Source organism: Corapipo altera, unplaced genomic scaffold (assembly GCF_003945725.1).
Source record: "Corapipo altera isolate COAL_440 unplaced genomic scaffold, ASM394572v1 0, whole genome shotgun sequence".
NCBI classification, from domain to species: domain Eukaryota; kingdom Metazoa; phylum Chordata; class Aves; order Passeriformes; family Pipridae; genus Corapipo; species Corapipo altera.
The window spans coordinates 88,973,721-89,115,021 of NW_020884872.1; the positions used below are offsets into that span (position 1 = coordinate 88,973,721).

The 141,301-nt window shown below is 44.8% G+C and overlaps 7 protein-coding genes across 13 annotated transcripts in view; 4 read left to right on the top strand and 3 right to left on the bottom strand.

The window, feature by feature from the left end:
* The window catches only part of LOC113942077 (solute carrier family 2, facilitated glucose transporter member 3), a 9,215-nt gene extending 8,795 nt beyond the window's left edge, over positions 1–420 (bottom strand). The window contains exon 1 of the mRNA XM_027633247.1: positions 289–420. Within this exon, the coding sequence (XP_027489048.1) occupies positions 289–303 (15 nt within the window). The 5' untranslated portion in view covers positions 304–420. The remainder of the gene's footprint in view (positions 1–288) is intronic.
* A 36,801-nt stretch (positions 421–37,221) lies between these two features.
* On the top strand, positions 37,222–64,678 carry FOXJ2 (forkhead box J2). 3 transcript variants are annotated; one of them, XM_027633403.1, is made up of 12 exons: positions 37,222–37,864; positions 38,337–38,461; positions 53,046–53,398; positions 53,907–53,981; positions 55,926–55,994; positions 56,363–56,503; positions 56,930–57,128; positions 59,155–59,481; positions 59,881–59,982; positions 60,445–60,645; positions 61,413–61,511; positions 62,088–64,678. In XM_027633403.1, exons 3-12 carry the CDS (start codon positions 53,066–53,068, stop codon positions 62,174–62,176), a joined length of 1,635 nt encoding a protein of 544 aa, XP_027489204.1. In that variant the 5' UTR covers positions 37,222–37,864; positions 38,337–38,461; positions 53,046–53,065; the 3' UTR covers positions 62,177–64,678. The 3 variants fall into 3 exon arrangements, with proteins under 3 accessions (XP_027489204.1, XP_027489145.1, XP_027489270.1); XM_027633344.1 differs by having other exon boundaries at positions 37,222–38,461; XM_027633469.1 differs by having other exon boundaries at positions 37,222–38,461; positions 56,933–57,128.
* Positions 64,679–66,090: 1,412 nt separating this feature from the next.
* Positions 66,091–75,003, bottom strand: C3AR1 (complement C3a receptor 1). 4 transcript variants are annotated; one of them, XM_027633677.1, is made up of 4 exons: positions 74,710–75,003; positions 73,543–73,646; positions 69,395–69,456; positions 66,091–67,597 (listed from the first exon to the last, which is right to left on the bottom strand). In XM_027633677.1, exon 4 carries the CDS (start codon positions 67,588–67,590, stop codon positions 66,481–66,483), a length of 1,110 nt encoding a protein of 369 aa, XP_027489478.1. In that variant the 5' UTR covers positions 67,591–67,597; positions 69,395–69,456; positions 73,543–73,646; positions 74,710–75,003; the 3' UTR covers positions 66,091–66,480. The 4 variants fall into 4 exon arrangements, with proteins under 4 accessions (XP_027489478.1, XP_027489362.1, XP_027489422.1 ...); XM_027633561.1 differs by having other exon boundaries at positions 69,395–70,243; positions 72,355–73,646; XM_027633621.1 differs by lacking the exon at positions 73,543–73,646 and having other exon boundaries at positions 69,395–69,534.
* A 138-nt stretch (positions 75,004–75,141) lies between these two features.
* Positions 75,142–81,978, top strand: NECAP1 (NECAP endocytosis associated 1). Its single transcript, XM_027633844.1, has 8 exons — positions 75,142–75,348; positions 76,716–76,816; positions 76,964–77,068; positions 77,467–77,548; positions 77,927–78,035; positions 78,119–78,305; positions 79,467–79,560; positions 79,674–81,978. Exons 1-8 carry the CDS (start codon positions 75,251–75,253, stop codon positions 79,720–79,722), a joined length of 825 nt encoding a protein of 274 aa, XP_027489645.1. The 5' UTR covers positions 75,142–75,250; the 3' UTR covers positions 79,723–81,978.
* Positions 81,979–82,111: 133 nt separating this feature from the next.
* On the top strand, positions 82,112–101,774 carry LOC113942772 (C-type lectin domain family 4 member A-like). Of its 2 annotated transcripts, none has more exons than XM_027633865.1 (6): positions 82,112–91,598; positions 94,968–95,084; positions 98,543–98,635; positions 100,278–100,429; positions 100,620–100,741; positions 101,144–101,774. In XM_027633865.1, exons 1-6 carry the CDS (start codon positions 91,532–91,534, stop codon positions 101,286–101,288), a joined length of 696 nt encoding a protein of 231 aa, XP_027489666.1. In that variant the 5' UTR covers positions 82,112–91,531; the 3' UTR covers positions 101,289–101,774. The 2 variants fall into 2 exon arrangements, with proteins under 2 accessions (XP_027489666.1, XP_027489659.1); XM_027633858.1 differs by having other exon boundaries at positions 82,112–85,153.
* A 7,594-nt stretch (positions 101,775–109,368) lies between these two features.
* Positions 109,369–112,955, top strand: LOC113942784 (C-type lectin domain family 4 member E-like). The gene is made up of 6 exons (XM_027633877.1): positions 109,369–109,405; positions 110,308–110,403; positions 110,856–110,948; positions 111,987–112,138; positions 112,392–112,522; positions 112,796–112,955. Exons 1-6 carry the CDS (start codon positions 109,369–109,371, stop codon positions 112,953–112,955), a joined length of 669 nt encoding a protein of 222 aa, XP_027489678.1.
* A 17,876-nt stretch (positions 112,956–130,831) lies between these two features.
* Positions 130,832–141,301, bottom strand: part of LOC113942760 (TRPM8 channel-associated factor 2-like) — a 15,437-nt gene continuing 4,967 nt past the window's right edge. The window contains 6 exon segments of the mRNA XM_027633817.1: positions 130,832–131,922; positions 133,500–133,837; positions 135,674–135,913; positions 137,142–137,355; positions 138,325–138,419; positions 140,412–141,301. The exon segment at positions 140,412–141,301 is cut by the window's right edge and continues 81 nt beyond it. Of these exon segments, the coding sequence (XP_027489618.1) occupies positions 131,677–131,922; positions 133,500–133,837; positions 135,674–135,913; positions 137,142–137,355; positions 138,325–138,419; positions 140,412–141,301 (2,023 nt within the window). The 3' untranslated portion in view covers positions 130,832–131,676.

The window sequence follows — 141,301 nt, forward strand, 5'->3', positions numbered from 1 at the left end:
TTCCAAATTGTGCCCGCCCCCGCGCCCCGTCTCCCCTCCCGCAGATAGGGGCTTATTCCGACCCACCCTCCGAAGGGACCAAGCAGCGGCCCTGCCGGCACCACCGCCGCATCCATCTTCACTGAGACCAACAGACACCCGGTGGCGGCGGCCACCGAGCCGGCAACCAACCCCGGCCGCCCGTCGGTCGCGACAGCATCCGCACTCCCCGGCCCTCCGCAGAAGCGCCCGGGCACCCGAGCGGCAAGGGGAAAGAGGACGAGAAGGAACCCGCGCGCCCCATCCCACCTTTTTGTCATCCATGGTCGGCAGCTCCCGGAGAACGTCTGCGGGCGAACGGCCACCCGTCCCCACCTAACGGAACCCGCGAGGAGGCGGCGCCGCACCCGCCCACGCCCGAGACTTGGTGCGCGCCCGCCCCGCACGGATTTATGGGCTCGCCACGGGAGGGTGGGAAGGAGGGGCGGGGAGGGGCTGCCGGGCATCCTGTCATTTCTGTTTTCAAGGAGGAAAAAAAAAAAAAAAAAAAAAAAAAAAAGAAATCACGAAACACCCCTCCGAGCTCGCACCACTCTCTGACGAGAACTTGCGTGCCGGGCGGCCGGGCGGTCATGGAGTGGGGCGGGCGGTGGCACCGGGCGGAGCGTGCCGGGCGGCGGGGTGGCCATGGAGCGCCCCGGCTCCCCTCCCCGCTCCGCAGGGACGCAGGGAGAAGGCACGGGCGGCGGGGACAAGGAACCACCACACCTTGGATGTCACGAGCTAATTGGTACAATACCGCTGGTTTGCGCCGAAAGCAGCGGCGTGGCACAAAGCGACATCTTTATTTATTATTTATTGTATTTAAAAATAAAGATATTTATTATTCAGTCTATAAGCCAAAGCAGCAAGGCCGGCAGTGACGGTGCAGAGAGGCAGCCACACAAACATCACGGGCAGAAACCTGAAGTCTAACGCTGTGCTCTGTGGGTGCTCATCCCTCCTCCCAGAGCTGTGCATGAAGCATAGTTCTGGATAGCTGGGTTTGGGAAATTTTTTTGTTTGTTTGTTTTGTTGGTTGCATGTTTTTATTTTTAAAGACAAATTTTTCCTACGATGCTAGAATCTACGGGGGCAAAGTCAAAGCTGCATTTAGCCTAAGACTTGCACCCTTCCTTACAAGGGCATGTAGTGACAGGACAAGAAGGAATGGCTTTAAAATGACAGAGGGCAGGTTTAGATTAGATAATAAGAAGAAAATCTTTACTGTGAGAGTGATGAGGCACTGGCACAGATTGCACAGAGAATTGTGGATGCCCCTTCTCTGGAAGTGTTCAAGGCCAGGTTGGATGGAGCTTTGAGCAACCTGGTGTAGTGGAAGATGTCCCTGCCCATGGCAGGGAGATTGGAACTAGATGATTTTTAAGGTCACTTGTAACCCAAACTGTCCTATGATTAAATCAAACTAGGCTACTGTGCTCCATAGTCATTTACTGTCCATCCTTCAGGTCAAACAATTACCAAACTCTTCTAGGAGAATAATGAAGAGCTGTGCTTTGAATCTCAGGCAAAACTGCTGTCAAACAATAGAGGTCTTCACTGAATTAAGAACCTGTCAAGGACTTCGACTTCAGCAAATGGTAGCAGCTGAGAGCTGGGGATGAGGGCAAGGACGGGGGGAGAAACCTGACAGCCTGTTTTTTCACTGTTAGAAAAAAAACACCTTGAGACCAGACACCACTTTTGTCATAAGATTCTCAGGAACTGGAACAATCACATTTTAAATTCGCTTCTGCTGTTTGTTTGGCGTGGTCACCTGGCCACACATAACTGGAAATCAACAGGTCAAAGCTTTCCCCCACTCACCCTGACAAATACCCTTTTATTTTATGGCATTTATAAGGGCAAGTGAGGTTGATAAATACTCATGGGATATTTATGTGGTAAGTACCTCGTGGGTATTTGTGTGTTGTTGTTAAAATATTATTTCCAGCAGAAAAAGCTGTGTAGAAGGGCACAGGATGCCTGCACAGTCCTCTTAGGCTATGTGACAAAAGCTCCTCTTCACACCCACAAAAGAGGATGGAGAGACAATAGCAGAAGAGGAGCCCAACTAAGACCCTGCCCCAGCTACTCCCAGGCCCATCAGAAGAGCCATTAGCACATCAAAGGCCCAATTTTCACACACCCGGAGGAAAACAGGGACACAATGCCAGGTGACAACCCAGATTAAGGACTCAGAGGAAGGGACACCCTGCCTGGGCCAGGTGCCGTCCCAGGAAAGCCATCAGCCCTATTGTTCAGGTGTGAAACTCATCACAAAGCCAAAGCTGGGGAAGATGTGGTGCTGCGTGCAGGGGCACCGGACACCTTACAGGATGCAGGGGAAGAGAATTCTGGGATTGCACAGGATTTACTATGGGATGTTTAGGGGAGGAAACAAAGAGGAGAAAAGGAGAGAAGAGGGGGGAAAAAGGGACAGTTGCATGTAAACTGTTAGCTGGCCAGCACAAGCGTCCAGCCTTTTCCTGCGCTCGATTAGCACAGTTTGCCCAATCCTGTTAGTTTCTATTTCTAACTCTTTTCCTTGGTGAGGTGTTCTCTGTTTGGGGGTGGGGTGGGGTGTATGGAGGTCTGAGTGCCGGGTCACAGGGGCCCATGTGCCCATGGTGCAGCAAGCACGGCTGTACAGATGAGGGTATGAGCACAAATAAAGATCCAACCAGATAGCTGGCAACCAAGTGAAGCGGCCTGGGAGCTGGGGTGCCTGTAAGGAAGGAGCTGCCTATCGGAGGGACCGGGACAGTCCCAGCCAGCTGCTGGAGAGACTGTGGGGTCTGGGGGTCTATAGGGGTGAGAACCACTGGTGTCTGCTTGTCTCTAAGGGCAAGGCCATGGCAGGTTGGCTACTAGAGGGACCAGGTTTGTCCTGGCCAGCCATGCATACACCTGAGTGCATGTGTCTGTGTGTGTGCATCACCAACAGGAGTGGGGCTGCAGCCTCGTGCCAGCATCAGGGAGACTGGTATCTGGGGTCAGACTCTCTGAGCCCAGCTCCTGGAAGGATCCACTTTACCATATTTGCATATTTACAGATATATATATATATATATATTTCCCACTACTGGACCTCCATCCTGCTTGCTTCATGAGGCCATTGGTGCTGCTTGTGTTTGTGTAAATGCACAGTGTGTCTGTGTAGATCCGTGTGGTAGCCATGTATATAGATGTACATATGTGATGCATACATGTGTTTTTATGCACGTGCCTACAGGGAATACATGGTCAGCCTTGCTACTGGTTGCACCTGGGAGCAAGGAGCTGTGTCCAGCCTAATTCCCTAACCCTCTTTGACTAATCTTGGCTCACAGTTGTTTTTCCTTTTCCTAGTTTATTTTCCATTTGTTTGCAAACACAGCAAACTCTACCTTGAGTCTGATCACCCAGGTGTCTCAAACGTTGGCATTAGCTCAGGAAATATTAATTTACTAGTTAGTATGAATAGTTGCCATATCTGTGGAGGCTCTAAGCATATCCAAATTGTAGAAGCAATTTTTGGACTGCATTCTTCTGAAATGTCCTCATTCCTTGTTTATTCTTAACCCACATGAATCTGTTGCTAGTGCTAAGCAATCCAAACTTCAAGAATAGATTAAATACATATCAGTCCAATTTAAAAGCAATAAGAGTTCAGCTGAAAATTAAATCTCTAACACATAATGCAAAACATAGTGGGTCGTACTTCTTTATTTTACAGCACTGGCAAAGTAAACAGTAGTAAAAAAGAGACACAAGCTCAAAATGCACCACTGGAACCCAAATTTTCCTAAGGAATGTGGGAAAAACACCCATTTCAGTGAGTTTTGCCCCATTTGCTGATGCTTAAATATTCACATTTGAAGTTTGCATCATAGGCATTCCTCCTAAATACCAGTTTTGTTTCTGTCCTAGGACACACACCTACCTCCCACATCACAGATCACTTCTGGGGGAAGTACCTTAACAGCTCCTTAGCAGGGCTTGATACAACACAAGTAAAACTAATCATCCAGACTTTTCCTGAATATAATACTCATATATTATGCAAAATGCATTAACTGGCTAGGATGGAGGCCCACTGCATGTGGACAGGCAGATGTAAGATTGCTAAGGGAAGGGCAAGGCAGAACCGGTCCCAGGTAGAACTTGATGCTGTCTGCCCCACATTAACCACCAGTATCCTAACCACAGAGCTATGGGGATTGGGAAAGGCTTGCCTTCTGCTTAACAAGCTTTTTTCTTTTTAGCTTTGAGAACACTTGCATGTCTAAACTAGTGCATGCCAACTAACGTTTCATTTCCAGGGAGCTTACATTTTCTGAGGAAAGCTGGTTTAGTCAGAGAATCCCTATCTAACATTAAGCAAGAGCCCCAACAATGGGCAAGCCTGTTCTTATTTTGATTTATCTCAGAGACCGGAGCTGGCAAGTCACAGAATCACCTTGCTGTGGCTTTTTGAGAACATCAGTGGAGGTCCAGAAGGTACAGTTCTCTGGCAAACACATTTCATATACACAAGGCCTTGGCTCAAGGCACAAATGAGAAGGCACCAAAAATTGGGTGCTAAAAAAACCCCGAACTAACATTTTGATCCTGACCATGCCTCTACAACCTAATGGGAACAGAGACTGATCAACAGGGATTGATCACCCACGGGGGCATCACTGTGCTGTCCAAGCTCCTGGCTAACTATATTTCACTTTGCCCTACCAGATTTGTCAAATCTGCCCAACTTGCTGCCCCATATGATGAAGCTTTTTCTAGTCTCTCTCTTTTGCCTCCAAATTTGGCGAACCCTTTCTCATGTTTCTTCTTATTTTGCCCGGAGAGCAAATTCTTCAGAGATAAGAGGAGCAGGGACAAGGAGGATTATTATGCAGTGTTTGCCTTGAGAGCTGATTTTGTGCTTTTCTGTTTGTTGTATTTATAACAAAAGAGCATTCAGAACAAAAGAGGGAGAATGAGAGCCAGCATGGGCCAGATGCTTCCCCCTCAAGCCATGAGTAACTTTTATTGTTGAGAGGAGGTTAGGAGGAGGGGGGGGGGGAAGGAGGAAAGATAAAAGAGAGAAACAACAAGATGGGTGGGATGTAGGTTGGCCCCTACACAACAGGAGGTTGAGTGAGAAAGGAACCAATGGAGAGACAGAAGGCAAAACCAAAAAGACATAATGAGGTAAAGAAAGAAAGCACTAAAGCAGATTAAAAGGGTGAGGCAGAGGAATAAAGGAGAAAAGGAAGGAAAGGCAGCAGCAAAATACCAGAGGAAAAAGTATAACCTGTGAACTAGACAAAAAATATGAACAGACAGACAGAGGTACAGGAGGAAGCTACAGAATTACCCAAGTAAGAGAGCACAGACATAGCACTGGAGAGATCATAGCATTAAATCAAAGTCACCTTTCATTTCTGCCCTCTACCATGGTGCAATGTAGCTAATGTCTGAAAACTTTGCTAATAAACCCAGTCAGTTAACCAAATCATTGAAGTAAAAAGTTTTTAATACTTTAACAATCGCTTGCAAAGGGGAAGTAACCATTGTAAAAAAAAAAAATCTATGGAAACCAACATTTAATACTTTAATAACGATTCACAAAGAGAAAGTAACTTTTTTTAAAAGAATGAATAGTTCTGCAGAAACCTACATGCTGGAGGGTAAACCAGGAACAGTAGCATACCATTGAAAATTCTGTTTCCTCTCTCTACCTATCTTGGTGCTACACAAGAGACTTGACAGCCCCCAGAAAACCATCTAAGATTTCCTAGTCCCACTTCCTGTACTCAGCGCTGGTGAGGCCACACCTCGAGTACTGTGTCCAGTTCTGGGCCCCTCAGTTCAGGAAGGATATTGAGGTGCTGGAGCAGGTCCAGAGAAGAGCAACGAGGCTGGTGAAAGGGACTCAAGCACAAGTCCTGTGAGGAGAGGCTGAGGGAGCTGGGGTTGTTTAGCCTGGAGAAGAGGAGGCTCAGGGGAGACCTCATCACTCTCTACAACTACCTGAAAGGAGGTTGTAGTCAGGTGGGGGTTGGAGGTTTTTAAGATGAGACCAGCTGTGACACTTAGTGCCATGGTCTAGTAACCACAGGGGTAGTGGATCAAGGGTTGGACTTGATGATCTCAGAGGTCCCTTCCAACCCAGCTGATTCTATGATTCTATGATGGAAGCTCAAGAGTGAGCTAGCAGGAGACTGCAGGGCAGGAGTGAGAGCCTTTGGCCAAAATGTCTGTGGTAGGGTTTTTTTTAATATATCAGTCACTGCATCTCACTGTGTTTTTCTCCACCCTGAGCAAGAAACTAAATTTGAAGGGCAATGTAAGAAAACAACCTGGCTAATGAAGTTCAATTAAAACATATCAGCATAAGAGAAAAAAAACGTACCAAGGAGTAAAATTACAAAGAGAATTTCCTAGCTAAGTCCTGAGCACAGCAATAGGAAGATACACCTGGTTCAGGAGAGTGGTTGGGCTGAGGGTCGGCTCAGGAGAAGGCCTGGAGAGGAACAGAAGCTAGTGGGATAGAGGGATAGATGGGATAGAGGGAAGTGGGGTTGCCAGTCAGCTGAGACCCCTTTCCTCCCTTCCTTTTCCCAAGGGGTGAACAGTACATGCATAAGGACTGGGTTGTTTTTGATGAGTCTTCACAAAACTAATATGGTCAAGAAATTACTATATTGGGATGGTAAAATATTATTTTCTAAGGAGTGGGGAAACAATTTTTCTCTGGAAGAGATAACAAGAAACTCTCTTTGGTACGTGCGGGGCACCATGCCAGCCTGATGAAAGGATGATGGGAAGTCTAACGAATGCAGCTAGACAATGTTCTCTAGCTGCTTAACCAGCTGCAGTGTTTCAGTCACACAGATACCAATCAGACAGCATAGGCTTCCTCACAGCAGCATTTTATGCCTAGCCTGGTCAATCTAGCACCAGGGGAATAGGTGCTAGGGAATGCTGCCTGATGGCACATGGAGCCAGTCTGGGCCTGCACCCTATGGCACAGACTGGAGGTGTTTCATCAGTGTAAGCTGCCTTATCTCATGTCCCCATTTAGGCATACTTCTCACACCCCTACATTAGTAAGAGAAAACTACACGCAGGGCCAGCACATACACATACAGTATGCAGAGCTGAACCCACCCACTATACCTACACACTCCCCAGCAAATACACACATTAAGACACACATATATTGACACAACAGCTGAGATATATAAACACGCAGACACCCTGGGCACAAGCAGAGCTGCAGATTCACAAACACCACTTCTGGAGGCATTTCTCATCAAGCCATGTTCTTCTCCCAGGTACTTGACCCGAACCATACTCTGTTTTCCAGCAACAGAGTGAAGGATTGTAGCCTGGGGCAGAGGGGCTCAGAGACTATGATAATGGCTCATTACCACATGTGATTACTGCAGCTGGATTCACAGCAAAAAAAACAAAGCCCCTGGCTGACCCTTCTCCACTCCCCTCACTATTGTAATCTAAAATTAGCTGCAGATGAGCTGGAAACACTCAGCAGGACCTGAGCCTCCCCTTATCCCTATGCGGGCTTGTTTTACCTCGTGGGCTAACAATGGCTAAGCCAGTTTATCACACTGGGGTTTATCATTCCTCTCCCAGCACGAGATGCTCTGAGCTGCCCCGTGGCTGTGCTCTTCTCTCCCCCAAGTATAGCATCCCACACTTGCTGCTCAGTAGCCAGGGGCACAAGGAGCAGCTCATGCAGGACTAGAAAGGGGGCGATGTGAAGAGTACTCCAAAACACGCATATCACTCCTGTGCTGAGATCCAGGCAGAGCAGATGAGGAAATATGAGATTAAACCCATCTTTAGGAAGAGCTGCCTCGTGCAGCCAGTCCTGCTCTGCATCGCTGGCAGGGTCAACCACAAGAAAGGGGGCAGGAGAGATCCCACCATGCAGCCTCATCATCCCATCCCGTCCCATCCCATCCCATCAATTCTACTCCACTCCCCCTCAGAAATGGGGTGTCAGTAAGCCAGGGTGGATATCATCCATAAGCTGCCCCTTCATTTTATACTTCCCCCTTTTCAGGGGAAGACTAGGTGTTTCCCAATTCATGCTCTCTGTCTCTTCCCCATCCTCCTTTCTCACCCTCCAGTGATGCTGCTCTGCTCATGCAAACCCTTCTGGATCTTGCGTTGCTCCCCTCTGGGTGCTCCACACACCCTCTGTCCTCCCCCAGGATCATTCCTGCACCCTTTCACAGCTCGCTTCCACTCCTACACATGCATGTATCTGCTTGCCCGTGGCCCTTCTCATCTCTTTGAAAACTAGTGGTTATATTCAGCCGGCCTAGCTGTGTGAGGATGCTGTGCACACAGCTTCTCAAGTGTGTTTCTGTGGGCAGGTGGAGGATTCTCTGGAGCCTGCTGCATTATGGTTGCATTTCCATATAAAATGTTCACACCTGAGTAACTTTATGTTCTGATACAGAAACAGATACATAATGTGTGTTGTTACATACCTGTACAAACATTAGGATTTCTGAGATTACCAGTGCATAAATTCATAATATTAAAATGTGTACATCTATATTACTTTATGTCCATATATATATTTCTGCGCATGCTTTTATTTCTGAACATACATTTAAATATAAAAAGATATTTGCAAACATGCTACTTTGTACATACAAATGTACACACATGATCACATGAGTGTATACATAATATATAGCTGTATTTTTGTTTGTGTTTGCATATCTCTACTTGCTTGCATTCGTGTGTCTACTATACTTGTTTATATAAATACATTTCTGTGTACCGGTATTCAGCTGTTCCCTATTTGAAAGCCTGTATTTTTATTTTTATTGTTTATTTCTACTGGGCACAGTTTGTTCAAACCCAAACATTAACTTTCACATTTGCAAAAATAAAAGCAAAACAAAAACCCACACAGAAACTTCTGTAGGTAATGAAGGAGGGCTTTTTCTTTGTATTTAGTTGTGCAAAAAATATCACTCTCTACAGCGATATGGTCTCAAACCCGGAAAAAGGGAGAGCTTGAACAGTAAAGATAAGATTTTGCTGAAAGCATTAAGAAAGTTAATGCTATTGACCAAATCCTCAAAAGAAATCTGTACTTTTCCAATCAGATGTCAAAGGCAATACTTTCAATATGTTGCAACACCGTTTGCAACAGGGTAGGCCACGACTGCTGCTCTGCTCAGCTACCCTTTGTTTTACAGGGAAATGTAAGAAGAGCTTCATATTCTCCAATGGCAACTCCCAGCAGGGGTTGCTGTGGGAATCACACAGGAGCCATGGCTGCTGTGGCCCAGGCCTCTCCAGAGAAAGTTCTGGAAACCGGAGAGGTCACAGGCCTCATCCTTCCAACCCACGTTACTCCAGCAAGAGTCCTCACCCCAAAATACTATGTTTGCTCTGAAACAGCTTTCACTGTAGCCCTGTTTCTCAGCAAGGAACAGGCCACCTACTGAGAAGTCAGGGACCAAGACAAGAATAAGCTTTGAGGCAGAGATGGTTAAAACATCTCCAGTACTGAGGAGCTTCAGATTCGAGTTTCCCAGAGACAACATACATTACTGGACAGCTGTAGGAAACAGGCTCGGCACTGCTCCATGGCTTTTGGTCTTATGATAGCAACAGCATCCATGAGAAAGCATCTACACCACTTGTTCCAATAGGGGCTTCACTCTTGGAGTCATTCCTTCAAGGAGTTGAGGCAGACTGTGCAGGTATGTGTTGCATGGAAAACATCATCACAGTCGGCTCTGACCCTGCTGCAATCTGCCTGAGCAGACAGGTAGTGGACAGTGGGGATGAGGTGCCCATCCCACAGCTCCAGGTAGGGCTGAGGTAGTGTTCACAGGGGAAGTCACCACACATCTTTCCAGGAGGCAAAGTGCTTGGCCTCAGGTCAGTGCTTCTGCACAGATTTGTTCCAGTTTAATTGACCAGGTGGGAACAGGGTGCACTTTGAAAGACATTATACTTTTGAATTAGCTCTCCTGCCAAGTGCATTATCGCTCTACAAACAATGTGAGTATGGGGAAATGCACCTGGGAAAGCAGAGACTAGATGCAGACACTAGGAAGAGTGTAGATTCCTCTGTCGATGACACAGATAAGTAGAGCTGGCCATTCCCCAGCTCAGAAATTAAACTAAAGAAATGAGATGGCAGGTCTAGGATAACAAGGAGTCATAAGGCAGGGACTACATTCTGGCCATCCTGGCTACTGACAGAGCTACAAGAATGCTAATAAGGGGACATAGAGAAGGGACGTGCAGAGGGGAAACCACCTAGAGGGAACGACTGAGGCATCCATTCAGCCTTTAAACTTTGCCTCTTCAGCCAGTGGTCTTCCCTCCAGTAAGCACCAATTTTAAACACCAGTAGTTCCCCTTCTACAAAACTCTGCCCCAGGCAGACCCAGACATCATGTTTGTACCCACTGGCCAAGTGCCTTGGTTTCAGAATGTCACATAACTCTTCTTTAGCCAGCTCTTGGCACCTCCTGCATTCCTGCCTATTCCTTTTCAGGCTATCTCTCTTCTTTTTCCCTTCTTTCTTTTTCTTCAAGTCTGTTTCCATCTCTTTGTGGTTTCTCCACCTGTCCTTTTCCCTATTGCTGTATCTGTTTCCAAACAATGTACATCTTTCTATATACTTCCCCCTCAACACGTATTTCCTCTTTGCCCTGCTACACATCAGTGCTCCTCCTTTCCCCATCCTCGCTCCCCCTCATCACTCCTTCCCCCATCACTTTTCATTGTCTGTGCCTCCCTATAACACCTCCACCTTCTGCAGTTATGATCCCTCATTTCCATCACAAAGTCCCTTAGAAAAGGATGCCACGGTCACCACAGAGTTAAAAGAACCAGCGGGGGATGGGGGGGGGGGGGGGGGGCCCCCCTTCTCTCCCTTTGTTTGGTCCCACCAGCCTTTTGGAAGACAGCAGGTGGCCTGAGGGAGCTGGGCTGCATCCTCATGCAGTCTCTCATGCCCTCAGCACTTAGGGGAGTGCAGCGGTCCTGCTATCGGCTGTGCCAGTGCCAGGTGGGAGGGAGGGAGGCAGGCCAGGTAAAGCAGGCTTGTTGGCAGACACAGCCAGTACCACATGGGGAAACCTCAAACACATGAGGATTGAAAGGGATTGATAGGGTGAGTGACTGTGCTTTTTTATGCAGCTGGAGCATATTAAGTGTAATTTTCCTTGTGCTCAGGTGCTTTGCAGAGGCCCCTTGGTCCCACACGCTGCTCATGTGTTCCTCTGGGCTGCAGTGAGGCTCCTTGAGGCCTTTCCACAGTATATCGTGGAGTCCCTCCTAGTAAATCTCACTTCTGACCCACCTATTCACATATGTATGTATATGTGCATATCTCAGATCACCAAGCAGCTGAATTTCTAAAGAAGTGAATACCTCTCTGCAGTCAGTCTGACAGACATCCGCCCTGGAAAACTCAATCTCCCTGGCAATGGAGAGTGTGAAAACTGAATATCCCTGGCAATGGAGAGTGTGAAGAAACAGATGAAACAGAAGTATATTTTTCAGAAGAGCAAGAAGCAGACATCTCCTGTAGAGACATCAACATTCCCTCCACTCAGAAACATAGTAGGACAATTTAGGGTGTCGAAATGAAACATGCCAAAAACAAAGGGGACTTGGCTGAGTGAGAATGAGTACTGGAATTTATGTGTGATGTCACAGACTATGCCTTTTAGCCAAAGTCCCCCAACTGAAGGATTGCTGTGTTGTTCCTTCTTCTGGTACAGCCAGTCAGAACCTGACATGAGATAGGGCAGTATCTTGCCAGGTTCTCAGTCTTCAGCAGATCACAGAACAATATGTCAAGTGCTTCAAAATAAGTCAGTAATTGCACACCCTGCCCCATCCACAAGGCACATCCACACACCACTTCTGCAGCACTGTAAGATCTGGACATCTCATAGCCTTGATTTTTCACAGGACCCCACTAAAGGAGGAAAGAGCCTTTATCAGATGTAGAACTGAGACAGAGACAAAAAGTACATCCCAGTCTGAGATGCCACAATGCTAAGCACTACAGCACTGGGACTTTGTCCCTTAAATGGGAACTAGGAGCCCATAAGAAGAAATGAATATTGCTACAATGGATCAAAAAAGCACACTGGGGAGCCCTAATACAAACTGACACAGAGGAAATCAGTAAATCCCAGCACTGTCCAGGTTACACTGCTGTACTCAGCACTGCTGGGAGCTGCCTCCCTCCAGAGGGGAGCCTGCAACCTCTGTTTTTCTGAATCTACACTCATCCCATTCTTTACTTCTAAAAAAGAAGCTACTAAAGAATCTGTTCTTTCTCTCCATTGACAAGAATAGCTCTATGATTAGTGCAATACCCCAGAACAAGAGACCATTGTTCTGCTTCTCCATCAAGGGACCCATGTTCTACATTCCTAGACATGGTGTTCATGGATCCACAAGTTGCTACGGAAGGACAAACCCATTTACCACGTTGCTCTGAATGCCTGATTAGATCTCATAACCACCTGTGATAGTCCTTAAAATATACACATGCTCTGCCTAATAAATTCAAACATGCTCATGGTGAAAAAAGACTAGAAGCCAAGATCACCTGTTTTCTGTACATATGCCAGGTAAGGTGGGAATCAGGTTTCCTCATGCCTCATACCCAATGCATCCTTCATTATTCTTTGTATAGGGATGTGTCCCACTACCTGACCCAGAACTGCAATCATTAACTTCTTAGGGTCTCCACCACTCCAGTTGCCTCCAGTAGTGAGAACAACTTCCTATGGAGGCTTTTTTACAAAAGCACACTAAACACCACTGCATTTCATGTCATGTCTGTTCCAGTAGGGATGCAGACAGTATCCTCAGAAATAAAATAATAATAAAAATTTGCCTCCAGTATATGACACTCACTGAGTGTGGAGTTTTTTTAACATATTTTTTAGGTGCAGTTGCCTAAATGCTGCCTCTATCCCCCTTCAGATTCATAAGCCACTGTATTGAAGTCTGCCTTAAATAACAAGCACTGCACTACGTGTCTAGAGAAAAAGCAACTGAACAAAGGGTTGGTCAAACTACAAAAAAACATTGCAGTAGGCCTGGAAACATCTCTTAAGGGAAGACACTGCGTGCATAGGTTGTGGTGGAGTACAGCCTGCTTAGACCATGGCATTCTTAACTCTAGTCAGTGTCCTGGCACTACAAAATAATACAAAATGTCACTTCTCTCCAACTTTAAGTCTCATCTGTTTTTCTAGATCTTCTTATGGTAGCATACTGACTGAGACACAGAAATAGAAAAAGGGATTAATAAGAACTGAAGCAAAAATCTGAGGGAAGGAAATATCTGTCTTACAGAAAATGGACAGAAAAAGGGGGAGGAAAAACAAGATGCAGGTTAAGACAATGTAAGAAAGGAATAGCTAAGCAAAAAAAAAAATTGAAAGTAAGTACAGGAATGTAATAAAAAATAAGAAAAGGAGAAACAGAAAAAAGATGGCTGATACAGAAACATATCTCTTTCTACTGGATGATATTCTTCTGATTGTCAGAAAGTTGCATGACAGCGTAAGGGAAGGATGTTCTTACAGCATTTTTGTGTCAAGTGAAGCAATTAGTGCAACACTGAATGACAGGGACAGAATACTTGCAGCATTCCTCCACAACTTGCAGAAGGATTTTCTTGGTTGAAAGTCCACTACTTCAGCAAGTCAGTAACTGTCAGGTCTTCAAAGTTTCTTTTGATCAAGAAATATCTCCTGCACTATGCCTGATGTTAAGTTCAGGCTCTGCACAGCTCTTATGTCACAAAGGTGCAGAGCACCACAATCATTCAGCTACTCTATGCCAAGAGTTCAGGTTTCCCTGAGAATTTGGGACCCTTAGCCAAACCACCTTTAACAGGTCCAAAGACTTATCAGATAACACATTCTTCAGCCTTTCAGAAGAGTCACTGGATCAGAGACCGAGAAGACAATGTGCTTGTCACATGAGACCCTAAATCCTGAACTGACCTAAAAATGCAGTGAAGCTCAAAACTCTATGAATAACATATTTATCTGCAACTGATTCCTAATCAAGCACTGATGCAAGATTTCTGGGAACACCTTAAACTATGGAGTGAAATGTAGTAGTAAAATAAATGTCTGACCACTGTTGCCATTATCTGATGTTCACACAGCAGAAACAAGCCTCCCTGAATCCCATCCCATTCTGTGCCAGGCTCAGTGTAAGACTTGGAATTATTTTCCCATGGCAGCCACTCCCCTAATTCTTCCAGAGTTTACCCCACAGATCTCAGAATATTGCAGAAACCAACAAATGAAACTACTGATGACATGATCTTCAGAGCCTGGAGCCAGCTAGAGATGCATTATTAATAGGATTAATTAATTAATCCTTCTAAAGGGCCCAATTTAAATCAGGATGACACTGTAGAAAGTAGTGTATGTATATAAAGAATAAGAGAGAGCTATATCCTCAAGATCTATCTTGATGCCTACATACATAAGGGAAAAGAACTAGTATTAACTCTGTTTAGCTGATATGAAAACCTGACACATAGTAATTACATGGCTTGGCCCAAGAGAGGATCTGCAATGGAGCCATAAATCAAACCCCAATATCCAGAGACACAGACCAGTGCTTCACCAGCTAGGCAATCCACAGCCTTCCTCTGGACTAAAAGCAGACTGTGACACAGGCAGCTGATAGGTCTCCTAAACAGAGCCACTATAAGTCCTGTATGTATAGTGTTATTTGTTTTCATTCTAGATTTCATGCTCCCTTACTTACTTGAAGCCTCCGGCACCAACAAACAATTTTCTGGGAAGCAAGAAAGTGTAGTTATAGATCATAAACCCTCACTTGCCTGCTGGGAATGCGCACAGCTGATGCTATCAGGGGAAAATACATATGTCAGATTCTGTCCATCTAGCCCAGACCAGAAACAAGAAAATGACCTTTAGAGTCCCCTAAATTTTTGTGCTTAGATCACTAGGAAACTGATTTTCCAGTAGGATACTCTTCCTAAACTAGGAAGAAAACCAAAGCCACTCACTGGCTGGTGTTATACACCAAAAGAAGCTGAGGTACAGCCCTTGGGAAATTGCTGTACAGAGCATGGAAGTATTATTGTGGCTGCCTATGTGAACCTAATCACATTACTTTTTATTGAGAGGAATAAGGGCTGCTCAGTACCATGACATTGTTCCTAAACAGACAGATTGTCTCCTTTCAAAAACAAAGAGAGGACCAAGATAACACTGAAGAATAAACACGAAAAACATAACTTACTCTTGCAGGCCTACGGCCAGTTCTTCTGACCAGGGCATTCAAAAGGCTAAAACAAACCTCAGTGGCTTGAAGTGCAGTAAAAGACCTGCCAGTCACAGAGAAACTACATGACATGCTTGAATACTGTACAACCCTTTCTGTCTCTAATTTTGGCTCCCTAATCACCTAATATCTGGACCTGATGTAAACTGCTGTGGCGAAGCAGGTTTATACGAGTTCAGCACGCTCTGTGAAGATCAACTGTCTCCTCCTGCCAGGCAGTAGGTGGATGTTGAACCTGCCCAGCCCCTTCCATCCATCAGGGTGCCCAGAAGACAGCAGGAAGGTCATTTCGAGTCCTCCGTTTTCTAGTACAAAAAAGGCTATAGAGATTCAGAGACGTGGATGACAAACACACATGGCTCCCAGGCAATAAACTGTACCCACTTTCCCCAGCAGGTACCAACCTCTCTAGTTTCATTCTGCTTTCCCTCCCCTGTCATAGGCTCAGCTGGTGGGCAGTCATGTTTCAACTCTGTCCAAACCAGTGAAGGTGTCTAGACATAACTCAATGGGGTTAACTTTACAGGCAGAATCTCTGATGGGGGACATTTCTCTTCCAAATTTCCATTTGAGGTTGATTTCCATTTGAAAGGCAGATAAGCTATTCCCTGTGCTTCACCTTTCTGTCATCCTTCAAGCAGGGAGGCACAATCAGATTAGGAGCAAGTGCACATGTACACAAGATGCCCACATCTTGTGGGCATGTTAAGCAGTGGGAGTAGGACACATGGAGCAGATCTGGATTTTATCCACATGGGGAAGATCTTATAATAGCTCTAATTACACTCTGGCTCTTCCCCAGATGGAAAGGAGGTGGCACATCTGGCAGCAATCAAAGGCATTCAAGTACTGTATTCCCCTCACTCTCTGTTCCCTGTATCCCCACCTTGCCTGCAGCTTTGAAGCTCCACCAGAGCTATCCCACTTTGTGACTCACCAGTGGGAATCTGCCAGCCTCCACCAATGTGAAATTAAGACAGACCCACAGCAGTTTAAGTGACAATGAATTTAACTCCCTTTCAAAGAGAAAAGGAGAATATATGTCACCTATTCCACCCAGTGCACAAATCCTGCAAATGCCAGTTATCACAACCTGAAAAATTGCATGGAAACTAAACACAGCAATCCAACACAGACAAGCCTGCATCTGCTCAACCCAGATACCACTTCTGTCATTCCTACCTTGCAACAGCTCTCCTACAAGCCTCTTTCCCTTGAGGCCCCCTCTATCTGCAGCATCCCTCTGTTATGCACTCAGGTAATCCTCGAGGAGGAGCTCTGTTACCATTGCAAATCTTTGCCCTCACCACCTACCCCGACATTTTCTTCCACTGCCTTCCTAATTCCATGACATGGAATTACTCTCCCACTTTCTAAGTACTTTCCTGAGGGCAATAGCTCCTGCTCTGCTCTGGAGATTGTGATACTGCTCTCCCCACCAGGCTTCCAGTCTCAGCTGACCTGGCTTGATCTCCAACCCCCACATAGCCTGCCAGTCTCACCTGCTTTCACTGAGGAAAAGGTGAAAGGCAGCACAGCAAAAGAAGGAGCTACATCTGTACCAGCACCTTAACTGTGCCATCTTCTCCCATTGTGAAGAATGAAGGGGCTGATCTCTTTATACCTGTCCCCTAAGAAAGCTTCTGTTTTCTGCCCAGTCACGAGCACCAACCAAACAGGACTGCTCATCCTGGTGAACAGAAGGCCAAGGGAACTGGGATGTGGCTACACTGGAGACAGTAAAACAGACTCCAGCACTGCTGGGTCTCAGATCCAATCCAAGATCAGACCTTCAGGACCTCCTCTCCTTTGCCCTTTCACTTGTTCCTTATGTCCTTTCTCCTCACCTGTGCTCTCCCTCTACCCCACTCCTGTCCAAGAGGCTGGTGCAGAGGTGTCGCTGAGGGGATCTCAGTGGCACAGTGACAGAGCCAGCATGTCAGCACTAAGCCAAGACCAGCAATCCTGGACAGATCCAGGGTGTGCAGGCTATACAAGGTCCCTTGATTTGCTGTGCTTTCCCTACTCCCCAGAGGAGCTGGAGGGACAAAAACACAGACCCTGTGGTTGGACCCAGTCAGGTTGGATCTTTAAACATAAATAGGCTGCAGCAGTTCCCTGGTGCCTCTGGGATTGCCACAGGGCACGGTGAAATCTCTCTGATCTCATAATCTCTCATCCGTTTCTAGGAAAACCTGGAAGTGCTACAGGGCACTTCCTTCCCTTTAAAGCTTTTAAGTTGTCTTTCATTCATAGCTGAACCAATCAGGTGTCCAGACTTGCTCCACCTGGGATAAGGACTCTGCCTCTACATAAGCAACTATTACGGACTATTTTGGGGTTACTGTGGCTCATGGATTTTGTTAAGGCCTGACAGTTTTCCTTCTTTCAGACAAGGAATGTTGTTATCTGTGAGCATGCTAAAACATGATGACTTCTGACAATGCTTCCTTTGACCCCACCATAGGACAAATGAGCACAAAAAATGTTTGTGATTCTTGTGTTGTGCATAGAATCATTTTAGACTTTTTCTCTGAATTTGCTAAAGTGCAGGTCACAAATGGGGAGCTCAGAGCTCTTGAGAAGGGTAAACAAATTCCCCTTGTAGTCTTTCATGTGAGTCATGTTGTTTCAGATCTGTTATAAAAATCTCTTATCGGCCTGTTTCACAATGAATGGTTATTTTTATAGTTATACGATCACGTTTTGATGTGCAAGTTGTTTCAAAGTTGTCTCCAGACAAAAATGGCTTTGGAAGCAGGGTACTTGTTACTGATTGAGGTAGTTTTTATTTTGCATAGAAACAGATGTAAGGATATCCATAGCAGAATAATTATCCCACTGAGATGAATGCTAGTTTACTTCCCCTCACAAATAGGTACAGCTAGATTCAATGTCAACATGAGCCTTTGTAGCCAGCAAGGCCTTAGAACAAGAGGATCTTCTTGGGCATATTAATATCACTCCAGACAAAGTCAGCCTTGATTTGTCATTAAGTCCTTTGCTCAGAACACCATGTTAAGGACTGCACAGAGAAACTTCCACAATAACGGCAACAAATATTCCCAACAAAGGTCAGAGTTATTTAATGCTCTTGCCGTATGACAAGGATCAGTCATGCCAGACCTGGAAATAGACTTGAAGCCTTCTAATTTTGTAATCCCATTATCCCCTGTTCCCCACCTCCACAGCAACTGAAGTTCCTGGCACTTCTTCTGTTCTCTTCCACCTTAGCAACTTTGCAGCCAAAGCTTGCTCCAAGATGGGTAACCTCATGGGAATGTGCAACTGGATCCCTCAGCCTATTCTTCTTACCTCACGCATCTGCCGTGTACTTGTTCTCCTGTCCCCTTTCATCCCAAACTTCTGTGCTGCGCTCTGTACCCAGCACTGTCCATCTCCTGAGCACATTACACATCCCCCTTGCCTTGGCAACAGTTATCTTCTGCATCATCTCTTCTCCATCATCTTTCTCCTCACCAGCCTAATTTTTCAGAATACCTACCACCTCCTCCCTTTCTCAGGATCAATCTAGACAGAGTTTAAGGTTTGATATTAGCCACAAAGGATAATGCAGTCATTTAACCAGTCTAATATGGACACAGCAGGCTGGCTTTAAGTCATGTTAGACTAACTGGATCAAGTCAGAATCTAAGAAGTGTACTTTAAATCCTAATTGAGGCAAGAAATCAGTGTTTCTTTGCATATTTATTAGTTTTTATCAGTTTCTGACATCCTTCCAAGAGTCTCTCCTCATTTTTGTTCTGGTCATTATCTTTTGAAACATCGCTTTTTCCTCCCTTTCTCACCAAAAAAGGCTCCTTTTCACAACTTGATCATCACCCTAAACAGGACGCAAGCTGCTTCCCCTTTCCATGTGTTTATGTTAATATGTGCTTGCTTCTCATTCCAAGTTTATCGCTCCTGCCTCAAAGACTTTTTTTTTCGAGAAGAACAAAGAACTTCTTTTACGTCTTAGATATGGATAAGACGAGGCCATGATTCAGGAAGACTGTCGCTAATCATACAGGGAGGCAAAGAGAGACTAGAAAATAAGGCTGCAGTGAAAGCATGAAGGCAAAAGGTAACAGATAGGGCTGAGTAACAGCTAATATCAAGAACAAGGAGGAGGCCTGATTTCACCTTCCCACTCGTGCCTTTGGTACCCAGGAACGGGAAGGCAGTAGCAAAAATCAGACTGCGCAACGGGATCCAGCTCACTCCAACACTCCCCTCTGCTGGCCGGTGCACGGGGCCCCGGGCAGGGCGCGGTGTACTGGGACGGGAGGGGGCTCCGGATTGCCCCCTCTTTGTCCTCAGAGACAACGGGACCCGGGTGAGCCCGAACTACCTCTGTTAGCTGAACCACAAAGTTCTTCTTTGAGGCTGAGGATGGCTGAATTATTGGGGGAACTTTAGCTCAATTCCAGGTATCTATTTTGTGTTACTCACACAACTTTAAGGTCAATAAGTGGGTCTTTTTTGTCTTGAAATCCACGCTAATATACTGCAACACTCTTATCTCCTTATGGGTCCTAGCCGTTTCCTCCAGTGGCCTGGATTTGCTTTCCTCACTGCAGAAGCTACAAGAAAATGATAAACAAGAAGACCCAAAAGGCCAGATCATTTACACGTAGGCACATGTATCCATAATGTGTTCTGGATAATGCTAAATAGCATGGGAAAGAGTTATTTGTTTTGCCATATCCTTTTGTACTTAAAGAAATACTGATGTATGGTCTTGGTTTATCAGGCAGTGGGAGCTTCTTGGCCTGCTCCCCAGATGTTCACAGATCTGTAAAATTTCCTAGAGCCTTTTTGTTGATAATGCAATATAGAAGGTACTATTTGGCAACTGCAGAGCTCTTGCTGTTTTGTTGCAGGGGATCTGCAATGTATGTCATGTCTGCTGTATGTGTATTGCAGAGAGTTTTTGGATTTCCTTCCTATGTGGTAAGACTGCAGGCTTACAGCCAAGTCTCATGTTTTCTAAGGTTCTCAGCTCTAGATCCTTTTGCAACTTAAAATTTCCTTTATCTTGTTTTTAGCTACAAGTTTCAGATGGGTTTTCTGGGGTACTTAAACCTTGATAAGCATTCATTTCAACATGAGTTCGTTCCCCAAACCTCCTAACTCCCGCTGTGCCCCACCCTCCTCTCTGGTGCCCATAACACAGCTTCCCAGCTGCCCTCCCAGTCATTCCACGCTGCTGCTGCCTCTCCTCGCCCCAGTTCTTCCACCCACTCCCTTTTCCTCTTTCCCCATTTCCCTCACCAGTCTCCTCTCCTTCCGTCTCCTTCTCCCTTCCTCCCTTTCTCTTCGCTTTCTCTGAATGGCTGTAATGCTGCCAGGATTTGACAGATGAGCCAGCCCGTCTCCGAATTAGCTAAATTAGCTCTATTAGCTACATCAGCTGTGTGCGTTAAGGGGAAAACCTCTATCGCAAACTCAGCCCTGCCAATCCAGGACAAGAGAGGGCCATTTTTAGGGATTCCTGCAGTTTCCTGCAGTCACTTAGCTGTCTGACGCTGTTTGCTTCTGAATCGAGCCCTGGCACCCAGCCAGGGCAGCCTGTGAGGTGTGCATTGATGTATCCTGACAGTTATTTATGGTGTAAAAAAAAATGTGCCCGTTGCCCCAGGAAACCGGCTCTCCCGCTCATCTCAGGCAGGGTTTGCTAAGCAGTGTGCTTGTGCTTAAGAGTTGGGGGAAGCAAAGCTAAGATCCGGCAGCGCTTCCCTTACCTGTTGCAAAACAGGAGGGCAGGGACAGGAGGACCACCTGCCGACTGGTGGAAGAGGCCACAGAAGGGATGGGTGATTTATTGAAATGTCTGACGAACAGCTAGCTGCTTGTCAGACACAATAAGTGGAGGGGATCGGAGGGAAGAGCAATTCGGTTCCCATGGCAACCGTGCTCAAGTCATCTGAGGTCAAAATGATGACCGAGGCTGCCAGAGAAAACGAATTTTGATGTGAGGATAAATCCCACGGCAGTGACTGCCATCAGTCTGCCACCTCTGGGTGCTGAGCAGCCCTGCACCCCCCTTTGTCTGCCATCCCCCCCCCCCAAACTGGACTGCACTGCTCCACACCACAGTGCTTCTAGGGGCCCTCACAAAGCCTGATCATCTCCCTCAATGCCTGCCCTGAATTCACCCCTAGCTATTTTTGTTTCTGGGTCATCGAGATCACATCTGCATAGCCAGCAGAGGCAGTGTGGGCTGGCACATCCTCGCTCCTCTGAATCACCAGCAAGAGCTGCCCACAGCAGTCTGAGGGGCCCAGAGTGCCAGCCCCCCACCAGCCAGTGAAGGCTCAGCTCGCCAGTCACCACTTCTTTGCTGTCCTCAAGGACCCAACTTCACCGAAAGCTAACGCATCAACGACTAGTGACGATAGAATCACGTCAGCTTCTTTTTTTTTTTTGGAAAGCAGCTGGAATTGAGCAGTTTCTGCCGAATCCTGCTGCGCTGAAACGGATTTCTGTTGCCATCTGGTGGTAACTGAAGAGCACCTGGAAATATAGACAAATTGCCAAGATCCACATCCTCACCATTCTCTGAGAGGGGCTTGTTCTCCTCCACTAGAACGGGCTGCCCAGGGAGGTGGTTGAGTCACCATCCCTGGAAGTGTTCAGGAAACGACTGGACGTGGCACTTAGTGCCATGATCTATCTGACAAGGTGGTTGTCCATCAGAAGTTGGACCAGGTGATCTTGGAACAGGGGAGAATGTTAATGCTATTAGATTTTATTTTATTTTATATCTAGATTCAAAGTTATACCTGTCATTGCAAGCACTCTCCGCGGTTTTCAATTCAACACTGGCAATTTTCTTGACTATTCCACATGCTGTAGTCAAGACTCTCTCCTAACCTCTTAAACCTACAGTTTAGCTCATCTAAATTAAAAATCTTCACTCTAGGTCTGAGAGTTGTTGAATGAGTCATCCACAGTCAGTCAGCTAATGAATGTACAATAACCAACCGCATCTGCCTGTTGCAGAAATCTCCTTAAAGGATTGCACCCCTGCTTGTGGAGGAACATATGAACCACCATCCAGCCTCAGACTCCCTCTCTATCTAGCCCAGGGCTCCATCCCATTGCTGGCTTAGGAGCAGAGGCCTCATGAAAGTTTTCACGTCAGATGGTTTGCCCCGACACGTTCCTTTTGTGGGTACTATTGCAGCTTCTACTGGAGCCTGGCTTAAACTGCAGCATCAGCATTTCTGCAGGTAGCCACAAATTCACCCTCTTGTTGACTCATTACTCTCTGGTAGAGAATTATTCCTTTCCTGTTTAAGGAGGGCACCAAATCCACGGACAATGCAGAAGCAGAGCACCCTAATGGCATTTGATTGTAATCTTCCTTTGGTTTTTGCTTCCCCCTACTCTTAGCCTGCCTTTGTGTCTCCCCCCATGCCAACCTTGCTCTTGTCCCTGTTCCCTGCTCCAGCCCAGCCACATCTGCCTGCTGGAACCACCCAGTTTCCTTCACAACCATCTTGCCTAAACTCCAACAAACTGCCTTTACCAGTCAGGCAGAGAGCCCATGGAGAATTTCCCACTCTGTTTTTCCCAAAGGCAGAGATGACTCATGACATCTTGTCACTCCCAGTAAATTAGCTGATAAAATCCCAGGAGCAGCCAGCCATACTCCAGCTCTGTGTGGATGTTGGTTCTCCAGCAGCAGCATCTGCCCCATCTGACGCAATCTGTGGAAGTGCACCAGCGCCTTCACTAGCCCCACCTCGGAGCTGAACCTTCCCTTGCCACACAAAACTAAAGAAGACCATCAATGTTGTTTTGGTGCTGTTCACCTATGTCACAGGTTATTTTTGACCAAGTCTCCTGTGTGTGCTCTTGCTTTGCTTGCCAGAGGTGGATGACAAACAAGCCCTCCACTGTAGAAATTACTTTTAACTGAGGAATTACTTTTAACCCTTTATATAGACCCTGGGAGAGAGCAGTCAGCAGAGCTGCACTTACAACATTAAACCAAAGGCAGAGGGACTTTGTATGGATATTTGGCAGTACCATGACCCTCAGGTCCCAGGAAAGAACTCTATAAGGCAGCATCTCCACTTCCAACATGGGCTGATTGGAAAAGTCCTGGTGCAGCTTTAAAAATCCTTCCTTCACTTTAGTTAATTCATTTTTTATTCTCTACATCAGTTCTGACATCCACTGTCAAGACAGGGAAGCTGAATGTTTGAAGGGCTCATAAATGGCAGTGATTTGCACACCCAGTTCTCTGCAGCTTCACGTTTCAGCCCCATATTCAGTGCCTTCACAACTGAGAGCAGAGACAGACACTAGACAGTGGTTTGCCACCATGCTGCTGTAAGGCAGGAGAGGGATCATTTGAGGGCCATTTTGAGTTAAACACCTGATTCCACACACATCAAAAATGTAGACAGCCTGAGACACCCCACCAACCTGTCAGCCCATCATTCTGCTCTAAAATGAGGTAACCTCGTCCCACCACAGTATGATGGCAGTGGATCACACAGGTCTGAAAGACACAGGAGAAACTCCATAGTCTCTAGAAACTTCATAGACACAGGATTTTGTTAAGAATGTTAATGGTCTTCTACAATTTAGCCCAGGAGCAGATCTTCATTCACTCCACATTACTTTGTGACAGAGATTATTTGGTTGCACAACCACACTAGTAAATGACATGGTGACTGGGAGTGTTCCCCTGCACATTTGATGTTTAAAGTTTAATTAGCAGCCCACTAGCAATCTTCTTAACAGTTCCTTACAGTTTAGAAGTCAGCACACAGCAAGGAATGTTCCAGAAGGTAGTCTGCTTGCAGCCAGACTGTTATGGAGGGTAAGAGAGTTTAGCACTATGGCCACTCCATGCTCATTAGCCTCAGAGCCAGAGAAGAGTCTTGTTTAATTTACTACCAGAGTGAGCCTTTCTCTCCGAATGGGCACAGAACTAATTTATCAACACTTTGTTCACTTTTCATATTTCCCAATTACTTTAGGCTTTCTGCATGGTACCAAAATAATTTGGGCAAGGGACTAATGCAGTTTAGGCTCAAAGTCATCTTTCACTAGCTTGTCTCTACAAGTAATGTCTGATTCACTATGATGACAGAGTCAAGTTTATTGATTTCTTTTTTTTTTTTTTTTTAAGTTGCATTGCCTTCAGAAAACAAGAGCTTGTTGCTGGTTTTGAGGATCCTGGTTACTGGAAACACTTTTGTCACCAAGTCAAGTGCACTGCTCTATCACAGAGTGGTGCTCTTCCCCACAACTCCCATTGATTGGATCCCAGACACGAAGACTCCTTGAAAGAACCAAAGCCAATGCTGATTTGAAGCAAAGCCAGTTTACTCTCAATACTTAACATAGTGTTCCTTGTTCCCAGACCTTCATCTACAGATCTCCACAGTGTTTCTTAGCTGGAGAGCTTTCTTAAATCTTGTGCTACCTATCAAGAACTGAAGAGGAAATACTGGGAAATACAAGTACCTCTTTCATTGCATCCCTGAGCTACTGGCTTGCATGTGTTAAAAATCACAACAAAGCTGGAGTTGGGGAAGCATAGAAGTTCTTAATCCAATAGGATACAAATTGTAAACCAGTCTCCCAGGCCACAGCTGGTCATTTTGAGTATATGGCTACTCATTTTGCTAACAGTGATTTTTCCAGAGGCTGCAGACTAACTTAGTTCTGAATATTTTGCATCATCCCCAGCTGCATGTCATAACCTCAGCAATGTCATTTTAAGCAACCCAGAGCAAAACTGCTGCCTCATACTGATTCTTAAGAAGGACTAAGAATGATTCATGTAAAGATTTCAAGGCTCACAGATTGAACCAGGCCTACTGGTGTTCAGGGACTCTGCAAATGTTTACTACCAATTTGCTACCAAGTTATAAAGTAACCACTTTCCCCGACACAGAGTCCTTAAGCAAAGGACAGTATTTTCTGCACAGCAGCCATTCAACGAAAACCTTACACAAGCCTTTATAAATAATTTTTCCCCTTTCTGTTCATCCTGTGTTTTCTCACACCTTTGAGTCAAATGTCTGAGTCAAAAATCTTCTGATTATGCACAGGAACATAGTTGTCCCCATTCCTCGTTCCTTCGACAGAAGGGCATCTGATCCTGACTATTCCTATAAACCAACAACTTCAGAACATAATTAGCAATACTGTGAAAAAATCCTGCAACTAATTAGGACCATGTCTGGCCAGTGGTAACACCACTTGAAGGAGTATGTCATGCTTTCAAATGCAGACTGATCAGAAAGTTTTAATAGTTCAGAGAAGAAACTGAATGAATTTAAAGTTAAATAGCTGCTTCCTTTTCCTGTTTCCACTCTAGTGCCTCAGGCTGAGTGAAAGAGTGGGACAGCAGATGCCTGTCTCTGAAAGGAAACCTTAGCCAGCCCCCTTTTCAAGCTCTGTATCTTAATTTTAAATTCAGTTATGTTTTGGTCTGACTCACACACCTTTGGGACATTCTTTGCTATCGTCTCTCCTGGGCATCAGTCCACTAACAGCTAATTCAGCATCCTCAGCCAGGATGTTCCCCCTCAGAAACTCTGAACAGTTTGTGGGTACGTAACCCTAACAAATACCCCTGTGTCAAGTGTATTGACATTGATGACAGCACTAGACAGTCATGAGAGCTACATAAATTTTCAGTTCTTTCTGAAAACTAGTGAAGTATTTGGCTGAACCACTTCCTTCAGCAATGAATTCTCCAGTGTAATCTCATGATACGGAAAAGAGTTTCCCCATTTTCACTCCCCAGTTTCATTGAATGGTCCCGTTGTTCTCATATTATGATACAGGCAGAACAGAAGCTCTTAAGTCTACTTTTCCTACTCTAGCAACTATTTTATAAACTGTCTGTCCAATTTTATATCTCTCCTTTTCAAAACTGCAACCTCTGTTTTTCTAATGTCTTGGAGTTTTTACATGCCTTACTCACTCAAGTCACCATTTCCTGAAGTCTCCTCTCTGAGGGCAGAGTTCTATGTCCTCTCCAGAGCATTCAGACAAGATTGTCCCCACTGGTGCTGAAATCTCATGCCTATGATTATTATAATTTAAACCCCAGAAGGATAACATCAAGCCTTGCAATTGCAATGTTGACACTGCATTTCAATTACTGTTGTGCTGCCCAGTCACCTTCCCTGTTTAGGTCTGACTGAAGTCTCCCAGAGACCTCTCTAACATGGCTACTCTGATGTTGATTCATTGTTCACTTTTCCCTCCTCTTCCCAGGTGAACAATACAGAAACACAACACAGGACACAGGATAATCCTTAAGACATTCTGCTTTTAACCTTTTGCCATTATGCAAATTGTTCAGCTCCACCCTCTGTTTGCTGCTTATGAGACAGTTCTTGTTCAAAGACAATTCTTTTCACCTTACACCGTAATGCTTAAAAATTTTTATCATTTTTTTTGTTTGCAAAATTGGGGGAAGGACATTTTGGAAAGTCCCTAATTAATTCTGGATTTTCTTTTCCTACTGTTCACCCTAACTTTGGCCACTCTATACATATTTGTTCTTAAATTAGTAGCATCCTTCCAATTAACAGCTCCTTTCCCTACCTGTTGATTACCATCAAGTGTGTATCTGGCCAGCCATCAGATCCTTCCTAGTCTCCATTTTACTACACAAGTTTTTTAAACCAAAGTTTTGGTGATAGGATCTCCGTTTCCAGAAAATCCTATAAGCCATTCTTACATCTGTTTCCATTTGAATGAATCTTTATTGAGAATGAATTATCAGAATTATTCACAATATTCTATATGAGATTTTTTTAATAGAAAATTTTTTTGATAATTTCCTGGATCCCATTTGCCTTTTAGCAGTTTATGGTGTGTGAACAGCTAATATTCAAAGATCTTTTTGCTCCTTCTCTCTCATTTCCAGTTGGTGAATTCCCAGGAAAAAAAAAGTTATTAGTCCCTATATTCATGGTAGTAAATTTTGCAGACCTGAATCTCATCCAAGATTTCATTTCATCCATCCTTCAGTATTCGTTTATAACATCCTGATCATTCTGTCCTTGTGTCATCAGCAAATTTCATCCAAATGCTCTTTTTATTTATGCCAAGGCCAGGAATTCAAATATGAAACAAGATAAGGCCCTGGAGTGACCTTCATTAGTAATCCCTTTCCCCTATCAAGATTCTGCTTTTGTGGAGCAGTCTCAAAGGCCTTTTAAAAATCTAAATATATCAGATTAAATGTTTCTCTTTTATTAACTTCTTTATTGGCACATCCAGAAAACTGAGAAGAGGATTTATGAGATATTCTCTGCTTAAAGAATTAATCTTGGTTATCATAATCTTCTAGGTGTTTTGACATATTTTTAATTACCATTCCAACCAGCTTTCAAGAAACAGATAAAAGCTTCTCTATTCTACTTCCCTGCTTCATCCCCAGCACCTCTTCTTAAATTGTGGGTACTGTCTGTATTGTGTCCTCTGATGCTCTGGTTCCATAGTAGATTTCTATGAGAGACCAAATATTTTTACTAACCCAAGGAGCCAAGATGCCCAAGTACTCCTCACTTGAAGTTCTCTGGAATTCTTGGAGCTATACCATATTATGTTTAAAATAATTAGTTTGATCCAACATTCCCCCTTAGGAGACCTCAATCTTCAAAAGCTGCTTCATTGTAAGAAACAGAATGCATGCAGGACAGGAATATAAAAGTCTCAAAACTGAAGGTGTACAAGCAAAATTTTTTTCGATATTCTCTTTAACCTCCCTTGATCCAACACATGCATTAATTATTTCACAGGTTTCCTGGCTCTCACACCCTGTAAGATTCTTATTTATCCTTTTCATTCATTTCATTGTTTGCTCTGCAACTCCCTGTTGTATCTTCCCTCCTAATTATTAAATGCTGCAAATTCAAGCTTCTCCCTACTGTAAATTTTGAAAAACCTCTTGCATGACTCCAAAATTATAAGTTAAGTCACACAGGTATCCTATTTTCCTTTTGATCCACGGGAACGCTTGTCATCCAAGACTATTATTATTGCTGATATCATAGGTATCCACCGGCACTTCTAAGGATTTTAATCTTTTACTATTAAGTCTGATGTCTGCTTCTCAGTCAGAATGCAACGGCATGAACCCCTCATTAGTTTGAGTTATTGCGATCAAACTTCATATCCTGTCTGCATTTTCACACCATCTGCTTTTGAAGTGGCAGACAGGCTGTTAATCAGACTTACTGTGCTTCAGTGCCTGTGAAGTGTAGTGGCTCTTTGAAAAGTGACTTCTGGTTGTTCTTCATTTACTGTTTCAAGCAATTTCTGTCCACACTTACAGACAGAGATTTCCTAGCTGCCAGCCCTGGGAATGTGTCCACAGCTTTCCTTCCCTGGCACCACTGCTCAATATGAAGACCCAAACAGGGTTTTCCTTTAAGGACAGCTACCAATTGATCTTTTGGGTTGTTCACTCTAAGTGTCCGAAACTTAGAATACAATTTTGTCAATTCAACAGGAAGGAGCAGTATCCAGCTTCCTCTCTCAGGGCTATTTTAATTCTGCAGGGCTAACAAGCAGGAAAAACAGTACAAATTATTTCAGCCTGTCAAGTCAGAAGATTAGTCAGAACACACCTAAGCATCTGAATTGCTGACTAAGAAGGTACCTTTTCATGTAGGCTTTTTAGAGGAAAATCACTTTACAACTTTGCTGTACTTCGTATTCATTGAGCCTATGGCAGTATAATGTGTAACAGTACCTTTTTGAGCTTTTGGGCCCTAGAATCTGATCATCATTATCAATTTGTCTGTCTGTACAACTACTGATACGTCTCACTTGTGAGTACTTCATAATCTTTAACACAGTAACACTACGTAAACCTTCTGAGTTGGGAAAGTGCAATTATCACGGAAATAATTTTCTCATGGAAAACTCTGTAGATGTTTTACACTGACAGAAAACCAGCATGAATTGAAAATGTACACAGAAAAAACTAAATTCATTCACTGGTGCCTTCTTCTCTTCCCAGCAAAGTGCCTTTGTCTCATCCAAGTCTGCTAGAATAGAGGACAGCAGACCCTAGGCCACTGAAAACAGTTCTGAAGACCTCAACATCCTGGTCTGCCAGATCATGACAGCCAGGAATCTCATCCCCAGGGGTCCTCTACTCTCTAGCCTTGCAAGCACAGAAATCATGCAGGAGTCTGCATTTAAGTATTACTTAGAATCATGTAGGCACTTGCTGATGCTGACAGTTCTGACTTCACCTCCAAGTTTTTCAGCTTGAATGGGAGCTCCAGATCAAGACTCCTACGCACAAACTTCCCTTACCAATCTTTACACAAGACATCGTTGCCAGAGGCCCATTCAGAGCACAGCTTGACCACAGGGAACTCACACGAAGGGCTGGGCAGACCAAGCACATCATGGTTAAAATATTTTCCCCAGTTTGAGGGAGACCTGGATCCCAGCTCCTGCCTCCCCGCACTGCTTTCTGTCAGAGATACCACAATCTGAACACACAGTTGAGCATTTTGCTGTAAGTATTTGTCCTTTTGTATCTCCCTGGTATCTCCCATATACTGCCTGAATGTCCTGAAGGCTGGGGTTTATAATCCACCAATTTTTGTCTCTGTGAATATTTAATCAATCATTCACACAAGGAGGAAAATGTTCAAGGAAAAAAAAAGCCTTAGAAAAGCAACTGCCTCCAATTACCTGAATAAAAAATGCTGGATAACAAGAGCATTTACCTAAGATATGCTGGCATGTCTTGCTTTCAAATAGGGCATTTGACCTCAGGACACAGAGGGAGCAGTCTCCTTGTGCTCATGATCCTTGGGAATGAGCCCTACTCTGTCCCTGTACTTATCTACAGCCACTATGCCTGTCTATAAGATCAAGGGAAAAGCGGGTGAGCCAGGTTTAAACCTCTGCTATAAAGCTATGACAAGAATGAAGGTCCCTTGCAGAGATCTTAAAAAACAAGAACTCATGTAGGGTTCATGGAAATAAGGGACCAAATACAGAAGACAGACTTTATTTTTGTCCTTGCAGAGGGAAAGGTCATGGTACAAACTAGAGATTTAAAAGGCTTAAGAGAACCAGAATGAAAAGAGACATTACAAACGCACCAATTAGGGGAAAAGCTTCAGTTAGAACTTGTGCCTTGTCAGTCATCAAAGAATCCAATTACAAGACCAAAACTGGTAAGGAACCAGGCTTTGTTAGTTCTGTAATTCACAGAACTACCTGCTTCAAAGCACATTAAAGTGCAGCTGTAGCCTGAAAAATGACTATTACAGCCATGTGTGATAGCATGGAGCCTGCACAGAGTCAGGCTTGGAGAAAACAAAGACCAAACCATCAGTCAGAAATGAATGCTGGGACTTTCCTTCTTTTGACAAAGCCTCTCTGTATTGGAAGCACAGCCAATGTCCCTGTCTTGGACTTCTGAGGATTTCAGGGAAGAGTTCATACTGTAGCAGGTCCTACTTGAAAGCAGAGGTGGGATAATGGCAGAGACAAGACAGTCCATGTAGAAACCACTTCTATGGGTAATGAGAGACAGAGAGGCTTCTGACTACCCAAAATATTCCATTATCTTCACCAGTGACTAAAACTCTGGAGCACAGCTGATTTGATTTTTTTAATGCAACCTGGAAAGGTTACAGTGTCACACTCCTCAGGAAGGCAATAGCTGTAAGATATAGAACACACTCCATTCCTGAGAGCCTGAGTGCAGTGTGAGAAGAGGATACACTTCACCCTGAGAATTCAGTCATACCTGCAGAACAAGTGACTAAATTAAATTCAAAGGCCTCCGGGACCAGAGGACATAGTCTTAAACTGCACCAGGGGAGGTTTAGGTTGAACATTAGAAGGAATTTCTTCACAGAAAGGGTGATTAGACATTGGAATGGACTGCCCAAGGAAGTGGTGGAGTCACCATCCCAGGAGGTCCTTAAGGAAAAACTGGACGTGGCACTTAGTGCCATGGTCTAGTTCACATGGTGCTGATCGGGCAAAGGTTGGACTCAGTGATCTCAGAGGCCTTTTCCAACCTAATTGATTCTGTGATTCTCTGATTTTACCTGCACCTACAGCAGCACAAGCACACCAGTGACAGCAGGAGGGACGCTGTTCTCCTCCACATACCACCACCATCACCCACCTACCCAAGCACTGCACTGGAGAGAGACCTCGACAAACTAGAGACAGGCAACCACCAACCTCATGAAGTTTAAAAAGGGCAAATGCCAGATTCTGCACCTGGGACAGGGCAACCCTAGATATGTGTATGGACTAAGGAACAAGAGGCTGGAGAGCAGTGGAAAGGGACTTGGGGGTCCTGGTCAATGGCAAGTTGAATATGAGTCAGCAGTGTCCTGGCAGCCAGGAGGACCAACAGTGTTCTGGGGGGCATCAGGCAAAGCATCACCAGCTGGTCACGGGAGGGGATTGTCCCGCTCTGTTCTGCACTGGTACAGCCTCACCCTTGTGTGCAGTTTTGGGCACTGTAATATAAAAAAGATATTAAGCTACTGGACAGCATCCAAAGGAGGGCAATGAAGATGGTGAAGGGCCTTGAGGGGAAGCCGTATGAGGAGTGTCTGATGGCACTTTGGTCTGTTCAGCCTGGAGAAAACTGAGAGGAGACCTCACTGAGGTCTTCAACATTCTCCTGAGGGGAAGAGGAGGGGCAGGCACTGATGTCTTCACTCTCATAACCAGTGACAGGACTCGAGAAAACAGCGAGAAGCTGAGCCAGGGGAGGTTTAAGTTGGATATCAGGAAAAAGTTTTTTCACCCAGAGGGTGGTTGGGCACTGGAACAGGCTCCCCAGGGAAGTGGTCACAGCATCAAGCCTGCCTATTCAAGAAGCATTTGGACGATACGCTGAGGCACATGGTGTGACTCCTGGGGAGTCCTGTGCAGGGCTAGGAACTGGCCTCGATGATCCTGATGGGTCCTTTCCAACTCAGCACATTCTGTGATTGCGCTGTTTGGTCTGAGCCGACCCCAAAGCCCATCCAGAGCGGGGCAGCGCGGCCGCCGCTGCCCTTGCACACAACATGGAGCCTCCGCTGCCATTTCGCGGGCGCCGCTCCCCGCGCGCCCCATGTCCCGGGGGCGGGGCGGCCCCGTGCCGGCCCCGCCCGCCTCGTGACGTCACGCACAGCGCGCGCCGCGGGAGAGCTCGGGGTACACTCACGGCACCGCCCCCGCCGCGCATGCGCTGCACGGAGGGAGGCGGGGGCGGTACCGCCGGGGGCCGAGGGGTCGCTCACCCGGAAGCCGCCGGGCCCCAGGCAGGAAGTGACCCCTGCGCGCGCGCCGCGACCAGCGGGCCCCGGATCCGCCCGCCCGCGCGGCCCTCGGTGACTTCTGTGACTGACGGGGCGGCTCCGCCCTGCCCGCCTCGCCCCGCCCCCCGTGGGCTCCGCGGCCAATCGGAAATGCGAGTTGTCCCTCCGTCTCCATCTCCTCCTTGACGGATGGATGCGGGAGCCAATCAGGCCGACGGCCCCGCCCCCGCCGCCCGCCAATGCGCGCCGCGCGATGCGGCTCTCGCGGTCTGGGAGCCGGGAGGGTGGGCCCGGCCGGGCGCGCGCGCCCCCGCCCCGGCCCCGCCGCCGCCCGCGCTTCTCGCCGGGGGAGTCGCCCCCGCCTCGCTGCTGCCCTGGGGGGGCTCCCACCGCTCCCGCGCCGGGGCAGCCTCGCCGCCCGCCACACGTTCCCTGTCTGGATGCGACACGGGGCGGGGAGGAGCCGCCCGGCCTGGGGGCTCCGCGCACTCTTAAGGTGGCCCGAGAGGCCGGCGGTAGCAGGACCGGTGGGCGTGTCCCCGGAGCGGCGCGGTGGCGGCAGTAGGGGCTGCCTGGTGTGGAGGGCGGCGTGCGGGGGCGGCTGCGGGAGAATTGTCGCTTCCCCATCGGGGTTGGGGAGCCGGGTGCAGGTTGGTATCGGGACATAAGCGCCTGTCACATGAGGGATTCCTGTTGCTGAGACGGGGAGCGGTGGCTGGAGACGAAGTGTCTGCACTCCCCCATGTCCCGACCTGGGCCAGCAAACACGTCCCTTGACGCTTTTCCAACCTTTGAGACTCCCGAGCTCCCTGAAGGTCCGGTGGGGTTACCCACTGGTGGGGATACCAGGCACTGGTGGGGATACCAGGTATCACGGGCTTTCTTGTAGTTCAGATCCTAAACGTGTTTAAAGTGCCGAGTTTTAAACCACTAGTTTTGGCCTCTTGATTGTGTAAGATGCATCGTTACCCAGGTAGGTATGTCGCTTCCATAGAGTACTCTGAGAAGTCATTCCGAACTTGTAATGTGAGTAACTAAAGTAAATTTTTACATATACGTTTGCAGAGTCACAGAATCAATTAGGTTGGAAAAGGCCACTGAGATCATCTTGTCCAACCTGTGACTTTGCACCACCATGTCAACTAGACCATGACACTAAATGCCATGCAGTCTTAAACACTTCCAGGGACGGTGACTCCACCATCTCCTTGGGCAGCCTGTTCAATGTGTAATCAACCTTTCAGTGAAGAAATTCTTCCTAATGTCCAACCTGAACCTCCCCTGGAGCAGCTTGAGACTATGTTCTCTCATCCTGTCACTAGCTGGGAGGAGAGGCTGACCCCCACCTGGCTACAGCCTCCTTTCAGGTAGTTGCAGACAATAAGGTCACCTCTCAGCCTCCTCAGCACCCCCAGCTCCCTCAGCCATTCTCGTACTTACACACAAGTACATAAAAGAAAGGATTTCCTGGATAAGAAGAGGTTTTGAAAAAAAGCCACAAGCCAAATGCCAAACCCTAGCCAGGGAGAAAAACACCTTAGGGTACCTGCATGTTACATGGGGTTGCTGAGATGCCTGTTTACTACTAGTTGCAAATGGAAGGAACAGTCCTTCAGTCAGGATGTGGAAGAGAATTCCTTCCCAAATACTGTGTGCTTCAATGTCCTAACTGCCAAAAAACAAAGCCACCTCCTACACCTTCCTGGATGCCAGAAGCCCCAACTGCCCGCTACCCATCTGTCAAAATTTACAGCTCTCCTTAGACAAATATTAACAATTCAGTCATGCACAAAACCAGTGGCATCTTGAAAAAATTGGAAGAAGCATAAAATACACGGAATGTAATGTAAAAATAAGTTACATGGTGACTAGTTTACTTTTTTCCCCCATGTCTCCATCTGCTCTCTCTTCTACTTAGCTTGGAAAGTCTTTGGAATGTGTCTTTGTTCTCTGAATGCTAAATATTATGATGGATCATGATCCATTCACCTCTGTGTGTCTCTGCCACACTATCCTTTGCCCTGCCTCCCTAGGGCACTTTTTATGTTGGATGCAAATTTTTGTATTTACATTCTTTCAAGTAGTGGAACAAGTTAAGTTACATCATATATTTTTATTGCCCATAAAAAGCAGGCAGTATTTCAGGTATTCATTTGGGAGAGAGGATCCTGAAATCAAAATGAAAAATAAGTAGGGAACAAACACTGGATGCCTGGCACACGTCAAGTCCAACCGCAGCTTTTCAACACCTCTGCAGTTGGCTACAGATCAAACAACTCGGAGATACCACCCGTCAGTGCCTCCCAGCACAGTGGTGCTCCTGCCTTGTCTCCCAGCAAAGAGGAGCCCGAGCTCTGTATGGACACAAATCCCAGCTAGAGGGGGACTGGGCGACTTCCTATGGAAATAGCAGAGACCCAAAGACCACATAGCCTAAACAGAAGTCCAGGGAGGGGCAGTAGAACAAGGGAACTGAAGCTAAGATGTTCACCCAGGACTGGAGTGAGGCTAGGAGAAAGGACAGAGCTCTGCTGTAGTGGCGGGAGGGAAAGAGGTGGTTGTTGGCCCTTGGTAATGATCAGGAACACCATAATGGGATCTGTAATGAGATAATATGAATATGGGAAAAGGGGCAGGGAGCCCTCCTTGACAGGGGGAAGAACATGTAAGTAGCATAGGGAGAAGTGCTATGACTAGAGCTGCTGGCATTGGAGCAGAAGAATGGTTTGGTGTGGAAAAAGGAGGACCTACAGCATCTTGAGAGGATGGTGACTGACTTCCTGAAATGAAGGCATTGAACTTTGGCACAGGTTTTGACAGGTTGAAGGAATGCAAGGAGTCATTGCAGGTGCAATGGTAAACTAAGCCCTGCAAAAGCAGCAAATATTACAACACACCTTCTACCATCAGAACAATTTCCATATTACAGTTTCCAGAAGGAAAAAATTACTCAGAAAATGCCATTTCCTCCCACCATGTGTGCTGTCCTCTGCTCCAAACCTTACAGAAGTGCTACCATTTTAGGATGCAGATGCAAAACTACCTACAAAAAGAAAAGATTATCAAATGCAAGAGAACTGGGGTAGGGACCCTGAGGGAGGCTGTTTCATGGTCGTGCATTTCAGATTGACATGTCAAAGCGACCTGCCTATGACACTGGCATCAGCTGCAGTGGGACGCCAGGCAGTGCCTGCTCCTTCCTACATCCACATTTTGGAGTATTTGGTCTACTTAGTGTACTTCGCTGCACAGTCCTCTTTAATGCTATAAATGCTATAATGCTATAAAATAATGGCCTTGGTCTGCAGCCCTGAGACACCCCAATATGAGACTCCCAGTTTTCAGGCAACTGGGTGAAAGTGGGTCAATGCCGTATATAATTTGCAGAATCACAAAATAGGTAGGATTGGAAAGGACCACAGTCAGTCATCTGGTCCAACGTCACTGCTCAAGCAGGTCATCCTAGAGCACGTGGCACAGGATTGTGTCCAGTCAGTTCTTATTCATTTCCAGTGAGGCAGACTCTACCTCTCTGGGCAATCTGTTCCAGTGTGTAGTCACCTGCACAGCAAAGAAGTTCTTTCTCATATTCAGGTGGAACTTCCCATGCACCATTTTCTGCCCATTGCCTGTTTTTCCTAGTGGTTGGTATCACCGAGAAAAGCCTGGCTCTATCTTCTTGGCACCCCCGCTTTAGATATTTATATACATTAATGAGGTGAATTAATGGGGTTTCCTATATGGTTCTAGCTGGTTGTAACACATAGGAGAGACTTTTAATAGGGTTGTGGCGATCTGGTGATGTCCCTGCAATAGGTTATTGACAAACACAAGGCGTGAGGGAAGACTACCAGAGACGGAGAGAAGAGTTGTTTTGCGGTGGAAGTTGACCCCGAGCATCCAGGACTGGAGCTGGGCACAAGCACTGCGTGGGCGGTGGGAGCAGCGCGGGTCACCCAGGGCGGAGACCCCGGCCCAGGGCCCGGGCAGCCGTCTGGGAGCCGGGAGGGTAGCGGAGCCCCCGGGCGGGGGGCGATGACCGGCTGTCGCCGGGGTGATCCTGCCAGCTGAGGGGCGGCAAGAGGCGGCTGCTGGCAGCGCCCTCGGGGGCGAGGGCCCCGCGGCCACCGTCGGGGTGACTCGAGCCCCGGTGCCGGGGATGTCCGGGGCCCTGGCCGGTCCCCGCGGGCAGCCGGCTCCCCCCCTCCGGCCGGCAGAGCGAGTAGGCAACCGCAGCTCCCCCGGCCCGGAGCCTCCTTAACCCGGGGAGGCGGGGGCGGCCGCGGCCAGGGGGAGCCGGGGGAGGCGGAGCGGCGGCTGGGGAGGAGCCGGGGCCTGCAGTGGAGCCGCAGCCCGGAGCAGCAGCCGCGGGAGCGGCGGGGCCTGGAGAGACTCAGCGCCGCCCGGGCCGGGCCCCCGCACCGGAGCCCGGGGAGCGCCCCGCGGACGAAGCCGCTGCCCGGCGGAAGGCGGCGAAGGCGCCGCGCAGCCCCGCGCAGGCCCGTGAGCCGCCGCGGCCTCCCGTGGTAGCCGAGCCCGGGCAGGAGGAGCTGGGGCCTGGGGGGAAGTCAGGGACAGCGGCCGCGGTGGGGGGACACCCCCGTAGCCTGCCGGGGTGGGGGATAGACCCTGCCCGCCGCCCCCCCGCCCCGCCCGCAACCCCGCCGGGCAGCCCCGCTCCCGGTGCGGGGACACCCCGGCGGCCCCCCCTGCCAGGCCCCTTCCCCGCAGCTGGTGAGGAGCTTAACACTCGCCCCCTTCCCCACTAACGAGCCAAGGCTGCGCAGAGGCCCCCGGCACACAGCCCAGGCAACTATCTAGAAGGAGGTCTGCTCTTCCTCCCTGTGGGACAGTCTTCTGGAGCTCCCTCGATCCGAGGGGAGAAGTGTCCTCAGATCCGAGTTTCTAAGGATTGTGAGAATAACCCTTACCACCTACTCCCCCCTGCTACTGAGGAAATTCCTCCCTCAAGCAGAGCGGACAGCCCTTCCCCAGACCAGATAGTAACAGGGGAGTCTTCACAGAAGGAATCCTGTATGCCCAAGAGAGGCAGTCCCCAAGACAGAAATAAGCAGGAGCTCCAGATACTTACCTAGTAATTTTAATTATTTACATCTGCTCAGCAGGCGGCAAAGCGAAACAAGGGAGAGAAAGCAGAGGCAGATTTAGCTTTTCTTTCCTTTTCCAGTTGCTGGTAACTGGAGATAAAGGTAATTTCCAATACTGATCCCATCCTCCTTCATCCCAAGGAAGATCCCTCATCCCCTAATTCCAAGAGGGTTTTCTTCAAATACCCTGTACAAGGAGAGAAGACACACCTCCTAGTTACAGGGAAAGGAAAAGACAGATTTCGCTGATAATATCCACAGAGATAGCAAGAATTTTTTCAGAGAAAGATATTTGCCCACCTTTAAGGACAAGGTGTACCTAGAGAAAAGAAAAGAGAGATTTCCAGGTAGGGAAATTGGGGAAATTGATTTCTGAAATAATCTGACTGTCAGTGAAAAGGCTGTCTCCCGGGGGAACACCCCTTTCGTACTTAGCTGCCAAAAGGGAGAGAGGATCTCCATCCCAGGATAAAACCAGCTGTTTTAGGGAACTGACTATCCCAAGCAGATTGTTTTAATACTCAAGATCCTGATTTCATCCACAATCCTTTCACCCTCAAAATATTTCTGGAAGAAGCTCTTGGAATAGCTGACAGCAACACTCTGAGTATGGGTCTCAGAGAAGGAGTGTGAAGGGCAGCACCCCAGCAACCAGCACTGAAGATAATCCACCTCCCTCCAGAAAATCTTCCAGACAGAGTGAGTGACCACATTATATCACCTCTTTATTCCTAGCTGTCCTTCTCTCTCACCTTCTGTCCTTGTTTTCCATGTCTTTTCTCTCACTGTATCTGCTTTCCTTTTAATCTTTTCTCTCGTTCTGTTTCTGAACCTTTCCCCAGGCTTCTTTCTCTGTGTCTTTCTCTGTTTCCCTCATTTAACTCCCTTATATGCTGTATGGAACTGACCTGATTCTTTCCCTCACTGTTTAGCTTATGGGAGACCTTATCCCTGTTTAATTGTAAGAAACCTCTCTGCCCTTTCCCTTCTGCTTTTTTTTCCTGGTTTATTCATCCTGGGCTCAGCCTGTTTCATCACCGGTGTGAATTAGTTTCTGTCATTGTGGGGTCATTGAGAAGGGTAATACTGGCCAAAAAAAGCTTTGAGGAGACAGGAGCAGTGATTTCTAGTGCCAGTGTCCAAGGATGCACTCATGGGGTGGAGTTCTCCGTGTGGGTTCTACTGTGCTTGTAACTGTGAGAATAAAATCATTGTGCGATGCAGACCTCACTGTGCTTGGGATCCAGAGGTACAGATCCCCATGCAAGTGCTCTGAGATGTGTGTCCTAATGTACCTGAGGGACTGTGGGATGAATTCTGGAAAGAGTGCCCTTGAGAGTGGGTTCTATGGTGCGCAGGGGCCTGGGAATGAAAACCGTGACAGTGCTGGTAGACCTGCTCCGAAAGCCAAGAGAAGCCATGCGGTTGCCACCAGCCTTCATTTGTGCTTTATGCTGTGTTCAGGGGCTAGGAACATGAATCCTGATGCTGGTGCTATGTGAGCTGAGCTGCTGCTTTTTGTAAATGAGGCAGTTAATTCCCGGTCACAAATGAGTATTCTGACACCACTGTAGTGATTTCCTGAGAAATCAAGTCTGAGGGAGATTTCATCTCAAATGAAGCCAAAGCAGATTCCAGTAGTAGAAGAATCATGCCTAAGGATATCTCACCTGAAGTATTCTTGTTTCTGTTCTCCAGTGAGATATCAGCGAGGAAATCCGAGATCAAAAGGGCCAGGGCAGGAACCCTTTTAGAAGCCTTTTGGAAGAGCAATGGTTAAACAGGGAGTCCCTGAAGAAGGAACTCCTTGGTGTAATGTGCTAGCCAGATCAGACAAAAGATGCCAGAGTGATTCCCCATTTTGGCAGAGGATTCTGTCAGTTATCCATGGCTTCAGAAGGCGCCTCTTTCTAAGGGAAGGCTGAACCACCTAGCATACATATGTTCTGGGGGTACTGTTAGATGCCCTCCTACCTGTTGCCCTATAGTTATGCAATCAGCCTGTTTTGAGTACAGCTGTGTTATCTAGCACGAGGAAAGAGATAACTGAGGCATTTTGGCCTTTGTACATTCAAGGGGGTAACTGACTTTTCATACTCCTGAGGTTAATTTACCTCATGCTGCCCCCTTCCTCACAGTAATGACTTGACATTTTTCAAGTGCTTTTGGCTCTGATGGATTGCAGAGCACTTTACGGAATATATATACCAATCTTAACAAAATTCTGTTCTTCCACAACAATTATCTTTCTGCATATGAAACATTTTTTTTTTTCTTCTATTAATGATAAAGATTTTTGTACTTGCTGCCTGAGTATTAAATATTCATGACAGACATACAAGGCTGAAAGTGGTGTGCTGTAGACTAATTGTTATATACTTGTTAATTGCTGACAGAGCATGAAGTACTGACTTGGACACAAAATTAAGACAATCTCTGCTCTGAAGATCTTGTAGTCTAAAACACAGCTATGCAAAAGATAGGGCGTACTCATAAATTTAAGGGAAAAGGGAATAATTTTTAGAGAGCATAGCTCTTCAGTGTGATCATGTGTTCACATCAAGTGTTTGTCACAGGTGAAAATGCAGCTTCCTCTGAGATGGAATACTGCAGCTGTTCTGCACCATTTATTTTATACAAAAGTATGCATAAAAGAAAAAGGGAGAGTATTATTTGGCTTCATGAAAGTGCAAGGTACTTTATAGACACATTTAAATGAAAGTGCTATGTCTATAAGAATTTACATTAAGAATATTAAATCTGAATACCTAAAATTAGATTTTAAAAACCACATTAATGTACCTAAGTAAATAGCCTAATTCTTGTAAATCCCCAGGAACATAGAGTTGGCTTCAACAGAAGGAATGAAGTCTTCAAGATTTGAGTAAAGAGACACTTAGCTATGTGTGTATGGGTTTGTAAATTTAAATCTGGACATTCATGCTTACAAAACTTGACTTTTTAGATTGAAGCAGTCTGATCCTGTCCTGTGGGCACTCAACTCCCATCTGAGAACTGAGTGTGTGGCATTTCTCAGGTCAAGTCCTTGAGTAAAATGAAATGAGATGGTATAGAGAGTTATGGGAAAAGGATTATGTTATGATCAGGATGTTATAATAGTGTTTAAGTATGTGTTCTATAAGTTCTTGGGTTTTATCTTGAAATCTGCTTTTGTAGGCAAGTTTCTAAGATAGAGTAAGGAGTCTGAAAAGTTGGAATGAAAGAATGAAATACAATAAACAGTTTGAGGAGTTTGGATGTAATTTCCCAGTCCAAGACAGGGTTGTGATTATTGTACTTCTGGTTTGGTTTTTTGTTGTTTTGGGTTGGTTCCCCCTTCCCCCTAAAAATACAGCTGGTGTCTCCAGAGAAGTTTATTCTTACCAAAGAGGCACAGGTTACAGCTTACTACCTCCTCCCCTAAACTTCAACTGACCTTCATGTAGTGGGAGATTCTGTCTGCATCCCAGTTAGGATCTTTGGCCCTTTACTTCAAGTGTCAGAAAGAAGGTATGGTTAATGGCAACTGTGATATGGACAGCTGTCCCTCAAGAGCAGGACTGGGCTGATTATCTCATCTTACACAGCTGTCAGAGAGGAATTAGATCTTAGTCGTTAGCAACCAGATGATGAAAAATGCTTTTGGACTAATTTTTCCATTTGCTTCTCCCAGCCTTGGGTAGAACTGCAACCAGTGACTTTCACACAGAACCCTCTATGTTATGTAGTACTCCATTTGCAGAATATGTTTCTCATTGATGCTTCAGAATTGAAACTTCAAAAAAACATTGTTTCTAGCATTTGCAGCCTGGAAGACAATTTAGAAAAGATGAGTAGTCCATAGATTAATGGACAGCCTAATATGGTGTCTCTAACATGTTTTAACTCTCCAGTTGTGTTAACTCCAAAGCCTGAAGAAAAAGCCTTTAACTCACTGTATTGCTGGCAGTTGTACATTTTATTTTAGACAGAATATCCATTTGATGTGTTCCACCTCCAAATGCTTATCATCTTGGTAGGAGGCAGTATTGGTACTTGCTCTCTGTTCTGCTGGTTTTGTTTCCTTCTTCCTTCTACGGGATGTAAGATGAACCTAAAAATCTATAATATGTTTCTTCCTGTACTCATGTTATGTTTTTCACTTTTAAATCCATCTATGTATTACTGAGAGAGAGCAACCATGCTGCAATATGCTTTCACAATTAATTAATTGTGAATTTTCATTTTAAGTTTGAAATGAAAATGCATAATACTGGGAATGTTTCAAAATTCAGAGATCTCACAACCAAGTTTAGGACCAATTTAATGTTGTATCCCGTGGTGCTTTGCCAAGATTTGGACTAGACTGTTGTTTTATCCTTGTAGTTTTGACCTGCCCAGTCTTTTACCCCATCCTATTAAGGACCTTAGAATTGTCTTGGAGGCAGACAGCACAGATATTGCTAGTGCCTGACCTTTGTGAACCCTTTCCTGAACTCCTGGGTTCTGTAGCATCGCATGACGCTCGAATTCCTCTCCTGCATCTTTAAGGCCCAGCATGTTTCCACCATGCCTACTTCTTGACTTGCATTTCCTCCTACACCCCACTCCTCCTCTCAGTTGTCCCTGCTCTTTGCATCTCGTTTCCCTTGCAGTCCCTTTGGCATTCTGTCCTCTGGTCCTACAAGCCTAAAATGCTGCTTTTCATCAAGTAAGCATCCCTCATCTCCTCTCTAGGATTCTTCACTGGCACGAATCCTTTCTTACTATGTCTCGCAGGTTCTGGTCTTACCTGTATTTTGACCTGTTCCTAGTTTGGCTTTCATTAGATTATATGCCTATGTGGACACATATGATTTTTTGTCTGAGGTTATCTCAAGAAACTTTTTTTTTAATCAGAGAAAATATCCAGTTCTGCTTGTCTGTGAAGTGTCACTTTGTCTCCACATTCTCTTACCCTTCTTTTTCCTCTACCCCCCTTCGTTCCTCAGGAATTGCTAGATTTTGGTTGATTAGAATGAAAACCCCTTGCATTACATTTTCTAGTTCCCTCTAGCACTTGAGGATCTTGGTTTTCAGAGCTGAGGTGGACAGTTTGTTCAAGGCCCAGTACCTCATTCCTTATCTTTCCGAGCTGGTCAGTTTATTTGATGTGAAGTCAGGAACTAAGGGAATGTATGTTCTTTTTTTGGCCTTTTTTATGTATAAGAGAGACTGAGTAATGAGGGACAGGGTGAGATGATGAGTGAGAGCTTTTATACCTCGAGGAAAAAATATTTGCTTTTTTGTTTTTTACAATTAGCAATTCAAATTTTGTTTATGCTCTCTGCTGTATAAAGACTGTGGCTGATTATAGCAGAAATATGTAATTACTGTTAAAAGTTCAAATCTGAATAATTGGGAAGGAATCTGAACTCTTTGTGGTCACAAATTAAAGGAGCAAAGTTTCTGAATTCTCAGTTTCCCCCTAGAAAACTGTGGTTAAATAAAACCAAGACAAATTCTCCCTCCCCATCAGGAACTTGCAGAGAAAAGTAAGCAAGCTACTAAAATAGTTACATCTGAAATTCCCTTTATCTGAACAAAGCAGACAAGCTTTGAATGTAGAGAAATGGTCTGGGATTTGGGAGACCCATGTTCTCTGCATGGTTCTGCTACTCCTTTGCTGGCTGACCTTGGGCTGCATGCTTTTCCATGCATGGCTTCCCATTTATCCTGGAATAGGTTATTGTAAGGGTTCCAAAGTATAAGGATGAAAACCACTTTTTGATGGCTGGCTGTTCTTGCTGTTGATTGCCTTAATTACAATGTGATATTGAACTCAAAAACTCTATATGCTGTTTTTTGTGACATTAAGAAACAGTGAAAGCACGACGCCCCGATTAATTCTTGTTTCATGGGAGGACCAGTGACTCCAAAATTGAAAGATCCTGTAGCATATCTGCAGTCTAGAACGGTTTAGTGAGTTGATTTCACTACAGATATTCTCACTCCCTTGAAGCTTCTCCTGAGATCTCTAATGACCTTTTCTTGGCCAGGTCTCAGGGTCTCTATTCCATCTTCATCCTTCTTGGCTTCGCTGCTGTTTTTGACACTTGATCATGCCCAGTCTTGAAATCTTGTCCTCCCTTGACTTTTGTGTCAGTATTTTCCTGGTTTCCCTCCTACTGTTCTAGTCATTCATTCAGTAGCTTCTGCAGTAAGCTATTTACCTTCCTCCTTTTTTTTTTTTTTCTCACAAGTTAGACACAATGACCCACTTCTGGTGTCCTCTCTTTGCTTTTTTTTACCTCCTTCATTCCAGGGATATTAAATTATGCAACTTTGCATACTACCTTAACATATTTTTTAAAATTAATTGCTGCAATTGCTGAGGCCAGTACGGAATTCTAGACAGCTCCTTTGAGATTTCCCTTTGTTTCCTGCTTTCCTCTGTTGCAAACCTCCACAGCTGGGCCTATAACATGTCCTTGCTCTGAACATATAGGATGGAGACTCATCTTCCAGTTCATGGCATGAATCTTTTGCTGCTGCATTCTCAGTCTCTGGGTAACCCTTGCTCCTTCATTTACCATCTCTGTTACTGCTCCCTGTTCTTGCTGGCCTCTGACAACTGTGTTACCTTCTCGTCTTTCTAAAAACACAGTTTATGAAGCTGTCTTCCTGGCATGTTTTCTCAACACGTTGCCATCTCCTCCTTGACAAGCCTGTGCTTCGGCTACCATCTACCACATAAGGTTCCAGCTTCTCGTACTTACTCTAAGGGGCCTTCACATTTATGTTTCTCCTCTATCTGTTGCCGTCTCTTACTGCATTGTCCTTTGCTCTGCCAGCAACACAAGCATGACATTGTGCTTTTCCATTTTTTACATGAGCATCTCTTCATTTTCTTCCTCAGCTGACTCATATCTTGATACACAGAGGAATATTGCCAGCTGGTAGAGGCCAGACACACTGGAAACTACTTATTTCATAGAATTGTAGAATCATTAAGGTTGGAAAGGACCTCTGAGATCATCAAGTCCAACTGTTAATTGTGTTTGCAATTAACTGTTTTCAAATATACAAATAACTGTTATTAGCACATTTGAAAATTATTCAAGATGTCTAACTGATAGTCAGAGGTACTTGTCTTACTACATGTACCCCCCTCTCCTGGGATGGTCAGGGTTAGAGCAGAATAATAGTTACTTGCAGCTGCAAGGTGACAACTGTGGCAAACATGTGTGGAAGAAAGGGACTTCTTTCAGTGTCTGTAAGGAGATGAACAGAAGATTTAGTTTCAGGATGATACACAAAACGGAGCATTTTATGAGTAGGATGCAGAAAACCAAGTAGCAACACAAGCATTTGAAGCAAGGAGAAGCCATTAATGAGTGTGCTTTCTGTGGCAGTGTGGTCCTGAATCCTCTTGACCTTCAAGCTTGGTACAAATCTTTACAAGTTGTGAGCCTGGCGAGGGATTGTCAGGTGTTTTGTTTGCTGGAAGACAGTTCAGCCAGTTTAGTTGAGAATAACAGCTAACAGAATAGTAAAAAGGAATTATGTTAAAGCAGTGGTTGAGAGCTGATTTATGAGCTTCACACAGTATTACTTGATTCTTCTGATCATTCTCCAACTTCAATTTCAGCTGTGCTTTGCTCTCAAACTCCTCTTTAGCAGGCTTTTCTGCAGTGGTTTGGTAACCTCAACTCTGGGAGCGTGTGCTGTATGTACATTTTGGGCACGTGGTATACAACTAATCTGTGCTGGATAGCAATTTCCTGATTTCCTATGAATTCAGTACATAGTTCTTGCTAGTGCTTGATACCCATTTCCACAAGTGGGTTGTGGCTTGTTTTAGTAACTATTGCAGAGTTCATATTGACTAATCTATTTTCAGTGGTTCAACCTTTCGTGAACAAGTTCTGACCACTTGCAGTCAGTTTGTCATTTTCCCTATACCTGGCTGCCATTCCTTTCTCTTATATAGAAGCTTTTCACTATTACTGTCATTAAACTGCAAGGTTAACAGTAATTTTTCACTGAGAGACCCATTTTTTAATGTAAGAATAGAGTTTTCTTTTTATAAGCATGTTACACCCAGAAACCCAAGTTAAAAGAATGTATCTTTGCAATGCTGTGCAGATCTTCTGAGCAAGATATTCTGAATGCTGATCTACTTCTGATGTTGTCTCCAATTTCAGAGACAATCTGGATATTGTATCAGTGTTTGCATATCTTGTACTGAAGGTTTACGACTGGATGTGATTCTGATAAGCAGATAGAATTGAAATCTTTCTCTTCAACTTGTGTGCTCCCTAAGGCTGGGGGAAATACCTGCTCTTAGATACTGTTTCTCTACCACAGACTTTCTGGTTTCCAAGGGAAAATTTCATTCCAGATATGTGCTCATAAATTTGAATTATTCCAAAACCAGTACCTGATACCTTTCTCAGTGTAAGAGTAATTGTTCTGTTAATATTCTTAAAGCAAATGTCAAAGATTTCTCTACTGCCTTGGCATATGTTTCGAATTACAGCTCTTACTTCCAATGGTAAAATATTGTGTAGTGATTCTGAGGGTGGAGAGATGCTGTAGAGCCATTTCTGCTGTGGTGATGTATTTTCATTGAGCTTCTTCAAAGTGCTTGGTTTACTTTTTACTTAAAATCTGTTATTGGAAGGGTTGTCATAGGACATTTGGCTTATTATTAGAATAAATCTTTTCTAGTAGTCTTATTACAAAGGAAATAACTTCCAGCTCAAAAGTATTTTAGGCATACCACTATTCTCAATATAATTTGCTGTTTCTTTTGACAGGTGTTACATATTCCCCACTTTCCCTTATGCAGCACCATAAATAAACAAACTAGTCCTAACTTTGAACACGTATTTTCAGACCATCTAAGGGGTGTCTGCAATGTCTGTGTAGTATTTCTCAGTGCGCTTTTTTCCTGCATGTTTATATAGCAGACAACAAAAATATTTGATTAGTTGATCTTATTAAAATCTGGCAAGTCATTAGCTGTGCTCCATCCTAGCCTGTTATGCCCGTAAAGATACTGTCTCCCTTGACATGAGCATATTTCAGGCTTTGGCTGTAATGCCATCTGTTGATAAGTTTAAATAAGCAGGTCATGTTTTGTAAACGAGACCATTTGTCAGTTTTATACAAAGCTAGAACATAATTGCCTTTGGAATTGAATCCTGACACACTTCCAACATGAGGGTTTTGGTGACTTTATAGTCCCCACAAGACTTCATGCTCCATTAGTACCAAAAATGTCTGTGCAGTCGGTGCCGTTCATTTACTCAACTCAGAATACAAAATTGTATCCTGCTTGTGCACCATTCACAAAATGGAGGGAATCTAAAGGTCCTGTGTTAAAATGTGCTATCATGATATTTATGTAATCAGTAAATATTATGAAAATAAATTTCTTTTTATTTTTCCTTGAGATTTAATATGAACCCTACGTTACTGAGATTTCTATTTGTTAAAGGAAAATAGTATCTGTATAACAATTTAATTATGACAGAACAATTAGTCCAGTGATTTTTGTATATTAAGCTTTGTGTCATCTAAAAGTTTTCATCTTCCTCTAACTCTGATTTTTAGTACATCTTAGCGTGTACTGTAACTTTTAGCACATTTCCATTCAGGATGCCATAATCACGGAATCACCTGTGTTCTTTTGCACAAAATAGCACTGAACACTGAAAGCCATTCTGTCTTGCACACTGAGTGGTTCTGAGGAGGGGGTACAGAGCCAGACCACTGTGACAGGGGCAAGTGCAGGTTGTGACAGTTCCTGCTCATACAGGCAGTACCACGCCGTGTGCACTTCGGTGACAGGAACTTCCTCCTCTTGGATTATTTTTCCCTTTGTGGCTCATGGCTAGCGAGAACCGTGTGCCCCCTGTTACCACACCTGCAAGCCTGTAGTTAACTGGGAAAATGTTTTCTGGCTTGTTCTACTGGTCGCAAAGTAGGGAAGTGTGGTTCTAGGGTATGACAATTTCTCTTACCTCCTTGCCCCAGGGACTGTTTTTCCTTCTTTCATGTGACGCTGCAGGCAGAAGTGTACTTTCAAAGTGCAATGCTTTTCTCTTGTCACTAATGTGACACCTGCCACTCCTTCCAGGTTAAGTTTTATTTTATAAACAAAACTCAGCAGCCTCTCTCTCTTCCTTCTTCATTTGATTCCATAAACATAAACATCTTCTGAAGACTTCTCACAATTAGTTACCAAAATGATGGGTAGAAATTTCAGATTGTGCAGATAATCCTTTTTTCAATTTCTTACATGAAAAAAGTATCTCTGTGAGAACATTTGCTTAGAGAAGATCAGATTTTTAAGTGTTTTGTTCCTGCTGTCTTAGTTCACACCTTCTTATTTTTGAGGGAAGACACATGTCTTAAAATGGCAAATTTCTCCTGCCAGAATTAGCAAAATTGATTATTTCCCCCTTTCTGTATTGGATAAGAACACAGTGTTTTTGCATGTGTAATTTACACAAGTGTGTCAAAATTGCCTTTTTGTCGTCAAAGTAGAGGCTGTCTGTTTCTTCATGCATGTGGTATTCTTATGTTTTACTTTTTCTCCTTACACTTTGATACAGTTTCGTTTAGTTGACATGGTGCTCACCTTTCTGTTTCAGAAAGGTTGCAGTCTTTTTTTTGTCAGCTTGGGTTTGAGCTTTTCTGTTTGCTAAATACGTTAGAAAATAGGTGTATCTCTGAGTATATTAGAGGGATATTGTTAGTTAGATCACTGGATCTGTGTTTCAGGCACCTAAATAGAAGTGGTCATATATTTATGGGTGTTCTACAGCAATGTCAGTCATTGCTTGGTAGTTTGTTGTGCTTTTCTTCTCTCTCAAAGTTTATGTTGAGAAATCTATGTTGAGTCTTCTCTGAATGTTTTGCCATAGTGTTTCATTATATCAGAGTAGCAGCAAATAAAGCAACAGTGAAAATAAACACAGAAATGCAGAGATTTATTCTAGAATATGCCTCTTCTGTAGGCAGAGCACAGCGTGGTTTCATTCACTGTATGGCTCCCTGCTTCAGTTGTAACTGATTCTGACTGGCCAGCTTTTGAGTTCAGCCTTGGAGAATGTTTCAGGCTGTAAATGTTTATTAACTGCGTTCAGTGTGACCCTCACAGTGTTGTTCCCCACATTTCGTACATTTCTCAGTCCTGATATATAAGTAGCAATGATCTTGGATAACATCTGACTGGGTTGGAGCAAGCATTTGCAAAGTAGCAGGGCAGGCAAAGTACAGATTTCTTCACTGTGGCAGTAGGGATAGTCCTTACTATCCAACAGACAGAAGACTGGCTTGCATGATCTTCAATTTGCTGCTAGTTACAAGTATTCAGAGTAAGGTGGTAGTTTTCCTGGAAAGCTGTAGTGAAGTATTACTAGTCCCAAGTGAATTAGTGGTTATTAAAAGGTATTCAATGCAAGGGGTTTTTTTAAACCATTTTTCTTATGAACTGGACAGATTCTTGTCTGTTTAACAGATTCTTGTCTGTAGTTTGGGATCAGTGCTTGGCTGGCATTTTTGCATCTCTCTGACCTGTCTGACTTGAGGTTGTACTGTAACTAGTTAGTGCTTGGGAAGTGAAGACTGCAGACAGTTTCCAGCTGTTGATGGTGGTTATGACTTGGCTACCTTACCCTTGCTTTTTAAAGTCAGCCAAATACATAAACAGATAGAATTTACCTTGTAAAGTGGGAGAATTCTGGTCTTCATCTTTCTTTTTACTTCTTCAAAGTTAATTCTGGCTTGCTAATGTGGTAGGATATTTTAAAATATCCTTGATTTCAATTCAATGTGTTTATTAGTTACTACTATTTTTTTTCTTTGTTTGAATGGGATCATAAGAGAAGAGTTCAAAAGAAGATTTGCCAGGCAATAAGCTGGGAAGGGAAAGTTGGAAGAATCATCAGCCTCTCTGGTTTGGCTGCAGTCTTGTTTTATTATACCATTAAGTAGTGTCAAGCTGGTGCACCAACCACTTGGATAAGGTGAATGAGATATACAACACAAATTAAAAATAATATTAACTGCATAGCAAGTATTCTTTTAAATAATTTAGTAACCAATTACACAGCGTTTTTTTTGCCCTGAAAGTGTTCTGGAATTGCCACCTTACCTTAGGTTGGACTATGCCTGATTATTACAGATCCAGTATTGCCAGCATACAGGCTTTTAAATTCAGTAACATGATCAAGTTCAAACTCGGAAAAAACCCTCTTATTCCACCGCTTTGAAATTTCCCATGGAATTGCTGTTGCATCTGAGTCTTCACTTTCTGTCCTAAATTACTGTCTAGTGTATATGTCCTTAAAGAGCTGCTGTGTTTTACTGAAAAGTGGTTGTTTCAATACTGGGTGACTAGTGCATTTGTACAGACAGAATTTTTTATTTAAGATTTTGGGATTTTGTTTTGTTGTCAAAGATTTTTAGAAACCAAGGAATGGAAATATTAAAATTCTTAGTGTGGGTGTAATCTGACCCAATTCTAACCTTGCTGTCTCCCTGACAAGTATATTTTACACAAATGCACGAAAGCTTGTGTGTTTGATGATGGGCGTATTGCAAATCAGCCTTACATTTTACTGCATAGCAAATCATCCCAGGTGCTCTACTGACATAACCTGGGCAAATCTGAAGCTTTGTGAAAACTGCAGCGTTTTCTTCTGCCTCTTGAATTTCTGGTGTTTCAGATTGGTATCTTATTCTGCCATAGGCTTTTATAACCTAATTTTCTTGATTTCTATGCTTGCCTTAAAAAAAGGGGGGGGGGGGAATGGAACTGAGGAATTAGTATTTATTTTACTTTGGAGTTGTTAACACAACTGATATTTCGTAATGATTTAATAAGAAGCAGTAATCTGTTGTCCAGTTGCACCATAGAAATTAAAAATTTTATGAGGCACACTTACAAAATTAAGCATTCAACTTATATTTAGTTCATCTTTGTTTTTGCCCAAGTGGAATACTGCTTTTAGTGAGGGCTGTACCTGTGAACTCACCGTGCTGTGTTTTGCGTACGTGGTGGTCTGTCCATCCCAACTGGATAAAAATATATTGTTTCTTTTCCCTTGTATTATTCAGGAAGGAATAGTCCTGCTGGTTTTGTTTTGTTTTGTTTTTTTTCTTCTTTTTTGTGTCTGTAAATTTCAGATGTTTGATACTGGATAAAATCAATCAAAATGTTATTCAATAATCTACATCTTGAGGAGGGTGGATAATGTAAGGCCTTTTGCAGCTCTCTAGTTAGCTGTTTAGCAAGTAGTTGTCCCTATCAGGTGTGATAGATAGTGTGGCAAATAAATACATGAGTAAATTAGTTGCAGTTGGGCTTTTCCTTTCCTCTACGGAGAGAAAAATGTTTCCACTCGCCATAGATACTGTAGAGCTGCAATTGTACTTTTCAGTCAGTGAGTGCTGTGAGTGTGAGTGACAATGTTAGCTGTTCAATTAGGAGGTGTTTTTTGAGGCCAGGGCTTTGGAGCCACTGTCTTGTGGGGGTTGAGGGATGAATTTTGTTGGGGAACTGTGTGGGTGTTTGAGCCCTAAGAGGTGTGGTGAGCACATGCATGGAAATGAAAGGCTTAGTGCTTACGAATGCATTGGAATATGGACTTAAGCGCTTTAGTGCTGTGAGAACACTTCAGTGCAGAAGTGAAAGGTATAATGCATATGGTTGTGGGAGAAGAACTGGTAGCTTCTCTGTCGAAATGCTGGGTGCATCTGTCTCTGGATCTGTGCATCCACACTGTTATTGTCAAATACCTATTTTTAGAATGAGTATCTAATTGGTATTCATGCAGATGGGTGTCTCCCTGTCTCATCTGATCCACTCATCTGAGTGATGCACTCGGTGGGAGGTGTCTGCTGACGAATCTTTCCTAAGCGAAGTGTGTTCGTGTCAGTCTGTTCTCTTACATGTATGCATGTGTTTAATTTGTCACAAATGTCTACATAAGTATGTGCACGTGTTTGTGTTTCCCTTTTCTGTGCACTAGCATGCTCAAAGATAGTACCATCTAAACCTCAGAAATAAACGATGCAGAACTTGCATCCCTTCAAGACATGATTCTTCTCTTTATGCAAAGAATAAGCACAAAGCACTGCAGGTTGTGGCCATGGAAACTTATCTACCTCATTCCAGACTTCAAGGGATCGCTCCTAGTATAGTGATGCAGCCAGTTGTGAGTAGGAATGATGAACTTTCTGCTGCCTTGTCTACAACAAAAGACGACATAAAAGTTTGTGTGCTAAGCGCACAAGTTCCTACAAGCTCATGCTGCTAACTATTTTCTTAATATGAAATAAATGCTAAGTAGAGATCCCTGGGTACTACTGCAATCCAGGTGTGTTTTGTTTTTATGAGGGGAAGTATATAATATTTATGAGAAAAGATCCTGAATCTCTTCCTGCCCTGTGGCAAACTTGTGTGACTTTGGATGAGTAAGTTCTTCCTGTGTCTTAGAATTGGAGAAAATACTTGCCTGCTATGTTGTGAATTAAGCAAGATTTAATTCAATAAAATTATATATATATATTTAGGAAAAATTGGTTGTGGTAGGCAAAGCTTTAACTATTAAGAGCTTAATATAGTCTGTTCCAACTCGACATGGTAGATGTAATTATCTATATATAGTATTATGCATGATCTTGGTGTTTTAAAATGAGATATGTAATCCTAGCTCTAAGGAATAGGATTCATTATAATGTCACCTAATGCAAAAAAAGAGGCTAGGCCTTAGGGAGAAATTAATTTGCCCCTGAATTAAGATAGTCTTGACTTTGAAGATTATCTAATTAAACTGTGGTTTGTATATGGCATGAATGAGTATTCCCTTTTAGCTATGATTTTCCTCTTACCTGACACAGTAAACCTACTGGATTAGAGGTAATCTTGGTGGAGGGTACCAATGTTATATGGATTGGGTCGTAAGGGAGTGAATGTGATACAGCTGCTGAAAGGACTCCGCTTCCTTTGAACAGGTCTTGGTTCTTTACCTGGGGGCAGTGCTCTGGGTAAGACTGCCCTAGTAATGCTACCATCAGCACTGTCCCAGCTTCTGTCAGTAAGGATGGTCCTCCCAGAGACACAGTCATAGGCCCTTTTGGGTGCTTCTATCTGGCTGTGAATAAGGGATATGAACTAGGATGGTCTTCACACAGGTATTTGTGATAGGGGGAAAAGCAGAGGAGGAATGCAAATGAGTGGTTTTATTCTCAGAGTTCACCTTGCTTGTGTCTCAGGAGTTTCCTTTCTGCTCCTTTCTCCTCACAGGTACTCCTGCTTCCAGCACCATGGCCTCTGACCTGGAAAGCAGCCTCACTTCCATAGACTGGCTCCCACAGCTTACTTTAAGGGCTACTATTGAAAAGTTAGGGGGTTCCTCACAAGCAGGACCTCCAGGGTCTGCCCGAAAGTGTCCACCAGGCTCACCAACAGATCCTAATGCCACACTGAGTAAGGATGAGGCTGCAGTGCACCAAGATGGGAAGCCACGTTACAGCTATGCCACTTTGATCACATATGCCATCAACTCATCGCCTGCCAAGAAGATGACGCTTAGTGAGATCTACCGTTGGATCTGTGACAACTTTCCCTACTACAAAAATGCTGGTATAGGTTGGAAGGTGAGGGCTTGCACTAAAGTACTCTTTCTGCCTAATTACAAGACCTATTTTCTTAATTCTGTGCAAAATACCCCCACTAAGAAAAACAAGACAGCTGTAAAACTAAGTTGAGCGACTGGAGAAAATGCAGAGCTAGGAGTCCCATTTTCTCTGAGAATTTTGTTGTATGTGGTGCTCCCTTAAGAAGGAGTGTGCAAAAAAACTCCACCAACAACTACGAAGAAAAACAAAACAAAAAACCCCCACAAACCCCACATTCCTACAAAGCTCTGCATCATTTTTCTATTTTCACTGCACCTTCTGTAGATGTAGGGGTGGTTCAGCCCCATATTATCATCTAATCCATCTCTCTTTCCACAGCTTCTGTTGTGCTCCATTCCAGGTATATGTAGTGAGCTTTGGCTTTTGAGTATGCACCATCCTATTTTCTGTACCTGTTCCAGGGCATACTCAGAAGACTGTATGTTTTTGTTGTGGCACTTACCCGTATCTCTTACTCTCTCATCAGAACTCTATTCGTCATAACCTCTCTCTGAATAAATGTTTTCGAAAGGTGCCTCGACCGAGAGATGATCCAGGGAAGGTAAGAAATCGGCATGCTCCTGGACAAGCAATTTAAAACTGCAGGGGATAACCTGGGGTTGCCCTTTCTAACTCATGGTTGGAATTTGAAACCTAAAGTGTAGGCAAAAATGGAAGCAGTAGTAAGATTTACTGCAGTCCTTTGGCTACAGACACATTTACTTAAAGGGAACCTCTAAAGGGGCCCTAGTGGTTTGAGTAATTATTTTTCCTATCTGTGATCTTCAATTGACTTTAAAGATACTGTAAGAAGTCAAAAATGAGATTGAATCTACCTTACTAGTTTTGTTTCTTTTTCTTCTTGATCTCTGTGTAAAATGTGGGTCTAGTACAACCTGTTCTGTTATAAAAGATCATAGTGACTACTGGTGAACAGCAGGATTTCCTGGAGGCAAGATCTGTGAAAGTGAGAGCAGAACCTGGACTGCAAAATATTTAGTGTTGGGAAAATAATATCATCATCACATTGTTTAAATCTGTAGAAATCATTTACAAGTAAAACTCAAGAATTTAGGAATTTGTTGGCCAAGTAAAGGCTAATAAAGCTGTGATAGTATATATAGATTCTAAAGGGGATTGCTAGCAAAACCAACACTTGGCAGATATTATTTTTTAAAAAACCTCACAATTAAACAAGCTGAAGGAGATGGCGGGGGCAAGAAGTTATGTATCTAGACAGAAAGATTGTCTCTTCCCCCTCATCCTAAAGTTATCAGAAAGGACCACTTGCTTAGGCCTTTTATTTCAGGTTATATTTAAAGGACTATGTGGTCTCAATTGGTGTTTATAAATTGAAGTAGTAGATCTTTGAAGATCACTGCTCAAAAATACCATTGATTATATGCCTTACTCCAGGAAATCCTAACTGACTTAAGGGTATATGTTTGCAGGTGTTCATTGGCACGTTGGGCTGGGTTTATAATGAAAACATGTTCTGTGCTTTATACTTATTCGGATTATTCAGATTTCAATTAGAGGTTAAAATGAGCTAAATTACACTCTGGAATTCTCTTTATACTTATTCAGAAAAGAACATACATTATTATAGACTGTTTTGTGTTGAAAGAGACCTCTGGAGGTCAACATGCACCCCCACCCCCACTCCCAGGCAGGAACAATTAGATTAGGTTCTTGAGGTTTTTGTTGGATTTTGAGTATCTCCAAGGATGGATATAGCAAAACTGGCCACTTGTTCCAGTGCTGTACCACCAACATTGTGAAGAATTTTTTCTTCATATCTGACTGTACTTTCCCTTGCTGTAACTTGTATTTGTTGCCTCTTATTCTTGTGCTGTACATTTTTAAGGAGAATTTGATTCTGTCATATTTTATTTCCCTACACAGTTGAAGACAGTGGTTAGATCCCCTTAGCCTTCCCTTGTCCCAGCTAAACAGATCTCTTCTGTGAACTACTTGTACATTATATGTTTTAGTTCCTAATCATTGTGTTGACCCTTTTGTGGGTGCATTCTAGTATGTCAGTATCTGTCTTTCATGGGAACCCCCCAAATGGGCAGAGCGCTCAAACTGGAGTCTCACAACCATGGAAAAAGAATGAACCTTCTAGCTGTCGGCCAAATCAGAATATTGAGTTGGATCTCACCAGTCAGTAACAAATTCAAGTTGGGAGGAAGCTACTGAAGGGGGTGTGCAGGCCCAAAGAGTTCGCCTAGCTTGGATCAAACCATCCTTTTGGTGTCTTGTCACAGAGTGATGGAAAAGTACGGTATTCTGCCTTCCACCAGTAGCATTGTATCTCATTGTTCTGTGCAACCCAGCGCAAGAGAGGAATCTCTGTGCAACACCCAAGTCTCTGTCTGATGTTTTAGAGGGTGGTCCATGTGGTCTTAATGTTTAGTTGGTGGTACATTCTGTGAGTCAGTAGTCCCCTGCTTCAGGAAGCTCTGTGATTTAATCATGCATTCACCAATGGATCTTCTTCCAGGGCTCTTATTGGACAATAGATACATGTCCAGATATATCTCGCAAGAGGCGGCATCCTCCAGATGATGACGTGAGTGTTTTCTTTTCCAGACAGCATGGAGTGGGGTGGGAATTCCCTTCTGGTTTCAAGGAGTCCTTCCAGCACCAGACCATGGTAGTGTTTTGGGGGCAGGGTGTACAGATGGGGGGACAAAGGCTAGGAATGAATGAACTAGTGTGTTTGTCCTGCTGATTGGCTGTTGTTGCTGCTATTCAGTAGCAAAATTAATCTCGTGTAAAGTCCCTTATCCTGACTTCTCAGTGACTAAGGCCCAGTCCTCCTCTTTTTTAAGCCATGAACTTCTACAGCGGGGGAGCTGGCTTCCCATCTGCAGTTTCACTTCTCCATCTGTTTTTGATTTCTGATCCTTTCCTTTTCTCTTTCTTCCCCATCCACAGATACCGCAAGACTCCCCAGAGCAAGAGGCAAGTAAAAGCCCCCGAGGGGCTGTTCCAGTCAGCACAGAAGCCTCTTTGCCACCTGAGGCCACCCCTCAGATGTCGATCCAGAGCACCACCCCCATTGCCAACTACAGTCAGGTGAGCAGCAGGGGAAAAGATAAAGTGGGAGGAACAGCACGGGGGAGGATGCATGAATGGAAAAGTGGTGAGGAGAGGGAATTGTGAAAATTGTGATATGGAGGCAAAAATAAAAAGAAGGGAAAGAGCTGAAATTGCAGAGATAGAAAATAAGGAGGAAGTGAATTTTAGCAAAGGGCTGGATGGGGATAAGGATAAAGGCATAATGATATTAGATAGGTGAAGAAAATGCTGGAGCCATTGGGCTGCAGAGGGAGGGCAGTGGTTGGTATTCCGCAAGGAAAATGGCATTAGGGAAGATTTGCTGGGGGATGAGCTAAGTGATATGGGACATCGGTGCATGTTCTATGCGTATCTAGTCTCTGGATCTCTGTCTCAAGTTACAAAAACTAGTACAAGCTAAAGGCTTATTTCTTGCTCCCTTAGCAGGGTGCAGGGCCTGTGGATGTTGCCTCTACTGTAGCTGGGGGGCAGGGCCGTGAAGGGGCTGATGTGCCACCCCCACTGTACAGTGCCAACCATGACTTCAAGTTCTCCTACTCTGAGATCAACTTCCAGGATCTTAGCTGGTCCTTCCGAAATCTCTACAAATCCATGCTGGAGAAATCATCTTCCTCTCAGCACGGTGAGTAACTGCATGCGTCATGTGGGGTGGGCAGGTATCTGCCCACACAGTCTTGTCCATTTGGCATCTCTCAGATCTTTCCTCACTTTGGAGCCTGTGCAAACAGACGTTCCTTCTTTGGCATGCTGTAATTACTTCTGCCAGGAGCAGATAAGAAATTTGCACGTCCTTTATCTATTGCTCCCCCTAGTTCTCTTAGAATAAAGAGGATCGTGATTTAAAAATACCTTCTGTTGATACAAATGCAAGTACTGAAATGGCAGAAACTGAGAGAAATGAAGTTCTGAAGAAAAGCACATCGGAGAAATATTCACAGTCTGTCAGGCTAGAAACCATAAGAGGGAGGAGATTGTTGCATGTGGAGTTTCTCCAGGAGAGCGGAAAGTCATCATTGCTCAGATCTGTTAAAACTAGGTTTGTACAATGCCGTGGAGAACTGTGCTTCTTGGATTGAGAGCACGGAAGAGGGAGCCCCCAACTCTATTCATAGCTTGCATTTCTGGGATTGAGGATGCAGCCACCAGAGGGCAGAATCGCTGCAGGGATGAGATGTCCACGGAAAACACTTCAGAAAAGCCTACATAGTTCTTCCCGCCTTTAAATACTTCTAAATACTAATCTGGAATAAAAAGGAATATGTTATTACATGAGCCTTTCACCTGTGCTGCTAGCCATCACACAGTGCAGGCAAAGTTTGCCACTCTAGAAGGAGCCTCCTGAGCTTGTAGCTTACGTGAAATAAAAATTTATGTACTTCTACTGCTTCCATTGTGCTGGCACTTGAGATTCCTAGTAGGAATGTGTGAGGTGTTGCAGGATGAGCAAGCTACAAAAATGTAGAGAACAACCTTGAGTTGGTGTGTTCCTCTGTTTTTGCAAACTTAGCAGTAGTCTGTTTTTTCCCCTCTCCAAGTCTTAGGCTGTAAGGCACTCTAGGAAAACATGCAGTTTTTGAGGAAATTTTGTAGGCAACTTTGGAGTCAGGATGGCAGTATTCATCCTTTTGCCCCATTGCAGTAGTAGGAAGCTCTGATCTTGAATCAAGGCTTGATCTTGAATGTGGTGAAAACCTGAGGCTTGCTTGCAGATAGTCAGGTAAGGGTACTCAAAGTGAGTAGCTCAGGTTAATGTCATGTAATGTCTCTGTGATTTTTTTCACAGAGGTTCCACAATGTGTGGGGAGAATGAACCAGGGAAGCAGAGATATGCTGAGCTCCTGGTATTGGGGAATAATGGAGAACACCTGATGCTCCTGCATCAGGGGATGCCTGAAATGCAGGAAGATAAAAATTACACACTGAATGAGTCAGTGCCCCCCATAGCCCCCATAACTGTCCCTGTACCCCCATGCTCCTCTGTGCCCCACATAGACCCTATAACCACCCCAGTGCCCCCCAGAGCCTCTACAGTCACCTCCATGCCCCCCATAGCCCCTCCAACCCCCCTGTGCCCCCACAGCCCCTATAACCACCCTATGCCCCCATAGTCCCCATACCTTCTGTCATGAGGGAGCCCTGATATGTATAATGTGATCTGTGTACAAAAGCAGAGCCTTTTATATGTGTGAGAAAAATTGGGAAGATTCTTGGCCAAGCTGCTTTTAGAAGGGGACTGAATGGAGCCCTGGGAAACAGCAAGTCAGATGTATCAAGTTATCTGTTTTCTAAATGTTTTGTTGTTTAAGTTTGCTTAGTGGTCATTTATGGGAAAACAACATGTGCATGACATTTCAGGAGAGCATGAGTTACTTTGGCAAATGTAGGAAAAATCCAGGGAGGAATTTACGTACCTGACTCTGTACTAAAATCCTGCTGGGTCTTCATTGTAGAGCCTTTTGTTTTGAACAGAGTCTGGAGTGCAGCAAGTGCATAATTGCACAGGTCATGGTTGTTGGCAGCCAGTAGAGGGAACTCCAAAAGCGTCATAAATAGCGGGATGAGCAGTGTGAAGTTAGAGATGGAAAATGTAAGCAGAGGTCTGATTCAGGCTGCTCTTAAAGCTCCCTCCTCTTTCATTTACTTGGCAGGTTTCTCTTCACTCCTTGGTGACATGCAGCCCTCCAACCACAATTATTACATGTACCAGCAGCAGCAGCAGCAAGGCCCCTCCTCAGTGGGTGCTGCTCCCCCACTCCACACTCCAACCCCAGAGGGTTGCCCATCCCAAGGGGGAAAGCAGCAGGGTGGTGAGGGTTATGGCCCTCCACCAGTGATGTCCATGCACCCGCCCCCAATGCAGCATGGAGGCTACCACCAGCATCAACAACATCACCCGCACTCCCACCCACAGCAGCAGCCACACCAGCACCAGCAGCAGCAGCAGTCACAGGCTTCAATCAACAGTGCTGGCTTTGGTGAGTCAGGGGCAATGGAAAACACAGCCGGGAAAATGGGAGCAATGAGGAGCCCCCAGACAGAAATTCCAGAAGTGAGCTTTCCCTAGGTAGTGCCTAGACTGTGTGTAGAAAATGGGTGAAAGCCAGTTAGGGTTGAAATCTGAGAGGGAAATTACCTTCCTACTGAAGGAAAGGAGGCTACATCCACCCTGGATTTGGGACTCTGTTTAGAGATGCAAGATAAAATCAGGGCCTCAGTGGGAAAGGAGGCGCCATCCCTAGTCTTCCATCGGAGAAAGGATTTCTAGCTACTGTAGCATCAGGCTCTTTGGTGAAGAGGGGCCAGTCTTTTCCTATTAAAGGGTGGAGGGAAAGGGCAATCTGCATTGGATTAATGTTGTCCCTGTTTCATTCCAGCGTTTCCCCCTGATTGGTGCTCCAACATTGATTCCCTGAAGGAAAGCTTCAAGATGGTAAACCGGCTGAACTGGTCTAGCATTGAGCACTCCCAATTCTCAGGTCAGTGTTGGCCTAGTGACTAGAGTTAGTGACTCAGTGATTAGGGCTGTAGTCTAGAACATGTGAGTGCTGTATCAAGATCTTTTTTCAATGTGTCTGTGTCAAGTCCATTGGTTTCTCAGACTCACTTTATTTCTAAAATGAGGTGTCCTACTTCATGGGTTCTGTTTAAGATCCTGAAGCACTTGAATGAATACTGCAGGAATTTGGGACAAGGGGAATTAATTCATAAAAGTATTTCAGAAAGCTGAGATTTTTCCCTCCAACTCTCCCCTCCCCCACCTGAGTCAGTGAGACAGTATCCTTAGATATGGAGCTCTCCAGGTGTTTGGTGACAGATTTGAAGCAATGAAGTTGGGTTTGTGAGGAGGAGGTAGGATTTAGGGACAGAAGACAGAAACACTTTGCAGGGAAGATGACAGTGTGACTGCTGTCTTTGACATTGTCCCCTGTCCCCCACAGAGCTGATGGAGAGTCTGCGCCAGGCTGAGCGGAAGAACTGGACGCTGGATCAACATCATATTGCCAACCTCTGTGACTCCCTTAATCACTTCCTTACCCAGACTGGTCAGCTCCCTCATCTGGTTGGCCCACAGCAGCCCCCTCGAATCTCTGATTCTTGTGCCCTGAACAGTGGCAAACAGGAGCAATCCATGAACCAAGGTAATTAGGCAGAGACTAAAATGATGTATAAATGAAGGCCCAATTCTGTGAATATCCTAAATTACTTACGGTCTTGCCAGGCAATATGGCACTGAGCAACTCAGAGCTAGGCTGTCAGAGGTGTTCATAGCAACTCAGCTTTCTCTGGCTTTAAAGAATTGGGTTGTCCTATGCCTGTGGCCTGGACTGACTGCTATTATTTGATGCATACCGTTGACAGGCAACCTATCCAGGCAGAAATATATTTAAAAGGTAAACCCATAAAAGGAGAAGGGAGTGGTATTTTTTTAAGTAACCATCAGAAAGAAATGGCCAGCAGAGAGATTGCTATTCCAGATGGCATGAGCTGTAAAGGAGAAAGCGCATGCACCCTTGTTGGAGAAATACTGACTGAACAAGGAGTAGGAGGATGCACTCTGAGGAGAGCACAGGGGATATTGTGGTCTTGATAGCACTGTGATGGTGTGTGTCATCTAGTACTGAACTAAGTGGATAATACTGAGCCAGCTTGTGGTGTTTCTGGATGAAAATTTTCTTCTTTTACAATAATAGAGAAACTCCTGCTGGTTCCAAGAACAAGATCCCAGACCAAGCTATAGCTTGCAGTTAGGACCCAGCAGCTGAACATCTCCTCAGTATCCCGTGGGTCTGAGTGAGTTGCTCTGTGGCTGAGCTGCCACCCAGTCAGGGTCAAGACTGTTGACCAGAACCTTAACAGTTGTTTTTGTTTTGTGTTGTTTTGTTTTTTACCTCATTTCCTTTCACAGTGAACTCCTATGGTCAGCCCCAGCCTCCCCATCTCTTCTCCGGGCCATCTCCTATGTACCAGATTTCCACCCAGGACTCTCCAGGATATAATCGCCCAGGTAAGGAGTGACATTAAGGCATATTAGACCAAGGAGCATTAAAGAATTGGTTCCAACCCCTTTGTGTGTTTCTACTAAAGCATTTAGTAACCAAATGGAGCACTGCAGGTAGAGAGGGAGGCTGGACTGCAAAAAAACCTCTGTTTAGGGTTCTGCCATAGCTTTGGAAAGGTTTAAGGTATCAGTGGCCTGATTTCTTTCACTTCACATAGACAGTCTCCCAGTTCAGCCTCACCCTCAGTTGGTTGCTTGAAGGCAACTTTACATGAGAAGCTTCTATTGATGAAGTCCTTTGTGCTCTGTCAGCAGTCAACTGTGAGAAAAGTAAAGGAGGCTGAAAGTTAACTTCTGTAGAAGATGCTGTGGAGAATTTCACAGCAGACCACCTACAGACTTTGGTAGGTGCTGTGTGACAGAGAAATTGATGCCAGTAGTGTTCTTGTTTGTTAGACTATTGGAAGGGAGAAGGCCCAAACCACTTTGGGTTTCTTTTGCCCAAGAGCCCCCTGTGAAAAAGCATGTAGTTCTTTATTCTAACTGTTCTTTCCTTTTTTTTTTTTCTTGTTTTTGGCTCAGCTCATCATCTGGTCCCCCGGCCTCCAGGACCTCCTCCAGGCGCCAATGAGGAAATCCCCGATGATTTCGACTGGGACTTGATCACCTAGCGAGTTACAGACTTGATAGGCCGTCCTTTGTGAGGGACGTGGGAGGGGAGGGAGACATGGGGTCAATGGTGTCAGCACCGCCCTCCCCAGCCTCCCTGCCTTGCCTGTATATAGATATATATTCTCTATCTCCGCCAGAGAAGCCACCGCAAGATGCTGCCGAAGATAATCCTTCCTTGCGTCCTGTTTTATCTTCTTTTCTTCTTTTGTTTATTATTATTATTGTTATTATTATTATTACCAATAATTGAGCACAGCCCTCCCCCTCCTCTGGTGGCCTCGGACGCATCGGATCAGCTTTCATGTTGTGTAGTGCCCTATGAAGGGCAGAAAGATGGGTCCTTGGTGCCATGAAAAGACCTTGGAAGGCTGAATCCTCGAGTGCATCTTTCTCTGCCTCCGTCATTTTGCGTTTAACAATCCCTCTTTCCCTTCAAGGTGGCCGGTGAATCTGTTGTATTGGCTACTGGAGTGAGAGAGCCTAGTGGACCCTGGGAGCCTGTAGTTATGTTGTTTCGTAAATGTTGTAAAGGTCAGGGGGCTGAAGGGACACTTGGAGGGGTGATCTTAGCTCTGTGAACTTTGTTGCACCAGCAGGAACAGCAAGAAAAGAAGTGGTGTTCCCAAGTACAAAGAGAAGGTAGTCCCTGAGGCAGGGAGAGCTAAGCTGAGCTGGGAGGGCAGACCTGAGTTTGGAGAAAGGAGAACGGGGCAGAGATGGTATTTCAGCACTGAAGTTGGGTTTCACAATGTGGTGCCATCTGTGAAGACAGAGAGATTTTGAAGGGAATCCTGACCATTTCCTACACTGCTTTTTGCAGTCTCCAGGTGAAGCTTAAATACCCATCAGATAAAAGAAGCAGTCAGGGGTCTCACATGTGATTCAGAAAATTCTGTTCCCCAGAGCTTTTAATTTCACCCCCTATCCCTGCAAGCTCTTCTTCAAAACATGTAGTGAGGCTCTTACTTGCATATGCAAATTTGGAAATTTTCTCCCATCAGTATTTGTCCAATTGTTATTTGGCCCTCTGCCCCTCAGATTTCTTTGGAGACTGTCTTTGCCTGTGTTTTGAGTGCCAGCAGCAGGAGCCTTGTTGTGTATGTGCATGTCCTCTGTCAGGGGTTCCCACTTGGTGAACGGGCTCGTGGTGGGCAGATGAAGCTGCTGCACAGACTGGGAGGGAACTTGAGGGACTTCTGGTCAAGGGCTGGACCCTCTGGTCAGGTACCGGGAGGCCCTCACGAGCAGTTTTTGTAAGAGGGGCATTAGAAGAGAGAGGATGAAGCAGGGCAGGCTTTTAAACCGAACAGCTGAAGAGTGTAGTATAAAAGGGAGGTGGGTGGGTCAGACCCCTTGCAGTTCAGCTGGAGAGATGACAGCATCTGGTGTAAATCCTTAAGGATGAGTTTTGTCAGCACTTGCAAATCAGGAAGGTGGAAAAGGTGCAGGAGCAGGAGTGAGTGTTGAGATGCCTCCTCCCCAAAGCTATGTCCTGTGTTCCCCTTTTTTTCTGGTATGGCTCTGTTCTGTCAAACCTCTTGCTTTCTCTTAATATTTTGTAAAGCCTCCCCCCATCCCTAATTCCCTGTTTATCAGTGAAGGGAACAAACATGGAAATAGACCGTCATGGCCACTTGACAAACCTGGGGCAGGGCAGTAAAGTAATAACCTCTACTATGACTGCAGGAAGGTGGGGAACTGCCATTGCTTTTTCAAATTGCTGTAGGGATAAACCAGTCGGAAATTGGATCTTTGTCAGGGAAGTGGACAGTCTTGTTGTATCAGGAGGGGGGAACAACACTTTTTTTTTTCTTTTTTTTCTTTTTTCTTTTTTTGTTTTTTTGGTTTCTTTTTTTTTTGTTTTGTTTTAAGTGTGTGTTTGGGGGGGAGTTCGTCATTGAGTATTTCCAAGAGAAATGAGGAATCCCGGACAGCTTCAACATGGAGTCAGCTGTTATCTCTGCTGATTCAGGATGGGAATAATACATCTTGGAAGCATGTGTGATAGGTTTCTGTGGGAAGTGGCACCAGAGATAACTCATGGCAGGTGCCAGTTAATGCTTTGCAAAGGACATTACTGAGAGCCGGCCCTATGGAAGTCTGAAAACACCACCGGAAGAAAAACAAACCAAGATGGCTCCTTCTGCGTATCCAAGTGCTCCTCATTTGCATATTTGCCTCATTTGCATATTAAGTTGTGCCTCATTTGCATATGTAAATACATGCCGGTCAGTGTGCAAATTAGCCTCGTTCCTCTGCCCCTGAAATAAATGTGCGTTGTTAGTGCGTGGAAGACATCAATGGGGTGGGCAGCACTGGCCTGCAGGGAGGGGAGGGGGGCCAGCCTGGCCTGGAGGAAGGTCCTGCAGGCCCTTCCAGCCCGGTGTGGCCCCCTCCCCGTGCTTCATGTCAGTGGTCAGGGAGAGAGGGGCGTGGTTTCACGAGTTTATTTTTGTGCATGCTTTCTTAATAAAAAGAAAAAGTGAATGTTTATGGTTTAACTCTTTTGGTGCCAGTATTGATTTTTTTTCCCGGCGGCGCTCATCAGGTTGGCTCAGGTCCCACCTACTTACCTTGGAATTTTGGTGTTGACATGGCTAAATGAACCTGTATGTACTTTAGACAGAGACTTTTTTACGATGTTGAGACAAAGAGTTGGAAGTTCTCCCAGATAACTGTTTTTGAGGCACTGAGATCTGTGAGTCTTTCAACTTGTGCTCACCAGAAAGGCAGAGTGAAAACTCTACCAGTGTTTGGTGGCTGTCATACCATGTGTTGACCTTTCTCTTTTAAGGAAGGAGCAACACAAAAAGCAGATTTTTAAACTGCTTCCATAGAGTACCTAGTAAATGTATTACCATTTTTCAGGAGCAGGGAACGTTCAAGCTTGGGAACACCCCAAATAGCCTGACTGGATGAAATTTTTATCTTCCTCTGCCAGAAGGACACAAGAAGCACACCTCTCTTGTAAAGAGAGCCTGATGTGACTGAGCCCCAGTGTGCTCATTCCCCACCTTCTTGAGGTTATCATTTCTCAATTCCAGAGTTTTGCCAAATGGCTGATAGTCTAGCAGTCATCTGATCTGGATCATCTGTGACTACAGCTATTTAAATTCTGCACATGTGCCATCTTGAAATACAGGAGGTACATTTGGATAATCTCAAACTACTTCCTAAAAGGAATATTTGGGACTCTGGTGGTGGAGAGAGTGTTGTGGAGGCAGTGAGCATGCTAATGAACATAGGTACTGCATGTGCATTGGACGAGTTACAGTGATGTATTTCCCAGTCAGTTCAGTGCAGCTGCCTGGGGCAAGTGCTGCTCTAACACAGGGCTGTAAAGGAATCATAGAATAGAATCAGCTGGGTTGGAAGGGACCTCCCAGATCATCAAATCCAACCCTTGATCCACTACCGCTGCAGTTACTAGACCATGGCACTAAGTGCCATATCCAGTCTCTTTTTAAAAATCTCCAGGGACGGAGAATCCACTATGTCCCTGGGCAGCCCATTCCAATGTCTGATCACCCTCTCTGTAAAGAAATTCTTTTTAATATCTAACCTAAACCTCCCCTGGCACAACTTGAGACCATGCCCTCTTGTCTTGCTGATAGTTGCCTGGGAGAAGATACCAACCCCACCTGGCTACAACCTCCTTTCAGGTAGTTGTAGAGAGGGATGAGGTCTCCCCTGAGCCTCCTCCAGGCTGAACAGCCCCAGCTCCCTCAGCCTCTCCTCATAGGACTTGTGCTTGAGTCCCTTCACCAGCCTTGTTGCCCTCCTCTGGACCTGCTCCAGCACCTCAGTGTCCTTCCTGAATGTAACATTACCCTCTAGGGGAATCTTCAGATACTCCCCCACACACCTCAGGCCCCAAGTAGAGACAAAGGAGAAGAAAGATGTGATCACATTCTGAGGAGAGACATCAAAGTGAGTTTTATCTGCAGTTTATCAGAGACAGGAGATGTAGAACATAGACATATGGAAATAAAATAACATCTCAATTCAGAGGTTCAGCTACATGATCCCACCACATTCTGCAGCCCTGCTTTCTTCTTTAAGTGTTAAAATACTCTCTCTCTCTTCTGCTTCACCAGAGTCTTCCCTCACTCTTGATACTTCCAACTTCCCATCTCTAGAGTAGGATGTAAAGGGGCTACTTGTCATGATCTGAACCATACAGTGTCCTGGGTGTGGAGTTGCAGGCTAATGAAATGTGTTAGAGCAAAAACAGCTGTTAAACAGTGACTGATGTGCAGGGCCATAGCTTGGTCTTTCTGCAATGGTGAGAGGAAGTCCTGCATTACACTGTGCTGCTAATATTCTTCTCTGCCGAAGTCTGGCTTCTGTGAAGGGTTGAACATGTGAGTTCATCACTAAAGGCACCTTCCAGGATTCCTTGCACTGATTGCCGTACCTTTGCCCTGAAGTCCCGTCCCACAAAAACATAGAGCAGGGGGTTGATGCAGCTGTTGGCATAGGCAAGTGCTGTAGAAAGGTGATCCCAGAGGATCAGTGACTCCGTCAGTCCTGTTCTAAGACTAGGTACAAGGGAGAGAATCCCAACCACGTGGTATGGAGCCCAGCAGGTGAAGAACGCAGCTACCACGAGCACAACTGTTCGCAGCATCCTGTTGTGCAGTTTGCTAAACTGATTTGCGCGAGTTCTGAAAACAATAAGGACGTAGCAAACTGCCATTATGCCAAAGGGGAGCACAAAGCCAAAGACAGCCCTAGTGATGTTTATTACCACTAAGGCAAGGGGTACAGAATAATCACCTTCATAGGTATTTCCCAACAAGTCGTTACCATTGTAGGCTAGAGGTGAGTATTCTTCCCATGACTCATTTGCAGACTCATTTATATAATCTAGCACCTGATCGTCTCCAAAACTGTACCCACACTCAGTTTTGCCATCATAAGTGCTTGTCTTACGGTAGTAGAAGACAGGACAGCAGAAAATGAAGGCCAGGATCCAAATGCCACTGCATATTAGCGATATAAATTTCACTGTCCGATGGTTTTGACACCAGACAGGTTTCATGACAAGGAGGCACCGGTCGATGCTGATGGCCACGAGTAGGAAGACACTAGCAAACATGGTGAAGATTATGACTGATGGAATGACTTTGCAGAGGAACCAACCATATGGCCAGTGTTCATGGAGGGCCAGGTGAACAATGAAAAATGGCAAGGACAAGCAGCACATCATGTCAGCCACAGCAAGGTTTAGGAACCACACAGTGTTCACAGACCTTTTCATTTTCAGACCAGCTACCCAGATTACCAATCCATTGCCTGGGATGCCTGTGATGAAAACAATGATGAAGATAGCAATGGAGACAATTGATACCGATGCATAATACACAGCAGCCTGTTCCTCTGAACTGCTATTGCCCAGGAGCTGAGGCATTCTGCAGCTATAAAACAGAGAGCAAATTAGTAGCAATTCACATTCTCCTCCCCAAATTCTTCTCTTAATCTTTCATGAAGTCAGGTTACAGTACAGACCTGTGAGGATACAAGGGCATTGGTCTATACAAGTTTGTGCTAAAGGTTTACTAATGTGACCATTGTACACCTTCATCATTCTCGTAGTGGCTAAGCTACATAAGCCCCACTCTTCAAACAGGTGTATGCATTTACATTCTCTTATCTCTGTCACCCCCTTTGATATCTGGTTCTCTTTAGTCTCCAAAGTGGCGCTCCCTGTTCACATGGCCATGCTGTCCCCAGGTGTTTCCTGTTGCCTTCCTGCTTTGATTACACTTCTCAGAAAGGGAAATCCGTGTTTTTAAGTCCTGTTCCCTTTAAAACGAACAATTTCCTCAGGCATAACCAGTGAAATACATGTAGGCTAAGAAAGCGGTGCTTGTCTGGACATTATAAATAGAACACAGAAGACAGCAACTCTGTTGCTAAGGGGTATTTTAGGGCTAAGGAGTATTTTAGGGAAGTCTTAGTAACCACTTCCTTCTCCCTCGCTTGTATTCTGACCTGTCTGCTGGTTCCTTGGAAAGCTAGTCTTGATGAGGAGAAAGGCAAGAAATTAATGGTTAAGGTTCTATGAAAGGCAAGAAATGAATGGCTTAAGAAGAACAGAGATTTATTTGTAGAAATGAAAATGAAAATACAGAGTAATAGCAGTAAGGTTCTTGAGCCATTTTAGATATAAGAGGTGCCTTATTGCAAGACAATGAAGCTGAGCTACCACATACTTAAGTGACATGTTAAAACTATGAGAGTAGTAGAGGAACAATGTTAATTGCTCAGTTATTCTTGGACTTAGATATTAGTAAATTTAGAAAGGAAAGGAAAACCAGCAAAGCCAAGATAGAACTGAGAAAAAGTGCCCAATCTTCATCCTTTAGGTATTAATAGATTTGTCTATAAAATGCCTGTTAACTAAATCCTTGCTGAATCAATGAAAGCAGTTGTGTTGCTGAAAGGTCCCTAAAATGGTACTAAAATGCAAGGAAGCTGCATAGTTAAGAGCTGAATACAGCCTGCAAAAGCAACTGAGAAGACATGAATAACATAACTGACCCTCTTTTTACCTCTGTTATGCCAGTACTTAAATGACAGTCAGGGACTGTTTTTTTGCAGGACTAAATATCAATATTATTAAAAAAATTTCATTCAAATCATCCATCTCTTTCTTGCATAACATATAGTCTAAATGTGGAGTGATGCATAAGTGTTAGAACTGCTTCACCAGGAAGAAAATTAGATTGTAATTTGCCAGTTTTTAGTAATAACTGCTAAGACGTTTTAGATGAGGGTGACCTGCAAGAAAAGCTATGAAAGAAGCCTCTGTAAGACTTAACTTAAAGCTGGAGTCTTAACTTAAAATTCTAGCAAGTTTGTTCCATTTCCTGTGGTCTTGCTGATACATGCAGAAGTGACTTTTACAGGGCCAACTGGAGAACAGTGCTGCACCAGCTGAATCTTGTTGCCTCCTCATATAGTTACAGAAAATGGTGCGAAGGGGATAGGGAATCAAGGAATGCTGTAAAGACAGTAATGCAAGTCCTATTCCAAAGTAAACAGAGAGACAAATAAATACAAAGATACTGCCCACTCTATGTTTTCAAGAGGGCTAAAAGGGCTGAAATGTTGTTCAAAAATGGAAGAGGAACTGGAGGAGAGAGAGAGGTTTTCAGGAGTGAATAATAATAAATTGCAAGTAGAAGAGGAAAGCAGCTTATGATACCTACCTGAGTGAAGTTATTTCAGTGTGTCAGGGAGCAAGTACCATCAGTCCTGTCCCTGGAGTTACTGAAAAAAGAAACTCACATGACATTTTAGGAACTGCTTGTTGTTTCCTGTATGTGTGTGCCAAGTGTGTTCTTTCACCCTGATGGAAAGGCTTAGAATGATTCATATTTGAAGTTTTAGATATCATCTGCTCTTTAAATAAACAGTCAAACCAAAAGAAGTTATCCTGATATTGTCAAAATAGTGGCCTAAATAAAACATTAGTAGAAAGCAAAGGAATAATGTGCACAGACCTATACTTTACTAGAGTTTCCATAAGACAACTGAATGACATCTTGCCTGTTGGCATAGTACTGACATTTGATATAATTCATAATTCCAAACTCTGCCATGTTACTGTCAAATGTCTGACCTGTTGTCTTGTAGCCACTTCCATGTTTTATCAGATCAGCACATTCACCTAGTTAATCCCATTTTTCTAGGATTCTTGTCAATCCAGATCAGCTTCTGTCCAATCTTGAGACATCTTAGAACATTGTATTCAGCAAACCATGACTGGTCATGTCAAAGGGATTTTAATCTGACTTTTACATTTCAGGGTATTTAAACTCTATTTTTTAAGAAGGAACTTGACTGATAGAAAGTTAGAAGTGGTTAACTGAAATGCTGATTGCACAAAATGTGGCAAGACAATAAGAACAAAAGATCTCTAGGGCAAGAGATTGCCCCTCACAATTTGGCAAATCAAGACTGCTAGCAGAAATGACAAAGCCCAGACATTCAAGAATCAGCCTCGGTATTTTGGTTTTGGTCTGGAAAAGAAACCATGGCAGAGCAAAGTTCTGGTCCTGAGTGTGTCTCTGTGAAACCCACAAATGCTGCCTCCAATACAAAACCCGTGAAACCAGAAACAGGAAGACAGGGGAGGGCTGAGCTGTACCCCCAAGGATAGACAGGGAGTCTGCCAGAAAAATTTCTCTAGCTGCATCATATTCTCAGCTGCCATTCTTCCTGTGGGACCCCTCGGACCCAGACAGGCAGTGCTGACAAGAGGTTACTCTTATGGGCTCCTGTTGGCCGAGGGACACACAGCCTGGTCACCACCGTGGAACTTGCTAGCTCTAGTCAAACTCTACTTTGCAAGAAGGTCCTTCTCCACCAGTTTTGATCCTCCAAGTTAAAACCTCTCTAAGCTTTGGTGTTAATCCCAAATTACCACATTGCATTTTCTTCTCTTCTGGCTCTCTCCATTCCCCTTATGATATAGAGGCTGAGCTAGCTGAGAAAGGCTCTAATTCACAGAATCACAGATTAGTTGAAGTTGGAAGGCTGCCTGGAGCCCAACCCCACTGCTCAAAGCAGGGTCAGCTAGACAAGACTGCCAAGGACTGTGTCCAGTTATGTCTGGGTATCTCCATAGGAGATTCCACAAACTCTCCAGGGCAATCTGTTCCAATATTCAACCACCCTCACAGTAAAAAATTGATTTTTTTTTGGTGTTCAGATAGAACTTCCTGTGTTTCAGTGTGTCTCTCTGGCCTCTTGTCCTGTTACCAAGCTCCACAGAGAAAAGTCTGTCTCCATCTCCATTAAACACTCCCATCAGACAGATGAAAAAAATCCCCCTAAGCCTTCTCTCTTCTCCCCAGGTTGGATGGGACATTGAGCAACCTGGTCTAGTGGGAGATGTCCCTGCTCATTGCAGGGGGTTTGGAACTAGGTGATCTTTAAAGTCCCTTCCAACCCAAACCATCCTATGATTCTCTTCTCCAGGCTGAGCAGTTCCATCTCTCTCAGCCTCTCCTTGCACAACAGGTGTACCAGTCCCTTAATTGCCTTAGTGGCTCTCCACAAGTTTCACTCCAGTATGTCCACGTCTCTGTAGTAGTGAGAAGCCCAGAACTGGACCCAGCACTCTAGATGTGGCCTCACTAGTGATGAGTAGAGGGGAAGGATCACCTCCCTTGACCTGCTGGCAACACTTCTCCTAATCCAGCCCTGGCAGTTACTGGCATTCTTTTCTACAAGGGCATATTGGCAGCTTATGTTCAACTTTCTGTCCACCAGGACCACAATGTCATCCTTCTCTGAAAAGCTACTTTCCAGGTGCTCATCCCCCAACATGCATTACTGCATGAGGTTGTTCCTCCCCCGGACTTTCCACCTCTCCTTGAACTTCATGAGGTTCCTGTCTGTCCAGTTCTCCGGGATGTCCAGGTTCCTCTGAATGGTGGCACAGAGACCTGGTGCTTCAGCCACTCACACCACTTCTGTTTAGTCTGCAAACTTGTTGAGGGTGCACTTTACTTCATCATCCAGGTCATTAATGAAGAGTTAAACAGTACTGGAACCAGTGTCAGCTGCAGCTGGACACCACAGATGGTGTACAGATGGATGAAGTTATTCTGATCATCACTCTCTGAGCTCAGCAGTTCAGCCACTACTCAGTCTATCTCACTGTCTGCTTGCCTAGCCCATATTCCATCAGCTTGCCTATAAGAATGTTCCTCTTGAAGTTAATCTTAATTAACAGACTCAACCAGACAGCACAAGTTGGCTAAAACCATAATGCAAGTTACCATGTATATTGCCTTTTCAGGCTTCTTACTACAAAACTGCACCAGTCCAGCAGTTACTAAACAATTACACCCATATGCAATTCCAAAAACGTGATCAGTGTATTTAAAAAAGCCTCCCTTCTGCAAGAGTATGCAGGTTGTCTCTGAAACACTTCAGCAAGAATGGAGAATTCTACTTTTATTTCATATTTCTTCCACTTCTGCAGTTCTCAAAAGCTTTGCAGCCTCTCTCTGACCTACCATTTATTTCTCTGCAGGTGGCATGTCTAGCTGGCTATGATCCTCCACAGACCTTGAATGTCCCTTGTGTATATGGCAAACTGATGTTCCTAAAACATCTGTCCAAAGCTCTTCCAATAAATCTGAGCCATAACTGGCACACCTGTATCTCTAGAAGGCACACTGCAGTCGTCTGGTGGCCAGGCCTTGCTAAGTACTTGCTTTCCTCCTCACAACTGTGCATTTAGGGACTCTCCAGTAACATGAAGTACCCATGGGGTTGCCCTGGTACTCCCCACATTTCCCTCTTTAAAAAATTCACTGAATGACTCCAGGGCACTTCTTTACAGTGTTGAGTAAGCTCAGGTAAGCACAAGCTTTGGACACCAAGTAGGGAACAAAGCCTGGCAAAACTGGTACCAACATAAAACCTACATAATCAAAAAATAGCCCTTCACAATAACAAGGTTTCAGTACTGGATGAGTGTTTGGGTCATTTTTTTCAGTGAAAGAAACATCATTTGAAATAGTATATGGTTTGTTTTGTAAAAATGCTCATAATTTTTAAGTTATCTAAAGAGTAATTTTGTGAGACTGGTTTCCCCTGTACCTTCTGTGCAGAAAAGGAAAATTCCAGATGTTGGGTACAATGAAGTAGGTTCCTGGGCAATGCCTTATTTTTTTTTTAAATAGGCAAAGCAAAAGCCCAAATGATTCTTTTGCATGGTTTATTATGAGGTTACCTACAGATTGGCATGAACAGTGCATTTTACCCTACTTGCACATCTCACATGATTGCACATTGTGGAGTTCCATCCAAGATTTCTGCTGTTCCTTGTTTTTTGTTCATTGAAAATTTCTGTGCAGGAAAAATACGGATCCTTCATTGCTTTCACTGTCTGATTTTAAATATGTTCTACTTCAAGATTTCAACCTCACTGCTGAATTCTTAAAAAAAAAAAAGGTAAAAAAAATTAAAACCTTTAGCTTTTATCAGCAGTGCTTTATAATTTCTTGGTCCAGAGATGCCTGTCTGAACCAGGCAAAAGAATGTTATGTTCTCTGCTGGTTAAGTCTCAATGGAAATGGATGTGAGGTGTATTCCTGGAGTCCTGGTGCTGCTTGCGAATTTTTTCTCACATGCCTTACAACAGCTGGCCTTTTGCCACTCTCTCATCCTAGAAGGACCATAGGAGGACTGTAGCACACTGAATGACAGCACAGTAAAGAGGTAGGTGAAATTTAGTATTGCTAATTGTGAATCACTCAACTTGGAAAAGCAACTGTAACTATACACACGGAGGGATGTACTCCAGATGAGTTATTAGAACTCAAAGAAAAAACTTAGCAGTCACTGCAGGATGTTCTCTGAAAAATCATGTCAACACACAACTCAGTCCAAAAGGTAAATGTAATTGCTTCTTGAACAATGAATGCTGTAGTACTCCCCGATCTTAAAAAGAATTATAAAATCAAAAATAATGAAGAAAATTATGACTAGACAGCCATTGCTGGGAATGGCTTCTTTTGGTGGACAAGCTAAATAGATGAGAATGGTTCACCTAGGAAAAGAGACAGGTGACAGTATGAGAGACATGAATTCTTATTTGAAAGCAAAAATTTACATTTTTTCATATTGCACAATCAGATTCACAACTCCAGGGATGATATGGGTAACTAGAAGTATAAATAAGTTTTAAAAAAATTAGATGAGTCCATAGAAGACTATAAAAATATTGCTAAGAAATGCACTAAACCCCTGGCCCACAGATTGCTAAACTACTATACTAGGGAAGTGTAATTCTGTGCTGTTTTACAGGCTTTCTTTACATTCTTCTGCAAGAAGATGTCTCTCATCTTGCACTGGCACAGTGCAAGGAGGGAGGCTGAGCTGCCTCTTACACATGTATCTGCATTGAGTGTGGGTGCCATGTATTCCTACTGGCTCCTGCGCGTGCGGATTCAGCACAGTTGCCGAGTTGTCTTTATTAGTTTCTTCCTTATCTTGGGAGTTCTGCCAAATGTCCTTGTGGCCCATAAATTCTGCATTGTGTCCACTATCAGTGGTACATCCTTCTCCCCCAAGCTTTGTTAACCTTCCCCGAGGTCTGAGGTTATTGAAACACGTCGAGCCCTAACAAGGTAATTCTAGTCACAAGTAATTTGTCTTTCTAGCACCTGGACATCACTTAGAGCTTGCTGGTTAGCTGCCCTGGGTTTCACGGATTAAAGCTCTCTTGTTGTTGATAAGGCTTGAAAGCATACAAAGATCAAACATCAAAGAACATCCTTTCTTAAGAGGATTTTTACATATTCTGTATTTTTGCGACAATTAGGCAGTACTCCGCTTCACAACCCCCTCCCTCATTTCCTGGAACTTCTTGGGCAAATTGTTAATTTTTCTGACCCTTGAGATGTCAGCATCACTGCTAGTCTTAACTAAATCGATAAATAAAATAGTATCTACACTCTTATTTTCGCCACATTTTTGGGGAAGCCACACTCCTGAAATTAACCTTTGCGTAGCTGGCATTTTCATCACTTCCAGCAGCAAAACCTGTAGTGTTTTGCGCCACGTTTTCTCTTGGTTTGCCGTTTTACCAAAAAGCCACCCGATCCCAGCACCACAGAAAGTCCATGTTCACTCAAAGCCCCAAGTCTGGCCCACGGCTGCAGAGGAGCAGCCCCCGGGGAACCCACACACGCAGGTCGATGTCCGTGTGGCGCCACAGACAGCGCCGCTCCTCCGGCCATCCCTGGGGACGGCGCCCCAAACAAACATGGCCGCGCCAGCCCCGGAGCGGGACTTGCCAGGTTCCAAGATGGCGCCAGGGCCAGCTGCTGTGTCAGAGGCGGCTCCAAGATGGCGCCCTCCCGCCCCCGGGCCCCGATGCCAGGATCCAAGATGGCTCCCTCCGCTTCTCTGACGTTGCTCGCGTCCCGCCCCGCCGCCCCCGCGCCCCCAGGCGGTGTCTGCCCTCATCAAAGATGGCGGTGGGCAGTACAGCTGGTCATTAGGCTACCGCGGCTTGCTTCTCGCCGGGGTTCGTGGCCGAGATGGCGGCGGCCGAGTTGGAGTACGAGTCCGTTCTCTGCGTGAAGCCCGATGTCAACGTCTACCGCATCCCGCCTCGCACCTCCAACCGCGGGTACAGGTGAGGCAGCGAGCGGCGGCGCCCGAGATCGCCCCGGCTCGGCGCGGCCCGGCCCAGCCCCTGGCCGCAGGGCAGCCAGGGCCCCGAGCGAGGCCTTAGGGAGCCGTGTCCCGCGGCCGCGAGCAGGTCTGGCCCGTTCCCTGAGCCCCTGCCGGCCGCAGCTCGGGGGGACCCGCCGCCTCGGGTTGCCTCTGGTTGGAGGTGGTCAGCGCCTGAAAGCAGACGCGTGCGGTCCGTGCTGTGCAGGAGCAGGGGCTGCTCTGTCAATCAAGTTCAGGAGGTGAGGGCGCCCGAGCGCCTTGCTGTTCCAGGCAGAGCGGATCGTCGCTCCGGGTTTGCTCGGTCAGCGGGGATATGACTGATGTGCTGTAAGGGCGCGTTGGCTTTGGCCCGTTCGCTCTGGCAGCAGCGGGGAGGCAGGCGGGAGGAATTCTGCGTGATTTTTAAGAAGAGGCTGCAGGACCAGCAGGTAGAATTGCCGTCTCTGATTAGCCGGAAGCAGTGGCGTGCGGTTTTAAAAGCTGTGACCGCAGGCCTGCTGGAGAAGAGGATTTGTGCACTCCCTGAACTTGACTGGCTGTTGGTGCTGTGGATGTTGTAACAGGCCACGGATGTTTGTTTACAGTTGTAAAATCCTGTAGGTTTTACAGAACCAAGTCTGCCAGAGTTCAGGTATTGTTTGGACAATGCTTTCAGGCACATGGTGTGGTTCTTGGGGATGTCCTGTGCTGAGAGTTGAACTCTATGATCCGTGTGGGTCCCTTCCATCTCAGAATATTCTATGATTCACTCGGTGGGTTTTTTTCTCTCTTTCCTTTTTTTTTTTTCCTTCACAAGACTGTGGTAAAGAGTTTGATGGGCTAGTCAGAACATATGATGTTTTATCTGGTGTAAGCCAGGTGCCTACGGGTTCAGAAGTGCTTCATATTAGTTTGCAACAGTGTGGCTTTTCAGCATGCTAATAATTAATTTTTGGGGTCTTCCTGATGCTCGTGTGGCTTTTCAGCATGCTAATAATTAATTTTTGGGGTCTTCCTGATGCTCACAAGTCACTTATTAGTCACTTGTGGATTTCCTGTTCAAGAGAGTTTCTGGGCTTCCGTCTCCCCTCTTCTGTAGGCTTATAAATGTAGAGAGTTGATGTTCTTTGAACTGTGTCTATCTCCCTTTACCCAGAGAGGCCAGTCAAAGTCGTGTGTTGATTGGCAGCAACAGAGAGGATGAGACCCCAGGTGTTGTTTGGGGAGGGAAGTGGAGTGAGGCAGTTTCAGATGTTGAGGATTTGGGAGCAGAGACTTCTTCTGAGATGGTTGGGCAGAAGTAGAAGGGTTGCTGTATGGTCAGTGATCAGCTGCTTGTCCTTTCAGGGCATCTGACTGGAAGCTGGACCATCCAGACTGGACAGGACGGCTTCGTGTCACCTCCAAAGGCAAAACTGCTTACATAAAACTGGAGGATAAGGTTTCAGGTAAGGCAAAGGCTGTGCCTTGGCAAGACTGCAACTGTGATTGCTGCTTGTGAGCCTGTGTTTCTCAGCCTGCTCAGAGCTGTGTGGCAGCCCTGGCCATATTTAGCAAGAGGTTGCTCTCCTTAACACCTGATTCTTTGTCTGCAGGAGAACTCTTTGCCCAGGCTCCCATAGATCAGTACCCTGGCATTGCAGTAGAGACTGTGGCAGATTCCAGCCGCTACTTTGTCATTCGAATTCAGGATGGGACTGGTGAGTTGAGGGACAATGTATGTGCCAAGTGCTAGGGGTGGAGGAGACTTAGCCTGGTGGAGCTGGGTGTTTGCCAGGTGGATTGGAACTGTTTTGGGAGTGCTGGCAAGGCCGAGGAGTGTGCCTGGAGGAGTCAGAAGCTGAGATAAACAGAGGAGGTTCTCTACATTGTACAGAGCCCAGGGGCTGGGAAGGAACGTTTGGTTTCTGAACGTGCCTCATGGGAAGAAGGGTGTATCCTGAAAGCTAGGAACAGTGAGCAGCTGGTGTCCAGCTGCAGCTTTGTTGGAGGGAGGTAGCACAGAGTGATTTAGGAGAAGCAGAAGGATTTTGGAGTGATTGAACACAGGGGCCCATTTGCAGGGCACCTCCAATGACTCCTCCTATCTCCTTGCTAGGACGAAGTGCTTTTATAGGCATTGGCTTCACGGATCGTGGTGATGCCTTTGACTTCAACGTCTCTTTGCAGGATCACTTCAAGTGAGTTGTGCTTTTCTGAAATGCTGTTTTTCCTCTGGCCTGTAGAACGTGGCGGGTGGTGGTGCATGGTCATTCAGTGCAGGCTTCCCTGGGATGGTCCTGAAGCCCTGCTCTAGCAAGGGACACTTGAGTGTGCTGCAAGCAGGGTCAGATCTGTAAGTCTTAAGCTTAGGTCCTGTGATGCTCCAGGTGCAGTGTTACACAGTTTTTTTGGGTTTGTGGTGGTCACAACTTTTTGCTGTACTACAGTGGGAGTAGGGAGGCAGCAGGTTTGACAAGGCAAGGTAGTTTAGTGGGATGGGGAGAGAAACCACACATTTTTCTGAAACCCTGCTCTCTGTTGCCACAGGGTTTCATGTCTTCCTCTCTTCTTTTTAGGTGGGTGAAGCAGGAGACTGAGATCTCCAAGGAGTCCCAGGAAGCTGACACACGTCCCAAATTAGATTTAGGATTTAAGGAAGGGCAGACTATCAAACTAAACATTGGGGTAAGCAGACCAGTTTACTCTGCTTCTTTCTCTGGATGTGCCAGTGGAGACTCTTCTTACGTGTCCTTTTTTTTTTTATACAGAACATGACGACAAAGAAAGGAGGAGCAGCCAAGCCCCGTGCGTCTGGATCAGGTGGCCTAAGCCTGCTGCCACCCCCACCAGGAGGCAAAATTGCAGTCCCTCCTATTCCTCCCCCTTCTTCCACAGCCATTGCCAACCACGTCACACCACCACCTGTGCAGAAATCCAGTAATGCGAGCGGTGCAGGTAAACATTAGCACAGAGCAAATGATCAGGCACCAGTAGGTGCTTAGAGAGAGCTGAGATCTGCTGCAGCAAACCCATGTTCAGCGTCGTGCCAGCAGTGCCCTGTGAGACGTGGTGTGTCCCTGCTATCTTTGGCAGCTCTGGTGCCCCAGTGCAGGAAAGACATGGGCCTGTTAACCTGGGTCCTGAGGAAGGCCGTGGAAATGGTCAGAAGGCTGGAACACCTTTCCTGTGAAGAAAGGCTGAGAGGGTTGGAGCTGTTCAGCCTGGAGAGGACAAGGCTCCGGGGAGACCTCATTGTGGCCTTTCAATATATAAAGGAATCTTGTAAGAAAGATGGAGACTTTTTACCAGGGCCTGTAGTGACAGGACAAGAGGTAAAAGCTTAAACTGAAGGAGGGTAGATTTAGATTGGATATCAGGAATAAATTCTTTACAGTGAGGATAGTGAGACCCTGTAACAGGTTGCCCAGAAAAGCTGTGGGTAGCCCTTCATTGGAAGATTTCAAAGGCCAGATCGGGGAGGGCTTTGAGCAACGTAATTTAGTGAAAGTTGTCACTGGCTCATGGCATGGCAGTTGAACTGGATGAGCTTTGAAGGTCCCTTCCAACCTAAACCATCCTATGATTCTATAACAGAGAGGTTGCTGCAGTCTTCTGGAGGCTGTACTAAAAATGTGACCATGCAGAGGTGTCTGGAGAGCTGATGATACCCTCGTGAAGGCAGAGACTTTAGCAGTGCTGTACACAGGTTTTGAGTGAGAAGAAACCACAAGCTTCTGAATAGGGCATGTGTTGTTCCAGAGCATGGTTTTTAGTATTAAGGTGATGTCTGCTTGGCAACTGTTATGATTGCTGAGCCTTATGTCTACTGGGAGAGGTAATAAGTCACAGATCTGCCAGTTGGTGTGCTAAGTGGAGACCGAAAGGTTTGATGAACCCTTACAGTGTGAGCTGGAGGCTCTGTGCACATTCAGTAAAAGGTGATGCTGTTACAACAAACCTGTTGAAAAGTAACTTCCTTCTTCTGGAAGGACAGCTGGAGTCCTTTAAGATTTTCTGCCCCTGCATCCAGGACTTTGTTAAAGGTGACAGTTTAAATGCCTGTGGGTTTTCTTCTTGATTAGCTTGATGGGTTTTTTTCCTTCTTTCCTCCCATAGATATTCTCTTAGACTTAGATGCTCCTGCATCTGCATCCAAGGCACCAGTACCAGCTACCACAGACCTCTGGGGAGACTTCAGCACTGCATCCAGGTAAACTGATGAAGGGAACACAAGAAGGGTAGTGTCCTAATGGGCACTGGAAGAACCATAAGTTAAGAAGTCTTATTAGATCTGCCCATTTGACTCTCCTTTCTTTATTGCAGCGCTGTTCCCAATCAGGCTCCTCAGCAGTCCAACTGGGTCCAGTTCTGAATGATCAAAGCAGTGGAATGGGGCAAACTGATGACCAAGAGGCACTAGAGGCACCCAATGGGATCAGAGGGGGCACAAACCTCTCTAGTCTTCAATCAAAAACAAATTTGGACAATCTTTCATTTTTAAACCAGACCTTCACTTCAGTAAAAACTTACTATTTTTGATCCCACTGAACCAAAAGAGAACATACTCCTCCCAAGATGGGCAAGGAGGAGAGAGGTAGCCTTATCTCTTCCACCTACTTGGCCATTAAATGGTACATCCTAGCTCTTTTTCCCTGTCTTTCCATACAGGGAAAGCAAGAATCCTAAAGAAGGTGGGTACAGGAGTAGGCTGATAGGTGCCCCCGAGTTCCTTGTCCTCTAAATTTTCTCTGGTTAGGCTGTTTCTTTTTGTGGCTGTTTTCAATAGTGACTCCAGTCTTTGCAGCTTGCAGTGCTGAGGACAGCTGCATTTGGCTGCAGCTGGTAAATGGAACATGTAAGGAGATAGTTCTTGTCTCAACACAAAAAAAACCCTGTTGGATTAATTACATCTGTGGTGAGGAGTGAACCTCCCCCTGCACACACTATTACTTGCTGTCTTTGGTGCAGCTCTTGGCAGTGCTTGATCTTCTTGTGCTGTTGTGAGAGGAGTCACCCAAGTCGTTGAGCAGACCTGCTGCCACTGCGCTGGAGCTCCTTGGTGGGCACCGTCTCCAGGCTCCTTATTTGGCTTGCAGGTTCGCTGGAGCAACTTAGCTCATTTTAACTCCTTTCTCCCCGTGCAAAGGCCTCACTGTCACTGAGCTGTTTTAACTGGAAATAGCTTAAAAAAAAAAAAAAGGCTGGTTGTTATAATTTGGTAGTTACTTGCACTAGATGACAACCAGATAATTCCCACCATTTAGCATTTCATGTTCCTGCATCACTGTCCTGAGCCCTGGCCTTGTATGTTACTTGGCACTGTGTTACAAGTATTGCATATCCATGCCACAGTAGGAATTATGGTGGGACAGTGGATTATTTTCTGGTGAAGGACAGTCTTCTTCCTCTTTTCAGCTCACGCTTGCCATTTGGATAAGAAATGTGTAGTAGGCCCAATCTTGAGAACTGGCAGCAAAATTCTCCTGCTGTATTCCTTCTTATAGCTTTTCTTCTGGGGCTAACTTTGTAGAGATGTGAGCTGGTTATTGGAACTTGGATGTTTTTTTCTTAAATTTTTAATGTGCCCCAAGCCCCCTCTATTTTCTGTGTGGTTTAGGGGGTTAGAAAGAAGATAAAGGGCCCTTACTCTCTGCTTTTCTCTTTGGGAGAGCTCCCTGAGGCCCCTTGATGTGGATGCTATTTCATCTTCAGTGTATGAATGTGATCTGGGGTGTAAGTCTGTGATTACTCTGGGCAAAGCTCACAGGGCAGGCTGGAAACCTCACAATGCTGGCTATCCTTCATGCTGGCTCATAAGCCAAAACACTAGCTGGGAAGGTGATCTCAGTGACTCTTGGACAGCTGTACCCAGTTACTGGAACACTAGGGTTTTGGTGCTTCATTGGAAGGCTTCTTCCTGTTTTGAACACTCAACACAGCAACACTTTTGTGTCTCTAGCACACCTCTGCAAGTAAACTTTTGCCTTTGGGCAAAAATTTTCTGGTGAGGCTTTTAAAAGAGTAGTTAGATGTATGCACCTTGTACTGGCCGAAGGGTCTCTTGTCATTTTTGTCTTCTTATTACACTGAGGGCATTTTGGAGACAAAGTTTCACTTAGACCATCCCTCTGGGAAGCAACATTATTGGAATAGCTCTAAAGCTGCTGCAGTTCCACTTGTGGAAGTGGGGACCAGGCTGCTGTTGGATGTATTTTAAGTAGTCGTTTAATCCTGATTCTCTTGCTCTCTTGGTGTTTCCCCTTGCCTTCATAGTCACTCCTGCAGTCTCACTGCACTTCAACTTCCTGCCTCCTGAACTTGTGGATGGCTATAGTCTACCAGTGAAGTCATGGACTCTGCTGGTTGGCTTTTTGTTTTGTCGTCTTTTGTTTGCTCAAATCCTAGTGAGGTCCTGTCATTTCAACTATGTATCAATTCCCCAACCAAGGAAGTTCATGGCACCAATTAACAACTAACTAGGAGCCTCTTCTGTATTGTCTTAGTTAGTATTCTGGAGATAATATATTATGTATTGAAAAGCTGAAGAAGCAAAAATTAAAGATATATGTATATAAAGCATAAGATGTACTGGTGCAAATGGTAATTAAACAAGTAATACTGGGGAAAAGAGTGTCATGAATCTTCTGAGTTGTCAAATTGTTGTTGCTTTGGAAGCCTCTAGATTGAAAGTCTTCATGTCTCCAGCAAGATCCTTGTAGCCTACTTACCCTTCTGAATATGTGTTATGGCCTGCAGACTGGACAAGAGCAACCTCAGGAATGAATGGGTTCAGGACATTCTGTCTGGACAAAGAGGGAGGAGTGTGGAAGAAGGACACAGAAATGAAATGACTGTTCCAAATGGGGTAAAACACCACACGACACCAAACACAAATCAACAACACAGAAACAGGCCTGACTGTAGGTGCATGTGATGCTTAATAAGAGTGTGGATAAAACTACAAGTGAGAAAACTTAGTTGCCCTGACATTTAGCATTTCAGACATTAGAGGCTTTTACAGCCTGCAGATACTTTCAGAAATTATTCTTGCCAGGCTGGTAGATGGGAAGCAGTCTCTGCTGACTGCAGAGGTGAGCAAGGTGAGCTTTGTCAGGAGCAGCAAGGAAAGGCTGCTTGGAAAGAGAGAGCAAACTGGAAGCTGAGTCACAGCAGGGCAGGCAGGGCAGTAGCCTCACCAACAAAGGAGCAATCCTGCAGTACTTGAGCACAAAGATCAGAGCCCGTCAGGGTGAGGATTTAGATCAGCAGGGTATGTGACCAGATGTGGGCATGACTGCTCTAGCTCAGGCAGGGATCAAGCGTGAGACCCTTAACTGTGATAAGGGTCAACTTTGCTAAGATTTCTCAAAGCCAGACACCTCTATTACTTAAGCTGGACTTGAGTCCAGGCAGCCAATCTGCCAGAAGGTGGGGAATATGCTCAGAGCCCTGATGTTCTTCTATCAAGCCTGCTTACAGCTGTTATCTTGTGCAGCCATGCTTGCTCAGTGTTCCTCTACCAGACAGCAAAGCTGTGCATATGGCTGTGTTGAAAGTACAACAGAAGTCTTGTGGCCTGGGTAAGGATGAGAAGTCTAAACCTTTGAAGTTAGTTGTTTGAATTGTCAAATATTCTAGCATCTGTGGTGGCTGAAAAAAAAATCCAAACTTTTTTCAGATCTAGGAGCAGAGCTGTGACCCTGTTTTGGTGGAATGTTGTATGCATCCTGGCAGGTGGAAGGTGAAGCATCGTGCCCACAAGCTATGGTGAAGTTTCTCTGACTTTTCAGTAGGTACTTGCAGCAAAAAGGATTAAAAAGCTTAAAAGGGTATTTCTCCAGAGCAGGAGGATTTTCACGTGAGGTGCACCTAAGGGAAATGCAGGGATGTACTGCTGTTTATGCATAAAGAAGCATAGAGGATTGGGAAACAGTTAATTGGGGAGAGTTTAGTCCCCTCTGGAAATCTTCCCAGTCCCCATATCTTTCCTCCCTGGTAAGTTACTGGTGAAGTTACTTGGCCTGGCCTGTGGCTGGACCAGCTGAATTCTTCCATCTTTCTGCGCTCCCATTACCAGTGGTTTCTTCTAATGTAGCAGAAGCCAATAAGCAGGCTGCTTGAGAACTACAGTTTCTGATATTGCAGACAATAGTCTTCTCTAGGTAAAGGATCAAGGTCAGGCCCTTAATATGTATCAGCAGATCAAACTGAGCAACATCCCCTGAACATTTATGTTTTACATAGTAGATCAGCTGATTTCCTTAGGCTTTTGGGAAGACCTGCCATCAGCCTGAGAGGGACTAGTCAAAGGGGCAGAAAAGTTTGTGCCAATTGAGAGGCAGACTGTAGCAAATAGAGTAAGGAAAGAAATGTCGAAGGGAAGATCCCAGTTTCATCTGATTTTTGGTTGTTTCTTTTGTGAAAGTTGTAGTTGAGGTGGGATGTGAGTGTTTCCCACCCCTTTCTCCCGTTGATTATGTTCTACATTCTATGACTTATGTCTCACAGTCATGCAGCAACTGTTCCTACCACAACCATGTGAATTGCAGACTCTAGACTTCACAAAGCCTTGATGCTGTGTGTGGACTCCTGAAGAAATGAGAGGAAGACTTGTTCTTCCAAATAAAAACCAAACAGGAAACCAAAAACCCCAAAGTCTTCCTGAGCATTGGTAATGAGGAAACAGGATCTGAATCTGAACTCAACCTGTTAAATCAGCATAAATCTACAAAGTTCTAGGAGGGAGAACAGCTGGGCTGGTAACACATAGAAGCGGAGCCCTGGGGCCTAAGTAGTTAACACACATAATGCCTCAAGGTCTAGGGAATTTGTTGAGTGCTCATTGCATTATGTGAACTATAGACTCTCACTCTAGAGATGGTTATTGGTTGGTCTCTTTCTTCCAAGTTAATATCTCTGTCCATGCTCACAGGAAAAGGAAAAGCACATTGCAGGATGCAGTGCCTTTCTAGTTTGGTAGCTTAATTTTGCCCTATCCAGAGTTTCGTCTCTGACAGACATTCCTTGAAGCTGAGCATGGGAAAAATCCGTCAGTCATCAACAGCTGGTCGTTATAGTGGCTCCTGAGCAGAGCCACGTTTTCCAGCTGTCACTTTTGGGATCGTATTGCATCACTTGTGTTTGGGGCAGGCCAGCCAGGTAACTTGCAACAGCCTGCTTTCCTTTTTCTTTCCTAGGCATTGTAGGACAGTGACTCCCGAGCCCTGGGACAGAAGCATCTGGCTTGCTTAGTAGACTGGCTTTTCAGTCCTTGAAGCAGTCTGAAGAGACATTCCGTAAAGGACGAAGCAGCCTGTAACTTGCCGCCTTTGTGCTGAGCCTTGTGTTTTAGGGATGTGTGGTGCTCCCCTGCCCTCCTAGCCTGATCTGCAAGCCTCATCCGCGATCGGGCATTGGAAGTTCAGTCTCACCTGTGACAGTGTGCTGCCATCTACTGCTAAAACCCTTTGTTGCAGGCTTTCCTGCAATTCCTGGGCTCAGCCACCATCTTCAGGGGCTGGCTGGGCCCCCAGGATTTGGGGGAGTGGCAGGTGGGATGCAGGCAGACATCACCTGAGACCTGGCTAGCACTGGTGAGGTGCTCTCTGAAAAGAAACTACAGCTGGCGATTTGTACTTTGATAATTTGGCAGTAATGGAACTGGTGCTTTCAAATGTACCCGTGTTCTGCAATCCTAATGCCCTCTGTGTTTCCCTGGTGCACAGAGAGCCTTGTGTGGGGCTTGGAATCAAGCTGTGCCAGGGCAGGCACATATCTCCTCTTGTGGTCCAGCGTATTTACAGGTATGTGTTTCTGTTGTCTTTGAAGTTTGGCCCAAAGGAGCAGCACCCCTCCTAGTCTTTTTTAAAGCGATGTCTAAACATTTGTCTGTAAGTGCATGTTTACAGTGTTAAGCAAACTGTTCAAAGATGTGTGGAGATGCTATGTCAGTAATGCTATGCAAACCAGCACTTTGGTTAGCTAGCAGGGACAAGGAACTATAGTCCAGTGAGCAGCAGTGCCAAGTGGTAAGGAGTAGGAGAGCATTTTTTTGGGTAATATGTGCTGAGGGGCTGTAGATATGGCAGCATAGGCTGTATGTCTGGCCCAGAGTTAGGGGCTGCTGTCACCAATACCTAAAGCTGAAGTCAATACCATGGGTACGTGCTGTGCTTGGAAATGACCACTGCATATTTTTTGGTAACAAAAAAGACCCTTAAACAATACATTCCATACAGAAGCAGGGTTACTGTAAGCAGATAACCTGCCCTGTGTAGCCTGGTCTAGCTCCAGAAGTAGTCCTGCTTTGAGCAAGGTTTTAACAGGATACCTCCGGTTTGAAGTATTTCCTAGCACAGCTTTAGTGTTGGGCTGTGGTGGGGTGGGGCCCATGGTGGGCCAGCAGTGTGGTGAGACATCTGACATGGGAGGGTGGTCAGTGGTGGGGAATGCTGAGGTCTGACAGCTATCCTTCACCTCAGGAAGGGCAGAGGCTGGGTGGGGACCAGGATGGTGTGCTGATCCTGTCTGGTCCAGTCTTAAAATGCTAAATACATTAATAACTGTGAACTGGAAGCAGGGTCTAAGAGACTCAGGCCATGGTGCTGCAGGCCAGTGTGAGTCATCAGGGAGCACTTTGCTCTCTGTGTCATCCCAGCTGGCAGCTCCGGGACCTGCAGGGAGTCAGCAGCAGGGGCCCTTTGCCCTTTGAGTCAATGCTGGCTCCATGCTGGAGCATGGTACCCTGAAGTGCCATTTGCCCGCCCTTCACTTTACTGTGCTGACTTCAGTGTCCTGCCGTGGTAAAAGTCGGTGACACAGGCACCTGGAGAGTGTGCTCTTCAAAAAATTTGCCCTTCCCCATCCAACTGTGTTGACAACTGTGTCATGAGGGGGCTTTTGCATACAGTTGAACCCCAAAGCTTAAGCACTCCCTGCCTGGCATTAAAACTTTCCTAGCATGTTTCAGTGACGAGGTGCCAAGGAGTGTCTGATTGAGTTGACTATCCTCCCTGGGTTTAATTCAGCTTTCTGTCGCTGTTTCCAAATGGCTTTTGCCTTGTCATGTCCTGACTGGACAGGACAGTGCAGACATGGGAGGTCTGCACTCCTCTAGGGGCAGATGGTGTCCCCCTGCCCTGCTGCTGGCAGCACGAGGTGGGCTCGGAGGCTCCAAACGGCATGCAGGGCTGCCTTGGCTACGGAGTGCAGGGTAAGGGTCAGCACAGCCCATTTACAATCTCACTGATACATCTGCCCTTGAGGATATGAGTGGGGTGAGGGAGCTCTGCAGGACCAGGGAAGAGTGTGCTGCTGTTCCAGACCCACCTACTGGGACAGCCTAACCAGTATGGCTGTCCCCAAAACCTCCCTATGAGAAGATTTTACTCTGTGGAGGGAAACAGCTTGAGATCAAATAAGAGTGGCCCTAAGATTACGTCATGGATCTGTGTGACCTTTCCTGATAACCCTCATAGTCACTTGGTGACTGTGATTGTTTTCCATTTTTATGCTTTTCTTTCCACTCCTCCCATTCCCCCTTCAAAAGAAGGAGATCAGGTGCATTCACCTCACTGGGCAGAAAGTAGCCAAACTGAATTCAAGGCTGTTGATGATCTGTGTGATCCTTAGACAGAACTGAAAATAAAACATGAAGAATTGGAGGTGTTATGTGGCCACAACTTTTTCATGCGATTCTCATGTGCAGTTTATCTACGATTATAAACTTCACAGCCCTGCATCTGAAACAGGCCACTAGGGTCTGATCAGGATTTGGATCTGGCCCAGGTTTGAAGTCAGATATGCCACTGTGGCAAGCAACTGCAGTATCTGGACCCAATTTCCAACAATTTCTGGCCTTGGGACTTGTGACTCCAGTCCAAAAGAGGAAGGGGGCAAAGGTGCAATGTTCGCAGTAATGGCATAAACCAAAGCTGTGAGGTAAATGCATCTGAATGTGTCCTTGGTCAGCTTTGACTGGATAATTTGTTAATTAGGGGAAATAAATGAAACATATCTCTTCTCTTCTGAAGAAACAATCCTATGTTAATGCTTTATGTAAAGAGGCAGGTTGGGGCTTCTTGTCTTCTTGAAGATTCCCTGGATAGCGTTCTTACTTCTCTTATTCTTTCCTTTGCGCCTGGGGGATTTTGATAGTCTATCATTACAGCTGGGCACTCGACTTTCCCTTCCGGGGTCTGACTGAGTTTGAGCTCCCTCAGCTCACATAACTTTGGGACATGGCCTCTTCTGCTTGAAAACCTCAGGTCTCACTAAAACTTGGTAGAAAGGTGCGCAGGGGAAAAGTGCACAAACCGTTTTTTGGGGGGAAACATTTCTTTCTCATCTCTTCTACTTTTCTTTCCTTTCACCGTGTTCTGCATGGTACTGTAACCATATATTTTGGTGAGGTGCTGATCTCTGTCTGTGTACTAGTGTTACTCTAGGTGGTTTTGCTCAGAACACCGTGTGTTGCTGCTGACTCAGGCCTGCCTGTGGTGAAGTGCTGCCACCTGCCAGAAACTAGTGTGGCTTTGCAGTGCTGCCTTCTGTTTAACCCATCCCACTCATTGCTCTCACCTCCCTTTCTCACTGTCCGTTCGGTACTTCCCTGTTTTCTCTTCTTCCCTGGATGCTGGCTCAAATGTCCTTTTCTCTGAGCTTTTATAGCTCCATATAGCCCATTTCTTCCTAGGTCTCCTGGCAATTTGTATGGAACCCCGGTTCAACTTCTGTGAATGCCTTCCGTAAGAGGTCTCTTACCCTTGCAGCTCTGGCCAGTGTCATCAGCCATGGAATGCCTTTCTCCCAGTTCCCAGGGGGCTGCAGTGCTCCCACACTGTCCCCTGGAGCTGGGGGAACTCAGCTCCTGCAGTAAGAACTGCAGCATACTGCCCCTCCCTGCCTTAACCAGTTCCTTGCAGCAGGGTACACAATGTTGGTAGACCCTCTCTAACGAACCAAATCCCTCAGGAGCTCTCAAGGAGCTTTCACTGCCTGAATCCCTTTGATTAGGTATCTCACCTCCCTTATTAACTTCTCCCCATTTTCCATGCTCCACTTGGAGCTCTTCCCTTGGCTGCTCTGCTCTGGTTCAGATGGATTTTCAAGAGAAGTAAGGCCTGTGCAATGGCGCTGTCTCCTCTGTTGTGACATGGACCTGCTTGCTCGATTGGGTGACACTGTCTGTGAGGTGAAAGGCTTGCTGATACTACCTTATTCAAACCTTATTGACAGGTAGGGGAAAAAGAGCTTTCCTCTGGTGCTTTCTGTTTGGGTCAGGCAGCCAAATGGTACCATGGAGTTTTGCGGAGCAACCAGCAACGGGAGCATGAGTAAGAGGAAAGTACAGGGCTGTTGAGGTGAGCAAACATATGAGTCCTAGAAAGGAGCTGGGTTGTGAGGCAAGTGGGAATTGGGAGTGTGGGAGGTATGTGGCAGTGCAGAGTAGGGTTCAGCTGAAAGATGTAAGTGGGGAAACACAGGTATTGTTGGAGGACAAGGGGATGAGCAGAACACAGAAGTGGGGAAAGAGAGGCACTGAGGAACAGCAGTAGGAATGCAAGGAAACAAAGTGTGAGTTTGGAGTTTTTTATAAAGCAAGATGTTATTTTTTTGTTTTTTTTTTTTCAGTACCACAACTAACTGCAGGGCCCAATTGTTCCTGTCTTCCACCCAGTTACATGCCATCAGTGCGTATGAAATTCAAAGGACAAATTTTACCCTCAGGAATATCGCCTCACTGTTGTTGCGCAGTTCAGCATTGCATCCTATGGAAGTATGATTCAAGGTTGAATTTCGATAGCAAGCAACAACAACTCTGATGGCTGAGAAAGAAGAACTGAGCTATCTACTGATGTTTGAGTGCAGTCTAGTGTAATCTAATAAAAAGAGCAGCTACAGCCTGAATTCGCATTTGAAATGCCTCAGCCCTGTTTGGAGATGTGATTCAATGGAAAAACCTCTGTGACTTCCTTCTTTGTCTGCTGATTGTATTTCCTGTTTCTCCACAGTGGAAATCTTGAAACCCTGACAGGAAGTAAGCCTTTTCCTCACGAGACTGGGTCTGTTGAGCTTGGTTGGGTGGTGACAGGGGGAAGCATGCAGAGGATTGCTCTGAAATCAAAACATGAAATTTGAGGGCTTACTAGATTTCAGCAGACACTCAGGGGAGACTTAATTCCAGTGAGAGGGCCAAGCCTGAAGACAAAGCATAGTGCTGGAAGGATGTTGGAAAGAAAAGCAGGCAGCATGCATATTCTCAAAGGGCCAGGCTTCTGTTCTGCAAATGTTCTGATTCTTGTATAAAAGTCACGCTGTTTGCAAACAATACAAAATCGAGAAATAAAGCCAGTTTAGAGCACACAAGACATGAGGAGGCTCCTTGATAAAGAAATCCAGCTACATATGCCCACTCTGTTTAGGGGTAGTTCTCTGTAATCTGTGTTCACGTGCCCTTCTACCACATTATGGTCCTCTGGTGTCTGATGCGTGTTCTTCCCGGTACTGCCCTATCTCACCTCCAGCTCTGCCCTGTGTGCCCTCTGTGTTATCTCCCTGGATGTCCTGTGAGCATCTCAGTCTGCTCTGCCTTAAGGAAATTCCAGCTAGCTAAACTAACCAAGTAAAGCTTTCCCCTTCTCCCTTCTGGTTGTTTTGGAGACCTTGTTGTGGCTTTTCAATACTTAGATGGGGCTTAAAAGAAAGATGGAGAGAGACCTTCTACCCAAACCTGTAGTGATAGGACAAGGGGTAATGGTTTTAAAGTGAAAGAAGCCAGATCTGGAATAGATATAAGGAACAAAATCTTTACAATGAGGATGTTGAAACACTGGCACAGTTTACCCAGAGAAGTTGCTGATTCCCCTTAATTGAAAATGTTTAAGACCAGATTGGAAGGGGTTTTGAGCAGCCTGATGTAGTGAAAGATGTCCTTGCCCATGGCAGTGGGCTGGACAAGACAATCTGTGAAGGTCCCTTCTGACCCAAACCATTCTGTGATTCCTGAGTCCTATCTGCTGACTGAACCCTTCTCACCCTGCCTGACTTACTGGCATTTCTTCTCAGAGTCTTTCTGATGCAGCATGTATCTCAGCAGCCATTTCCCTTAATTGTCTCCTTTCAAGATCTGCCCCAGCTTGAAATCAGGCTAAAGAACAGACTGACATTTTGTCCAAGGTAATATCAGAGGCCTTTACCAGAAAGCAGATAAGGGAGATAAATTACAGTGTTGGAGCAAAAAATTATAAACCATCCCTTTTCAAAAGCCTCTGAAATGGAGCCTGAAGCAAGCACTGCTCTGAACTTCCACAGGCTGTGAGTCAGGTTGTGATAGAAAGGTCACTGTGTGTGGTCTTCCCAATAACCTCTCAAACCATCAACAAATTTTTTTTTAAAAATACACTTTGCTTGCTCTCCTCCTTGACCCTGGCCTCATCCTTCTGTTTCTCCTTGGATATATCATAGTTCTGATTATTTTTATTCCTTTGCCTAAGACTGCAAATCCCTAGTCTCACTTCTACAGGAACATTTCCTTATTTGAGATTTGTTGTAAGTGCTAGCTCCCAACTGGGACTGACTTCCGAGAATGACACATAACTACAACATTTGATGTAGAAAATGCAGCTTAATCACAAGGGACTAGTGAGGGCAGGATAGATTTTATATTGGACTGTGGGTTAAACTGGGCTAGGAGCTGTGATAGCTGCAAACCTAGGGACAATAGTAGAATGCAAACAGACAAAGGAAGGCGTGAAAATATGAGAATAGGAGAAAGTTAAATAAGAAAGGTAAAAAGACAAAAAGAAAACCCTAAAAATATCTTTAAAAGCAAGGCTATCAGCTGGGAATTGGTTAAGGGGAAGGAAGGATGCAACTTCCTTTTCAGTTGTTAGGTTCTCTTTTTTTTTCTACGTCTCAGAAGTTTTCATAGTGCCAGGGCTGATTTTCTGGGCTAAGAAACTGAAGACCCATATGGAGCATTTCTGAGCTCCCAGGAATTCTGAGGTTATTGCCAGTGTTTCTGGTATTTAACATAGCCTTCTTTTATGGGCAGAGGGTGAATGAGCTGATGGGAAAGTCTCAGTAACCTATTGGTGTCACCCCCTGGAAACAAGGACCTAAAAGGACCACATTTTATGTGGCAAAACTAAGGACAGGGTCAGTGATCACGCTGTGATTAAATGGCATCAGAAGTCACCTATGCTGAGGTGAAGTTCAAGAATGCATCACTGGCTGCAGTGGTTGAAGGTAAGGAATGGATGGGTTATTCAGGGGAAATGGAGCTGGCATGAGGGGGGGCTGAAGAACAGGGAACAGTCTTTTCCTTCTGTGACTCTGGTTCCTACCTGGTCTTGATGGATTGGTGAGAAAAAGGAGCTGTCTAATACTAAATGAGCAGGAGACTGGAGGAGTTTTGAAGTAAGAGTCTCAAGGAATGTCTGCAAGAGTAAAGGTGAGTTGGAGTTGCAACATGATCAAGAATGACTACTGGGAGCACAAACAGTAGGTTTCAAGTGAACATTCATTAAGGAATGTATTTGGGCTCCCTCAGTCCCCTGGTTGCAACACCAACAGTGGCAATAGGTAGAAGGTGCAGTGTAGGCATTGTACAGGAGTAGTGCTTAGCCCTGCTTCCATGCTGGCTGCATCCTTACATGGTATGTAGTCTTGAATGAGTCATTTTTGGACAGTATTGAGTACCAACAATAAAGACTATGGTTTATTACAAACAATCTGATCTGTCACAAAGGTGAAGGGGCTCCCAAAGCAGCAAATAAGCCCAAGCCCTTGCTGCTACTGCTCTTGCTTCTAAGAGAGTGAGACCACAGATTCCTGCTTATGGAAAGGAGAGGAGTCTCCCTATAGCAGAGCAGTCAGTTGTACTCTGCAGCTTCATGAGAAGTGGTACTGGCTGCAGGAATTTATAACCCCATTTTCCATGTTTGATTGAGATATGGTCATTGAAGAAAAGAGACCCAAAACTTGAACAAAACACCCTAAATATATGCAGAAGGAGAATTATTTAAGATCTGGAGGAAGATCCAACTCTATTATTGATGTCTGCCACTCCTGAAAAATAATTAACACACCAAACAAACAAATTTTTATTGCTATTAAAAATTACAGTGATGATTTTTTTTTACCAGACTTTATGCAAATGTAAGGCATATTCTGATCAGTATGTATTCTGTAGTCATTATGCCACAAGTAAGAACACATAGAGAGGCTTTATGTATGGCTCATTGCTTCTACCCTGACATAGAGAACCCTATACAACAGCAGGTTTCAGGGGAGTGAAAGTATGTGTGCATAAATCAATTACTGCTGCTAAGGATATTAACTTGCCTATTAACAGCTTTAACTCAGTTTTACAATCCCAAACAGAGCAGGCATCAGCTCCAGGTTATTCCTTGCCTGCTCTGAGGCATGAGTCATGGAAATAAATGACTGTCTTGAAAGCTCACTGTTTTCAATGCACCAAGATTAGCTGGTTCTGGATACAGCTAGCATTTCCATTGTGGTGAGGTGGGGGTGGTGGAAGTTCCCCACCATGTTCCAAATGATATTCCAAAGACATCTGATCCAGCCATGTCTGCTTGAGCTGTGGTTGCCAAGCTTATGCTACAGGTTTAAGTGTGTGCTTAGGATCTGATTTTGGGTGTGCCTGTTGAAGTAACCTCACACTGCCTGTCGTTTATACTTGGAATGCAGAGGAGTGTCTGGTAGTACCATTGCAGACAGTTCTATGTCTCTCACAGCCTAACACTATGCCCATAGGATGAGCGTTATGATTATTAGTGAAAGGTTGAGACAGTCTTGCTGCTCTGTTGTTCTTCTGAATGGTTACTCTGCCCATGCAGACCCCGTGTTGGTAATGGCCAAGCACACCTGGGTTTTCCCATTCTGTAGCCTCTTCCAGTTGGGCTCTAGGGATACCAAAACTGGCAGTCAAGAAGTTAGAGAGGAGAAGGCTAATCAAACAATACATGAACTCTAGCAGGAAATTCCTCATTTCCAACCAGGATTTCCCAGACAAAAACACAGGCATCTGTGCTGCCCAACACTTGCTGCCTGTGCCTAGGAGATGTTGGATTTACATACTGAATAACCAGCGTATGCTCATCAAGTCTGTTGTGTTGGGATCATGCTGGACATTTTACAAGCAAGTAGACCAACTATGGAAAGCATTTTGCAGGGAGCTCAACCCACTGAGTTGCACAAAATTACTGCACTCAGCACTACTGCTGCTGAGGGGGATGGCATACAGTGTTCCCTGTGCCGTTTGGGTGTGAGTGTGGGATGCTCAGGCCTGGTTGGGCACAGGTTGAACAGTCATACTCTGGATGTGCTGCACATCAAAAAAATTATTTGGACTGGTTAGGTCTGAAGTAGGTGGCTGGACTCCAGATCATGAGCTGGTTCCTTGTTTTCACTACAGACAAAAGCTTTGGCTAGAAAAACGTTATATCACCAAGGAAATCTGGATCTTGTATGTCTATGAATGTTTTCTCTACAAATAATGCAAGATTATGCCTTTTGCCCTTCTGTAGCCTTTGGGAAGTAGTCAGAAGGCTTCCACAAAGAGCAGGTTTCTGGAAGTCTTGCTTACTAGACATGGCTGGCAGGCACACACGGCTGCTGATAGACTCAGGAGTTTCATGCTGAGCAACAAATGAGGCCTCTCTAAATCTTATCATTAATATCAGTCTCTCCAAAAACTTATTTACTCCTGTCCTGTAGTGAGTGTTGCAGTCTCTTTACCTTTCTATTTACTCTGGCTTGTGTACCTGCCACAAACTAGAACAATCTCTTAGCCAAGTGATGGCTTCTCCTTCCCTGTGACCTGCTCCTCTGTCTACTTCCAAACCTCCTCAGTACTGGCAAAATACCCCTAGACAAAAGTCAAGTCCTGTCAAGTCTTAATCTGAGTGTGATACTTTACTTAGGCTGCGGGACACAGCCCTTTGTTCTCCCAAGGTATCCATCCTAGCGGAACCTATTATAGCAAATCTCTGAACCCTGGCTTGGAAAGCAGAGATGGAAGGGAAAAATATAGCTTTTAATCTCCCAGTGATTATGAGCCATCACAGCATTGTACATTCTTTATTTCCTGTACTCATTCATCTTATATCAACCTTCTGCACCGGAAGTCCAAAATGCTAAGAAGGAACTGAATCAGGTATAAAAGGTTTTCTGGGAAGAAGTCAACATGAAATCTTCATATGAATGTCTCAAGTATTACGGACAGAGTAATGTTGTATTTGGCAGCTTTGGGCTCATTCTAGAAAGACACTGTTTCACTGCAGATTTTGAGGCCGCATGAAGGCCTCACCTCCTAACAATAGCAGTTAGTATTGTTAGCTCACCAGTTGGGCTGGGACTGGGAATACTGTCACTGAACTTGACCTTCTCCCAGAGGTCAGAAACCACAGAGGTCCCCTGCTTTGTCCCAGTCTGCTCTTCTCCCCAACCATGTAACTTCCACATCAGAAATTAAATTGCTTTTTATTTTTGAGGAACTCTCTCTTGAGTAGTACATCCTTGGTATGTGGACTGGGGACTGACCAAAGCATAGTTGACTGTGGTGTTTTATTTGGTGTGTTCCTTCACTTTTAGCACCTCCTGAGACGAAGAAGTGTGAACATCACCCCCAGAAATACCCACCATGGCTCCCATGGCTGATCTCACTGTTGCTCCTCTTGACATGCATTGCCCTTGTTGTTGTTCTCCTTGGTGAGTATGTGCAGGCTGGTTACAGAAGAGAGGTCTGGGGGAAGTGCTGGGAGAAAGGAAGAGAAATCAGTACCCAGAGGGGAATACCTTCCAACCAGAGGGGGCTTTTACTCAAGAACAATTTTGTCATGAGAAAAGGATGCAAGCACCAGCATTTGGGTTCAGAACATCCAAACACTGAACATTTGAATGGTATGTTTAGGAGCAAAATCTTCCCTGACTACTTAAGCATTGGGGATTTAAGGGCACAGTTGCAACACGACACAAACTTCTCTCTTGTAGGCCAGCCAAACCAGAGGTTGTGGCCAACTGGCATGTGGGAGGCAGGACTACCCAAGCATTATACCAGATGGTTCTGTTATACCCACCCTCTTCCTTAGAATTATGAAAAGAGTTAGGCAGGAAAGGGCTTCTGGAGGTCTCTAGTCTATTGCCCTGCTTGAAGCATGGCCATTTTCAAAACTGCATGGTTGTCTGGGCTTTGTGTAAAGGTCTCAGGTTTTCCTGACCTGACTTTGTATATGTCTGCATACGTCCTCCAAATCTTCCACTGTTTACCTGTTTTTTTTCAATGTGCCCAGATTGCACATTCCCATCTTGAATGGCCTCTTTGGAACTTTGGAACAATTCTCTACCTTCATACTACACAAAAAGGAATTAAATTACATTTAGCAGAGGGGGAAACGTGGAGATGGAAGCACAAGGGCCTACAAAGGCAGCTGAATCTGCATTTAGGCTCTCTAAGCTGCTTGGACACACTTTGTGTCCTAATGGAAAACATGGCTTCTCATAGTCCTGGCACCTCTAGGATAACCTTTATAGGGTTAATTGCAGATTAAATAATTAAAAGTTATTCTTGCACATGCAGTTTGTGGAGATTGTGATTACTGTTTCATTCTCATTTTCTATTCAAGATCATTCATGGCATGTTTGAACAAATTGTCAATAACTGTGATGGATTCCGATAGAGGCATATATTATAATAAATCACTGCCCTTCCTTTTGCTGTCATTAGTTCCTGAGTCCCAGGAGTTTGTACTGCTTTGTTCCCAAACGTATAACTTTTCACAGTACTAGGCTAAAAGGTTGGGGAGTTTTAGGGTGGGATGTTAGAGCCTGATACTTTCTCATTTAATTTTTAGTGGCAAATTTACTTATCCAAGTTAATCGATGCTACATAGGATTTTGGTTTAGCAGAGTGATACAGCAAATGTATTAAAATGAAAACACCAGTACAAATTTCACATAGCAGAGAGTGGCAATTGCAATGCACAGATGAATCACAATACAAACATGATTTTTGTTAGTGGTCATGCAAACATAGAACAGTAAAATCATTAATGTTGGAAAAGACTGCTAAGGTCATGCAGTCAAACCATTAACCAAACACTGCCAAGCTCATGACTAAACCATGTCCCCAAGTGCCAAATCTAGATGTTTTTTTGAACACTTCCAGGAATGGGGATTCCACCAGTTCCCTGGGCAGCCTGTTCCAATCCTTGACCCACCTTTCCGTGAAGGGGTTTTTGCTAATATCAAAACTAAACCTCCCCTGGTACAACTTGAGGCCATTTCCTCTTGTCCTGTTAGTTGTCACCTGTGAGAAGAGGCTGACTGTAACCTGGCTACAACCTCCTTTCAGGTAGTTGTGAAGAGCAATAAGGTCTCCCCTGAGCCTCCTCCTCTCCAGGCTAAACAACTCCAGCTCCCTCAGCCAATCCTCATAAGACTTGTGCTCCAGACCCTTTCCCAGCTTTGTTGCCCTTTTCTGGACAAGCTCCAGCTCCTCAGTGTCTTTCTTGTAGTAAGGGGCCAAAAACTGAACACAGTTCTGCAATATATTCAGCATCAAGATATCCACTGTCCCCGATGACCAAGAAAAAAAAATGTGAGGGGACAGCTCAGGCCCAGTGCTTTCCTCAGGTTAGTTTTTGTTAGTCATTCGTTTTTTTACTCTCTTTTGGACTAAGCCACATATACACTCATCCCATGCTGGTCTGGCTATCTTAGGAAGACACCACTCTCTTCGTGATCTTTAGAGGGATGCACAGTTTGTCAGTTCGCTCAGCTGAACTAAAACAAAGGCCATCTATCTTCTCACCCTCCTTTGTGTAGTGATAAAGTCACCTTTATTTGCATCAGAGGTGGTCAGTCACTGGTTGCCCTTGCCCATCTTCTCTGAGCCGTCTTCCATTACAGGAATTCATTCCTCATCAGGCGCTGAGGCCACTATGAGGCCTCACCTTGCGTCCTGTGTGCACTTTTGGGCACCACAATATAAAAGAGACATTCAGCTATTAGAGAGCATCCAAAGGAGGGCCATGAGGATGGTGAAGGGTCTGGTGGGGGAACGTTATGAGGAGTGGCTGAGTTCACTTGGTCTGTTAATCCTGGAGGAGACTTAGGGGAGACCTCACTGGGGTCCTCAACATCCTTATGAAGGGAAGCAGAGGGGCAAGTACAGATCCCTTCACTCTCATGACCAGTGACACGACTCAAGAGAATGGTATGAAGCTGAGTTGAGGGAGGTTTAGGTTGGATATCAGGAGAAAGTTTTTCATCCTGAGGGTGTTTGCACACTGGAACAGGCTCCCCAGGGTAATGGTCACAGCACCAAGCCTGTCAAAATTCAAGAAGCACTTGGACAATATTTTCAGGCTCGTGGTGTGATTCTTGGGAATATCCTGTAAAGGGCCAGGAGTTGGACTCGATGATCCTGATGCATCCCTTCCATCTCAGCATACTCTATGGTTCCCTGATCCTTTGATGCCTCTATTTTTCCCACTAGTAAAAATACTTCTAAATGAAATAATTAATAAAAACAGACATCTGTGTTGCTGAGCACATCCTGATTGTTTTTAAGTCACTACCACTGAGTGTTTGAGTTAGTAATAAGTCCTTCAGGTTGTGGATGTGACCATTCACCAACACTGTATTATTCCCCAGAAACTGGGGGCTATGAAATCCTAGGAGTTTACCCTCCACCCTGATTTCAGCAGCTCCAGCTGTATGTGGTTACCTTCACCTACACTGTCTGTTGCTGAAGAAACAGACCCATCTGATGTGCTACTCCTCCAAATTACTGTTGATACCTAGTTTAGGGAGTGATAAACTGTGACACTGAAGAGGGGCTTTCCATTCACTGATTGTCCAGAGGTTTAGACTGGCAGCTTGGCTGTAGGTATGTTCATGGTAGAGTGGCTGTGGTTGGGTGCAATCAATGCTGCCCTGTCTGGCACATCCTCAGGGTGTCCTTCCAGCGTTCCTTCTGCTGTCTGAGATGCAAGATTGTCTCTTTGCGGCTGGGAAGGCAGCCATACCACTTGTTTGGGCCAGGAGAGGTGACGGCTGGGACAATGCTTGGTGGGGAAATGGTGGAACAGGAGTGAAGCCCAGAGATGCTGTGTGAGGAGCCAGGAGGAAGGAGTAATCCTGCCACCTTTCCTCTCCCTTTCCAGTGGCTCCCTTCTCCCACAGCAGTGACCAGCCCACAGCCCTGCAGGAGAAATTCACAGCGTGGGAGTGCGACTCAGCGGTGTCAGAAAACAAAGGTCAGTAGGGCTGTCAGGGGTACAGGAGGTCTTTGGGATGGGGATAATGAATGCTGAGGTCTGCTCTGACAGCAAGTGGCAGCAGGAGCAGACTCAGGAGAGGCAGACTGCAGAGGAGGGAAGCAGGCAGAAAAAGGGTTTCCTGCTAAGAGCTTAGGGGGAGGTGTAAGGGGGGTACTTTTGAATTAGATGATCAATGGAGCATTACACTTTCTCACTCCATTACAGTGAGAAAGGAATCATATTAGGATGTGAAACCAGCTAGAGTATGGTACAATGTAACTTCATGGCACAAGCTAATTGTAAGGTCCATTGTGCTTTTTAGCAAGTCAGCCTGATATCCCCTATTATCAGAGCTGAATTCTTCCTTGGTTTTGCTACATATTGCAAGATAGATACATCTACCCTTGAAACACAATGGTAGAGGTCATACATAGGGGTGAGAAAGATGATGATGGGAGGAAGACTATGTGGGCAGGGGTCACTCGCCCCTTGCCCTACAAGTAGGGCACGTGCAGACTGTTGCCATTAGGTAATGATTAGGCGGTGTTTGGCTGCCATTCAGGCATCACCTTATACTGTGTACTGGCCCTACGTAGTGTAATGTGGAACTGATAAAATGGGGTGTCAGGACTGCTGAGCTCAAGCGATATTCATCCTACCACTGAGACTGTGTTGCTCCGCGGGGATGCCTGCTAAGCACGGGTACCAACCAGCTGCTGCAGATCCTGACAGCCCTGGCCTATCTGTGTGGGTAAGCACAGTTTATTGATAGGAAGCAACCGAGAAAGCAAACTTTTTAATATCCTTTTAGTGTTCCTTTAATTCCCCTTTTATTATTGAATATTGTTACATAAATAAGTTGTTCATAGTATTTCCCTTTAATTTCCCTTTTACTAACCAATATCATGTTAATAGCTATCCATAATATCATGTTAAGATCCTTTTTTGATATCCCTTTAAACTCCCTTTTTTACTAGTTAATATTGTGTTATAAATGCTGTTCATTTTTTTTTTAAGGCCATGCAATAAGGTACTTATTTTGTATCCTTTTTAGTTTTTAATTCTTTTTGCTACGTTTATTATCATTATTATTCTCACTGTAATAAAAGATATTTTGTGTGTTTGAATGTTTCTGGCACTTGTTTTTATTCTGGACATGTATCCAAACAAACTGTTACAGGAGGAGAGGGTCATGTTAATGATGTCCTGGAGGGCATCGTGGATGTGAACTCTGACCAGACAAAGGGGACAGCACAGAGTGGCACAGGGGAGGTTAACAGTGGAGTAATAATAAAAGGGCAGCTCCAGTCAAGGAAAGAAGCAATATCCCCTGTTTCCTGGGGCTAAAGGCCTAAAGGAGACTGACTTGACACAGAGAAGTCAAACCAGACCACCAAAATAATCTTGCGAAGACCTGCAAGGAGATTACCAGGATTTTGTGTACACAAACCTCACTGGTCATCCTCAAAGCAGTGGGGGAAAAGCATCTGTACTCTGCTTGTTTTTCAAGCACTTTCTGTCAGGAAAAGTGACTAAGGAGAACATGAGCACTGTCCCTGGAGAACTTGGATCTTTGCAATCACCATCTCTCTTGTTGCTAGCATTCATTGCATTCATTCTGTGTTCTCTCCCTGCACAGGCCGAGGCTGGATGTGCTGCCCGAAGGGCTGGAGAAGGTTTCAAAACAGCTGCTATTTTCTGTCCCTTGATAAGATGTCCTGGTCTGAGAGTGAGCAGAACTGCACTGGGATGGGCTCCCACCTGGTGGTGATCAACAGTGAGGAAGAGCAGGTACGTGCACAGGGCTGAGAGAGGGGCAGAGCAGGCACAAACACAGTGCTGGGCCCTGGAGGGGGCTCAGATCCCCTCCTTGTCCTGCACTGGGTTCTGTTTGCCACCATCTCTACCCCACATGGACTTCTGATGGCTCCCTCTGATCAATCCTGCATCTCACAGACATTGCACTCTCCCTCATTTCCAGGTTTTCCTCTCTAAACAGATAAAAACATTTCTAAAAGCAATTAATTTCTACATTGGTCTGAGAGCAGAGATTGTGGATCAGTGGCAGTGGGTGGACAAGACTCCCTATGATGTAACAGCAGCGTGAGTATCCCTGGATGGAGAGTGATTGGTGTGGCTCCTGGTAGTGCAAGAAAGTAGGGGAGATGTGAGGGTGTCTATTGGTGTGTGAGAGGGAGGTATCATAAACTTGCCCTGAAGGCAGACACATGTCTCTGCTGGGTGTGAAGTTCATGGGGTGAGTGGTGGTGATCAGTTCCCCCCAGAAGGAACAGGGCCCTTCTGTGTTGGAAGGCTGTAGAAAGAAGGCAGGTTTCCACTTGTGCCAGTGGGATATCAGAGAGGGAGAAAGGGTATTGCTTCTGTCCATGAATCAGCATTGGGAATTTTTCTCTCTCCCCTTCAAGTCTTGCATCCTTTTATGGGCTTTTCCAGCAGTGCTTTACAATGAAAGCTGGGGAGTAACATGCCTGTCTCTTGTCTCAGGTTCTGGCGAAGAAATGAACCAAGTGAGGGTGATTATGAGAAGTGTGTTGTAATTCATAGGGATTCAGAAATACCCAACAACTGGAATAATGTCGGATGTCAGATGTTTTATCGGATTTGTGAAGCTGCTGCCGTAACTCTGTGATGGAAATACCCTCATCCTTAGTAAAAGTGGGAGATGAGCAGTGAGCTGAGACCGGCGCAGGGCTGTGCTGAAGGAGTGGGGAGCCCTGAAGCCTGCATCTTCACTGTGCTGGGTGGGATAATGGAGTGATACGACCCTTTGTCCAGCATCTCCAGTGCATCAAGGGGCTGAGGGAACACTTGAAGGCTGAGGGTCATCAAAGCTGGTCCCGTGTTCTTGTGTCCTCTTCTCTCTGAGAGGGTTCAGAGACCACTGGCAGAAAAGACATGGAGTTCTCCAGGAAGAAGACACAGGAATGGAAGACAGATGTCCTGAGCTGCATTTTCCTTCTCTCCTTGAGCAGAAGTCTCTGCTTTCTGTTGAGTCACATGCAGAATGTCCTCCAGTTGCACTGGTTTTGTTGAACAAGTTCTGAAATTTATGCAAGAGAAAATACAGTATTAGACCAACAAAAAAGTCTCTGTGCAGTGTGTGTAGATCTGTCTTTCTCTCCTTGCATCTCTAATCTGCTGGGGTATAATCCTTGAATCATGGAATGGTTTGTGTTGGAAAGGACCCTTAAAGATCATCAAGTTACAAGCCCTGGGTCTTGAGCAGGGACACCTTCCACTAGAGTAGGTTGCTCAAAGCCCCATCCAGCCTGGCCTTGAACACTTGCAGGGATTGGGCATCCACAGCTCCTCCGGGAAACCTGGGCCAGTGCTTCACCAACGTCACAGTAGAGAATTTCTTCCTGAAATCTTATCTAACCTGCCCTCGTTCAGTTTACAGCCATGAACCCTTGTGCCATCACTACATGGCCTTGTGAAAGGTCCCTCTCCAGCCTTCCTGTAAGCCTCCTTTAGGTACTGGAAGGCTGTTCTAAGGTCACCTTGGAGTCTTCTCTTCCCCAGGCTGTACAAATGCCGCAACCTGTCTTTAGAGAAGAGGTGCTCCAGCCCTCTGTCTCCATTCCCTTTCCCTTCGTCTCCATGGCTCTCCGTCTGGACTTGCTCCTATGGGAGAAGCAATCCACTCTGGGCCTTGAGTGCCACATGGAGGAAGCAGTCCTCTTCCTAAGTCACAGCTGATCCCAGGCTCACCTGATGCAGCAGCATTCCTGGAAGGCCAAATCCTCCGTGGTCCCTGCAAGAGCATGCCTGCCCAGGCCAGGTCATGCTGCAGAAGAGGCTGCAAGGGGCAGGGCAGGGCTGCTGCTGCACATGAAGTTCCTTCCAGAGGTTCATTGCCTATTGAATTGCCTTCATGTCCTGCTGCAGACCGTATGGCACCATGGATCTCACTTTTTCTCCACTCCTTCCCTGTGTCCTCACTTTTGTTTGCCACAGGAAACATCATCTGCCCAAGCTTTCCTGACCAAATAGTGTGAGCTCCTCACATAGAGTGCAACTGGATGTGCAACCTGGTTGTGTGACTTTGTCCTTCTTATGACAGTGAATGCTCTCTCTGTGCCCCAAAGAGAGAGGAGAACTCACACTGGAGAGAAGGTGACCAGGAGATTTGGCTTCCCAAGGCAATCAATAGTAGTTCTGTGAACAGCAGTGTGTGGTAGCTCCACATCTGCATCTCCAGACAGTAGTGAGACTGAGCATGTCTCTACAATGTGTACACAGAGAGATACATATGGGAGAAAAAGGATGTACACATATAAGCAATCACACAGGTCAATGCAGGCAGAAAGCACTGACACCAACTCAAAGAGCAGCCTGATCCTGTTCCCCTCCCTGGCTGCCAGCAGGACGAAAGCCTGCCAGCAGAAAGAATGTATGTTTACATGTATACAGTATGGACCTCTCCTGCAGTAAGGCTTAGTCATTCAGTCTATCCATAGCTGGCTCCTGCACCTCCTGGTCTTTCCTGTACTTGGTCTCATGACAGGCACAAGGAGAAAAAGATTGCTGGGGTAGCTGGCCAAGATTTCTGGACTTTCCAGAAGGTGCCTCTCAGACTCTGTGGTCTGCCTGGGAGCTGGCTTGGACACCTGGGCTCCTGCTCCATTTCCACTGATGTGTTTCCTGGGGTACATAAATGCCTGATGATGTTGTTTTTCTGAGAAGCGGGGAAGAGACTGGAATTCTTTTTTAAATCTAGCCACTCCCAGTGATTGATAGGGGTATTTCCACTCTATAGGGTTGATACTTGCAGGATTTGACTTCATTCCACAGGATACAGTCAGTAATACAAGCGGATGTGAAGAAGTGTCACAGACAGCTGTGAGGAAGCAGTGGTCAGCAGAGACTTGTGGTGGTATCAGGGACCTGATGAAGTACCGTTCTGTGAAGAGCCTCCCTTTCCCTTCCTGATGTCCTGGTGCTCTCCAGCTTCACCATGCAGACGTGTATCTTGTGGAGAACAAAATCCTTCCCTGCTGCCATTTGAGTTAATGTTCTTTGGTGTCCTGTGGTGGGAACATGGCCCCTGTGCTTTTCAGAGGCTCTTTGGGGCTGAGATGCTTCTCTCCCATTAGCTTTTTCCCAGTGAAACTTCATCTTTCCACACAGGTCTTACTGAACATACTTCTTTACACCATTTTTCTTACTTTGCCTCAGACTCGTCCCATTCCCCTCTGGCTCTGCCTAAGCCCAGTGCTCTGGGTGTAAGCATGACAGCACAAGTTATCTCTTTAACCCTAAGTCATACATGCAGTCCAGGAGTCAATATACCTACCCTGGAGACCTGCTACTGGACAAAGACTTTCCTCTTCTGTTTAGGGAGTTCTGTGAGGACCAAGCTAATTCTCACAAAGCAGCATTTTAGTCACTTCTCCCCAAGTTTATTTCCATGTTGGCTTTCTTCTCCATGGTATAATTGCATGCGTCTGCCTTCCAAGGATTTTCTCTTCTCTGGTTTTAGTTCATTTCTCTAGTTTCCAGGCTCCTTGTCAGCTTGTCCTCCTATCTTGTCTCTTGGCCTCTTGGCTTGTCCCTCCTCAAGCTTTTATGGCAATTTCTTCTCTTTGGGTGGTTGTTCACTTTTCCTCCTCATGGGGCTTTTGTTTTTGCATTAGTGGAATGAAATAGCCCTTGATTTGCCTCCTTTTCAATGCACCCTGAAAAACTGGATAGGGAGAAAAAGGAACTCATTGGTGGTCCACCTTGGTGATGCAGCTGTGTCCTCTCACTTCTCAAATAGCTTTCCACCTTCCTCTAGTGTTCTTCCTGCACAGGAGTCCTGGGATGAGATGCACTGTCATTTCAAGAAGGGTGATGTGTGTGACAGTACCCTCTCCTGGTCCTGCAAGTAAGGGCCTCTCCATCTGCAACTTAGAAACTATGCTCTTTAGTGTCACAGCTCCTCCTCCCAATCCCACCTTGTCGTCCTGGACTTGGGACTGCCAGGAGCAGACCTTGTGGTCTGGGGTCTTTAGCAAGATTCGCACTAGTTTCTGGCTTTTGCCATGCAGGACTCCCCTTTAGCCCTCACTCTGCAATGACTTTTAGCACACAAGGGTGACAAGGAGCAGATTTCCTTCCTTCCCTCCTCCAGACAAGAGTCATAGTAAGAGAGGAAGGGTTAGGCCTGCAGAGGTAAAGCTACCTGAAGGGCACAGGTCGTGAAGGACAGAGCTGACTAGCAGTTCTCCTGGGGTGAGCCTGCAGTGAGCAGCACCACCTGCCAGCTCTGAACATGATCTTCTTGTTTTGGCTGTAGGAAGAAGGCAGGTTTCCACGTAGGACTGACATCAGCAGTAATAGGGAAGTAGGGAACAGGTGTGATTCATCCAGGGGGCTCTGGGTGAATCAGCATCTGGAAGATGTCTTCATGTCCCTGTCAGGCCTGAAAACCCCAAGTCCTAGTCCTCATCTTTCCATGCAATGCTCGCCAAGGCCATGCTGGAGGGTAACATGCCTCCAGTCCTGGAGGCCTGGGGAACTGACTAATGTGAATGATGAAGGTTATATTGTAATCCACCAGAAGGCAGAAGTGCAATAGGGCTGGAACAAAATTCCACAGGAATGAGAGCCATTGTCTCCAAATTCCTAAATCTACAGCACCTACTGTCTGATGGGGGAAACCTCAGTCTGAGTAAAACTGGATGACCAGGAGTTACTTGACAAGAACATAGAGGATTTTTGTAATGGGTGTGAATGCTGGAGCCTGCATCTTCACTCTGCTGAGTGGGAATTTTGAGTAGAAGCAATACTGTCAGGCAGTGGGTGAGTACCAACCTTCTCTTCTCTGGTCTGAACTGTTTTAACACACTGAGTCTCTTCTCATATGAAGATCTAACCAGAAGATGCTTCATTTGCCTTTCCAACAGGAGAGAACAATCCTCATGCCTTTGATGACTCCACAAAACGGGCCATATTCCCACTCTGTCTTGGACACAGTCACTCTGTGTCATGCTATCACTACCTGTGCAAGGCTGGATGTGCTGCACAGTGGGCCAAGGATGCTTTCAAATATGTTGCTACCACATATTGGCTGAACAGATGCTCTGGAATGAAAGCAAGGACACAGGTTCACACATGGTGGGGATCAATACAGAGGTAAATCAGGTAAGTGGGAATCTTCCCATGGGAATCTTATAAACAAATTCTCAAATCGTCCAGTGTTTGCTCTCCTGAAGACTCTGGTTGTGATTATGGATTTTACCCTCCTACCTCCTCACAGGATCCTGAATTCCAACATCTCATAGTCACTGCAGACAAGCTTGCCCCCAACCTTTACGTCCCAAACAGCTCTTCCTCGTTGGTAAGTGTGAGATCCAGCAGAGCACATCTCCTCAACGTTGGATCCTCCATAACCTGGGTAGGACGTTATGGTAAGGATGCTCCAGAATCCTCCTGCACTGTTTGTACTTTACAGCTGAAAACAGAGCTCAAAAACTGCAGCACAAGCTGCTAAGCCTGACAGCTGCCTCTGTGAGCTGCCCTCACACACACACTGCTGGGGCTTGGGGCTGTGGAGCTGGTTTTCATTCTCTGTGAGTGCAAAGCAACCAGGCACATTGGAATCCCTCTCCCTGTGGGATTTTTTCTGTCTTTCGGTATTGTCACACCTGGTAGCACTTCTTCTGTGTTTTCTGCCTTTCTCTTTTTAGTATTTCCTTCTGGGCTACTTGCCTTTATTTGATTAGTGCAGATAAGTCTTTCCCTTCAAATCATTCTGAATTCAAGAAAGCTGGAAAGCAAGACTCTCTAGGGAATTCAAGTGGATGGAGAAATTGCCATCAACCCCTGAGAAAGAAAGAACTAGATTCAGCAAGTTCATTTCTGAACATGAGCATACTTGCTGTTTCTTGGTCCTTGGAACCCTCTGAAGCATTCTCCATCCTGCTTCAGGTGGCTGATTGCTTCTAAACCCAGGCACCTCCAGTGCTCCCAGCAGGTAATTGGCTCTGTTTCTGCCTCCTGAGTAGGAGTTCCAACTGATTTACTGTGTGGTATAGTTTGGCAAAAAAGCCGATGAAGTTTTATCTTCCTGCTTGTGGCTTCCAGTTCTCAGATCCTGAGTATCTCCAAGGGAGGTGTCATTCTATGTCTTTTCCTACAAGCTTGAGTAACTGCAATATTTTCCATAGGTCATGTCCCATTGATCTTGTCTATATCCATGCCATGCTTGTTGACTTTTGTCTATACTTCCAGAGTCAGTGAAAGTAGATTCAGAGTTCTCCAGGGCCTCTTGTAGGAGGGCATTCCTTATGATCAAATAGCACTGCCTTCAGCGCTTCAGGCTCACGGCTTCCTGGCAATTCAGTGCTGCCAGGTGCCACTCTGTTGTTCCAGCACACTGATCTGACAAATAGACTTGTGAAGTGAAAATATCAAGGGTCACTCATGAAGTTCTTCCTGACCGGAATAGATAGAAAACCATAGAGAATCTTTCGTTAGACAACTGAGGAAAGATGTACAGGAAGATTGATGTCACTGGTCCGTGTTCTCCCCAAGCATGCTGCCCGTGTTTATGGAACAGGAAAGAGAAATAAATTGCTGGTAGTTTGGAAATGTTGCACTGGTTCCAGAGCCTTCCACTGAGGAGGTAACCTCTCCCATCCCTGGTCCCAGCTACCTGGCACCAGGACTACTGAGGAATTTCTTTGCAGGCCAGTGCACAGTTTGGTTACCATCACCATTTTGAGAGTCTTCATTTCCAAGTTAGTCACCTGAATGCTCTGAGAACAGCTGTTTGATTTCCTGGGAAGAGCAGTTTGGTTTGTGATGCTGAAAAAAAGTCCTTTGCTGTCCCTCTGCTTTAGAGCTTTTGCACACACCCAAGTGAATTCTTGTGAGGGTGTTTGAATAGACCTTCATGTTGGTCAAATGGCCTACATAGCAGCAGGTGATAAAATAGGAATGTAAGTGCAAACAGCTGTGTGAATTGAATACTTGAAACTAATTGAAGGGGCACTTGCCCCAAAACCACTGCGATTAAAGTAGAATAGGACCACCAGGTTAACAGTAATTGGGGAATTAGCAAAAGGCTGCTGAGAAAGAGAAGAATCAGTCTGAAAACAAAATTTAGAAGAAACAAAAACATTTTTAACACAGAGGAGACAGAGAAATGGGAAGGAAGTGGCAGTTGACACCAGGCTGTTCTATAACTTTGCAGTATCTGTCTGTAACAGAGTACCCTCACTGTAGATGCCGTGGGCATCCTGCACTTGTGGCAGTCAGGGCTGCAACAGGTACAGACTCACAACTGCAGTGTGCGTACGTGACCCTGTGCTGTCCCACCGGCCTGTGGGTCAATGGGCTGTAGGAAGTGGTGTGCATACACATGAACCCTGCATCTCCAGCAGGAAGTGTGTGAGACTAGGGGAACCCTGCTTCCAGAAAAGGGGATGTGCAGCTGTGCTTCCTGTGGTGGTGGTGGGAGACTGGAGGTTGCAAAAATAGTTGTGCAAATGTGTTTTTCTAGAGGGGTTAGAGCTTTTGGACATTGGTTATGTAAAGGTGTTTAGAAATATAGGGTCTGCCCCTGCCTGAAGCCTGGTGTGCACAAAAAGCATGTTCAGAGGATATCTTCTACATACAGTTTAGGGTTGTCCTCACTTGTAACCCGTTCTGTGCCCTAATCTTTTGATGCTTCAGCTGATATTCCTCTGTTATTGCTATTACCTATCCCATTCCTTCCTCACTGCACCCATGCGTGCCCCTTCACAGGGAGAAACCAGCTGATGGAACAAGGAAGAACAAAGGCTGGGTATCTCAGTCCATTCAGGGTACAATGAGATCCAGCAGTGATTCTTTATCCTCCAGGTTATCTTTAGGGACACCATCATGCAGGATTTTCATTCAAGTCACCTTGAGCAGTGCTAGAATCACCACGTATGGTTGTGCCTTTTGTAGTCATGACCAAGTCAAACCATCACTTCCTTCCCATTTCTCTGTCTCCTCTGTGTTAAAAATGTTTTTGTTTCTTCTAAACTTTGTTTTCAGACTGACTCTCCTCTTTCTCAGAAGCACGGGGATTCTGGCATTGTCTAGTGATCGTTTCTAACCTCCAGCTCCACAATGACGGGTCATATGCAGCCTCTCATTTCAAAGCTCCATTCTCTTTTCCTGAGCAGTTAGTTAAAAATAATGTTGGCAACTTCTTTGTTGTACTCTGGGTTACTGGGCTCGGGCTTTGTATGGGCACTGCTGAGGATGAGTCACAGATATGCTTTCTTACCATTTTTGGATTCCCTTTTGCAGGATGTTGTGAGTGGGTTTAGCCCTTTAGTGGCAAATACCAGCAGAGTTGCCATTTTCACACACATACTCCCTCATCAGGAAAGAGCAAGTACCAAAGAGAGAAGGCCAGTGCTATGTCCTGTGAAACTCCGGGAGTATGTGCAAAAGGAGATTGTTTGAGCTAAAATGATGGTACTCTGCATCTGTTTTCTTTTACCTCTGTGAGTTTCTGTGTTGCAAGGAGTATCTTGTGAAATGTCCTTGCAGGGAAATGATGAAAATTCCCCAATCTCCATGTACAGTGGGGAACACCCAGATTATGGCTTTTTCCTGCACACCAGATTAGAGGCTGTGAAGGCTCCTCACCAGTGTGGGAGCTGCCCTATGTAGTAGGAAGGCTGTGTTTCTGGCCACATTGGTAACGTGGATTCTTGGAGAAGAGTGATACAGTGGTGGAGAGAATGAATTGCCAAGGGAGAGTCAGTCCTGGAACTGCAGGTAACCACGTACCTTTCCTTTCTGTCCTCCTGTAGAAGAAGGAAGAGGTGGGGGAAATATGGGGCTGGGATGGATAATGGCCATGGTATGGTGCTGTCCTCATACCAGGAGAAGGGGCTTAGGACAAGGGCAATGCAACAGATGAAGGAACTGGAGAGTGCCTGGGCTGGGAGAATGACTTTTTCCTAGAGCCAGGGGGAATGAAAGTCCAGGCAGACTATGGTCTGCCATTCCTTTCAGTGTTTTTTTCTGTAACTGATGGGACTGAAGAGTGCTATCCTACTATCATTACCCTGGTAAAACAATCTGCATCAAGCTGAGCACAGGTCACTGCTCCCATCTCTGGTGTCAATACGGAGGACCAAGTAAGGCCATTCCAAGAGCTTCTAAGTGCCTTTTTTCCCTTTGAAAACAATCATTTCTGTGTGTCTGGCTGTGCAAACACTGAGCTGGAGAGCCAGTCCTTTGGGTGAATATATGCTATTGCATAAAGGGGCTTGTGGTATAGGGCCAAAAGAAGGTTGAAAGCGAGATGAAGAGGAGAGAGGTACAGAAAGAGCTTTTAGTGAAAGACAGGGGTAATGAGGGTAACCAGGAAGATGAGTTGAAGAGAAAGGATGTCTGACAGCATAAAGAAGGAGTGAAGTTTGGGCAGAATACAGGCAGGTCTTGTGACAACCAGCAAAAGAAGAAAGCAGCTTCAGGGCAGCCCCTGTGCTACTCTGCATTGTGGGTCTGACCCACAGCTACTGACAGGCAGCAGGACTTGCTTGCAGCACCTGTGAGGCTCCCCAGTCCTTGGAACAAGGGTACCAGCAGGGTGCTGGGTTACAGAGCCATCTGGGTTATGCTGCCCCTGACTCTGGGCTGGGAGATTCCCACTCTTGCTTTGTGTTTTTCAGCCCCAGCAGAAGAGAGAAGCTGCTCCTGGCTGAACCCCTGGATCTTCCTTATTTCTGCCCTTGTCATCAAAACTGCCTTTGTGACCGTCTGTCTTGGTGGGTTCCAGGGTCTCTTACTTCCCCTGGGATGAAGGGATCATTTCATGGCCTTTGTCAAATGGAAAACAATATCTCAATCTCTCTGCCAACAGACAAATGCCATTTACCAAAACAGCCCTTTCCACCTTTATTAAGCCTATCTCACAACTTACTTTTCCCTTTCCTGGTCCCATTCTCAAAGAATGTCTAAGCTGGTTTTGTCAGTGGTGAAAATGAGTCTCTCAGCCAGTGGAGGTGAGACAAACTCATCTGAGGGAGGGGCTGACTGGTAGTGGGAGAAATGGCCTGCTGTTTCTCACCTCTTTGTTCAATACAGATTTCAGAGCTTGGTCATGTAACAGAATCTCTGTGGAAGCTCTAAGCCAGAAGGTGGAGGATGGGACAGGTTGCCTACAAATGAGGAGGAAAGGATGACAGTAGCACTTTCATTCTTGTTCCTGTCTTCCCAGTTGTATTACTTCATGGAGGCTATGGCCAATACAAGACTCTACTCCAGAACTCTACAGAGTGGCACTGCATTCCCAAGATTTCTGCAGACAAAAGTGAGTGATGTTGAGACCCTCCTAAGAAGCACAAAGTACTTCACCAACATTTACTCTAGTGTCACTCAGCCTTTGAGGTTGGGAATGTCATTGTCAGAACTGGATTGTTTTAAGGAAGGAAGATGTGGATTTGAGGGAAGAAGATGATGTATTGCACAATTTTACTTAGGATGCCATGAAAACATGTTCTGGGCCAGTGGAAGAGGGTGGGTTGTTCCACAGTTTCATTCTGCTCACACAACCCCTCAACTGTTAGTCTGGTTCACTAATCTAGCTGCAAATGCTTCATCCTTTTGTCCAGGTTTGTTCAGCTCCATCCTTTCTGGCTCCTTGCCTGTTGATACAGGCATCATAGTCAGTGAGCAGGACAGAGATTTGAGGATGTCGCCAAGTGTTCAGAGTAACTGGAGAGCTGGGCTGTAATCATGCATGAAGTGATGGCAATATCAAGTGCTAGAATGCCTGCAGTGGAAGTTCTGAAACTCAGGTCAGATATTTAGTCTCATGTAACCTCATGCTTTGGGAGAATATATCTGTTGCTTTTTAATCCATCATGTGACTTTCTGGCTATAAGCTAGATCTCTAGGATAATCTGACTGTTTAAGGAACTGACTGTGGTGGCAGCAAGGCTGTCAGAGCAGTTTACTGTACATTTCTGCCAATCTGCATGAATTGAGAGCTTGGACAATACTTCTCTGATGAAAGAGTTCCCATAGGAGTGCAAGCCAACTACTTCCCATCTTGCTTCCTCAGGAAGGGTAAGGCAGAAACCATGTCTCTCACCAAACAGAGGTTGCATGGACATGGCAGAACAGCTAGAGAAAAGGAAAGGCTCTTCAGGTAGGGGGCTTGTGACAGGAGTCTCTCAGGATGTTGACAGCTTTACTTGTTGGAGTGCTGAAGAGAGTATTTACCTCTGTCCAGACTAAAGGAGTGGTTCAAACCACACACCCCTCTCAACACTTGGGAACCTACACTGAACTCACAGAGATGAAGGACAGCACACCTTGTCTAAAAGCAGGATTTTTTTCCCCACAGTGGAAGGCTGGATGTGCTGCCCGAAGGGCTGGAGAAGGTTTCAAAACAGCTGCTATTTTCTGTCCCTTGATACGATGTCCTGGACTGGGAGTGAGCAGAACTGCACTGGGATGGGCTCCCACCTGGTGGTGATCAACAGCAGGGAAGAGCAGGTATGTGGACAAGGCTGAGAGAGGGGCAGAGCAGCCATAGACACGGTTCTGGGCCCTGGAGGGGACTCAGAGCCCCTCTTTGTCCTACAGGGGCGGGGCCATTGTTCAGTCTGCACCCTGCAGGGGAGAGGGGATATCCTATCTGCACCCCTGCAGCACTAGGTCTCCTCTGTCATGAGCCCCACTCCACAGGGACTCCTGATTACTCCCTCTGCTCAATCCTGCGCCTCATGGACAATGTACTTTTTTCCAGGAGTTCCTGTTCAATTTGGCAAAAGAAAAAGTTACTAACAGCTATGAAACAAAATACTACATAGGCTTAAGTTCTTACCAAAATGGGCAATGGCAGTGGGTGGATCAGACTCCATATGAGAAGATAGCCACGTGAGTATCCTGGTGGAGTGGAGAAGGTCCAGTAATTCACTTCTCCTCAGTCCAAGTGACCAATACTGTCTAAGGCAGGTATGTATCGGATGGGGTTTTCTGTCTTCAACTGCCCTGTAAGTCAGAAAACTTGACTAATTTTCTAGTCAAAACTATGGCTCCTGATTCTTATCACAGTAACCTTCCCTTTCTCTTCCACAACTGTTTGAGGTGACTTCACTTCCACTGTCAGGCATACTAGTGTGTTTCTAACAGAGGAACTTTTTTTTTCAGGTTCTGGAAACCTGGAGAACCCAATTTACTCTTCGCAGAAAGATGTGCTGCAATTCATGTCAAGGGAAACAGAGACTCCAACACTTACAGTAACTGGAATAACATTCTTTGCTTCACAAGTTGCTATCGTATTTGTGAACTGGCAGCCAAATTTGTCTGAAGAGGGAAGCTCCACTTTGGATGAAGGATCCGAGGGAGTATCCTAGAGAAAGGCCAGCTCATGAAAGCTGATGAAAACCCAGCCTGAGCTCCTACAAATACTTTATCTTGCAGTGTAAAATGAGCAAGCTTGTCATAAAGTCCTAGACCTGAAGGACCTCAGTTCCCATCCTGTGTGTCTGCATCTCTTTCCAATCTGGGGATCAATCCTAGATGAAATAGCTCAGGCTGATGTCAAGGACTTACTGCACCCCTTTTCACCCTCCTCCTTCACAGATGAGGATCCTGATTCTTCACTACTTTCCTTGACTCCTTGTACAGTCAACATCTCGATGTGGAAAAGGCCATCTCTCTTTCATGAAAGGATACTGGTTCTTCAAATCACTGGAGCAGAATTTGAAAGAGGAGGATTCAGTGGGGTGTTCTTGTCTCTCCTCTGAAGGGAAAAATTATTTGTGGCTTATCTTTAATGTTTCCTTCTTCCTTCAATATATTCTGTGTTGATGCATTAGAAAAAAAACCATATTAATAAATGTTAATTCTACTCTTTGCATGAGGATGTCATCTGAGTGACATGTCCCAGATTCCCACAACCCAGCCTCCCTGCGTGGAGATTTTAACTTTTTAGTATGTTTGGCACTTGTAGATGAGAATATTACTGTGAGTGTGCTGTTCATGCCAGGAGCATGACCCAGTGTTCATCTGCAGAGCCTGTGGAGAATCACATGTGAGAACAACAGAGCGGGCTGGGTCATTTTCAGTGCCAGCCATTGTTTGCCCAGGATGCAACAGAAAGGAGATGGATTTTGGAGATTCTGCTGAGATGTGTGGCAGGATGCGGCATGGCAATGAAGGGGGAGAGAAAGAAATTAAATGTAACAAGAAGTATAAAAGCCAGAGTCCCCCAAGGAAGGATTTCTAATGTGAAAAAAGGGTAGAAGACCCCTATCAGAGGCATCGCTGCAAATCAGACACAGAGAAGTCTTGAGCAAGCGCTCTGCTTCCCTCAAATTTTCCAAACCTCTGTCAGTATGTTCCTCCCTTTTTGTCAATGATATCCATGCTCTTTGAAGAGCTGGTAGTTTCCACTTTGGGACTAAAAATGCATCCTGAAAAATCAAGTTGGGGTGATTTTTTCCCCCATCAAAAATCTGAGTACAAATTTGTGTAATTTCTACCTGAAGTAGTGTATTTGTCAGGTTTCTGGTTTAGCCATTGGACCAAAAGCTAGGCTATTGCAAGATCTTGGCCTCCTACTTTCTAAAGATCCTGTGATACTTTCACAATGGAGAAAACTTTTTTGTCTTGTCCAACATTAAGCAAACAAAAACATTGCAATGAACTTCTGTTTTGTGTGACTTCTCTTTTTTATTTCCCCAAATCAGTTCTGGAAATCACAACAGCACAGTTTCAAGAAAGAAAAAGGGGCAGATAAGACACACAGAGTGATCAATGTTTTGCAAGAGCTTTTAGGGACAGCTGCAGTTCTGGCTCTTGGAAGGTGGTATGGGACAGAGCAAAACCTACACCAGGAGATTGGTTTGCAAGAAAATGTTACTTGCTAGACACAGGCTCCATGCCGAAATTTGGAACACAAAATTTTTCTTGACATGTCATGATAAAAGAGGGATTTTGGGAGATGCCTGCAGAATTGCTCAAGGGAGGTTCCTGAACCCCTCTTTGATACAGATTTGTCTGAAAGAGGTACCTTTCTTCAACATATGAGAATCAGTCTTTACCTCTCAAGTCTGTCTTAATTCAGGGGTAGCAGATGTCACAGCAGGAGGCAGAGGTGAAGATATACTGTCAGGTACAGCACTTTCAGAAAGCTTCAGAAGGACAATCCTGCATACTGAACCAGAAGGCTGGGTGGAAAGGACAAAATGTTTATCAGATTAATGTACTTCATGATGACACCTGCAGTCCCTCTTTTCAGGTGCACATCCTGGCCACATCCCAACTGCCTGTCAGAACAAGATCCGGATGCTCATAACTCCTTGGCAAATTAATTTTTCCTTTGGAAAGGAACTCAGGTCTAAGGGAAGGAGCCACAGTGACCTTCATTTCTGAGAATACATACACCATAGGGTGTATGTATCCTGACTGCAGCAGAAAAATTCTGTTGTGGTTCAAACTTGAGCTAGCTTCTGCTTTTCCTCAAGAAATTTCATGATGCCCAGTCTTTGAGATGTTGCCTTCAGCTGGAAAAACATCGTAGAGTCCATCCATCATTAGGACAGCCTGGGAATATGCCTCATTCCCCTGTACACTGCTTCTTTTTGCAGAAGAAAGCACAGCCAGTTTTCCCCACTTCCTCAGTCCTACGCTGCAAGTCTCAGAAATTTCCCAATCTGAATCTTGTTGTAGGGGAGGTGATGGTGTACCCAGCTCAGACTACAGCTCTGGTAGAAAGGGAGGTTGGTTTCCTTTCTGCTGCTGGCAAACACTATGCCCACTGATGGCATCATCAGCAAGAGATGGAAAGAAAAGGCCAGGCATTACTAGGGAGAGAGAGAAACAAGAGTGGGAAAGAAATAGTACTGCATTCTGTTTTCAGAAAACATCTGATAAAAATGCATATAGCATATGAGCTGGAATATTTCTTCTAAGTTATTGCATCCTAAGTGCAATCACACAGCACCTACAGGATGGACAAGGGATCAGACCCAGCCAGCACAGGTTTAGGAGGGGCAGGACCTGTCTGACCAACCTGATCTCCTTTTATGATCAAGTGACCCACCTGGTGGATGAGGGGAAGGCTGTGGATGTGGTCTATCTGGACTTCAGCAAAGCCTTTGACACCATCTCCCACATCATACTCCTGAAAAAGCTGGCAACCCAGGGCTTGGACAGGGGCACTCTCTGCTGGGTTAGGAACCGGCTGGAGGGCCGGACCCAGAGAGTGGTGGTGTATCCAGTTGGCAGGCGGTCACTGGTGGTGTCCCCCAGGGATCAGTGTTGGGCCCAGTTCTGTTTAATATCTTTACTGATGATCTGCATGAGAGGATTGAGTGTACCATTAGTAAATTTGCAGATGACACCAAGCTAGGGGGGAATGTTGATCTGCTGGAAGGCAGAAGGACTCTTCAGAGGGACCTGGACAGGCTGGAGAGTTGGTCTGATTTCAGCAGGATGAGGTTCAACAAGGCCAAGTGCCAGGTCCTGCACTTTGGCCACAACAACCCCATGCAGCACTACAGGTTGAGGACAGAGTTGCTGGAGAGCAGCCAGACAGAAAAGGACCTAGGGGTTATGATTGACAGGAAGTTGAACATGAGCCAGCAGTGTGTCCAGGTAGCCAAGAAGGCCAATGGCATCCTGGTCTGGATCAGGAACAGTGTGGCCAACAGGACCAGGGAAATGACTCTGCCCCTGTACTTAGTCCTGGGGAGGCCACACCTTGGGTACTGCCCAGGGAGGTGGTGGATTCACCATCCTTGGAGGTTTTTAAGATGAGACTGGATGTGGCACTTAGTACCATGGTCTAGTAACCATGGCGGTGTTGGATCAAGGGTTGGACTTGATGATCTCAGAGGTCTTTTCCAACCCTGTTCATTCTATGATTCTGGTACAGCTAGTAAAGAAGACATTCATTGTGCCCATAGATAGCATTAAGCAAGAGAAGAGAAGACCAGTGCAGGTGCCAACATCTATCTCACAGGATCACATGGAAGAGGGATGGTGGTGGTGCAGGGTCTACCACAGTAACAATATATTCACACTCTTAAAAAAATCCCTGTTGCCCTGGAGAGCACTGACATGTGCTGGCTTACCTTCCTTCTCTGTTGCTGAGAGATGTGACACCAAAATCTCTGGGAGATCAGAGCAGTTAATACTGACATTGACTGGGCAGTGGACATGTAAAGCAGTCAGTGTTGATGTTTCCTCTGGTCAGGCTTATTAATTTCATCTGTACACTGTGCATGCTACTCCCTATATGTCTAGTTCTGACAGCCAATTCTTCCTTACAGGATACACCAGACTTTCTCTAATAAATGACCATCCTTGCCGAGCCAAAATTGAAATGTATGAGGTTTTCATGACAGACATTATTTTTTATAAGGACTTTTCTATAAAAATTTCCTCCAGGGGTGTCTGTTTTTTTTTTTTTAGACAAAGCAGAGAATTATCCCCCTCTTCTTCCTCTTTTCATGTTTTATCTCACCTCAGAGTCTTTCATGTTCCTTTACAACATTTATTTCTCTGCTTCTTTTTGCTTCTTTGTACTCCTGCTGTCTCTCATACTGTTTCCCCCTTTACTCCCTTTTTTTTTCTCTTTTAAATTTTGTTTCCTTTTACCTTTTCTTGCTAGACCACAGATGAAGACCATACAATGTTGTTTGGGGGAAATAAAAGAGAGAAATGGCATTTAAAGGAGTTCTGACACTGGAAACTCACCTGTTCTGTCTTCTAAAATTTGGTGTTTCTGAAACCATTTCCTAAGCAACTTTGTGTAAGGTATTAGTAGTAAACCAGGTACTGTTGGCCTTGCAGTTTCTTGTTATCCAAGAGATCTCCAAACCCCTCTTCATCTGTTTAGTTCATACTGCTTCCCCATTGTTTATCTCACATGTTGTCTAAGACAAATCCTGTGATTTTAGCTTTTATGTCTCTACCTGGTTACAAGTAAATACAAACACTTCTTTGACTTTATGTGCAATCAGTCTAGATACACCTGAGCAAGTTTTTTTACTTTCTGCTTTTTAATTATAAATCATTTATCTTGACATACTTTTGGATCTCCTGGTTTCCTGGAAGTGCTTCAGCTGATTGTGAGGTCCAGTGCTTCTCTTGCTCACAGCAAGTCACCTACCACTCTGTCAGTGTCACTGTCATTTACTTTCACTGGAGGGTAATGGACACATGCAGGAGAGAATGAGCAGTGGGAAAGCTGTTGTGGTGAGGGATGAACTGCATGATATGAGACTCTGAAGTCTCACACTGTGAGGGTGTCCCACACAGCAGGAACATTTCTACCATTCTGTAACCTCAGGGCTTGATCTCTGCCATACCTCTGCACACCCTGGTCCTCCACACTGCCCACATTGTCCCACATCAGCAGCTTCTCTCCAGGAAGGAACTGGAGAGGAAAAGAGACAAAGATAAGCTAATACGTGCCCTAGCAGATAAGAAGGTAATGTTAGGAGTTCTTGGTTTTGCAAATTAAGTTGGATTCTAAACTCGGCTGCCAAAGGCCATTGTGTGGCATCCAGCAAGAACAGAGCAACAGAATCGGACTATGGTGGAAAGAGCATGTGAGATAAGCACTTTTTTCCTCTATAAGGGGATCTCTTGATCACACAGTCAACTGATACTTAGTCATATATCTCAAAGCAACCATGAAAGTCTGATCTGAGTGGCCAAGGAATCCTGAGGATGGGGAAGCTCAGTGCCAAAACAATGCATTTTCTTTGGAAGACAGTTGCTCCGTATGGTGCTTTCTTGTTAACAGTTTTTATACTGTGAGGGTACAAAATGAAGCTGTCCTGCTATTTTGTACCTTTGATGGACCCTAGAGCACTTTAGGCAAGATTGCACATCTGGAGGTGTTTAGTCCTACACATCTCTAGCAGCAGGGCTATCTTCAAGGCTACGTGAAGTTATTCAGGTCCTTTTCCTGTTGAGTTTGGATAGTCTCAGGGATGGAGATCCTACAGTCCCTCTGGCCATGTGATCCAGTTCTACGCCACTCTCAGAGAATAATTTGGGTTTTGTACCTGATCCAACTTTCCCTGGCAGCAGTGCACGAAACTGCTTTTGCCTCTCTTCAGCATACTGACTCAGTGGGATGTGAAGGAATGTATAGGTTAATGAGCTTGTGGAGAAGGGATACCCATATCCTGAGCCTTCTCAGCTCTATTTACATGGAGCCAACAATACATATTTCCTAAGTGTTCAAATCTGTTCACCATATTACAAAAGAGAAAAACATAAAAAAATAAACTATCTTTTTCTCTCTCTAGCCCAAGCAAATGTGGGAGAAATTCACTGCAGATTAGAGTTCAAGGGTCCTTTTCTTCCACTTCAGAAAGTCAGTTAGTTCAGACTTTTACAATGCTACTTGCTCCACGGCTCCAAATTAGAACCACTGGATAAAGCCATTTACAGCTGTGGGCAATTATAAGTCTCAAAGCAATGACCTAAGATACAACTAAATTTAATTTCCAAACTGAAATGAAATAGTTGGATCCTTACAGCTCTTCCAAGAAGGACTATGAGTCTCTGGGGAGAATAAGGGTATATATTTTGACTGGGAAAGGAAAAGGATCTACAGCGCAGGAGTGGGGGCACTGCCAGAGGTATGTGAGGGGCCCAGAGTTAAAGCAGCAAGTAGTCCACAAGGCAGAGCTCTCCTGGAATACAGAAAGCAGAAAGGTAGATGTTTGCAAGGGCCTTTGGCCAAAGGGCTGGTGTGCCTTCCCCCTGAGCTGGAGGCTGCTGCCCCACAACCCTGCCTGGAGGGCTGCGGCTCACCTGAGCTTTTACACGAGAGATGGGGAGGAGGTGGCAGGGCCTGAGTGGGATGTACTTGGCAGGAGCTGTAGAGGGGGGGGCTCCTGGAAGACATGAGGAGGGGAAGGGAGCAGGGAGAGGGCTTGTGAGACCTGCAGCTGAGGCGAGACAGGGAAGGAAGGCAGGGATGGAGGCAGCTGACCATTTACTTCTGTCTCTTTCCTCCACCCTTTCTCAGTACCATCCTGCCCTGAGCCATAAACCTGTGCCATGGGAGTGTAAAGGGCCACTCATGGCACGACTGCTGGTGCAGCTCAGGTGCTCACCAGGACTGCTGGGCAGCTGTGCCACGTGGGGAACAGCTGCAACCTTGTGACATGAGAGCTGTGATGTAGAAAGTTTCTCCCACAGCTCATGAGCTTGAGGAGATAGCTTTTCAAAGCTGCAGCAACAAAACACTGCTACTTCACATTGCCAAGTTACCCCAAAGCAGTCTTGCCTGCTCAGCAGGAACTTTGGTTATTCCAATGTATTCGCAGAAGATAATCACAGAACCTCTCCCACCCATTCAAGGCTTAAGCAAACTATGTTTGACAAAACCAGTCTTAAGGCTGGTGCCTCACTCCCTCTCTCCATTATCTTCTGCATTTATTACAATTTCAGTATATTGTAAGTTATATATGTAAGTTACATATGTAAGGTATTCAGTGACCCACTAATATGTCCAGATTTTTTTCTCCCTGCCATTTCCCATCAATAAGCTCTTACCTTACCAAAGAAGCTCTTGATAAGGAGTTCAAAATAGTTCTTCGCTTTAAAATTTCGTCCTGTGTCCTATACTATAGTCTTCAATGATATCTGACTATTTTCAGATAATATTTGTACACTCTGTACCAACAATGCACATTTTTCTGGCATCAGTGAGGCTTATTAGTGTGAGATCATGATGAAAATGCTAAATGAAATTTGTACCTAGTATAATTCTTCATACTCTGCTGGTACGTTATGAAGGAAATAGCTCTAACACCTTGGATATAACTGCTGATGTGTTAACAATATATTATCGTGTACAAAGAGATACAACAATCAAAAAGCCTTTATTAAAGGCACCACAAAACACCAGATGCAAAGAGAGGTTCTAAAGAAACATCAAATAACAGTGTTTAAAGTACCGAATTTGGAAGTATAGCCTTTACTGTAGAAAAGGGAGCAACTTCAATTTTCTAGGATATTTAAAACTAGCTTTGTGGAAATTTTTCAAACATTGGCTTTGGGGAGATGATAATGCACTGTTAGTTTTCAGTTCCTGGGAATCAAATCATAAAGTCATTGTCTCTTTCTCAGCTTAGAATCCCCAAAACTTCAAAACAGAATAGTTGTAGGACTTCACTAGAAGAAAAAAATCATAGCATCATTTGGCTTCAAAGTATAGACTAAAGATTTTCAAGTTCAGGATGGCTGAAGGATTTGGGGGAATCTTCCTGGGTAACGTGCTATTGGATGTGCACGTGAACCATTTGTACTGTTATTAGTGCAGATCACTTCACTGACTTTGGATTATTCATAGATTTGACATGTGTTTATCTGTGTACAGTGAAAATAAATTATTGATCCTTATATCTCTTACTTTCCATCTCTTTTGCTGAAGAATCTGCTCAGCTATGGCCCATGAGATCAGGAGGAGTTGAAGAGAGTCTCTGACTCTGTCACTGCAGTCCACTGTGGTGCATCAGTGACCTTAACACCAAGGTCAAGAATTCCATAACATTCGCTAGAAAAAGAAAGAACAACCATAAGACAAGCAGTTGCTTGGCTCAGGATCTTGAAATACACCACAAAAATTGGCTTTTGCTGTAGCCTGTATATTAACATTGGGGAAGTTCAGTGTAGCATTTAAGAAGAGGCCATTGATCTGATTATTTAGATTGGAGATCAAAACAAACCACTGTAAACACACTCCAGTGCTACTTTCCTATCATGACATTCAATCCTGTGAGGTGAGGCACCTGCTGTCTCAGGTCCTCAGGCAAAGTGAGTTGCCATGATTTTACACTCACTAAAAGTCTGCAAATTTCCTCTAGCTGAGGATCAAGAAGGTAAGTTCACTGCCTGAACACTCTTCTGCTTCTGACATGAGCTAAAGCAGCTGTTTCTCACTACACAGCTACCAACTCTGAAAGCAGAGCACGAAGGCAAACCCTTTCAGAACACTAAACACCAATCAAGGCCTTTCCTACACTGTCCATCGAGGTTCTTTTTTAAATGATCATTCTTATTTCTTGTTGCTGTAGGCATAATTTCACCTGAGTTCTTCCATGTGTTTCTATCTTTATTATCTCCTGATGTCTCTTTATTTTTTAAAGTTACTTTCTTCCCCCCTGTTCCTACTCATGTCCTAATGATCTTAATTAACAAACTTTGCATACTTGAAACCAGAGTTTGTCTGGAACAGAGAACTTTTTGGAGATAAGGAAACAGAGAAAGAAAAAAATTGGAAGGGGTTTCTTTGTTTCATAGGTATTAAGACAGCAAATGTTTCCCCTTCTGCGGTTAAAATGACTCCTGTTGGGAGAGGAAGCAGTGGGACCCCAACACAAACAGGTAGACCTGGGAGGAAGCTAAGAACAAACTTGTATCATATGTTCACCACAGAGCCGCTTCTCAGATTCATTACGATACCATATTATTCAGACACCATTTAAAAGTATTGCAGGGCACTGGCTTTGTGATAGACAATCACATTTTCATGAGCCAAAAACTGCTTAGGAGATATATTGCTTCACTGGATCATCTGACCAGCTGGGAAACGAAACAACAAGATGCTGGGAAGGGTTCTGCTTGACTGGATATCCTCAGGCCTTAGAAAAAGGAGTCAAATTCCTCCTCACCAGATAAGAAAATGTTTCTGCCTGCAGATTCATTTTTGAGCCATTGTCACCTGGGAGCTCAGCATATTTTGGTATTCAGAAAATATTTTAATGAAGCTTCCCCATCCAAAGGCCTCTTGTAGCTATGAATCATAAGAATAGAGACAGTGCAAAATACATGTATGGGAGTTTAGAATTACTCTGCCTGAATTCTTAACAAAATCTTTTACTGAATTCAGTTACTGATCTTTTTCCGGTGTATTTTTTCTTTATTTTTTTAATAAGTGTAGCTACTCCACAAATTCTAAATGTCTATTGAAGAGCCAGAGTAGCCCTTTAACACCATCAGAGTATTTAACAAGCCCATCTTTTTAGTATTCACACAAAAAAAAAAAATAAAGTATTTATGTAAGTGCTCTTCTTTCTGAAGTGTATGGATGTGCTTACAGGCTTGATCCCTACTTTTTTTACAGTTGTTACAGTTGTTCAAAACAAGATTGATAAAAATGTCAACCCACCTCTGCATGCTTATAAGTATGCATATTTAAAATATCTTTTAGTACACAGGACTTGATCTCTCATCACAAAATACAAGCTCCTTGCTTGATGACTCTGAACACTCTATGTTCATACTGTCATTTAATCCTGGGTGTTACTAAATAAAGTATTGCACCAACAAAACTGAAAGACTGGCTTAAATTTATTATTAAAAAAATAAAAATAAACAATTTTCTGTGATCAGAAGTCGTATTTGGTAATACCCAAAAGCTGTGGTTTACCATTGCATCCTAAACTGGTACATTCCACAGACCAATGACCTTTGCACTGTACTGAGATCACAAACGATTCAAAAGAAGTATATTTTTTGAGGATCACTTCAAAACTTTTCCCCGCAGCCCTGGGTCTCCTGTAGAAGTGTGCTGTCTCATGGACAGATCAGGACTGACTCATGTCGGTTTGTGGAATCCTATGAGCTGGCACTCACACCCTGTTGGAGACTAATAGTCAACAGAGAGACATAATCTGGGGTAGGGATCAAGTGGTTGCAGAAAGTGAGGAAAAGGAAAGAAACTGCCCTGGATTAAAATAATCAGTTTGTAAATCTTTTGCAAGCCTAATTTGCCCACAGATTACCTGCAGGTGTGCCTCCAGGGCAGTAAATACTTTCTAGTCCTTTAGTTGTGCTCCATTTTCAAAGCAATCTTGAATCCCCCTCTTTTTAAGTTCTAGTGCAAGTTCGTTGTGGGCCTTATTTCTTGGAATGCCCAATGAAGTTCCATCCATACAAACAGACCAGAGATTGCACGTGGCTTCAGTGGTTGTGAGGAGGAAAATCCCATTCAGATTGCTGCTAATTGTGACCCAGCTCACAAGTGGCACTCCAAAGGCCATCGGCTTGGAGGGACAGCACGTCTACCATCTCTGTCACTGCCTCCAAATGATGCATGAATGGGTACCCACTACGTATCCAACCTCTACGGAAGGTAAACCACAAACAGTCTTGGTAATCTGTCTGGGTAAGCTCATTGGATGCAGCAATACAGTAAGACAAATACAGTTAATTCTCTTTACATTAACTCATACTTTGAGGTGTTTGTCACAAGTGAATGCTGCTCATGATGTGCTTCCACCCCCTCTGCTGGAGTATCAAACATATTGAACACAGTCTAAGTTGAATGTGTGTATTATATGCCTTTCACTCCTCAGCACTACTCACTGCCAAGAGCAAACAGGCCAAATTATTTTGGCACAACTACAGACCTTGCAGATACTCACAGCTACAGGAGTGGAGAAAGGTGTGGAAATTTAAATCTGTATGTAGAATTTTCTGTTGACAGTGGTGATTTCTTATTTTCAGATCTGAAGAGGAAGATGCTATTGCCAGGACAGTTTGCATCCTTGTATAGCCAAATAACTGTGTGGTTTGTGTTGATGAAAATGATCCCAACACCCTATCCAATTCTCTCTGGAAACTCTGTAATCTAAGTTCTGGCTCTGGAGAAAATACATGGAGTAAAAATGGTGATGATAAAAAACCATGATAAACAGCAGGCATAAATAAAGTAGAAAAGGAGATTAATTTTCCTGAAGTGCTCCAAAAGAAGCAGTAGATTTTCACCTTGAAGTCAGGGGACTAAAATATTTAGTTGCAAAATTTTTTGTCAGAGTCCTGAGTAGAACAAAAGGCTTTAATGGCCTTGAGCAGCCCCACCTGGCATTCCACCTGATCCGTGGTCTGACTTCCTCACCTGATTTCAGATGTGCATTATCATGATGAGCCTTCCTGGTAATCACTGGACTATGTCTGACCTTGGTCCCCATCACTGGACCTGACCCTGACCTGAGGATTGATTTCCTTGCTTGATCTCGGACCTGTCTCGTCTCTGAAGGCTTATCTAGCAATCTGGACTCTTTGCTGACCATGGATGTTGTGCCAGGTCTGCCCTGCTTGTTTCACTCAGGTGGGATGGCCCCCAGCTGGCAAGGTCCCTGTCCTGCTGGTTGTGTTACTCCAGCTGGTTCCTGGCCACCTGACCCTCGGGGAGCAGCCAGCCTCCACTGTGCCATTACAATGTCTACTGTACCAGAAAGCAAAACATGAACTGGGATTTATTTTATTTTTTTGGGGGTAGGCAGATTCTTGTCAATGTTTTTAGTAAGTCAGCTGTTTAGTATTAAATATTATTCTATGGTTCACTTCAGCTTTGGGTAGAACTTGCTCCTGATGGTCACCGTTACTCCTTCACTGTAATTGTCATCATTTCCATTCCAATTTTGCTGTTTTTCATGCTGTTTGTAAAAAATATTTTTTTTTCAGAAGAGACAAACAAACAACATACTCCTTAATATCTTCCATGAGTTCCTCAGTATTGCTGACTACTGTAACCAGCTTTAAAAGTCATGTTTCAGTAGCTTTTCATAGGATTTTACTATCTTTGGTTCTTTTTCCTTCAGTGCTGATTCAATAGGCTCAACAGATTCTTCACTGTTTCCTTATCGCTCCAGAGTAGCCCAGGGAGAATACAGAGCCATTCACATCTCTGAGATGGTGCTACACTCAATTGATTTCAGCAGGTGTGATGGAAGCTGGAAGAGTTTTATGTGTTGGGTTCTACCAGTGTGGCCTCTGGTGGACAGTGCTGTCTGGCACACAGTGAGTATCTGTGCAGAGGGCTGGTTACCTTGAGAGAAGGAGCCATGTAAATCAATCCAGAAGGATCTGATATGTAATCTGAACACGGTTGTTGCAGAATCACTGACAGATTGCAACTATGTTGTTAGATTCAGAGTCACATGTGGCCAGATGTAATGATTGATTAGTCTGAAAAAACCCTTCTTACATAAAGATACACTGGGAGGAGTAAGTGCTGCATGGAGACACAGCACCTATTTGTCGTGGAATTATGAAACTGCTTGGGTTGAAAGGGACTTTAAAGGTCATCTAGTCCAACCTCCTTGCAATCAGCAGGGACATCTTCAAACAGATCAGGTTTCTCAGAGCCTGACCTGATCTTGAATGTTTCAAGGGATGAGGCATCTACTACCACTCTGGTAAACATGTACCAATGTTTACATTCGAGCCAGCCTCTCTTGAGTCAATCCTACTTGACCAACAGCAGCTACACCACATGAGTTAAGCTGCTAGAGCTGTGGATTATTGACAGAGTGGTGGCCTGGGCAGCTGACAAATTTATCAATTCAAGTGGTAGAAAACACCTCTAGTGCTGCAGTCAAGTAAACCTGAAAGTACCTGCCAATCCTAATGAGAAAAGTTCAATACTCAAATGAAGATTCATTGAAAATAATGCTGAGGCTTGGCCTTTAGGAGCCTTCTTACCATCCATAACAAACTTCAGTTCCACTGGCCTAGAGAATTGCCTTTAAATAACATATTTCTTAAATGACAGATGGCAAAATGCTGCTTACAATAAACTGTTCCCCTACCACTGCCCCCATTTCCCCACTGATGTAATGGCTATGCCTGCTAACATCAGGGTCTTATTACATAACACAATGCCTGTGTGTCTGTTACATGCCTTAATTTAAGTTTCAAAATCTCATTTGTCCTGCCTAAAACAACTAGCTGTGTTTCCCTTCTTTCTGTTGCAATTAGCATAAACTGATTCCCAGTAATAGGACACAGTACACATGTCATTTGGTGGCCAGCCTGTTTCCTTTCATTGTGTTTTACCCTCGGGTGGTGTCAAATTAGCAGCAGAATATGTTATTTTTGCGTACAAGTTCTTGAAATTTACGAAAGATTCTTTCTCTCTCAAGCAACTTTCTTGAATATGGTGGAATTAATCTGCTGTTTTGAGGATCTGCATGGTCTTATGAGAATGTTACTGCCTTGTGTATTTCCCTTATGAATATTCATCACAGATAATGACAAAATGTCCTAGTTATTATACTTGTCATGAGATATCTGGATATCCGCCACCATGTTTTCTGGCCTTGGAAAAGTTGCTGGAATAGCTGCTGGCCTGGCTATTGCGTTCATCATCTTGTTCCAGATGGAAAACAGACTCTCTGGGTTGTCCATGTGGTGTACATCAGCAGCTGGTTCTGTCAGGATGATGTTCTTGTGGCCAGCTCAGCCCAGGGGGCCGAGTACTGACAGATGGTTGACTACCAGGCAGAGATGTCAGTTTCCCCTAATTCAGCATTCAGGTGAAAAAAGGTAACTATTTTAAAAAGAAGTTTTAAGTGTGAAGAAAGAGGAGAATCACCATAGATAAAACCTTTTGCATAGCCTCAGAAACAATAAATAATCTAGCTGTAACTGTGTTTTACTGAATCATGGGGGGATCCTGGGGTTCTGGCACAGGGTCCAGTCCTCTTTGGTGACCCCATTCTGTTGTTGCTGCAAGGAATTGATGAAACTCAGTTTTTAATATCAATCCACTTTAAAGGGGTCTCAGACATGCTTATACTGGGAACCTAGAAAGAGATTAATTCCTAAATGAAAGTCTTATCAATATAATTTCTTCACTGGGAAACGTGAAGCTTTATGCAAAGACATTCCAGGGACTTTACCTATTTTGACATTTTCTATTTACATGACCATAAAAAAACCCCAACAAACCAAAACAAAAACCAAAACAGGAAAATAGAGGCAAGCCATAAATACAGAAATACTTCATTACTGCCCTGCTATAGTTAGGTTTTGGGACCACTTACCTAGCCTGAAGAATAGAGCCTGCAAGCGTGCACAGCTTCTTTAATTTTGACTGATATTTGGCCTAATGTGCTCCCCTTTGTCATTATGATATATATTATATATGAGGCCACACCACAGACTAGAGACTATCATGGTTGTTTTTTTTCAACTTAGAACTTCTTTACCACCGACGGAGGCTACTTCAGCTCTGCAGAATAGCTGAGGTCATCAGAGTGACAGTCACCAAAAGGTACCGCAACTTGGACAGGCTTGGGTAGCTCCATTCCAAACTCTGTATGTTCTGTAGCGACCATGGTCAACAAGACATTCTTGTCTCAGCAGGTAAAGGCAACAGAATACTTCCATATAGAACACTACTCTTCACCTCAGCACAGACCTCAACCAGATGAAAGCAGCTTAAAAGGATTCAAGGGCAGAGGTTTGGTGGGTACCTGACTTACCCATGTACCCTTCCACAGCACAGTGACAGCCACGTTCCTCCCCTCTGAAGCTGCTGCTATTTGACACAACTTGACCCTCTCTCCTATGTGAGCATTCTGGGACACCTCTAAGCATAGCTGAAAATTTACATCTCCATTGCCAGAGATCTCTAAGTTTCTTCCTCTCTTCTACAGTACAAATGAGATTCTTCTTCTGTGTTTCCACCCTGTTTCTTCCCTGAGCAGTTTAAGCTGTTGTGCAGCTCACAACTCTTTCTTAGTTGTTTTAGGTACTGTGGGAATTTCAGGAAGCTCTGTTTCAGAAAGCAATTTGTTGTGTGTGTGGAAAATTCTTCTTTACAAGGTAGTTTAAGATTAATCCCTTGGTTACACTTTAGTTTTTATTTTCCTCTGTTTCACAGTCACATATGTATGTTTATTTCAAACCATTGGACATTCAAACACACTAATTAATCCCAAACTGGTCATGAGATTGCTTTTGGACTGGTCTAATCCTTGGAGTTAGGAGCTGGATCCCAGTTTAGTACTTCCCACACATACTTTCTTTTCATGCTGCAGAAGCTGTAGCAGTTTCTGGCTGATTCTGTGCCTGGCTTTGTATTTTCCAGTGTAAGAAATGGCAGTAGCTATGCAACCCAGCTCTGTAGGTTTCGGGTACATTTTTGAACCCTTACCCTGAGCTGGACCATATTGAATTTGTCCTGGTCTTCTAACTAGCCAATTTGGTAAGGCCGTATCCCTAATCAATACCCAGCAGAAGTATTTATTGCATGAACTATTGTGCAAAAGGAACTGTACTTCCTCAAAGAAAAGAGCCATTCCTGTATTCCAGAAGAGTTTTATGTGGGGAATACAGTGGCCCATTGAAACTTCAGTTTGCTCACATAGCTTGTGCTCTCCAGCTTCATCTGACTGTCCAGAATCTCTGCACCTGCAATAGCTTCTTTTCTTTCTTGTGTAGCCTTAGGCTATCAAGTATTAAAACCCTCATCAATTTTTTTATCCCACTCCTTCTATTCTCACAGAACTCCCTGGGCCCCTAGTACTCTACTGCTCTGCAATGGAAATCCAACTTATGCTCTGCTCTGGCAGTAACCAACTCATACTGAATGTTTTCAAGTGTTAGTTCAGTCGTTCATCCTCTCCAAACACTATTCCCCATCCTCATGAACATTGGTCTTTCCTATTAGCACCATTTTACCATGCAAGGCTGACAGGGAAGAGTCTTTAAGTGCCCAAGTCACGTGCATATAGCACTGAACTCCTGAGCAAAGTAGTCAAAAAATCATATATGTCACTGCCATAGTGCAGACTTCACTTTCTTTCAAGCTGAGGTGATGGTTCATCTAACCTACCTTAGAAGTAGGCAAATCCTCTGCGCTCCCTTAGGGGGTGAGTTGCCCTAAAGGGAGCCTTGAGTGAGCAGCTCAGATTGAGATGGCTAATATTTGGAGGCCAAACCAGAGCAGATGAATCCCACTTAATCTATGCTTGGTTAGTGGATTACTTTCTAAAATTGCCGCTGGAGAATCAAAGGCTAAAATAACCAATACAATTAGCACAAATTTCTCTAGTAGTCTAACTAAATTTTGAGAAACACAATGAGAAGAACCTGTTATTAAATCAGCAGCTCCTTCAGTACCACTGAGTTCTTTACTGTCAACAGAAGAAAAAGGCATGTTTGAAAATAATTTGCTGCTAGCAAGAAGGGTTATACGAAAGTAGTTAATAAAATTGACAGTCATTGCTATTTTATTTCACATTTGTCCTTGAAGAGGTATTGTGCCTCAGTGTGTTTCCCCAAGTGCCTTGGCAAAGCCGATGCTTCAGCTATTAGTGAAATCCCCCTTAGCCTGATAATAATAGGAAAGCCTTCATCAAATCTTTGTTGGGCTCCCTCCTAGCAGAAAGGAGCAAATAGAAACAGCAGACAACTTTCCATTAAAAGCAAACTGACTGTAAAAATGAAGCCAGTAAGTCTACATGTAATCTGAAAACCTCACCACCGAACCCATCCATTCTTAGTTTATCACAGCACAAAAATCCTCTGTTTCTGGTTTTATTTTTGCTAAGGTCAATGTGGCCTCCTAATCTATTCTACTTTTTTTCCACTTCAGCTCCTGCTCAGGTCGGTCTCAAGTATGTCCTAGGATTTTCCCATGTATGCTGAATTGTTCTGTAACTGCTGCTTGAAATACAATGCCACAGAAATTATTCAATGTTTCATGTGTGTCATGGTTTAACACCAGCTGGAAACTAAGTACCACATAGCCACTTGCTCACTGCCTTGCCTCTGAGCAGAGGATGGGGTGTGATGGAGTAGAATAAAAGAAAGGTAGAAGTCATGGGTTAAGAACAGTTTAATAACTGAAGGAAAGTAAAATATAACAATAATGCTAATGATAATAATAACAACAATAGTTGCAATGAAAGGTAGAGAAAGAGACACAGAGAGGAATAAACCCCAGGAAACCTGAGTGATACAGAGTCCAGTCATTCACCACCCACTGACCAATGTCCAGCTTGTCCCTGAGCTGTGATCAGTGGCACCTGGCCAACTCCCCGCAGTTTATATACTGATCTGATAACAGATCTGATAGCACTTTGATACATTTTGTATATTTTTAAGTGGACACAAGCTAAACTTTTATTCATAAACTCATTAGGGATGAAATATGCTTCTGTAGATAAGGTCAGGTCTAAATCTTTATACCATGTAAGTCTTCCAAACCTCCAAACCAGTACTGAGATACTGTTTAAACTATGTATGGCCTCTGCATTTATTTTGTTGGAAGATAAACTCATACTAGTTGTCAATAAGAATGGAAAAAAGTTTGAAAGATAAAGTAAAATATTAGGCCGATAAATCATTGGGAAATCAGAACTACATCTGAGCCAACACAAAAATGAAAAGCTGTTGTAACAAGTATTTGGGTAATTTCTATTCTGGTCTTTTTTTACTGTCTTGATGAACAGTTGTCTTCCTTCTCTCTGCTCGCTCATGCTGTCAGGTCGGTGCCTGTGTTTTAACTTTTTATGAGCCCATGAGTTAAACCATTACTGATTACAATCTCTTTGCTTCCACTCTCCCATCTACATTGGCATGTGTCTTATTGTCAGGCCATGGTTAAGAGTGACAGCTACAAGTTATAATTGACTTATACACATGAAGCTGCATGTTGGGTCACAGAGTCATAGAATGCAGGAAGAAATCTACAGCATTTCAGTATCAGCTTTGTATTATACAACCTGTATATAAACATTACAAGGTCACTTTCATAATAGTAGGTGTGGAAGTTCTGCATAATTAGAGGAATTAAAAATTAGGGATTTTACGGTAGAGAAAAACAATAGTGAAAATCTCATGTCACTGAGGTTATGACTGAAGAGTACAACATTGTGGAGGCTACTATTTGCTTTAAAGATCTATATTCCCTTGATACTGTCCTTGAGACTGTTCCAGTGACTGCTTCACCCTGAAAGCTTCCATTTCATCAGAGAAAGGTTCTGTAGGAACTAAATCAACTCGGAATTACATTCCTCCTGAGGTGAAGAACCCAGAACAAAGCTCATTGGTTATTTAATCTTTCAGAAGATAGCTTAGATTGCTGATCTGCAGACAAGTTCCTGTTGAATTTTTGTTGGGGTTGGCCTCCATTGTCAGCAAGAAGCTGAAGAATCCAGTGTAAATCTAAGCACATAGAGAGCTGTCATGCAGCACACAAGGAGAAAAAGATAGGCCATAGCTAGTATGAGAATCAAGATTTAGATAGTTTTCCTTTATGGTTTATAGGATCTCATTGGGTCCTGTTCCCAGCTGGGTAGAGAGGACAGTTCCAGAGACAGCTCTTTCTTGATAGGCCATCCCCAGGCTGTAAAGAATGGAGCCAAATTTTTATTCACCTGCTGAGAAAACTTCCGTGCCCACAAGTTCATCTTAGAAGGGTTGTCTTTTGGGATGGTGGACATTTTCTGGTAGTCAGAGAAGAGGTGGGTGAAGGGGTCCCAACCAAACCCTTCCTGCAACTGATGGAGAAGAATATACTGTAAAAACATTTAAGTTATCATTTCACTGGCATTATTCCTGTGTTACAAACAATAGAATATTTCATAGTTTTCTGCAGTGTCTTTTAGAATGAATGTAAACTTAGATGAAAGCATCCAACTTTCAGGCTTCAGAGCATAACTAGAGTACAGAAAAATACCTTCCTATTACACTGGCCTCCCAAAACAAACAGAGATGAAAGATGCAGAAATGTCAGCAACCTGCTATGCTGCTGCTTCGGAGAGAGGAAAGCTTCTTGTGCAGTGAAAAAGCATCAGAGGACACTGATAGAATATCTAGAAAGAAGGGGTACAGAAGAACAAGGAGAACAAGGAGTATTGAGAAAACAGGAAGGAAAGATTGTGAGCAGGACATGTTTTGGCTAGGAATAAGAACAAAAGGGATTCATACAGAAAAGCTGCTGTTGCAGAATTGTAGTTGTTCTTTCACGTCACATTTATTCCAGCAGTTGTGTTAGTAACCTCCTGTGTTAGACAGGAGGTTGTTACTACATATATATATATATATATAAATATATATATATGTATTAACAACAGCCTATAAGTGAGAGTGAGGCAGGGGGACATTGGCCAAACTGGTAAGGTATTGTGGGAAAATTTCCCTTTTTAAAACTTTTTCACTCTGTACAACTATTTTTATATTTGTTGCATGAAAAAACCCAAAGATTTACTCTTCAACTTGATGATTCAGGTGCTTCTCTGGGATGTGGAAAAATCAGGATTGATACTTAAATATTTTGTTGCTCATGTAAGATGTGAGAGCTTCCAGACAAGGGAGCTGAGGGAAACGCACTTTACATCAGTCAGTAGGTTAAGACATCATAATGGACATTTTCTTTACAGTCCCCAGTTGAAATCAGATTGAGTGCTCTGTCCATTAGACTACTGGTTGCTAAGAGGATTAAGGGAAAGAGGAAAATCTCTCTTGCATGCTTCCCAAGGGAATGTACTTTAATCTAGGACAGGGTTCATGTTTTAAAATCTCATGTTTTATCTCTCTTTAGAGCTGAACCCATCCCCTTCCCACTTGATGGACTACACTGGGTCCACTCAGTGCATTGACTGATAAAACACCCTGCTCTTTGCATGTTTTGTAAAAAGGAGCCTGGCCATAATATTGCTCGAAGCCTGGCTCTTCTAGACATTTTACAATGCCAAGGTTTCTTTACCAACTAGCCCAGTGTCCCACAGGAAATCTGCAGTGGATTAAAGAACTGTGCCCAAGTCTGATCATCCTTTTCCCATGCTGTATAACAAGCAGCAGTTCCTGTTTCTCTCCTAGGGAGAAAGATTAGTATATTGCAGTAAGCTACCTCCATGAGTGGCTAAGCCCAAGTCTGGCAAAGGAAGGTTTTCAGGAGACATCAGCATTAAACACTCTGTCTATATAACTCACGTGTGCTTTCTGATTCCAAGATGAACCCAGATAGTAAGTAAACATTTAGGAGGCTTGACAGCTAAAGTCACCAAGCTGCAGACATCCCTCTGACACAGGCTTCACTGACTGCGCTAAGAATGCATGCATTTTCCCCAGTTACCTGCAGGTATGTCTCCAGAGCAGTCCACATGTTCCAGTCCTTTAATTGAGCGCCTTTCCTCAGATACTCTTCTATCCTTTCCTTCCGACACTGTGATTTTAGGGCCTGATGGGCCTGATGCCTGGGAATCCCCAGCACCTTCTCATGAACATAGACAGACCAGAGGTTGCATGTGGCCTCTGTTGTATGAGGGGGAAATTCCCATGCTTGCTGCTGTTGATTGTGTCCCAGCTCGTGGATAGGACCCCAAAGACCAGTAGTTTGCATATGCTTCATATCTAACATCTCCTTCACGGAATCTAGATGGCCCATGATGGGGTAGCCAGCATGCATCCAGCCTGCAGGAAGGACAGGTACCAACACACGTCACTAAGTGCTCACCTCAGTGCCTCTCAGACACAAGTGACTAATCTTTTTTTTCCATTTCTGAGCACGTTGCCTTTATCTCACAAACCACACTGTACTACTATGAATGACCAATTTTCCCCCTTGTGAGGTAAGGAAATGCATCATGTTTTGCCCCAGCAAATAGTCAAATAAGCAGTGTAAAGGTAGGACTGAAATATCAGTTAAGCACAGTTTCACCTTCTTTCCCTTTTTATACATAAGCATGCACTCATGGTTGAACTGAGATTGAGATTTTAGGATGAGGGGAAAGGCCTGACCATTGCCCAGAATACTCACAAATTGAGCACAGTTGACACTGACACAATCTTGTGATTCAGCACCATGGCAGACCTTGAGTCTTCCTGTGCAGAGTGTGGATACTGCAGGTCTGCACTCCAGGAGTCAGTGGTGTGGATGAGACACATGGAAAACAGAGTTTTCCTGCAAAACTTGTCATACTTAAGCCTGTTCTTAGCCTTGTGGGATAGCTATTCTGTAAACAACTTCCCACCATGATGCTGGACAAGAATCTTGCATTACAAGGGAGTTTACTTATTATGACTCCTTTGTGTCTTCTTCCCTAATTGGTCCTTCTTGAAAAAGCTCAAAACCTGATACAAGAGTCATGCCTCCAAATTCAAATGTCTGTTGTAACAGGGAATAAGCAGCCCTTTACACTCACTGCATAGGGAGCCTACACAGCTGACTTTGAACACAAAGCTTGCAGACTGCCCAAGTTGGAGAACATGAATGGCAATCCCCTTCCCACAGGAACTCAGATCTTTTGCCTCCTCTTCTTTTAACAAGAGGGATGTATGCATTTAGCATACATCTAAGGGTATGTTAAGATGCATTTAGCTCTGCATCTTAACATACCCAGGTCCAGTAATGTGAGTGAAACCATTTAGTCCACCCAAACCAGAAGGGAATTTTATGTTTGTAGACTATGATCTTTATAACAGACATTTGCTCAGGATAGCAGAACTTAGTGCTCCCAAGATGTGTCACAAATTCTTTCCATGTGGCTTAGTAAAGAGTTAGGACATCAGGGTTCATGCCAAGCCCTTGTCTTTTTGTGGGATGATGAATTTAACCAGTATATTTTGAAAAACAACTGAACAAAATTTTTATTGCAAAGTTCATTTACCATGTAATTTGACTCTAGATCAAAGGCACTCAGTTCTCAATTGGAAAAGCTGGAGTGGGAAGAATCAGCTGCAAAAACACACAGTCATGGGCTTTGACAGCAATACAGGTTCTACTTCTCCATTGCCATCCTCTCAGGCACATATTTTTGGGTTAAGCTTTGCCCACAGTAACCTTTGTGGAGCCCATCTCCAGCAAGTAGGCACTTGGAGGTTTAAAAATTGTCACTGAACACATAAAACCAATCCTGTGGCTGAGGCAGAGAAAAAATAGAAATCGGGTCACTGTCTCCCAGCTGTACTGTCATTCAGGAAGGAGAATGAGTAACTATATGTGAGCTAAAGCCACTGCAGTCAGCAGCTCTGCATCTTAACATACCCAGACAGAAGAACAGCTGAGGAGACGAGAGTAGTTTTGAGAGCAGGGACTCATCTGAAAAGGTCAATATGTTTTTCAAGCCCTTCTTTACCCCATTTCCACCCTGATGGAGTATCTTGCAATTATGCAAGGGTCACAGTCATTTAACACCTCACATATGTTCCCTGTCTGGTTTTAGCAAAATAACCTTGAAGAAACAGACACTGCTGTTGGATGCCACTTGTCTCTTAGCCCTTGAGAAGGCCATATGGCAATGTACCTACCACATGAGATCTGGACATCTGTTACAATCCTCTCTGGCCTTGGGAATTTTGTTGGTATGGCTGCCAATTTGCTTATTGCCACCATGATCTCATTCCACAGGGTCAGCAGCGGCCGTGGGTTCTCCATGTGGCGGATGCTGTCTGAGGGCACCGTCAGGATAAGATTCTCAACAGCCAGTTCTGCCCAGGGAGCAGGGTAGTGTCGGATACAGGCCTTCCACTGGCTTTCACAGGTCTCCCCTACATCAACAACAAAGGAAAAAGATTTTAGAGCAACTCTGACTTTTGAGCACACTTACAGAGGTCAGGTTTGGAGACATAGACTGTGGTCACAAAATTTGCATGGAAAACAGTTCCATGACTGGGGGTGGTGGCTGTTAAATAGTCAGTCCTTATTCTGTGCTTAGGAGGTCTCCCCAGGCTCTTTAATGGGTAGGAAACAGACAGAAAAGGACTGGTATATAACAAAGTAGCATAGCAAGAACAGATCCCTGTTTTCCATCAGAGAACAAGAAGTATCAAGTTTCTCCAGTGTCTGATTTCTTCTTCTCTAGCAGAGATTTTCTGTTTCACACACTAACCCTGGTTCTGTTTAGTTTGACAGAAGAGCAAGAAGAAATTGCATCCAGGAAGACAAGAGAAACTGCTGGAAACACGAGAAATTCATCAGAGATTTATTGTAGAGACTGGAGATGGCCAGATGGGGGCACAGTAAAGCAGGCAGAGAACAAGGCATGCTTTGTCGTGGCAGAGGTCAGTCTCCCTCTTTTAGTTCAAAACCATTACCCCTTGTCCTATCACAACAGACCTTGCTAAGAACTATGTCCCCATACTTCTTAAAGGCCCCCTTTAAAGGCCACGATAAGGTCTCCCAGGAGCCTTCTCTTCTCCAGTCTAAATATCCAAACTCTTTCAGCCTTTCCTCACAGGAGAGGTGCTCCAGCCACCCAGTAATCTTCACGGCCCTCCTCTAGACCCACTCCAACAGGTCCATGTCTTTTCAATTTTGAGAGAAGGATTTTTTGAGGGACCATGTCAAAGGTCTTACAGAAGATAAGATAGACAATATCATAGCTCTTCCCTTGTCCACTGATGACTCCATCATAGAAGGCCGCTAGGTTGGTCAGGCAGGACTTACTCTTGCTGAAGGCATGCTGGCTGTCCCAAATCGCCTCCCTGTTCTCCATGTGCCTTAGCATAGCATCTCAGAGGATCCGTTCCATGATCTTTCCAGGCACAGAAGTGAGGTTGACAGTCCTGGGGGCCACCTTTCTACTGTTTATAAAAATGTGTAGAAAAATGGGAATCCCAGAGGACACAGCAGTAAGGAAACTAAAGCTGACTATTCCTAAACCCAAGCATTTTTTAAGACCTTCCTAAGCACAGGACCATCTTTACTTTCAGTCACAGGGACAGCAGCATCTGTGAGCAGCCCTAAGGAAAAAAGCTCTAAGGTAAACAAACATACCAAGCTTGAAGAAAGGAGCTCTGACTGCCCCTTCTACTGTGATGGGCACCTTCCCCAGGACACTCTTTGCTGGTACTATGATGTAAATCAGGCCACCCCAGAGGCAAGAAATGGACTGCTTCTGGCAGGCAACATCACAGGTGCGTATTACCACTGGTGCCCTTTTCAGCTCTTTGGCATTAGAGAGGTCATCTGTGTGACACCCAATCTGCACCTGCCAAACAGAAGCATAGGAACAGCTGGTCAAAGGTGTCCGAGTGCAACCTGGCAGCCTGACCTCAACATCCTGAGCTCTCTGCTGCAGCACTGTCCCTGCAGAGCACACACGCAGAAGCAGCCTTCCAGCTCCAGCCTAGTTCAACTTTTCAGCCTGTGGTGGCCAGGATCAGTAAATACAATGAAAAAAGCTGATGAAGTTCAGTGCTATCCCTGTCTCAGACAGTCTTACAGCTATTCTCCCATTATTACTGGCTCAACTACATCCTTCACCAGCTGGTCAGGGTACTGCAGTGACTTCTTTCACTACACTATACTTGCATTGGTCATTCCTCTACCCTTTACCAGCATCAAAGTCACATCCTGTAACACAGGAGATGGAGAGATGTGCACATGGCTTACACCTTTTATTGTGCCTTCTCCTTGGACCTCTTACAGGAAAACAAACAGCATGTGGCTGCAGGATCAGACAGATCACCTGAATTAATTTTGCATTTCAGCTGCAGAAAGGTCACTGCAAAAAATGTTCAAGCAGGTAAACGTTTACCTGTGTCACATTTTGTGGAGAATGGGATCCCAAGTAACAGTGTATCTCTGCTCTGGATACATCTACACGAGCATTAATGACAGCACTGTCAAAGTAATTTATGAGAAATCTGAAGAGATGGAATCAAGTTTGGTGCATAGAAGGGCCCAGTCCTCTTTGCACAATAACAGAACAAACACAGTTGCCCTCAAGCAGCAGCCACACTCAATTATCCCTCCAGCACACAAAAACAGGAAGAATGCAAAAGAAGAGAGTAAGAACACAAAGTGAAAAAATGATAACAAAGCATTTGAAGTGCCACAGGGTGGCAGCAGTAGGAAAGGACTGAAAAGGTAGCAAAAACCATTAAGGAGAAAATTTTTGAACATTCATCTGTCAAATACAGAAGTGTAAAGTAAAGCCAAAATAGAGAGACCTTACCTTCAGACCAGCACCGACCACTAGGCATGGGCATGTTATAACTGCTGTGTGCCCTTCAGGGAGGTAGAGTCCTGTACTCCTCCAGGCTGTCTTACCTAAAGGTAAGAGACAACACAGTCCTGAACAGTCAAGCACTTCTTTGTCCTGACCATTACAGATTCTGGAGATTTCAAGTTTCAGCAGGAGAATAATTTTCCATCCTTTTCTTATCCCTTGCTCTACACTCAGAGAACCGTCTGCATTTTACCCAACCTGTCAGAAATACAGTTTCAAAGATGTAGGGTAGCAGCACGAACAATAATCAAACCATTAATAAGCAAGCCCACACAAATTTGAACTTCTGGAAATGCTAAGCTTAAGTGCATTTACTAGTACCTTTTAAAAATAATACATAATAATAAAAAAAGAAACCAAAATTCCAACACCTCCTCCACTCAGATCCTCTTACCCTAAAGCCCTCATAAGGGATGCCAACTATGCTGGTATTAAACACAGTTGAAGTTGTAATGGTCATAAAATATTTCCCAAATAATAGATTGACAGGAGCATTGCATTTTTCCTTATTGACTGTATTTTTCCAGCACAAGCTGCAGCCCACAGGAATTCCCATTTCTAGCTGACTAAAGTTATGAGAAGGTCTAAAGAGATCGTTCCATGCTAGGTGTCCCATCGTGTCACTACAATTCAGCACGTTTCTAGACAGTCTTCTCTTGGAAAAGCAAGTCTCCTCATCTTAGATCTCTTTAAATACTTGCAGTACATAGTGCAAAACTGACCCATCTCCACCATACATATTGGGTACATTCTACTCCCAAGGTCTGACACAAAGTTTACTTAGGCATGTTTCAATACAAACACCAAAAGTCCTAAAAAGAGTTGAACTGTCGTAAAGCACCCAACTTACAACCTTTCCTGTCATCCAAGAAAGCAAGACCAGTTTTGTCAAGCAAAATCTAATCCACAGAAAAATGCCGATTAGACTATATCACAATGTTTTACCAGTTCATTTCAGTTTTGCTGAACTTGCATCAAAGGCAGTTTTGAATGGTGTTCAGGGTTTGCTAGCATTTCTTTCTTTTTTATTTATGTGAAATGACACAAATTCTGAATATTTCTCCTCAAACAAAATACTGTGTTTGAGCCAATCCATTCAGTTCAACGAACCCTAACAATTTCCCCCTTTTGTCCAGATTCATTAATGCTAAAACCAGTGAGCAGTTATTCCACAACTTTTCTCTTTGCATAACCTCTGCAGTCAGGCATTGCCACTACAGAAACAGTCTCCTTCATCTCATTAGAACAGTTTGGAAACAACTCCTCTAAATCATATCCTAATACCAAAAAAATCCCCATAAAATCTCAAGATTAATGTGTCCAGGGGATAAAACCTTACTAGTGGAATTTAACCTAGAGTTTAAACATATCAGTTATGAGCAGGAATCTCAGCAAACTTGTACAGATACAAGGCCTAAGCGTAGACAAATCATTAATGGTGTAATTACAAATACCTTGGCTCTAGTGGTGGTGTCAGTCCGAGAAGTTCCCAACATACTTCCAGCCTCCCGTTTTCACCCCTAAAACCAGATCTTCACTCCACTAACTGTGCTGATACAGCAAGATGTGAGACTGTGCTGTAACTCAAGTTGAAATTATCTAGATAACAAAAACCCCTTTTGTTTCTAACTCCTACCTCTTTGTAGGATGTCTCTATAGATGGCTGTATCAGCACAACTATGACAACAGCAACCTGTAGTGTAGAGCACAGGGTTTCCTAAAGAAGCTTTATTGCCAAAGCCATTGTGCTGTGCAAGTACCCTGGGGTACCAGTTGTTAGGGGGTTCGTCTTCCCCAGGTGCCTGTGCACCAACAGTGAAGAAGAAGGACTTTCATAGGGTGTTCCAGAGTGCTGAAATCAGGGCTGGCCACAAAAGGATCCCATCTGCCACTACACGGAAGTTGGCCTCCTCTCAAGCCCACAGTGAAATTGCACATGTTCAGACATACACAGACGGATACATGCTGAGGCCGGGCACCACACCGACCCCAGTAACAGGACGTTTCAAGAGGACAGGAGATACACTCCTCACCTGGGTTTGTGCCATCAATTTCCACAGTGACGGGGAGGGCACAGACCCCAGCAGCACATTTCTGCACCAGGGCTGCACTGTCTGTCATGGTGAGGGACAGCTCGGTTGCCATGCAGAGCAGGACTGCCTCTTTGGAGTTTCTCTTGACAGGGCAGTGCCTGCTGACCTGTGGGATTCCACTTCTCTGAAGCACTTTGGTCAGGATGCGGTGCAGCGAGGCATATGCTGGGCAGTCATGGGCTGGGATGTGCAGGAAGGCAGCACAGTCCCGTGCTAGGCAGTGCAGCCAGTCCTTCAGGGGCTCTGTGAGCTCCTCACATTTGTTCACCTGCGTGCTGAAGAGTAGGAGTGCCTTGCGGAAGTGGTAGTGCTCCCCAGGCCCCACGGGCCGGTGCTTGGCCGCCTGGCCACTCTGCCCCAGGATACTCAGCCCAAAGCGGTTCAGGATTTTGTTGCCGGGATATTCTGCCACAGCAGCTTTCCCACAGTTCTGAGAAGCCCAGTACCAGGCCTGGCCTCCCATCAATAGGCCGCCTCCCTCTGCCACAAAAGCATGAATCCTTTCTGCCTCTCTGTCGCTGTAAGAAGAGCAGCAGTACACGCTGAGATCACCTGTCAGCTGTGACACCTGCGACTTCACTCCTTCCAGAGAGAGGAGACTACACAGTTTCTTCAGGCTGGGATCCACACCCACCAGCCCCTTTCTCCCGGCATCCAGCCAGCAGACAGCATTGAGCAGGAATCTGGCCAGCTTTGGGGAGAACAGATGGCTCTCGTGGGTTGCCACCACAACACGGCCTCGGCCATAGTGTGCTGCAGCCAAGAGGCAGCGGTGCGAGCTGTCCAGGCAGAGGGGGAAGGAGAGTACACCATGCACCAGCAAGGTGGAG

Excerpts from the sequence above, each read along its gene's own strand:
- FOXJ2 (XM_027633344.1), top strand. The coding sequence starts at position 53,066 with ATGGCCTCTGACCTGGAAAGCAGCCTCACTTCCATAGACTGGCTCCCA. Across the intron at positions 55,995-56,362 it reads GGCATCCTCCAGATGATGAC|ATACCGCAAGACTCCCCAGA; the intron begins GTGAGTGTTTTC and ends CCCCATCCACAG. Across the intron at positions 56,504-56,929 it reads CCATTGCCAACTACAGTCAG|CAGGGTGCAGGGCCTGTGGA; the intron begins GTGAGCAGCAGG and ends TTGCTCCCTTAG.
- C3AR1 (XM_027633621.1), bottom strand. The coding sequence starts at position 67,590 with ATGCCTCAGCTCCTGGGCAATAGCAGTTCAGAGGAACAGGCTGCTGTG.
- NECAP1 (XM_027633844.1), top strand. The coding sequence starts at position 75,251 with ATGGCGGCGGCCGAGTTGGAGTACGAGTCCGTTCTCTGCGTGAAGCCC. Across the intron at positions 75,349-76,715 it reads ACCTCCAACCGCGGGTACAG|GGCATCTGACTGGAAGCTGG; the intron begins GTGAGGCAGCGA and ends TTGTCCTTTCAG. Across the intron at positions 77,549-77,926 it reads TCTTTGCAGGATCACTTCAA|GTGGGTGAAGCAGGAGACTG; the intron begins GTGAGTTGTGCT and ends TCTTCTTTTTAG.
- LOC113942772 (XM_027633858.1), top strand. The coding sequence starts at position 85,024 with ATGTACCCGTGTTCTGCAATCCTAATGCCCTCTGTGTTTCCCTGGTGC. Across the intron at positions 85,154-94,967 it reads GTGGTCCAGCGTATTTACAG|CACCTCCTGAGACGAAGAAG; the intron begins GTATGTGTTTCT and ends CTTCACTTTTAG. Across the intron at positions 98,636-100,277 it reads AGCGGTGTCAGAAAACAAAG|GCCGAGGCTGGATGTGCTGC; the intron begins GTCAGTAGGGCT and ends CTCCCTGCACAG.
- LOC113942784 (XM_027633877.1), top strand. The coding sequence starts at position 109,369 with ATGAATTGCCAAGGGAGAGTCAGTCCTGGAACTGCAG. Across the intron at positions 109,406-110,307 it reads AGTCAGTCCTGGAACTGCAG|CCCCAGCAGAAGAGAGAAGC; the intron begins GTAACCACGTAC and ends TGTGTTTTTCAG. Across the intron at positions 112,139-112,391 it reads TCAACAGCAGGGAAGAGCAG|GAGTTCCTGTTCAATTTGGC; the intron begins GTATGTGGACAA and ends ACTTTTTTCCAG.